The sequence below is a fragment of the Arvicola amphibius genome, chromosome 6 (assembly GCF_903992535.2).
Source record: "Arvicola amphibius chromosome 6, mArvAmp1.2, whole genome shotgun sequence".
Taxonomy (NCBI): domain Eukaryota; kingdom Metazoa; phylum Chordata; class Mammalia; order Rodentia; family Cricetidae; genus Arvicola; species Arvicola amphibius.
Window position 1 is genome coordinate 31,964,717 of NC_052052.2, and position 142,114 is coordinate 32,106,830.

Sequence of the window (142,114 nt, forward strand, 5' to 3'; positions counted from 1 at the left end):
GCTTAACTACTACATCTCTACACCTGTATCTCCACAGAAGTATCTGAAGAGCCCGGGAAGAAGCATGGAAGCATGTGAAGACTTGCTTGGCAAAGCCTCCAACTTGAGTGTAACTATCACCAGTGTGACCAGTTTCAGCGTGAATAGAGAAAAGAAGAGCTCAGAAACTCCTGTTTCCGTTGAGAGCTTCAGGCTGAATCTAACTAACTAGACATATCCCAGACTTCATGTTCTGTATCCTCCCACCATGTTTATATGTTGAGACCCTAATCCTCAATAGAATGCTATTAGAAGGTGAGGTCATTGGAAGGTGATCAGGTTAGACCACACACACATGCACACACACACACACACACACACACAGGGCAGAGGGACACACACAGAGATACACCGGGCAGAGGGACAGACTTCATGGCAAGGTCAATGCCCTTATTAAATAAGAAAAGAAATAATAGAACTTACACAATTGAATTTGAGGTCCAGCCCAACTTCAAGAATTAAGGATATTATTTCTTCCTGCAATCCTCTTATTGTCTAGGGTCACCTGATCCTGTTTTGGTGTCCAGAGTACTGTGACAGCCTCTCCATTGCCTCATCTCTAAGATCCATCCAATCACTCCATCAACCACATTTACTAGGAGAAATCTTTATTTAAAAATAAATATTTTGTTCATCATGACCTGTGCATGTTAGTATATACACAATGCAGTGTCAAATCTGGAAAGAAGGAGTAACAGAATAGAGGGGAGGCAATGGTGAGAAGAGGCAGCAAAATTCAACCATAATGGAGAAATCACTAGATGACAGTTATCTGCATGGAGACATCAAAAGAGATCCTCCAATAGCTTTCAACCAGTTCCTCAGACTCTCCGTCTATGCTATATCCTGTCAACATGCTGTCCTGTCAGCCTTTCCCCCACCTGTGTCTCTCTGACACACCTCTTTCTGCAGGTCTTTGTTGACAACAAACAAGACCAGCTGTCATGACGGGGATGCTGCATACCTTAAATCTGGTGGGAATGTGAAGAGAGAGGAAAGAGAGAAAAAGAGATAGATGGGAAGGGAGACATAGACATAGATGAAGAGGGAGAAAGAGAAAGAGAGGGAGAAAGAGAGACCAAAAACTGGAAGGAAGGTTATGGACAGAGAAGTACCAGGGCAATGCGGATGTCAGGATCTGCAGGCAGCAGAGAGACCAGGGCTGGCAGAAGGGACACCCTGGCGCCTCCCATCCCCTCTTCGCTCTTTACCTGCTCTTGGGCTCTGTGTGAGGAGTCTAAGGAGGCCTCCTTTGAACGTCATCCCCAGGGAGCCCCCGTCCCCAGGAGGGGTATGCTGGCGCTTTTCTAATGAGCTTCTAAGACCTTGGAATTCCCCAAGATCTAAACAACAAGTCTTGCAGGGTCAGAATACCCTCTTCAGACACTCCCTCATGTCATCCTGGATAACATAGTATCGCAGATTTGAGACAAACCCAGCCACTGGGCAGCTAGTGCTGCAGTAACAGCCACACAGCCAGCGTCTATTCAAGGAAGTCCTGGACTTATTCTGCCACCTAGTGCTGAAGTCATGGAAGTGTCCACAGGTTCAGAGGCAGGACAGACACAAATGACAGAATACAAAGATTCAAAGTGATCACCTAAGCCTTCAGTGTGTACATGGAATTAGGAAAGCACCAAGAACTTTCTAGGAGCCATGCCTTCACCTAACAAAGTCATCAGAAATCAACCATATAACAATTGATACTTGCAAATTCTAAAATAGAGAGTTTCACTTTTAAGGAAATTCAATGAGCTTCAAGAAAACATAAAGAAAGAATAATTACTCTTAGCAGAAAGATTTAACAGAGAGATCGGGTTTTGTTTTAATTTTTCATGTTTTTAAGTTTATTATTATTTTTTACATCCTGACCACAGTTTCCCCTCCCTCTTCTTCCCCCAGTTCCTCCCCTGTCTCACCTCTCTTCTGCATCTTCTCCTCCTCTTCTCTCCAGAAAAGGGCAGGCCTTCCATGGCTATCAATCCAACATGGCATATCAAGTTGCAGTAAGACTAGACACCTTCCCTCCTATTAAGGCAGGATGAGGCAACCCAGTATGAGGAAAGTTTACCAAAAGCAGGCAAGAATCAGAGACAACCCACTGTTAGGAGTCCCAAAAGAAGACCAAGCTATACAAACATAACATACATGGCAAAGGCTTAGGTCAATCTCATGCAGGTTCCCTGATTGTTAGTTCACTCTCTTGTAAGCTCCCATGAGCCCTTGTTAATTGACAGTTAATTCTGTGAATTTTCTTGTGGTATCCTTGACACCTGTGGTTCCTACAATCCTTCCTCCCTCACTTCTGCAGGATTCTACAAGTTCCACCTAATGTTTGGTTGTGGGTCTCTACATCCATTTCTATCCATTTTTAGGTGAAGCCTTTCTGATGACAATCAAGCTATGTATAAATATGAATAAAGCAGAATATCATTAGGAATCATTTCATTGACTTTTTGCCAATAGTGTTTGGTTCTATCCTACACCTCTGGGCTATTCACTCTCTGGTTCCTGGTCCTCCAGACAATGTCAGGCTTGGGCTCCCTCTTGTGGCATGGGTCTCAAGCTGTACCAGTCACTGCTTAGCCACTCAACCATTTCTGCACCACCTTTACCCCAGCACATCTTGTAGGCAGGACAAATTGTAGGTCAATGGTTTTGTGGCTGGATTGGTATCCCAGTCACTCCACTAGAAGTCTTGTCTGGTTGCAGGAGATGCATTCATAGTTCCTGTTCCTTACTCAGGTTTCCCAGCTCCAGGATTATCTCAGTTTGTGTTTTCTTTATTGCTTCTATTTCAATTTTCAGGTTGTGGTGGTTTAAAAGAAAATGATCCCCAGAGTGAGTGGCACTATTAGGAGGTGTTGCTTTGTTGAAGTAGGCGTGGCCTTGTTGAAGGAAGTGTGTCACTGTGGAGGCAGGCTTTGAGGTCACCTATGCTCAAGATACCACCGAGGTTATAAGTCTACTTCCTGTTGCCTGCATATCAAGATGTAGCAGCTCCTTCTCCAGTACCCTGTCTGCACACTGCCATGATGATAATGAACTAAACCTCTGAAACTGTAAGCCACCACCTCAATTAAATGCTTTCCCTTATAAGAGTTGCTGTAGTCATGATGTCTCTTCACAGCAACAGAATCCCTAACTAAGACAGAAGTTGGTATCAGAAGTGGGGTATCATTTGTAGGCCTGATCATGTTTTTGTTTGGAGGAATTTAGACTTTGATACTTAGGAAAGCAGTGAAATGCTTTAAGCACTGATAAATGGGACAGACTAGCAGGAGCATGGAAGCAGCATTCAGTGGTGCTGAGAATGATTTGAACTGGGAGGATGAGGTTCCAGAGAAGGGTTTTAGTATGTGGCCTAGAGACTGGTCTTTTGATATTTTAGTGAAGGAAGTGGCTACCTTTTGCCCTTGTCCCAAAAGTTTGCCTGAGGCTAAAGTGAAGACTTTTGGGTTAATTCCACTGGCAGAGGAAATCTCAGAACGGCCTAGTATAGACTCTATTGTGTGCTTATTAATGTTAACTCTAGTGAAGATTTATAATGAAAAGGAGGAAGTTGAGAAAATAAAAATACAAAATGCAGAGATTAAGAAAAGGGGCACCTGGAAGTGGAATAGAGCTAAATCCTGTGTTCAAGGAGATACACAGATTAAGAAATGGAATAAAATGAGTGGTGACCTCTACCTTTAGAGCTAAGGATAAAACAAACAGGTCATGGAATTTGCCTCCAAGACTAAGGAAAGCTGCTGAGGCCAGGCACGTGTCAGTGTGTCCCTGAATGTGGACCTAGACAGGTTATTGTGTGAAGCTGTGAAGTTGAAGCCTGGATTATCTTGGAGACCCTAAAATGTTGGAGATGCCAGAGTCATGAAATTGTTGTGGAATAATCTTTTATTCCACTCTGATTGGTTTAATAAGAAGATGAATGGCCAATAGCTAGGCAGGATTTCCAGGACAGAGGATGCTGGCAAGAAGAGTGAAGTTGTGAGAAGAGAAGGAGGAAGCATAACATGCAGAAGATGAGGTAACAAGTCATAAGCCACAGGGCAGCACATAAATTAATAGAAATGGGTTAATTTAAGTAATGAGCTGGTTATAAACAAGTCTAAACTATCAGCTAAGGAGTGTTTGTGGGCAGTAGGTGGTGTCTTGCCTGGGGTTCCTAGTACCAGCATGGCCTCTGGTAGAGCAAGAGTATTCTGCCAGAGATGTGGACTGGGATATGGAGACCAGGGGAGGGGCTATTGTGTTCAAGAATTTGTGTTTTGAATAGAAACCCTTTTCTAATTTTTTTTATGGCCTGAGTTTGATATCTAAGATCTACATGATGGAAGGAGAGAACAGACTTCTGCAAGCTGTCCTCTGACCTCCACAAGAGCAAGGCATGAATTGGCATCCCTCTCCAACAAAAATGAATAAATAACTCATTTTTAAATGATTTTTTAAGGAACTGGCTAAACTGTATCTTTAATCCCAGCATCCAAAAGGCAGAGGCAGGTAGATCTCTGTACCAACCAGGGCTACACAGTGAGACCTTGTCTCAACAAAAACAAAAACAAAAACAGGGGCTGAAAAGATGGCTCAACGGTTAAGAGCAGTGGTTTATCTTCCAGAGGACCTAGGTTCAGTTCCCAGCACCCACATGGCAGCTCACGCCTGTCCATACCTCCAGCTCCAGGGTTTCTGACAGTAGATCAGTAAAGAAATAGCAAAGCTAAACTACACTCTAAACCAGCTGGACGTATCGACATATACAGGACACCCCAACAGCTGCGCGATGTGCATCCTTCCTGCTATACCTGGGCCATTCTCCATGATCTGCCATATGATGGGTCACAGAATAAGTTTCAGGCTTCTAAATCTTTAATCTGAACATGATGCACTAAAGCTAGAAATCATAACAAGAAAAAAACGGAAGTCATACAAATACATACAAAACAAGCAACTCACTCCTGAACAGCCAATGGATGGGGGAAGAGGAAGCAAAATCATTCTCAAAAGAAATTAAAGTGGGACCACACACAACATACCAATTCCTCTGAAACATAGCAGAAGTTGCATCACAAGGTGAGTTTGCAGCAGTCAACTCTTTTTTTTGGGGGGGGGGGGGGTTTCGAGACAGGGTTTCTCTGTGGCTTTGGAGCCTGTCCTGGAGCTAGCTCTTGTAGACCAGGCTGGTCTCGAACTCACAGAGATCCGCCTGCCTCTGCCTCCCGAGTGCTGGGATTAAAGGCATGCGCCACCACCGCCCAGCAGCAGTCAACTCTTACATTAAGAATGACAGAACTTGTCAGCTGTAGTGGCACATGCTGGTAGGATTTGCTGAAGAAGAAGACAGAGGCACAAGGTTCACAAGTTCAAGGCCAGCCTACCCACCCACCCACCCACCCACCCACCCCCCAAAAAAAATAATGACAGAACTGAACCAAGCAAGCTAGCGCTGCACTTTAAGGAGCCAGGAAGACAAGAACATATGAAGCTCAAAATTAGCCAAGGAAAGGAATAACAAATATCAGAATAGAAATAAAGGGAATAGAAAAGGCACAAAATGTAAGTGACACAAAGAGCTGCTTCTCTAAAACAATGAAGGTGACAGCTGTAGCTACACCGAGAAAAAGAGAAGATTTAAATAAAATCATAGGTGAAAAAGGAAATATTACAACTGATTCCAGACACACAATGACCACGAGAGCTTACTTTGAACAATTCTATGCCCCAAACTGATAATCTAGAAGAATGGACTCATTCCTGAGTTTTCCAATTCAGTAATGTACTTCTAGCAGGAAGTTCACCCTAAAGAAATAACAGACTATGACAAGGTAGACATATTTAGCCTGATCTAAGCACATCAATACATATTTCAAAACAATGCATGACACTCAGCGTTATAAACAATTCTTATGCATTTGTGCAGGAGTTAAAATTATACAGCACTCCAGAATAACAGTTTAATAAAATGCTTCTGAGTTTAGATGACAGGGTGAGGTATAACATTGAGGACCAGCTAGTTGGGGTTTCTGTCCTGCCCAATTCCCACAGCCGGTAAGCCCCAAAGAAAATCACACAGAGAATCTACATTAGATTATAAACTGATTGGCCCATTAGCTTAGGCTTCTTATTAGTTCTTGTAGCTTATATTAACCCATTATTCTTATCTAGGTTAGCCACATGGCACAGTATCTTTTTTCAGTGGGGCAGATCACATCCTGCTTCTTCAGTGATCTGAGCAGGACTGGGAAGAATGGGCTTCCTCTTTCCTAGAATTCTCCTGTACTCATTGCCCGGCCTCTACTTCCTGTCTGGTTGACCCACCTATACTCCCTACCTGGCCAATCAGCATTTATTTAAAACATGATTGACAGAATACAGACAATTCTCCCACACCCACGAGGAGTGATGGAATTCTGCTATTGAAGTTCCCTCCTTGAAGGGAGACCAACTTCTCGGCTTTCATTGTCACCACTCAGTAACTGGGTCGGTGTTTCTTTGTACAACAGGCAGACAATCAAAGTATCCACAACAGCCAGGAGACGTTAGAAGTAAGGGAAAGCATATACTGACAGCCCAACAGGAGGCACAGAAAGCAGTGATTCATCGTTAAAGTCTCAGTGTCGAAAGGTAGACTAACAATATCAACACGTAGGCTGAAGGCTGGAGGAGCAACCTTCTGTGTTGAGCTCTATGAATTTCATCATGGGTTCGGTCTCCCACACACACACAGGGGCACACACATGGACACACACACACACACACTCATACAAAAAAGTAGCATGTAATCAAAATAGAATATATGCTTAGAAAACTCAACACTACTTACATTACTCTTGGGATTAAAAAGAAATAAAAATGGAAATTATAAAGTATATATGAAGAAATAAAAACAAAAAAAAAACTAGTCTATATCCAAAAAGGTAGAATGCAACCAAAGAAATACTGAGGGGAAATGAATAGATGTTAGTGTTTTTACTTGAAAAAAAAACATTCTAAGTAAAAATTAATGCTACAAGCTTCAACTTTGAAACTACATAAAGGTGAGAGCCTGGAGAAACAGCTCCTCGGCTGCTTTTGCAGAGGACTTCAGTCCGATTCCCAGCACCCACGTGGCAGCTCACAAAAGTCTGTAACTCCTGCTCCGGGGACTCTTATATCCTCCTCTGACCTCGTGAGGCACCCCAGACAGACAAACATTCATACACATAAAATACATAAATCTTTTTTAAACTATATAAAAATCAATTAAATAAATACCAAGTAAAATAAAGAGAATAAAAGTAAATGCATAAATGAATGAAATACCAAAAAGAGGGTTTTTTTACACCAATGTATTCAAAGGTATAAACAATAGGCGAGTAATGAATCTGGGGGGATGACAGAGACTAGGGGCATTTGTAATTTTGAGAAACTACTATATAAAATTTGAAAGTACAGATAAAATATGTGATTCCTAAGCAAAATTTAACTGGAAAAATTGTCCCAAGAAATAGAAGCCCCAAGTTGTCTGAGAAGACAACTTCACAAAGCCTTAGCTAGGAGCCTGAGATAGGAGGAACCCAAGTTTGAGGTCAGCCTGCACCACACAGTGAGATGCTTTTTAAAATTTCATTTATGCTGGGTGTAATGGGTCACACCTTTATTCCCAGCACTCAGAGAGACAGAGGTAGGAGGAGCTCTGTGAGCTTTTGGCCAGCCTGGTCGACATAGAAAGTTCAGGTCAGCCAGGGCTACATGGTGAAACCTTGTCTCAAAACAAACTTAATTAATTAATTAATTATAATAAAATGGGTCTTGGGGCTCAGATAAGAACAAGCTTTCCCATACTACCCAAACTTTTCTGGAACACAGAAAGCAAGGATGCTGACTCTTGTTCATCATAAAGTTGGTATAGTTGGGCAAAGAAAACACAAATGTGGAAGTTCAAGGCCAACTTTATCTCACAAATACTAGATTCAGGACCTAAGGAGATGGTCTAGAGATAGAGCATGGACTGCTCTTAGTGGGTCTGAGTTTGGTCCCCAGCACCCACATCAGGTAGCCAGGGATCAGATGCCTCCGGCCTCCACCGGTACCTGTGCCCATGTGCTTTTCACAAACACGCACCCATATACATAATTAAATATAAATCTTAAAAACAAATACTAGATATACACATCCTTAATAAAACGTTAACTGAAATGTATCTGTTGTTAAAATAATAATATAGCCAAGTATAACTTACCCATTAAATGAGAAAAGGATTCCAACTGTGACATACTACATTAATAGATTTAAGAAAGCTGGGTGGTGGGTGTATACCTTTGATCCCAGCACTTGGGAAGCAGGGACAAGTGAATCCCTGTGAGTTCAAGGCCACCCTGGTCTACAAAGGGAGTTCCAGGCTGGCCAGGGATACATATAAAACTGTTTCAAAAACAGAAACAGAAAAAAAATTAAGAGATAAAACCACATACAGGACAAAGAGAAAAAAATATCTGAAGTATCTTTGAACCATTGGTACAATGAATGAAAGGGCTACCACCAAAAATAGCTACCAAACGTAATTTTTATAGAAATGAGCTCACTGATAAACGCTTAAAGTTTAAATGGAGAGTGCTCTAAAGCTCTAATAAACAATGAAAACAGCAGACATCTGACTGAAAACTTCCACCCTGATGACAAGATGTCACTTCTGCAAATATGTTAACTCCAAACCACTTCTGAGCCTCAAATGTCTGTTTATGGAACTTGATAAGCTGATTTTAAATGTATTATTAAGTGGAAGTGCATAAAAATACCCAGAGTGGGGCTGGACAGATGGTTCAGTGGGCAAGAGCACTCACTGCTCTTGCAAAAGACTTGGGTTTGGCTCCCAGGGCCCACATGGCCACTCACACCCTCAGGTAACTCCAGCTCCAGATGATCTGATGCCCTCTTGTGGCTACTACAGGCACTGCATGCACCTGGTGCATGCAGGCAAAACATCCATACACATAAAATAAAAACACCTTTAAAAACTATTTTTAAGTAGTCAAAGGGGAAAACAATATGTAAAAAGAAAGAAAATGCCCTGTTAGTAACATGAACTGATGAATGGACCAATAAAATAACAAAGCATAAAATAGAGTCATCATTACCAGAAGCTTTAATTAAAAAAGTAATGTAATTTTAAGTTAATGGGATAAGGAATATAGCATTCACCCAATACTACTGGAACAATAAGACAAAAACATCACACCATGATAAAAAGTAAATTCCCAATGAAAGTGAAAAATATGAGGGGTATTTGACATAGATAGATAGATAGATAGATAGATAGATAGATAGATGGATGGACAGATGGATAGATAGTGTGTGTGTGTGTGTGTATGTGTGTGTGTGTGTATACATATACATATACAAGGGTTTCTCCATGTAGCCCTACCTGTCTTGGAACCCACTCTGTAGATCAGGCTGGCCTCAAACTCAGAGATCTGCCTGCTTCTGCCTCCCAAGTGCCGGGATTAAAGCTGTGCACCATCACTATTCAGCTATATTTATGTTTAATTATATGTAGGTGTGTGTAACTGTGTCTGTGTGTTGGTACAGGTGGCCGTGGAGGCCAGAAGAGGACATCAGATCCCAAAGAGCTGGAGTCACAGGTTGTTGCGAGCCACCAGACAGGGATAATTGGGACCAACTTGTCCTCTAGAAGAGTGTTACACACTCCGGACCACTGGGTCAGCCCCTAGGTTATTCTCATAAACTGAGGGTGGAGACGGTAAACCTGGGTAAGGGCAGCTGCACAGCCATAAGGGAAAGACTGGCCTCTTTAATAAACAAACAAAATAAAATACAAAATGTTTCAAAAGAAAAATAGGTAGGAGAAAATATTTCAACATATAATAGGAAGAGAGGTGAGATGCCTACACTTGATATCTAAGGACACACGTAGTATATGGAACATAGAAAGGACAAATATTAACAATGCAGAAGTGACACCTTCAAGGGACCAAACCGGTAGGAAAAGTAGAGCGGTGAGGTGAACAGAAAAGCCCACAGATAGCAGTAAGAATACAGCTAATAAGAATACAGCTAAGCTGGGCGGTGGTGGCGCATGCCTTTAATCCCAGCACTCGGGAGGCAGAGGCAGGCGGATCTCTGTGAGTTTGAGGCCAGCCTGGTCTACAAGAGCTAGTTCCAGGACAGGCTCCAAAAAAGCTGCAGAGAAACCCTGTCTCGAAAAACCAAAAAAAGAAAAAAAAAAGAATACAGCTAATAAGAATACAGCTAATAAGCGCCTAAAACGGTGACCCACCTCACTAGTGAGCAGTGGAACACACGTTAAAATATATGTTAACTCCCCCTAAGGTTGTTCAAACATGAGAGATGGCGATGGTTTCCCCACTTAACGATGATGGGAAATAATAACATAGCGAACAGAGGGATAGATTTTTCTTCTTAGGGTATGAACCCTTTATTAATTATAGTTTCCGCTTCTATTTTTTTTAAAAAAAAAATGTTTTTCTTCTTCCCCCTCCCAAAGTTAATGTTAGGGGTGAGTGGAAGGCGGTGTGCCCTGATGGTCACTCAGCATGGCCATCTGTTTGCCTAAGATGGAGCCTCTTATAGCCCAGGCTGGGCTCAAATTTGCTGCGTAGCCAAGGATAACCTTCAACTTCCGATCATCTCACCTCCAGCAACCAAGTGCCAGCTCACAGGCATGTGTCACCATACGCGGCTGATCGCGACAAGTTCTATTCCTGTGAGCACGTAATTGTTGCCACCAAGGGGCTCTGGCTGCATTCCGGCTTCTTCCTAACGGGGACAGGGACGAACTGTCACAACTCAGCAGGCTGCGTTTGAATAATTTACATTCTTTGCGAGGAGACTAAGAATGTCAAGCACTCTCTCAGAGGAACCTACTGAAAGTACGTAGTCTTGAATGAAAAGACAGATGATACGTCTCTGTCACTTATGCCTCTGTCACACCTTATAAACCATTGTGTGCCTCTATCCTGGGGGAGAGGGGACACGGAAAAAAATATTTCCGTATATTCTTAACAATGCAATGTTAAAGTATTTATTTCTAAGGCCAGGCATGGTGACGCATGCCTTTAATTCCAGCACTCAGGAGGCAGAGGCAGAGGCAGGCGTACCTCTGTGAGTTCAAGGTCAAACTGAGTGAGTTTTGGGAGAGCCAGAGCTATATGAGAGAGAGAGTCTGTCTCAAAATAAAAATGGATATTTCTAAAAATCTGAAGGCAGCCTTGAAGTCTGGTGTGAGAATTTGTGTTGATGAGGGAGGGGGTGGTTGGTCGACTCTAATGATTCCACTACTATTTACTTGTGAGGAAGAAAAATTAAAAGAAATTACAAATAATGGCAATAAAAACTTCAGGGGGTTCAGAAGTAGCCCTATTGCCAGTCCCTGATGTTGGGTAACTGACTAACGATGTCAAGGCCAGCTTGAGGGGGTGGAAGCTTCTGAGACAGCAGCATTTGCCCCCTGAACTGAGAGACCTGCCTGTGGATATTAAGTGTGTTACTTGGCAGGTGCAGTTACAAGGCCCAGACTCTGAGTCTCTGGGAATCTCCCAGAAGCTCTGCATTAGCCTGGTGCTTCCCCAGAGGACATAAAAACTGCCAATTACACCGAAAGCCACCCACCTCTAATCCCAATTAAACTAAAGCAATGTTAGTTGAAAGTCTCAGCCCCTCTCCCCTCTTGCTCTGAGTCTCCCAGTTCACCCCACCGCTGCTGAAGCCACTCCTGGGTTCCCCTGCCCCAGGAGTCCTCTAGCCTGAACCAATTATGTTGCAGTGAGCTGCTCTGAACTAAGAATTCCTGGGAGGCTTATTAACTTCTGTGCTTCAGAAACGAGGGGAACATCATTAAGAACTTCAACTTATGAGGCAGTGGGGACCACACCAGCAGCCAAGCAGACGTGACACGGTGTCCCTTGGAGGCACCTGAAGAAACCCTAACTTTTTCCTAATTCCATCCCAAGTGTGTACACTAGGTAGCAAACGCACACCCGAGGCGCCCTCTCTTCCACCGCCACCCTGGGATTTTCAGTGTAACTTACCTCCTGGTAGCCTTGTCTTCCCATCTGGGTTCTCACCAGTACTTTCACCCGCCATCCTCCCAAAGCTGTCTTCCCCTACTGCATCATCATCCTCAGCATTACCATCGACCCGCCATCACCCTGATGGTCCACATTCCGTGATCTTGTTGTTCTATAGCTCCAACCACGTGCAAGAGACAAAACACACTATTATAATAAAATGATAGACTGAGACAGATAGACACGAAGTACAATAAAATAAAGGAAAAGGCAGACATGGTGATCTGGCTGCCAGCCCAGCACTCACAGGGTAGAGGTGAGAGAAACAGGACATCAAGGTCATCCTTGGCTACATAATGAATCTGAGGCCAGCCTGAGCTACATTGGACCCTGTATTTAAAAATTAAATCAAGCTAAACTTAACTTAGTACTGGAAACACTAAATGGGAAAATTGACCTTTTGCAAAAATTGAAATAATCTCCAAGATGCAGGAAAAAAGGAAGCTATAATAACTACAGAATGGAGGAATAATTGTGCCGGTCCATCCTGTAAGCAGTAAAGAACTTGTAAAGACGTTAACAGTAAATGGAGGAGGTGATCTCTGGAGAGGCGAGAGAAGAAAGGACCTCACAAAAATGAAAGGTTTCTGTACAGCAAAGGAAACTGAAGCCCCAGAATGGGAGCAATCCATGCCAGTCATTCACCAGCAGAGGCTTAGCGTCCAGAACACACAAAGAGCCCCAAACACTAAGCATTAGGTGACCTTCTTTCTGGTCCTTGGGCATTGCATGTTCTTTCTAGATATAGGAGTTTTCTCTCCGCCCTCCTCCATTGTCTTCCTCCAGATCTGTAAAGAATTTCACACATCTCTTTGCAACCACAGGATGCCTTTCCCACACCCCTCCAGGCTGTCTTAATTACTCTAGTTTTATAGGTTTGAAAACCAATAGAAGAACCCCTATTATATACTTCAAAAATCATCCTGGTTCTTTGCATTTTCTTTTAGCTCTAAAGTCAGGATGTCCTTTCCTGTCAGTTTCCAACTCCTGCTTCATGGAAACATCTGCCGGATACTATGGGCCTGTAGGCTGAAGATAGATGCCCCATAGTCCAAAAGAACTTTGGGTGACTGTCCAGGCAGCGAGAAGTCTCTGTCAATTCTAGAGTTTTAGAAGTTGCTTACAGTGAATTTATTGTTTACTTAAATAATATTATATCCTTCTGGAGTCTTTGATGGAGTTGAAGAATAGATAGTTTTCCTTAGATATGATAAAAGATAAAATAGATATAAATATTGTAGCTATAATTCTTGTTTGATAATTGTTTTGCTATATGTAATTTTACTATGTTAAAGTTAAAACCTTTTTTATTTAAACAGAAAAAGGGGGTAATATGAGACTTCCCTCTGTATGCTGTGATTACCATTAATGAATAAAGAAATTGCTTTGGGCCTATAGCCAGACAGAACTTAGGTATGCAGGGAAAGCTAGGCTGAATGCTGGGAGATCGAGGGTGGAGTCAGAGAGATGCCATGGAGACGCTAGAGACAGATGCTGGGAATTTTACCCGGTAAGCCACAGCCACGTGGCAATATGCAGATTAATAGAAATGGGTTAAACTAATATGAGTTAGCCAATAAGAAGCTAGAGCTAATGGGCCAAGCAGTGATTTAATTAATATAGTTTCTGTGTGATTATCTCAGGTCTAAGCTAGTCAGGCAGCTGGGAACGAACAAGTGGCATATTACAACAGGCAGAGGCACCTCACATCTCAGAGGATCAGGAATCAGAGGGTATGGAACACACTCCCACCTCCCCCAGGCAGGACCCATCACCTCCCACAGCAGTGCTGTCAGCTGGAAGTCATTAGCTGAAACCTATGAACCTACAGAGGGAAGTTCATGATCAAACCATAACAGGATCTGGCACATTTTCTCACTGTATTTATTTCTAGATATTAGATAAATTGTAAACAGAAGTTTCTCTGTCCTGCCTCATCCCACTGTCCCAAGACAGGCTGGAGAGATGGATCAGCATTGAGAGCACTTATTATGGGCTAGAGAGATGGATCAGAGGTTAAGAGCACTGACTGCTCTACCAGGGGTCCTGAGTTCAATTCCCAGAAACTACATGGTGACTCACAACCATCCATAATGAGATCTGGCGCCTTCTTCTGGTGTGCATACATACATCCAGGCAAGCAGAACACTGTATCATAACAAATAAATAATATTTTTTTAAAAAGAGCACTTATTGCTCTTGCAGACCCAGGTTAGGTTCTCAGCACCTACATGGCAGCTCAAAACCATCCGTAACTCCAGTTCAGGGGAATCTCACACCATCTTCCTGACCTCCAAGGGTACCAGACATGCATATGGTGCACATACATGCATGCCAGCAAAACTCATACATATAAAACACTTTTTAAATTTTTTAAAAGAAATCACAAAAAGGAGAGGCTACCATTTCCCTCCCTCTCCCCTCAGTCCCCTCCCCCTCCCTCTCCAGCCCGAAGAGCAGTAAGGGTTCCCTGCCCTGTGGGAAGTCCACCGGTCCTCCCCCTTCCATCCAGGTCTAAGAAGGTGAGCATCCACATAGGCTAGGCCCCTCCAGAGCCAGTACATGCAGTAGCATCAAAACCCAGTGCCATTGTCCTTGGCTTCTCAGCAGCCCTCATTGTCCGCCATGTTCAGGGAGTCCGGTTTGATCCCATGCTTTTTCAGTCCCAGTCCAGCTGGCCTTGGTGAGGGAAATGGGAGGCAGGGAGGAGGCAGAAATTAAAAAAAAAAATAATAGTTTTTTTTTTTTAAAAAAAAAAAAAAAGGAGAGGCTAGTGCCTCTTAAAAATCAGCAAGAATGAAACTGAGAAAGCGCTACATCTTCATAGAAAGAGGATCCGGCAGACCAGAACTGGGCAGTGCAAAGCAAACAGTGGTGGGTACCAGAAAAACAAGAGGTTTTCCGCTAGGAAGAGAGAGATCTCAGCTGGAAGATCTACGTCGAAATTGCAAACCACACCCTCCCGCTCCACCAAGTACCACTCTGAAGCTCCGCTGGAGGTACTAAAAAATGCAAAGGGGGCAATTTCCCCCTTCGGGGACATCCAGATTGTATTTTAATCCAAGAGAGGCAATGACAGGCAGCGAGGACACAGAGCCAAGATAAGTTGTATGAGAAGTTGTATGGGAAGGGGAAAGAATGAGGCCAGGCGGAGGAAGGAAATTCAGAATACTGTAGAGGTGAGTTCAGGAATGGTGATGAAAGAAATCAGACATGAGAAGTCAAAGGGGGGTTGCCACGGGAGACAAAAGACGATGGGAAAAGTCCTTGGTCGTCCACAGTGGACAGACATGCCAGTTAGTGAGAAAGTGCGGATTTAGTCATTACATACTCAGGAGGCCGCTTGCTCCTTGGGTTTGTGGTTCCAGTTAAGAGACCACAGAGTGGGAGAGGTGGCTCAGCCGTGCCTGCTCGCACCCAGCTCTATTTCTCTACCCTCACATAGTCCAGGACCCCCTGCCCAGAACAGGATGGGTCTTCCCATATCAGTTAAGACACATCCCCACGAGGATGCCCACAGGCCAGCTCGCTATAGACAGCCCCTCATTGAGACTCTTCCCAGGTGATTCCAGGTTGTATGAAGTTGATGGTGTAAGCTTTTCCCATCTTCCCAATTCTACCATCCGCAATACTGCCCCCTGCCTCGAACCATTGGCTCTGTCCTATCCTTTGACCAGGTTTCACCTACTGAGGTACAAATGGGCGTGTTATTTGGAGAATGGGAAGGGTCTAAAGTTACAGTCCCATTTCTTCTCTCTGCTATTTCCCGTGATCCCTGAGACCTGGGCAATGAGGTCAGCTCCCCCGCTGGCAGAATCTACTCACTGCAGCAGAAAGGGGGTGGGGTGTAGGCTCATAATGGATGATGCGGCAGTGATGTGTGAGACCAGAGCCGCTGGAGCTGGTCTAACACTCGCTCACACACCGGCTGTGCGGAAGGGAGACGCTGCGGGGCTCTTATGAAAAGATGACCAGAAAGCTTCCTCGCTCCTTCTCGTCTCAGCTGCAGCCTCATTCTTCACCCAGTTCTCCGCCCTCTCGTCATCGCCAAAGCCACCTTCCTCTCCTGACCCCTCCGTCTTCCAGCCTTCAGCAGGCTCTCCAACAGGACCTCTCTGTTTTCTGCCCTACTTCTTTCCCTCCCCTGACAGCCCCTTCCTACTATCCCACCTTAAGGCTCTCCATGCCTAGCACCTCCAGACGGTCAGCTAAGCGCACTGTTCGTCTTCCGCCCCTCTCCTGTTACTCCTCCATCCTCCTCCCTACTCCTCCCAACAGCCCTGTTGAATAGTTTCCTTCTCTCTCGTCCCCACCTTCAACCCACCCACCCACCCACCTCCAATCCATCAGGTGAGCCACCAATCTCATCTTGGGTACGGGGGTGGGGGAAGGCTTCCCTACTGCTGTTGCCATTCGGAAGTACCAGGGCTGTGGGTAACCCCGCCGGCAGGGTCAGCTATTCAGGGTCCTCTGAAGGGGCGCTAACCTGCAAGACATGAGCTGAAAAGAGGAAGGAGACCAAGCAAGATTCTATTGTCAAGGTCTCCGTTTATTGGGGTGAAAGTTACAGCTTATATACCCTTGAATGGGGTGGAGGTAGGTATAGGCAGGAACTCTGCCGGGGTAACTGAAGGTCATCAGCCAGCACCTGGTGTAAGCCGAAGCATGTGATTCATTAACATTGGAGTAAGGGGTGGGTTCCATTAACAGATGTGATCTATTAGCATTGGAGTAAGGGGTGGGTTCCGTTAAAGGATAGCTCTCAAGATAGTGGGATGAGGGGTGGGTTCTCTGTAAACATCCTTAGGGCAATGACCTCTGCTATCCCTGTAAGGACGATAGTCCCTGACAAATCAATCCTTAGGAAAATGGTCCCTGACGTGTGGGCACCTCGAAGCTTGACCTTGTAAACAAGGAATGCAGGACTATGGAGCCAATATGGAGTGCCTCCCTGGGTAGTCATGGTACCTCCGTGGCCAGACTCTACCTCTGTGGCTAGACTCTACTGAGTCTCTAACACGGTGTTTCTCAACCTGGGGGTCGCGACCCCTTTGGAAGCTGTATATCAGATCTCCTGCATGTCAGATATTTTCATTGTGATTCATAACGGTGGCAAAAGTTACAGTTATGAAGCAGCGGCAAAATGGTTTTATGGTTGGGGGTCACCACAACATGAGGAACTGCATTAAAGGGCCACAGCATCAGGAAGGTGGAGAACCACAGTTCTAAGGCGTTCCTTTTCCCAGAAGTCTGTTCTTCAGTCCTCCTGCCTGCTCAGCTGCCTTCAATCAGCTGCATTTCCAGCGAACTTGGGCTCTAACCAGCGTTGGGATAGCAGGAACAGAGTTGGGGATAGAGCAGATAAAGGAAGGAAAATACAGAAGGGTAACTTCTGATTTGCCCTGGACTAAAGGGTTCACACTCCTGGCATAGATAGATGGTGACTCTCACTTCGTTGTTCTGTTTTGGTCTGACTCCTCTCAGAGTGTGCTAGTTCATTTTTCCTCATCCCAGACTTGAGAATCAGACCAGAGACCTCCTGCCCTCAGAAAACAGCTCCTGCCACAAAGGGGGGCTCCACTGTGATTTCATCAAGATTCTGAGGGGAGGGCCTATCAGGTGGTGAAGTCTAGAGGCAGGTACTGGGTCCTGTCCTACCTACAGCATCTCGCAGAGACGTCCCAGGTTCCCCTCAAGCTCATGAGGTAGCCAAGGATGACCTTGAACTCCTAACCAGTCCACTCGCTTCCGCCTCCCAAGTGCTAGGACTACAGACGTGTACCACAAGTCCCAGGCAGATGATCCCAAAGGAGGACCCCAACAATCCCAACAGATCTTAGCAGAACTTGAATAATTCGTTAATAATTTACACAGAAATACAGAGTATTAAAAAATAGTCAAAATTCCCACAAAAGAAATTCTTCCCTACCCGATATAACAGATAATCATCCAAATTGCAATTTAAATACTCTGATTATGATGTCGCATTGGTGCAAACAGACAAGAATTACACAGCAGGGTACCAGAAATGGACATACACGTAGACATACGCATTCCGTCTTAGGTTAATACCTGGGTAATGGTTTGTTCTAATACCAATGGCTTGTTACTTCATCTTGCATTTTCAAGTTGATTTGTTTGTAGGCTGGGTCTTGGCATCTGATCCTAGTAATTAAGCAGGAACCCAGAGAGTCCTAGAGAAGCCAGCCCTCTAAGGATTCTGGGAGTGTCACAACTCCAGTATTTTTCCATTCATAGTATCCAAGCAAGAATGGGTCCTAAGGAATAAAGGACTGTGGAATGCACTGGTGGCCTGGAAGCCAGTCACACAGTGTCACAAAACTCTCTTAGCTAGCTGAGTCTATATCGGGGGACCTGGGACACGTAAGAATGTAGAGCTTGGGGGGACAGAAGCTCCGGAGCCTCTGACCACTTCCTTTCTTTTTTAAAAAGATTTCTTTTAGGCACATGAGTGTTTTGCCCGCAGTGTAGGTATATGCACCACGTGGGTGCCTGTGCTCACAGAGGTCAGAAGAATGTATCCGTTCCTCTAGAATTAGAGTTACAGACAGTTACAAACTGCCATGTGGGACACTGGGAACTGAACCCAGTTCTTTCACTGAGCCATCGATCGCTCCGCTTCTGACCACTCTCTCCCTCCAAGCTTCCTCCCAACCCAGCACTGAAGCTGTCTGGAGCAAATCTGGCTATTATAATCCAAGTGGACCAAAGCTGAGGAAAGTCGGCTTTCAGGGCACACACATTGTTAGGTGCCCCCAAACTACTAAAGTGGCTTCTTTTAGAAATGAAGGCCATTTTCCTGTTCACCTCAGAACACTATGAGAAATCAGGTATTCTCACAATGATAGAGTAGTATTGCCCAGCCAGGTGTGATGTCATTAGCGTGTCTGGATGATGTAAAGGTTTATATAATGACATGAACGAAAAAGTTCCACAGATGTGAGTCAGTTAGCAAACACTTAGCCAAGCACAGTTTCCCACAATGCCAGGCACATTAAAGATATAACAGATATGTGTTTGTGTTCAAATAACTTAGTCAAAAACTCTGACCCAAGAGAACGTTCCTTCATGGTTACAATGTTATGTATCTGTGCTGTAGCCATTAGCCACACTAACAAGTGAACACTTGGAACATGGCTGGTGTGACTAAGAACTGGAGAGAAAAAGAGAGGGAGATTGTGTGTGTGTGTGTGTGTGCGTATACATGTATGCATTCATTTGAAGACCACAGGACATCCTTAAGTATCATTCCTCAGACTCTTTCAAGGCGGAATAAGGTCTCTCACTGACCTGGAGCTCACCAGCTAGGCTAGACTGTTGGCTAGCAAACCCAAGGGATATGCCCATCCCCCATTCCCAACCACTGGGATCACGAGTGTATACTCATGCCTGGCTCTTAAAACGTGGATTTTGGTGATCAAACCCGGGTCCTCATGCTTGCAAAGCGAGCACTTTGCAAACTGAGCTCTCTTCCTAGACCCAGGCACTGCATTGTTTTTATTGTGTTTAGTCTTGAAATCCAAGTAGCCACATGCCCAGCAAGCTCTGTACTGAAGAGTACTGTTCCAGACTTCTGTGGCCTGGAAAGCTGACTTTGTTTCCTAATGCCTAGCGCTATAATCAGTCATGTGCCACTCAAGAGGTGCAGAGTGGGAACCTAGTCTAAGTCTTCCAGAGGGTAGGGAGTTAAGTTCTTACCCGAGAGCCACAATGCTGAGCTTCTCCAGTTCTCACAATCGCCAGAAAGCCCCAGGATCTGGCCTCCTCGTCCACTGCACAGCTCGCCTCAGGCACAGGCTCTGAGACAAGGCTGCCGCGTGGAGATGTGAGGATAAAAGGCTGTCAAGGCTGCTTTTACAACAAGCGGGGAGTAAGCGACTTAGCAGGATTTTTGCCAGCTTTAGCCATGGCACAGGTGAACCCCAAAATCCAAAGTAGGGCCTAGTTGAAAGAGTTCAGGATAGCCTGAGTGGAGCTTGGTCAGAGTGATCTCTGTAACCAACAAATGGGTTGTGAAGGAAGGAGAACTGTAGGTGGGATGAGGGTGGATAGAAACCCAAGATAAGCAGCCAGGCACCTTAGGAAAACACTAGAAAGTACAAGTGATTTAACACAGCACTTTCTCCTTTCTCTTCAAGAGTAAAGCCCTGGATCCCTGGCTGGAAAGACTACTCATGGACATGTCACATCCTTCACCTTCCTAGACACGGGTGGCAGGCTTACCCTGTGTGACAGAAAGGACCGGTGTGGCTGGCTGCTGGGCCAGCCTTCCTTCAGACCCTTTTGGACTCTGCAGATAATAGACTGTTTGTCCAAACTGAAAGAGGTCTGAGGCATCCCGCGCCTGCTCACTATAAACCTGTGAACAATGTCAAGTGACACTGGTGACAATCGAAGGAATTATAGTCCCCAAGACATTAGATCCAGGGGCTGTGGACCTGTGAGATGTGTCTCAGCTGGTTTCAGAAAGGTGGCTGGGGACAGAAGCAGCTTGAGGAGCCTCAACATGGATGGGAAATCCTGTTCAGGAAGAGTACCCCCAACTTCAATATGCAGACATGGAAAGCCACGCTGAGTGGGCATCTCAGCATGTTTCCTTATGATGTTTGCTTAAAATGTATTGGTTATGTTTATCGCAACAGTATCATTTCTGTAAAATTTGTGTCTGCTTTCTGTGTGACTCCTTCAATAGTTTCACTCAACAAACATGCCGAATCCCGAGTGTGTGTTGGATGTTGTCCTAGGATCGAGATGCAGCTCCTCGCCTCCTGGAGCTTGCTCTCTAGGGTGCCAGCAGTGACAGGGTACCAACAAGTGTGGTTTTTCAATGTAGACAATTGGAAAGCGGGTAGGACAGGGTGGTCCTGATGTTCAGAAATGCTGAGCAACGAAGTTCTGGGCTCTGAAGAACCTAGAATGGCGACCTTTTAGGATGGAGACATTCGATTTTCAGAGCACCAAAAAGGCTATTGATCTTTTCACTATCAGCAAATTTGTATGGAAAATATGATGCCCTTTTGCCTGTCTGTCTCCTTCGCCAAGAGAAAAACGCTCATCTCATCTATGGGACACCACAGTAAAATTCAAACCAAATATCTTTGTCCTCACTGTAAAAAAATAACATAGAAACTATGATGATATTCCCACCGCCATGACAAATGCATCAGAAAGTAGAGGAAAACACCATCAGTATTTCCAGATTCTTCCTATGTGATGTTGTAAATCTCAACTATATGACAAACAGTTTTGCATTGTTACCTACAGAACTACATGGAAAGCTTAGAGACAGGTGAAAATTGCTGAACTTTGCAATATGCCTGTCACTGTAGCTTTTCCTTTGACTTGATTGAAAAGAAGAAATAGTAAATGATTTCTTCCAGAAACCTCAACAAATGCTTCTGAAAACTTTTCTCACCTGATGTTAACACCGACAGCCCAGCAGGATCTGGAATCATTTGGCATGTCTGTGGGATTATCTAGATTAGGCTAGCCAGGTTATTTATGTGGCTGGAAAAATCAGTTCACGCGTACAAATTTCAGATCCAATGATTTCTACTAACATCTTGTACTAAAACCACTGGAAGGTCCTGCTGAGCATTCAGTCTTCTATTTGCAAAGCGCCCCAATCTCTTCGGTGCCTAAATAGTAAAGTTGAGGTGCAGAAACAAATCTTAATTTATGATATAAACTGAGTCTGATTTTTTTTAAAGTTATGTATATGGGTATTTTGATTGTATGTATGTATTGCACCATGTGTGTGCCTGGTACCTGCAGAGGCCAGAAGTCATCAGATCCCTAAAACGAAAGTTGTGAGCCTCCATGTGGGTGCTGGGAATTGAACCCAGGTCCTCTGGAAGAGCAGCCAGTGCTCTTAACTGCTGAGCCACCTCTCCAGCCCACTGAGCATCTTTGTCCTAAGGTTAAACTTTAAATGTGAGGACTGTCCCTGGATATCTGTTCCTTTCCATAGTCACCATAGTTGTGCTTTTACCTTTCCCCAAATCACCGAAAAATGGTTTTCATTTTGCACAGCAGTGGCTGAGATAAGTGATTGTAATCATTGGGAAAGTTAAATACATTTGTTCTGTGACTATTACAAAATCTGTTAAGGTATTTTGTTAACATTCACTGTTAGCTGCAGGAAAAATTTTGTAAGATTAATGTTTGTTTAGTAAGCGGTAATGTGAAACAGCACACTATGATCCAAATGTTCATCTCTGTAAAGAGAAAAGGTATCTGTTTTACTACATCATCTGTGACACTGAATAAGCTTTTCTTTGTGAACTGAACCCAGGACTTAGCAGGTGATAAGCGGGCACTCTACCATGAAGCATTTTCTTTTCAAAATTACACTTATATTGTGCATGTGTGTGCCCACACATGTGGAGGTCGGGGGACAACTTGGAGGAGTTAGTTCTGCTCTTCTACCATGTGGGTCCCTGGGATTGAATCCAAGACATCAGGCTTGGCAGCAAGCACCTTTACACCCTGAGCCATCTCATGGCCCACTGCTGCTTTTCTCTTCTCCCTCCCGAGTCTGGATTCCCTTCCAACATCTTAACCATTCGTGCTTTCAATGTCGTGACTTCCTGGAGAGTCCTTAAGTCTGCTGCCTCTGTCACTTCCTTTGGGCACATCATGTTCATATCACTAAGTTCTCTGCCGCGTGTCTCCGAGTGGATGTCTTGTGTCTGGAATGTCTAGTAATAACATCGCACATCAGCCATTTCTACGGTAACACTGCTGCTTTCTGAGTGGTAGACCTGTCTTTTCATTTCTGTGCACACTTTTGTCTTTGCGGGTGAGTTCTCCTCAAGACTTACATTACACGTGAGCTCATGACTGGGGCCAGGAGGCAACAGAACTACATTGTGCTGTGCATGTGTGTCTTTTTAAAATGTGTTAGCAGACACAAGGGCTGACCACAGGTAGACTGAAAAGCTGCTGACAGAGTGCCAAGCTACGAGTCACTTAGGTAGTGATCCTGTGGACTGAAGGGCTGGCAGGCGGTTTCCACTTTACGAAATCACTCCCACCAACACTTCAGGGATGCAAGTGTGAAGCGTTGACAAGCTGCTAACACGTTCAGAACTGAAATCCACACACTCTGCAACTGTGCAGAGCACAAATACGCTGCCCTGGGAACTAGCTAGCTTTCGATGCAGATGACATTTACACTTGCAGCGATATGGATCCTGCTGTGCACGCTGGTCACTTTGAGGGCTGGAATGATAGAGGAAATGCCAGAACTACGGAAGGCTGAGCTAGTAAAATGGACTCTGCTTGCCTTTGTTCAATATTAAAGGAGATAAATCATTTCTAAACCTTTTTAAAGGGTGCAGCATCCACAACTTGCCACTGCAAACTATCTCAGGATGCTCCACACAGAACTCAAAGCTGCTGTTTCCAAGGCCCCCGCTGGAATAACTAGGTGTCCTACCACTCCTAGACCTCACCGGTACTGTTAACTGATAATCTCAGGCCTTCTGACAACACATCTGCGTGATCAGAATTTTTAGCTAAAATGAGCTCACCAAAACTACTTATTTGGTTCTAGAAATTCACTCACATACAAAACCAGAACTGCCCCATGTGTGCACCAGTATGCCATAAGAAAACATGCTGTTTCTGCTTAATATATATGGTTTCAAATTTTGTTTTCTTTAAAAAATAAAGCATGGGATCAGAACCAGAGAGAGGGCAGACAAGCTGGTGACTGGACTTTTAACGCAGAGTGAGGACCAGCACCTAAAGGCCCAAGCACCCACACACCTCATCTCAGCAGCTGCAGCTGGACCAGCTCGTCAACATTAGGGAAAGCTGCCCACTGTGTCTGGACACTATGTGCCCCCAAGGGTTCATGTGCTGAAGGTATGTGGTCCTCTGGGGGTGGAATGGCGCAGTGGCAAGTCTTTTTCAGTTTGCGCGGATGGAGCTGCTGTACCATCTTGAACTTACTGCCTCCAAAGCTGAGCTAAATGAACTCTTTTTGGATAGAGCAACAAGGTAAATTTCTACACAACCCCAGCGACTACTGGAAACAGAACGGCCTGTGTTAGGCGTCTAAATTATGAGGTAGGCAATGGTTTGCATGTGTAAGGGAGACAGGGTAGAAAGGGCTACAAAAGCAGTAAACGCACTGGGCATGGACACAGGGGGCGGGGATGCAGTTGGCGGTGGCGCCTTTAATCCCAGCACTTAAACAGATAGAGTGGGCGGAGCTGGGGAGTAAGCATCACAGGAGATGGAGGCCTCTGCTAGAGCCTGCAGAACCGGTAGGCCAGGACCTCATGGTGATGCACAGATTAATGGAGATGGGTTAGTTTAGGATATAAGAGCTAGCTAAAATTACGCTTAAGCTATTGGCTGAACAGTATTGCAAATAATATAGTTTCTGAGTGGTTATTTCAGGTCTAAATAGCCAGGAATGAACAAGCAGGCTCCAACAAATAATGGGAGGCAGAGGCAGGTGGATTTCTGAGCGTTCAAGGCCAGCCTGATCTACAAGAGCTAGTTCTAGGATAGGCTCCAAAGCTACAGAGAAACCCTGTCTCAAAAAACCAAAAAAGGAAAAAAAAAAGAAAAATCAACAACCAAAACAGTAAATGCAAGTGTATATACAGCACAGTGGGGCTGACTAATAATCCAGCCCTGTTATTTTAGAAGCTAGTAGGAAGCTCTGGACACAATGCATTGAGAATGAGACAGAAACAATTTCAAAAAAAGAAAGAAAGAAAGGAAGGAAGGAAGGAAGGAAGGAAGGAAGATTAATTTCCTTGACGTCATCAACACACTGTACACACATACAGTAACAGATTTGAGCAGGGGAATGAATGATAGCGCATGCCTGTGATCCCAGCACTTGGGAGGTAAAGGGAGGGAGGATCAGTTGGAGACCAGCTTAGGTACATGAGACCGTGTCAAAAGGAACAAACAAAATACAAATTGGAGCCAAATGTACAAGAAAGGGGATAGTTCAAAAAGGATGAAGAGAGTAGAAAATATTCCCCAAACTTACCATTCCCATCCCGGAAGCACTCAGACACTGCAACTGTGGAAAGTTCCAGGGATGATGAAATGGCAGGAAGAGATCACCATGCAGAATTCTAAAATGGAAAAGTCTGAACTGCCAAGTGTGGTGGTGCACACCTTTAATCCCAGCATAGGGAGGCAGAGGCAATCTCTGAGTTTGAGGACAGCCTGATCTAGAAGAGCTAGTTCCAGGACAGCCAGGGCAATGTAGAAAGGCCCTTTCTCAAAAACAAGCAAACTAAAAAACAAATAAAATAAAAAGCTCAGTCTTTCCAAGAAGCCTAATCAAAGACTAAACACGGACTTCCCATCTCAGAGCTTTGGGAGGGAAGGATGGAAAAACCCCTCATTCCTCACAGGCGGCTCCAGGACAAAGGGGTAGGGCCCTCACCACCTTAAGCAGCAATTCACTTCTGTCAAACTAAAGGCAGTTTCAGAAATGGGAGGTGTACGGTTTAGCTGCTTTCTTTAAAAGATACTGAAAAAAATAGAACTCAACAAAAGGCACAAAGACAGGGAACAGCAGGTCCAGGAAATAACGTGACCAGCCTAGATGTGCTAAAACAGAGACCAGGTGATGGTTTATAGCTGTTGGGACCATTTGGAGTCCTGGCCTCCAACTGCTCTTCCCTGCTAGTGATCTTTACTTTCCTTCTGATTTGAGTTACTGAAAGCTGTGTCAAAGTTGTTTACCAGCTCTGCTTCACGAGCACGTGTTGCCTTGGCCTTGAGGATCAGTGGATAAGGTTTTCACCTGTTGGCCCACCTGACTGTTAGGTATATGAGCCTCCATGGTGCTACTGAAGAAAGGGCTTCTTACTAGTGACTAGAGGTTCGTGTCTCTATCTGTCTTTGTGTGTTTCAATCTCCAGCCCCTTGCCCAAAGCTCGAGAACTGTATGGTAGCACATAGAGCACAGATGGGCGCTGTGTGCTGCATTTGACAGATCTGGGCTGTCACAGAAAAACTGTAAGGTGGATAACATGGCAGAGCATCCAGGAAAACTAAGGAGAAAAGAAGGAAAATTAGACAAGTGGAGAAGCGCAAGCTGGATGAACTGAGGAAAAGCCAGCAGCTATGCCACCGGCCATCTAATTGTGCTATACTTCCTCTCTGGGGACGGGCTGTGATAGGACCATCTGGAAGGGTAAGGAAAAAGTGAGGTATAGGCTCAGCATGCAGCTGCCAAAGAAAGGCAGGACTAATAGTCAGCAATATTACTTAATATGCAAACTTCTCAATCTTTTAGTCTGTTTTTGACACAAGAGTATCTTTCATAAGTTTAATTTATTTAAAAAAATTCTACAAAAAGACAAAAGCTCTGAGTGTTTTGTAGTCTGTACATTCGCCCTTTTCCTTGGTTCTTTAGAACGATGCTGCTCAGCGGGCTTTGCTCTTCATTTTCTGTCTTGTTCGTTTTCCTGGGCGCTTCTGCACAGACAAAACAAATAATTCAAAGGTAGTCACACACTGCTTGGCCTTCTGTGCCAGCGTGAGATGGAACCAAGAGGAGCAGATTTGGGGGTGAAAACAGACTGACTAGGCCCCCGCCTGGACCCCTCACTTACATTTGCCCCTTTTTTCCCAGGCTTCCTGGGGCCTTTGCCGTGAGCCACCTTGGCTCGGAAGCTGGAGACATCGTCGTAGCTTTCACGAGTGTTCCATTTGGAGCCTTTCTTCTTTCCACCAAAACCAAACTTCTGGTTTTTGTACCGTCGTTTGGCACTGGGCCTGGAAAAGGGGGCCCCGCAGATTACTGCACTATAACCCTGATGAGCCTTATGGCCACTGACAGGCGCAGGCTCCTTTCTGCAAAGATCTTAGTCACCACTGTTGCAGGTCTCTTCTTGGCCTCACGTTCACTCTACAAACCACCCAGGCAAACTCATCTGGTAATGAAGTAACTCCAGAGAAGGAGAACAAACAGCAAAAACCCGGAAAAGGATCTATAAACACCACTCAGCTTCCAGTTTCCCCTGGCCTCCATCTAACCCAGTCCTAGCTCAGCCTTAGTCGTCTCTGCTTCTCTGGAGGGCAAAACCAGTTAGCATTCAAATATAACAAACGTTAAAACCTGACGAATTCATCCAAGAAGAGCACCACACCTCCCTCCTGGGCTTGTTCCAGCTGCTCTAGAGATGCCAACTTGGAACTGGTGTCTCCTACTATCTGCCCATCACCCTGCTCGTCTGACGTCTTAACCAGCCCTCACCCCACTTTTCTTCCTTGCACACGGCATTTTCGAGGGACTACCATTACTCACTGGGGCTTCTGTACTATCAGTTGTGTTTCCACTTCCCTGACTGCCGTTTATTCACACACACAGTGCTTCCACATTAATCCCCTGACATATATAGAAATCATCACCCCTGGGCCTGAGCCCACTGATGTGGGAGAGTCTTCTGTTTGAGTTGATTTCATTGGCTAATAAAGAAACTGCCTGGCCCATTTGATAGACCGCCCCTTAGGTGGGTGGAGTAGACAGAACAGGAAGAGGAAGTGAGGTAGAAGGATCAGTTAGATGCTACGCCTCTCCTAAGTTAGTCAGACCGCCGTGCCTCTCCTCAGAGAGAGAAGCCAGACGCGATGAAGCTCCAGCCCAAGATGGACGTACGCTAGAATCTACCTGGTAAGGCACCACTTTGTGGTGCTATACAGATTATTAGATATGGGTTAGTCAAGATGTGAGTAAGAGGCTGGAAGTAATGGGCCAGGCAGTATTTAAAAGAATACAATTTGTGTGTTGTTATTTCGGAGCATAAGCTAGCTGGTGGCCGGGAGCCGGGCGGCGGGAAGCCGGCCCGCAGCTCCTCACTACAGAATGGCGCCAACGTGGATAACTGAATCCACAGAAAACCTGAGAAAGCTTGGGAAAGAATAGAGTAAAGCATGTTTTCTTGGTAGCAGCCTTTTCTCAGGTTTGGCTTTGCTTGCTAGAGGTAAGAAAGCACTCTCATCTAAGAGAGGCTTCCTGACTCAGCTTTAGCTGCAAAATCTTGCAGCTCTTTTAAGAGGTCCTGCCATGAAACACTTAAATGGTGTTGATGAAAAGCTGAATGTTTTGTTTTTTCGGTTTTCAGACGTAGCAGGAAAAAAGCTGTGCCGTTTTAAAATGCCAGCTTTGTCCAGCTTTGTCCCACCAGGGCAAACTCTGACTCTTTCAAGCAGGCGGGTCCTGACTATGGAGCTTTGAGTGTTGTTTAACAGTGTTGCAGCTTGCTTGCTGGGCAGGGACCTTGAACCGCCACAGAGTTGTGGTGATAACATGGCTACAACCGGTACCTCTGCCATGAGGCTGGAAAGCTAAGGAATGGGATGGATCTAGCCGCCAAAGTCACGGCTTTAGTCCTACCGATATTGTTTGGTAAAGTAAAGACTCATGTAGTCAGAAAGAGAGACATACGGTAAAAGAAAAGTTCAAAGTCGAAGAAAATGTCTAAGTGGTTTACACTGTGTTAAAAATATATGCAGACTAAAGGTTAAAGTTCTTAAAAGTAAAAAAAAAGAAAAAGAAAAAAAAGGAAGTAGTTTGTTGTGGTGGTACACACCTTTAATCCCAACACTTAGGAGGCAAGATATATTGACCTCTGTGACTTCAAGGGGCAGAGGTGGATTGACCTCTGTGACTTCAAGGTGTGGTAGCACACCTTTAATCTGAATGCCTGGGAGGCAGAGACAGACAGATCTCTGTGAGTTCAAGGTGTGGTAGCACACACCTTTAATCCCAGCACTTGGGAAGCAAAGGCAAGTAGATCTCTGTGAGTTCAAGGACAGCCTGGTCAACAGAGTTATTCCAGGACAAAGATATACAGAGAACCTGTCTTAAAAAATAAAGTAAAAATAAACGAAATAGAGGTAAAAATAAAGCTGTACAAAGATGGAAAATACACAGAGAATCTTGATGCTGTATGCTATTATGCTCTCTTTGAATTGTTTAATGCTGAGGAAGAAGCAATAGCTGCTAAAAGATATTTGTTTATAAATGCTGCTGAACTAATCCAAGAAAGATATTTGAAAATACCTTGACTTCAAAATTTGGATCTAAGGATATGATACTTTGGAAAAGAGATTCTTCTTTTGTTTTTACAGAAAATGAAACCCTGTGGATTGCTTTTATCCCAATATGGTATGATAAACCACGACCTCCTGAAAGGTTGCTGTGAACACCTTCAGAAAATTGCTTCAGCCAACTGATGACTGAGATGAACCTGGCACACAGGTTACACCAAGAAAGATCTGATTAACAGCGTCCCCATTCAGCAGGAAGCAGTTTGGAGAGAAATAACTGCGCCCATGTTCCCAAATATTGCTTATAAATGTTCTTTTACATTTAAAGGGGGATATGATATAGATATGGGTAATTTGCATTGATATGGATTTTGCTTCAGTGATTTAAATTTAAGGTCAATTTTGTTATATGTATATGTATTTCTGATACTGATTAAGGTATTATGATTGTGCAGTTCATTTTAAAAATATAATGTATAATTAAGAAATATAGGTTGTTAATGGATAGTCATCAATAATAGTAAAGCTTGTAGTCATGTTAGTTAAATTTTCTAGATATATAGAGATATTTCAGTTAGATAGGCATTCCTATATCTTTCAAAGACTACAGAATATTCCACTTAAATGTTTTAATAACTTAGGGTTTTTCATGACAATGAGACACGTCTGCCTCTGGCAGCATCAGCTACTTCAAAAAGATGATGGGCATCGAAGAGGATCCTTATGGAGTTTGATAGCCATTTGGGCAAGAAACTGCTCTTGCCTGGACTATTGCATAAACTGGACATAGAGAACCCTCAGAGAGAGGACTGCTGAACTTGCCTAAAAGTGAGATGATCTTTCGGGATTCCTGATTCATGAAAGAGTCTGCAAGACATTCTGCAGGACACAGCAGAAAGTGACTGAACTGTCTTTGAAATTTCTTGCTTTATGGAAATGTCTGCTGGAAACTATGGGCCTGAAGGCCGAAGATGGATGCCCCAACGGTACAGAGGAACTTTGGGTGACTGTCCAGGCAGTGAGATGTCTCTGTCATTTCTAGAGTTTTGTAAGTTGCTTACTTCTTATTTACTTAGGTAATATTATATCCTTCTGGAGTCTTTGATGGAGTTGAAGAATAGATAGATAGTTAAAGTTTTCCTTTGTTATGATAAAAGATAAAATGGATATAAGTATTGTAACTAATTCTTACTTGATAACTATTTTGTTATATGTAATTTTACTATGTTAAAGTTAAAGCCTTTCTTTTATTGTTTAAACAGAAAAAGGGGAAATGATGTGGGAGAGTCTTCTGTTTGAGTTGATTTCATTGGCTAATAAAGAAACTGCCTGGCCCATTTGATAGACCGCCCCTTAGGTGGGTGGAGTAGACAGAACAGGAAGAGGAAGTGAGGTAGAAGGATCAGTTAGATGCTACGCCTCTCCTAAGTTAGTCAGACCGCCGTGCCTCTCCTCAGAGAGAGAAGCCAGACGCGATGAAGCTCCAGCCCAAGATGGACGTACGCTAGAATCTACCTGGTAAGGCACCACTTTGTGGTGCTATACAGATTATTAGATATGGGTTAGTCAAGATGTGAGTAAGAGGCTGGAAGTAATGGGCCAGGCAGTATTTAAAAGAATACAGCTTCCGTGTAATTATTTTGGGGCACAGGGCAGCGGGAAGCCAGCCCACAGCTAATTACTACAGCCCACCAGGGCAGAAAGTGGGACTGAGAAGAGGAACAGTGAGCCCGGCCCCTTTGAGTCTTCATAGCCCTGGGCCTCAGTAAACAAAGCAACTACAAGGCTGGAAGCCTCCCTCCTGGACCTGGATCTGAGTCCTCGATCTGAACTCCCCACCATCACTGAGGGTCTTGTAGTAAAACAGCCATTTGATGCTCATTTCAAATGATCCAAGTACTGACCCCCTCCCAACACTGCTGAGGCCACAGGCCCATCCCATGGGATCAAACTCACTGTCCCTTGAACATCGGGACTCTACACTGGAGGCAGTCCCTGGGGAGCTTCATCACCGGACTGACTGTTGGCCATCACAAGACAAACCAAACTGAAAGCCTTTACCCTTTACTCATCTGCTGGCTCTTGGCTCTGGCCTTTGTACTGCGTTCAGCAGGCTTCTGGTCCCCCTCAAGGAAATCCAGCTTATCAGAGAAGCCTGTGAAGAAGCATTTCCATCAGTACCACTGTATTTCTAGGAAATATGTCTTAAGGAGCACACCTCAGTCCCCACACCATTTCCCAAGCCTAAACCCTGTAGATTAAAAGCAAGATGACTACAGAGCACTAAATTACACTATACTCCCTTAGTTCTAAGGTACCCAATACCCAGGCTCCCCTATACCCTCAGGAGACACACTGACCTTTCTGGTATTTCTTGATAGCATTCATCATGTGTTTTTTCTCCTGCTGTCGCTTCTGCAGGACCTCAGTCTGTACCTATAAGGCAGACACAAGGTCAGTCATGCATCCCAAACCACGACCCCAAAGGTTATCTATCCATCAGCTCACCTGCTGCTACCACACTGTGTTGGGTGCACCATAGTGTCCCATGGTACCAAGTAAACCTGCGCTCAGGGATACCAGCAGACACACTTCGCCAGTAAGGCCCACAGGACCAAACACACACAGGGCCGGAACCAAATCGGACCACAGCAACCTGCCCTGACATTCCTGGCCTTGTCCTATCCGTGCAGGTGTTCTTTCTTACCTTCTTTCCGTATTTCCTAAGCGCTCGAAGTTGCTTGGCCTTTTCAGACTTCTCCATGGCAGCCTGCTTAGTCTGCAGCTTCTGTCGAATCTACAACACAGGATGCTGTCAGGTACTACAGGGAGCACACTGGACCAGGACTCCGGGGTTCCATTAACTCTGAAAGCTGTGGAACTTCCCTAGTTTCCACATACACACAATACAGCCGCAAAGCTGAGTCTTTATCGAGGCACCAAAAGTGTCAGGGCACAGCCAGAGCCAGAGCTTAAAAGCAGCCCTGCCTCAGCATGCTTGCTCTGTTACACAAAGTCTCCTGCTTGTCACACGAGGCCTGTCTCTCCCAGCCCTGTTTCCAGACCAAGGCTAAACTTCAATGCCCTCTTCTAACAGGCCAAGTATAACAAAACCCTGCACACTGACCCTTGCCTCCCCATCAAACACATATATTTTACTGAAAGCATTAAGTAGTCATCGGAGTGACTATCAGGTGGAGCTGGGCTTGTCTCGGGGTTAGCTTCTGGGGGTACCACCTAGAATTCTCTGAGATGAAGACTGAAGCCAAGGGAACAATCTAAATATTAAATACATCCTGGATGCGACATCAGGAAGTTTTTTCCTCCCAAAGTTAAATGAAGATCAAGTCCCCCAACTCTAATCGACACTATATATCTACCCCTCACTTTCTAGAAACGGAGACCCAGAGAAGAAAAACCTGTCTACAAGCAGAAGTGTTTTCATTGGCAAAGTGGGCCCAGAACTACAAGACTGCTGTGTCTATATACCATGCCACCAACCCTGCCAGGGAGGAAATACACAAGTCTTCTTTATTACAGGGACCACACTTCTTCCAGCTCTTCTCTCCCTATTGTATCTAAGGGACTGGCGGGCCTCTGAGGCAGGGACTCACACAGAAATACTGAAAACAGCCAACACAAATCCTCGTTAAAGACGACAGCAAATGAGCCAGCTGAACAGACATACTTCACAGTGAAGTATGCCAGAAGGAAAAAGTTGCCTGTCTCTTACCTTTTGCATCTGCTGATCTGACTTGGCCATTTCTGCAAAATAATCGGTGGGCCGCTTGGTGGGGACTTGGAGCTGATGGAGCCGGGGTAATACTGCGAGCACTGCGGCCTGGGCCTGGCGGTAGCTGAGATTGCAGAACAGTGTGAAATAAAGGGTCTTACTGCCTCGCGGGAGTTGACTAGACTACCAACATCCCACCGGCACTAGCAAGACAAAACAAGCACTGCAATAAAACTCCACTAATTCCCAATTTCATATATAAGAGACATCTCACTTTTCACTGACTTTTAAGGGGAAATGCTTCTAAAAGTAAGTCAGTTGTTTAAAACAATGAGTTTACTAAAGGTACATTAGCCCACAAACCGAACTCTTTCCCAAGCTGTACTGAAAGTCCACTCACAACCTTCCCCTAGGCAGTCTGTTCTAATGACTGGATGCACCCACGCTAACTTGAAATGAATTATTTTGAAATATCCCTCAAGCAGGGTGCTGGTTCAATGAAGACGAGGGAGTGGTCTCTCAAGCAGGAGGAACCCTAGCTCCATTCTCAGGTTCGTGCTAACTCCTCGGTGCCTCTGAGGGTGCAGCCATACTACGTTCCCCTTCCCGTGATTCTCTTATCTCAAAGGACCCAGAACAAAACTTACAAACTCATCTCCCTCTTGAAGTCGTCTTCTGGGTTAACACCTTTCTTCTGGTCCTTGTTCTCGGGTGTTGGCTGAGTTTCACTGACTTCCGGCACTGGACCCAGGGTCACGTCGAGCCTTTCAACCCACTCCAGATCCCGTTTGAATTCGGCCAAACACTGTTTCAGACCATTCTGGATAAGTCAGAAACAGTGCCCATGAGAACCCAGAGTTTGTCTCTCTAGAGCCCAAAGTGCTAAGCTCAAATACCAGCACAGGAAGCCGAACCGCCCGGTCAAGGCGCAGGGTGCATCTTTCTCACAAGAACCGGTTTCCCAAGGAGTACAGCGCCTGTGCACACCAAGGACCCCGACCCGCGAGCGAGCTCACCACATCATTCACCGCCTTCTTCGGCTTCTCGAGCACAACATTGAGGCCTGGCTTCAGGAGTCCGCGGGAAAACGCATCCTGCAACTACAGACCCGGGCGCGTCAGTACCAAAGAGTTCGAGTTCCCGTTCCACGTCCTGCCCCGCGAGCCCCGTTGCCGCCTACCTCCTGGTCTGAGACGAGGGACTCCTCCGACTCCGAATCCGAGAGCGGAGGGGTGTCCATCTCGCGACCTCCCGCCCCGCGGGGTGCGCCCGCCGCTCCACGTGCCCTGAAGAAGCAGGGACCAGAGCCAGCAACTTCTCCACTAGCCTCTGGCTTTTCGGCCCGGACTTCCGCTTCCGGGTGCAGAGCCTCGCTTCCGGTTTCTCGTTGCTATAGGAACGGCTCCGGCGTTTGGGCGTGCCTGGGTTGCGCCGGATCTTTAGGAGAAGTACCTGCAGATCTCTGCGTGGTCTGGTAACCCAGAGTCGTGAAGAGAGGTGAGGCATTTCTCTGGGGTCCTCCTAAGAGTCTGGGGTCGCTGAGAGCGCAAGAGAGAAAGGCAAAGCGCGGAAGGAGCCGCGGGGGTAGGGCGACAAGGAGAGTGGTCTGGGGGCGGGGCATGGAGGGGTGAGGTGGGGTCAGAAGGGGCGGGCCAAAGGCCGAGTCCACGACTGGGGCGGGGCCGTGGGCGGGGCGGGACATGTCACGTGCTTCTCCACGCTCACCGACTTGCCGCTTCTTCTTCAGCAGTAATCTTTGACAGGTACCATGTCCACCGTGGTAGCTCAGGCGCTGCATGTTTTTGGTCTTCGGTCCCACGTGGCCAACAATATCTTCTTCTTCGATGAACAGATCATTATATTTCCTTCAGGAAATCACTGTGTGAAGTACAATCTGGATCAGAAATGGCAAAAATTCATTCCAGGTAAAAAGAAAAAAAAAAAAAAAACCTCCCCACCCTGCCACATATATGAAAGGCATGTGCTATACAGAACCATACAAACTCAACGATTAAGAAGGTCTTTTGCCAGTTGTGGTGGCGCACGCCGGTAGGATTTGCTGAAGGAGGCAGAGGCAGGAGGATCATGAGTTCGAGGCCAGCCTGGGCTACACGAAAAAAAAAGGTCATTTTTTTGACAACTAGGATGTGCATATAGTTTTATAAATGTAGACAAAATAAATGTCAATTTGCACTGTTCGAATATAGATTAACCTGACACATGTAGTCAACATGACATGCAAAATAACGCTAATTTTAAAAGCATTTTTTCGCTGTGGCTTGATGGAAGAGTTACTTTAAACAGTGTTTTTCTTGTACTCTCTGAAGTTTTGGGTTTGGCTTCACCAGAACCCCTTGTTGGATCTAACAGTCCAAGAGTGCACAATCTTCACTGAACCCTTGTATGACAGACACTGGAGATTTTAGCCTAAGTCCTTTGTTCTTTTGTTCTTTTTTTTTTTTCCGAGACAGGGTTCCTCTGTAGCTTTGGATCCTGTCCTGGAACTAGCTCTGTAGCCCAGGCTGGTCTCAAACTCACAGAGATCCGCCTGCCTCTGCCTCCCAAGTGCTGGGATTAAAGGCATGCACCACCACCGCCCGGCCTTGTTCTTTTGTTCTAAGGAGCAAATAATCTTCCTTAGAACCCGACTCCTGTTTTTGTTTACATTGGTCCAGTGAATGATATTCATGACAGTCCCCCACTTTTTTTTTTGCATTGACCATTTTTATTCCTTCATGTGCAAATATAAAACACCACGATCACTAATGAATTGCCATTACACGAAGACCTGTACACCCAGGCACCCAGGATCAGCCAGTTCCAGGGTTTCTCCATTGCTTTCTCTCAACCCACCCCTCCCACTAGCCAGCCCACCTTAGGTCATGCATATGCCGCATTGGGTCTTGCATTTACCACATATCTGTGTAACCTTATACAAGGTATGCTCTTGTTTTCACAGTTTTCTCATTTTAGACAAATGGAATTATAATATGTGTTCTGTTGCTAGCATTTCTTGTCCGGCTTCGTGCTTCTGTGAGTCATGCATCTTGACACGTAAAACTGAGCCGTTTTGTTGTGGTATAGTCTTCCAGTGTGGGATTACAGATACACGCACACACACGCTTACTATATGGCCAGTCTAGATTTGAGGGGCCTGTAGTAAACAACAGTTATTTGCTGTAAGAGACACACTACCATTAACCATTCTTGCACTCACACATATCTGCAAAGATTTTTCAGGACACATAGCCAGAACTAAAATTACTGAGAAATGTGATCATATTGGTTTATATTCCTACTAGCAATGCATAAAGGTCCCTATTACCTCAGCCTCGCCAACTCTTGTTATTGTTCAACTTACTAATTTATGTGTGAGAGAGAGATTCTAGTGATCAAAAAAGGGATCTTGTTTTAGCTTTCATGTCTGTATTGATAATTAAGATGGGTATCTTTACACATGTTTATGGACTATCCCTGCTTCAATTTATATTAGATGGCTTTTATCTATTTTTAACTTTTAAATAATTTTTAATAATTTTTCTATTATTTTTGTCAGTTTTGTTTGAGGGGTAGCTCTCTTCATATATTCTTTATATATTCTGTATGCTAATCATTTTTCAGATATGTGTGTTAGAAATAATTCTTTTCTGTAGCCTGTGCTTTTTTTCTCCTTGCGGTATCTTGGGATGAAGAATAAGTCTTAGTTTTTGTTTGTTTGGTTGGCTGGTTTGATTTGGTTTTTTCAAGACAGTGTTTCTCTGTGTAACAGCCCTAGCTATGCTGGAACTCACTTTGTAGACTAGGAGATCTCGAACTCACAGAGATCTACCTGTCTCTGCCTCCCAAGTGCTGGGATTAAAGGCATGCACCACCATTGCTGAGCAATAATTCTTATTTTCAATGAGATAATCCCAGAACTCAGGAGGTAGAAGCAGAAGAATCTCTGAGTTTGAGGCGAAACTGGTCTACAGAGTGAGTTTCAGGACATCCAGAGCTGTTACACAAAGAAACTGTTTCAACTCCTTCCCCCACCAAAAATAAATTATCAAACACCATGTAAACATTATATAAGAATAAACTATATTAAATATAGTTGAGGGGCTGGGGACATAGCTAAGTGGTAAAGTACTTGCCAGTCATGTGTGAGAACCTAAATTTGAACCCACATAAAACCAAGAGTGATAGCACACATTTGTAATCCCATTGCTTCTGTGGAAAGTGGGAGATAGACACAGGAGATGCCACAGAAGCCTGTGGGCCAGCCAGCCTGGCATGCACAGCAGTGAACAGCAAAGAGACCCTGCCTCAAACAGGGTGGAAGACCCACACCCCAGGGTGTCCTCTGACCTCCACAAGTGTGCCTGGCAAGCGTGCGCGTGCACACACACACACACACACACAGAGGGGGGGGAGAGGGAGAGAGGGAGGGAGAGAGGGAGGTAGGGAGAGAGAGAGAGAGAGAGAGAGAGAGAGAGAGAGATGCAGTTGACTTTATTATCTTTTATTCCAGCATATTTGCCAGGCTATCACTAATTCTAATAACTTCTCTGCAGAGTCTGTGGGGTGTACTGCATAGACAATCACATCACAATAATAATGGTTCCTTTATCTTTGTCACTATGCTGGGAAGCGGCTCCAGAGAGAGCTGAGTAGAAGCAATGAAAATGTTCCTAGTCATCATGTTTCTGGCCATAAGAGAGAGAGCCTTCTTTATATTTCCTTATAAAGAAGGATATTTGCTATAAGCAAATGTCAATGTCCTATGTCGGGTTAAGTGAATTCTTTTTTTCCCCAGTTTTCTGTGTTCTTACTCTCAATGAACAGATAGTGGATTCCCTAGCTATATTTTCTGTACTTAATATAGATCTTTGTATATGACTTACTAACATTAAACCAACCATCATTTTATACAGACAACATCTGTGTATGTTTTCTCTCAAGTTTTCCAGACTCTTTCATTCTTGCCTGTTATAATTCATGTAGTCCAGTCAGGATCTTTTTCCATCTACATTTGGTGGTGAGACAATGTGCTCAATTCTCCAAGTTTTGGTTTGTTTGAGAATGTTTTATTTCATCTTCATTTAAGAAGATAGTTTGACTGGGCATAGAATTTTAGGGTACAGGCTTTATTCCATTTTCTTTTGGCCTCTGCTTTCTTATAGTAGTTAAGGAATTAGCAACTGGGATCTGTTTTTGTGGGTGCACAGTCTTTCCCCTGGATGTTCGTAATGTCTTCTTTGTCTGTGTGAGTGCACACATGTGCGTGTGTGCCCCGCTTCCTGTGCTGTTTTCTCATTTCTCATTCATATAAGGGTCCTCTGGGATCTCACGCGTCCTGCAGTGATTCCAGAGAACTTTAACAACCGCCTCTCCAGATGTCCTGTCTCTTCCATGCTTTCAGTTCCTTTGGGAACTTTCGACCATTTCAACTGAATCCTTATGTTTTTTGAACTCTTCCCTGGATTTCCCATTTCCCGATCTCTCTCTGTCACCTACGAGCTTCCTGGTCATTTTCTTCACTGTTTTGTTTTCAGCTGTATCCAACCCACTGCTTAGTGTGTCCAGAGATTGATTGATTGGTCGAATTTTTCATGTGTATGGGTGTTTTACCTCCATTTGTGTCTGTGCACTACAGGTGTGCCATGCCTGTGGAGGCAGTAGAGAGTCAGCCCTGTGGAACTGGAGTTAGAGACAGTTGTGAGCTGCCATGTGGGTGCTCTTAACCACTGAGCCGTCTTCCGCTCTGTATCCAGAGATTTAAATTTCATTTGCCCTATTAATGTTCATACATCCTGCCCTGACCATTTATCTTCTTGGAGCTTCATCTTGTGTTACCAAGAACCTCAGCTCCACATGTGAATATCCTCCCAGTCACAAGGTTCAAGGTCTTCCCACGCATCCTGTACGCAGCTGCCCGGTGAGCATCCTTCAGGCCCAGGCAAAGGGCAGAGAAAGACGAGGACAGGACTGGTGATGCTGCTGCCAGTGAGCGCGAAACCAGCCAGGCATGGCATTCCACAGTCCCGGGGAGGACCAGTATAAAATATACAGACCAGAGCAGGTTCCATAGTGTCCAGATCTCAAATCATTATGCATGAAATGAAAAGGGTCATGAATTTGAAAGATATGAGGTTTATCTAGCTTTTCATTTTATAAGCTCAGTGTCCTCATCTGTTAAGTCGAGCTGATGTCCAGCTGCTCTGGTCACCAAGTAATAATGAGGCTCGGACATAATCATTTGTTCATTCAACAAAAATTCACTAGGCACTTCCTAACACACACACACACACACACACACACACACACACACACACACATCTGTCTTCATAGTGCCTCTGTTACACACAGGAGGAGCAACAACAAGCAATAACAAGGATGTTAATGAGAAGGAAAGGGGCCTGGAAAGTGAAGAACTTCGAGGGAGTGTGAAATTGAAACGTCAGATAGTTTCAGATAGTGGGCAGGATGCTGGAGATGGTTTACTGAGTAAATGACCGTTGGTGATGGATGGTGGTTGTCAAGGAACTGGTCGTGCTAACATAGGAAGGAGAGGATTAAGAGGATGGTACCCTAGAAGGGTGATGAGTGTGTTAGAGGAATCTCAAAGAGGCCAGTGCAGCTGGGGTGCAGGGAATGGGGAAGCAGGGAGCAAGAGGCAAGGCAACAGGGGCAGGGGCAGCGCTTCACAGGTGTGTGATGAGAAGCCGCGGGGCAGAGCAGCACAATGCAGCTGACCTTCCCACAAGTTCATTCTAGCTACTCTACCTGGGGCAGGAGGCACTTAAGGAAGAGCAAGGGTAGCAAGGAGCCCTGTTGAGAGGGCAACTGCATCAGGTAAAGGGATGCAGTGCTTAAGGTAGGTTGAGGACAGTCCTTGAGGATGGTGAGGCCAGTCCGGGGTCTGTTTTGGAGTAGGCATGGCTGGTTTCCTCCCAAACAGACATGGAAGCACAGAGGCAGGAAGGGCTGAGTGAGGAGACACGTCTACTTGAGGCACATAGAAGCAACTAACTGGAAGGGAAAGGGGCAGTTCGGACTCCCAGGCTTCCATTAGCTCTGGGACCCACCTCCATTTAGGGATGAGGAGCTGATGAAGAACTAGCAGAAGAGGGCCCAAGAAGATGGGGGTTGCTCCTGTGGGAGAGACGGAGCTGTTTCAGGAATAACTGACTTAACTGGACTGAGAGCAGTGTGAAGGTGGCTGACACGCCAAAATCAGTCGAGAAGTCTGCTCGTGGGCCACATGGAAATACTGCCATCAGTGACTGTGTTTGCAGTGGTCCCAGAGCATTGTGTTGCCTAGTGACGCTGTAGACATCTTGCTTTAGTGCACACCACTGTCTTCTCAAAACTCACTTAAGGACACAGGTCTCAGCATGCTTGTTCTTGCGCAGGACATGGCTACACCAAGCACTGGTAAGTGAACCAATGAATGAAACCATGGCCCCTCCACAAACCCTGTGCTGTAGCAGAGACTAGCGTGCTTTCCCAGCACGCAGACTGGTATCAGTGAGGGGGGGAAACGCTTTTCCCAGCGCCGCCTGGCAGAAAGCACAGGTGTGAACGCGGTCCCCTTGCCTCCTCCAGACACAAGCATGTCCCCAGCTTTAACTTCTCACTATGCCCTTTCCCTCCCATCCTCGCTCCAGTCCCGACCTCTGCCCTCAGCTTCAGAATCTTATCCAACTTCTACACCCCTTTGCCCCCAAAGTTTCACACTATGGAATTCCAAGTATACATCTTTTGTTTTTGTTTTTTGTTTGTTTGTTTGTTTTTGTTTTTATCGAGACAGGGTTTCTCTGTGTAATTTTGGAACCTGTCCTGGCACTTGCTCTGTCGACCAGGGTTGGCCTCAAACTCACAGAGATTAGCCTGCCTATGCCTCCCAAGTGCTGGGACTAAAGGTATGCACCACCACTGCCGGGCTTAAGAGATCAAAATTTTTTTTTTCAAAATCCGTTTTTATTATTTCCTCTTTCCTCATGTTCTCTCCTTGCTGGATATTCAGACTCATGTTAAAGACATTATTACCAATGCAATGAAGCCCAGGCATAAGTATCCCAGAAAATATGTATATAAATATGTAACTTTAATATACAAGTGGTGTTAGGAGTCAATGCTAGGCTAGCCAGTTTTGTCTTTGAGAAGTGGGAAGCCTTTTAGAGTCTTACTTCTTTTATTTTAAAAACTGTGTGTGCCTGTGTGAGTGCGCATGTTCCTACAGAGGCTGGAAGCATACATCAGATCCCCTGGAGCTGAAGTTACAGGCAGTTTGAGCCTCCAAACTCAGGTAGAGGGACTCGAACGCAGGTCCTCTGGAAGAGCAGGAGATGCTCTTAACCTCAGAGCCATCTCTCCAGCCCCAAGTGTCTCTAATTATCCTTTCTCATATTGGGCCCAAGATAGATTGAAAACTTAAATGTAAGTCAATCAAATGATTAAAATCTAGAAACAAATACACATAGTGGAAGTTCAGTGACTCAGAGGAGCCAATTTAAGTTAAGAGTCTAACTTACTCCGCTTGTACTCCACCCTCGGCTTCCCACTTCTCCACAGAGCTCAGAAACCTCGATGTTGTTCATGCCTTCTCCCAGTCAATCACTGAAGCCTGCTGGTTCCACCTATTAACATTTCCCTTGTCCCCCCTTTTCCGTGTCTACTGTTCCTGCTGCCTTCATATAGCATGGTGCTCCCATCACCTCTAGCCCTGTGCATCCCCTGCTGACCAGCTCCCCTGCCTTCAGGACTGCCTTCCACACACAGCTCCAGGGATATCTTTCCACAATGTACATCTGACCCTTCATGAAGGTTCCCAGTGGCTTCTGTTGCCTCCCAGCGGCAGTCCAAGCTTTGTACAGGTGTCTCACTGACCCAGAGCCTTCATCTTCTCTGACACAGCTGTTTCTCCAGCCTTCCTGCAGAAGTCCCGTGTGCTGGGCAGATTGCTACAGAACCACGTGCTCATCCCTCCTGAGCTTGCTGGAAAGTAGCAGCATGGAGCCTGTCACAGAGGGACTCCCACACAATCCTCTAGTGCATCTTCCCCTCCCTCACTCAACCCCATCTGAGGCTCACATCCACAGGTGACCCATCCCTGTGCACAGTGCCCAGGGCCCACAACACTTTGGGGCCTATGAAAAGATTTTACTTTGTATTAATGTGAGAACAAAATGAATACAGCAATAATGATAGTAAATCCAGCCTGAATTATATTTTTGTCTATGTTAGTGCAACCAGAAAGTATATATAATTATATATGTATGTATAATAAACATATGTGTGTATATGATATAGTATACATATATGTATATAATTATATGTATACTATATAATATACATATATTCAATTCTATTATACTTATTTATTCAGTGTGTGTGTATGTGTGTGTGTGTGTGTTCATGCTTGTACACCTTCATGCCATGGCATGTATATGAAGGTCAGAAGAGAGCTTATAGGAATTTGTGACTTCCTTCTACCTTGTGAGTTCTGGGGATCAAATTTCCATCATCAGCCTTAGCAGCAGCAAGCACTATTATCCATTGAGCCATCTTGCTAGCCCGATTTTTATTGTTTTTAAATTTTTATTTGTAATTATGTCTGTGGAGTTACCGGTGATTGTGAGCCACCTGATGTGGGTGCTGGGAACCTAACTCCGATCCTGTGGAAAAGTCATCAATCCTGTTTTTATCATTTTTAACGAAGGAAGAGACCCACAAAAGCAGAGTGGCCGCTGTGGCCCTACTGCGTGTCTGGATGAAGTGTTCACACTTAGATTCTCACCACAGCTCTCATTTCCTGCCTGTTACTGCACGGCTGCAAGATGCTGGCTGCTTCTGGCTGTCGTCTAAACTCTAGGAAAAGGAAAGAGAGCATGCATGTGTCTCTGCTTATCAAGGAAGCACAAAGCTTCATCATTGACTTCCGCATCTGCCTAGCTGCCAGACTGAGGAACTGAGTAGTTAGCATCCGGCCTCGACAGTAGAGTACCAGATGCTGGATTCTCAAGGCGTGAAGGCTGTAGGCTTAGAGCCTATCCCACCCTTGGCGGCCCATCCCTGGTCTCCCCTGACGCCCACACAGTGCTCCAACAATCCATATCCTTGGGATCCCCACCGTCCTGCACCCTCTACTACAGCCATACACTACTCAGGCTCTTCCTGCCATGTGCAGCCTTTTCCTTCCTGTCTGGTCCCGACTCAAGAAAGATCCCTTAGCATCCTAACTGACCTAGTGAGGCACCCATCCCAGTCATTCTCACAGTTGTCTGCATACAGTTAAACCAAGGGATGGCCAAGGACTGATCTTTGCACATTCGTACACGTTTCTCCTCTGCCGGTGGTGCCCCTTGCTAAGCCTGGTTGGACCTTGATGGAAGCATTGTCTGCCCTCAGTCCCCCTTCTGCCTCCTTTTGCAGGCTCAGACAAGAGTCAGGGCATGCTGGCCTTGTCCATCAGCCCCAATCGGCGATACCTCGCTATCTCCGAGACTGTGCTGGAAAGACCTACCATCACTATTTACGAGCTGTCATCCATCCCTTGCCGGAAGCGCAAAGTCCTGAATAATTTTGACTTCCAAGTTCAAAAGTTTGTCAGCATGGCTTTCTCTCCAGACTCTAAATACCTGCTGACACAGACGTCGCCTCCAGAGTCAAACCTCGTCTATTGGCTATGGGAAAAGCAGAAAGTAATGGCCATTATTAGATCTGATGTTCAGAACAACCCCATCTACCAGGTACCCCCTGACATGACACGTGCCTTGCCCCGTTGTAAAGCATAAACACCGATTTTGTCCCACAGCGCTCATTTCTCCCGTGTGTTTTAACCCTGAGCTTCTCAAGAAGCACATAAAGCAGAGGTAGTTATTGTCCCATCTTAGAGGTGAGGGCCCGAGGCTCTAAGAGGCCAAGCAGCTCATCCCAGACTGCAGAGGTGGTGAAAGGCAGGGCCAGGTCTTCCCCCAACTCTGTCATCTGCTTTCTTCCCTATGGCCCAGAACTACATCCAGCACAGGTCAGACCCAGCTGTGCTGTCTAAAATTGACTCTCCTCAGTTCCGGCCCCTTGGCAGTAGACTTGTGGACAGTCAGAGGATTTCAGAAATGCCATATAAAGTAATAGATTTGGGTTTTTATTTTGTTTAGGAGGGGTGTTATTTTTTTTTATCTTAGAACAGGTTGTGACTACATAGCTCAGGCTAGCCACGAGTTTACAATTTTCCCTGCCTCCCAACTGCTGGGACTAGAGGTGGATGCCGCCATGCCCAGTGGAAAGGTAGATGTGTAAGAAACTGTAAGTTACAGTTGTGTAGAGGACAGAATTTTCTATTGTGGTTTCAGGACAGAATGAAGACCCACTAGACAACCAGTAAGTTGACTTCTTTGGCAATGAATCCCAGGTTTTATATTCCTGCCCAGTGTCTTGTACTCATTTTCACAAGTTCAAGACGTTTGTACTGTCCATGTGTACAGATACTAGCTCATTAGAGCCTTGAGCATGCGTCATTCATCTCTCGGGTTGACGTGTGGGCCAGCGCACCGTCAGCCAAGCACTCATGCCCCTTCTTAATATAATGATGGGAAGAGTATTGATGGCCAAATCACAAAGATGGGGACAACCGATTTACCCAGGCCGTAGTGTCCTGGTGATGACCCCTTCTCAGAGCAGAGAGGACTTCCTCTGCAGAAGATCCAGTGAGCATCTACTGGACGTCCCCTGTGCACCTATCCCAAGGACACAGACTCGACAGCAATGTACCCCCAAGCTGCTCTCCGTCTAGTGAAGGCAGCAGGTTAACTACCACTAGCGTGGGTTGGGATAAAGACTCCAGCTGAAGGAGATGGATCTGGTGGGATGTGTGCTTTCTTCCACCCGACAGGCCTCCAGACACCCGCTCAACCCCATGACTCTGTTTCCAACTGAACTTCATTCCCTCGTGCTGAGCCAGAGTATAGCTCTGTGCATATGAGGAGACATGTTAGCGCATGCCTGTAATCACACCACTCAGGAAGTCGAGACAGGAGGCATACCAGCCTGGGCTACATAGTGAGTTCAAGGCCAGCCTGGGCTACAAAAATGGAAAAGATTGTTCATTCTACTTTTAAAAACAAGTGTCGACTGAAATTCCATCCAGTAGATGTAGATGTGTATCTTTATCAAGTATAATACAAAATTCCATCACTTTGTGTACAAGATATTATGAAGTACCTAAAGTGAATGTTAATTGGTAAAGTGGTGAATAACCCCACCAAGAGTCAGCCTGTCTTTTTATTTTTCTGTTATCTCCTGACATTTCGCAGGTCAGCATCAACCCCCAGGATAATACTCAAGTCTGTGTCACTGGGAACGGGATATTTAAGCTTCTCCGCTTTGCTGAAGGAACCCTAAAGCAAACCAATTTCCAGAGGGGAGAATCCCCAAACTACCTAGCCCACGCCTGGGTGTCCGATGATAAGATCATCGTTGGCACTGACACAGGCAGGCTCTTCCTCTTCGAGTCTGGAGACCCACGCTGGGAGACGAGCATAATGGTGAAGGAGCCCACCAGCTCCAGGAGCCTGGAGATCATCCACGAGTCAGAGAGGTAACAGAGCCTTCCACTGGGCTAGTGCCCACCCTCGTGGGCTTCTCCTGAGGCCTCTCCCTGAGACCGGAGAGATGTCTCAGCAGTTCAGAGCATGCACTGGTCTGGCAGAGGGCACAGGAGTGGTTCCCAGCACTCGCAAGGCGGCTCACAACCATTCCAGGGCATCTGGCGCCCTCTTCTGGTCTCTGAGGGCACCACGTACCCATGCAGTGCACTTCCATAGACAGAAACTGAGAACAAAGAAATCTTAAGACACCACCTCTCCACCTTGAAAACCAACTATGCCCATTTCATCCTATTTTAGCGTTTATCTCTATTCAAGCACAACCGTTATGACCATGGCCTGCCTAAATACAAGTTTTTATTTTTATGCCTAATCTCATTTTATACAGTTCAGAATGACAAGTCTTCAAAATTGTAGATTTTTTCCAAAAGCAAGTTTTCTTTCTTTTTCTTTCTTTCTTTCTTTCTTCCTTCCTTCCTTCCTTCCTTTCTTTCTTTTTGGTTTGGGTTTTCGAGACAGGGTTTCCCTGTAGCTTTGGAGCCTGTCCGGGAACTAGCTCTTGTAGACCAGGCTGACCTCGAACTTAGAGATCCGCTGGCCTCGTGAGTGCTGGGATTACAGGTGTGTGCAACCACTGCCCAGCCTCAGAGCCCTGATGGTGTGCTAAGCGCCCAGCCAGGTACTGGAAACACAGGCCCTCAGGCAATGACAGTTGAATGGGAGGCAACCAGGAGCAAAGGGGACATGGAAGTGAACTAGGACAATCAGACAAAAGGCTGTGTGGTAACGGGGTACAGGGGAGGGGGTTCGGTTTCATCTGCCCCATAATAGCAGTGGTCACATCTCACACGTGGCAGGCTGTGCCGTGGGATGTGACAGACACTGCTGACAAGCCCATGTGAGTCCCGTCCTTCCCAGGTCATATCATCATCACGCCAGCTTTTACAGACCAGAGGCCAGAGGCTAAGATCTCAGCACTGCTGTATGACAGGGCTAGAATTCCATTTCCCTTCTCTCTGAGCCCAGAGCCCAAGCTCCCCGCCACCTGGCACCCTGTGGGTTCTTCCTCCTCAGTAACTACTGGTCCCCCCAATTCCCACAATCCCTCCCTGTGCCAGTTGGCACCTCCTTATCTTATGGCTTGTGAAGGGCTTCCTAAGGAATTCTTGATGGAATCGTTTCCCCCTTCACTAGGGACCACTTACCTTAGGTAGTTCAGATTATCCCTTATAATACCGCAGAACCTTGGGGTCTTATAACATCTGGTGAAGACACATGTTTACATCTGCTGTATGCACAGTGTTTTGGTGGGTCCAGGACTCCCAGCACAGAAGCCCCTTAGCTCCTCCCAGGCATCACTGCCCCTCTCCCCTCCTGGAAAGGAATGTCAGGTCTCTTCTCTGGGTTCGTTGCATGACCAACACATTTTCTTGTTTCTTGTGTGCTCAGTCAGAGTAATTCTCTCTGTCTGCCCCCTACCCCAATACACATGCTCACCTGTTCCTGTTTGTCCTGGAGAACCCATCTAAGAGCTCGGCTTCTGCTCACCTAAAGCGGTGCACCTCTCCAGTTCCTGCCCTCAGAAAGCCTCTAATGCTTGTGGCATGCCTAGCTGCCTGCCTCTTAACAGTCCTCAGCACATAAGCCCAAGACTTGAAGCTTCCGGGGGCAAGGACTGTACTGATCTTATTTACTGTTGTTTCACAGAGCCCTTATAACTCTAACATTTATGAGCAGGTATAAATATTTATTACATGAGTGAATGGATGAAAAGAGAGACCTGGGTTCAAATCTCAGCTCTGCTGGGCAGTTGTATGACCTTACTATATTCAGTCCCCTGACCCACTGATTTCTAAACAAAAGTTAAGAATCGCCACCCTCTGTCTAGCAGGCGTACTCTCTGTGCTGGGTAGAGTTCCCAAGCCAGATGGCACCATTTGGCCCTGGGGAAGAAGATCAGTGGGTGGCACCACTCACAACCGAGGACATCCCCCATGCTGCTCTCAGAAGACAAGGTCTCCTTATGTGGCCTCCATACTAAAACTCACACTGTAGACCCGGCTGGCCTTAGGCTCACAGAAATCCACCTGCCTCTGCTTCCTGTGTCCTGGAATGAAATCTGTGTGCCCCCATTCTTCCTTGCCCCCTCCAGAGCACAATGCTTCTCCTAGGGGTCGCCTCCGGTAACACTCCGTGCTCTTTTCCTCTTCCAGCCTGATCGAGTTTCCACCACCCAGCTCCCCGGTCCCCTCCTTTGAACAGGTCGTGGCAACCGCTTACGCCCATCACATGTCCATGCCCCAGGTGTTTGCCATCGCTGCCTATTCCAAGGGATTTGCCTGCTCCGCTGGTCCGGGGAGAGTGCTGCTGTTTGAGAAGGTGGAAGAGAAGGACGTTTACCGAGAGAGCAGGGAAATCCGGGTAAGGAGGACGCAAATGGGGCCCTTGAGGGCGTTGTTCTGCAGCAGCCATGCTCTGGCAGAGCATTGCAGGAAGGACTGGGGGGAGACAGAGAGCCCCACCCTGAGAAACTAGGGGTGGGTAAACTGGGTTGGTAAAACTGGATTTAGAAGTAGCAGGATCTGGATTTAAGTCCTATGAGGAAATGTGTCCAAGTAATGTAATGAAGACAGACTTCCTCTCTGAACCCTGGTATCCCGCAACCCTCCCATCATTATATCTATATGTGTTCCGTTATTATATAGGCACACTGCCCAGCACACACATTTATGGAATAAACGCTACAGAGATGACCTGGACCAGCAAGTTGTTCTTCAGTGACAAAGCCCTGAGGGGGAAGACCAGGAGATGAGGACATAAAGAGGATAGGGAAGTTGGAATCAGGGGGTCTTACGCCGATGGCTCACGCAAGCAAGTTTATTAAGAAGTGCAATATCTTATACACGGCTTGCAGAGGGAAAACAGGACAGAGTCAGCAGAAAACTATCACACAGTGGAATGGAGTCAGCAGGAAGCTAGTCAAGAAGGTAGCACAAAGGAAGCACAGGATAGCTCAAGTGTGTCAAAGATCAAGCACTCAACAGCCATGGGACTGAAAACCACAGCCCTTCAAGGGGGGGAAGGTCAAGACCTCAGGACCTGAAAACTGCAGTTTCCCCAAGACCTGGCCCTAGACCATTACTGGCTTTGGCCAGCATGTACCTAGTTTTAGAGATGGTTACTTCACATCTCAGGATCCCGGGAAAAGTCTCAGGGCTACCCTGGCCCTCAACACAGAAAGCTGTGGACATGGGCACGGTACAACAGCTTGGGGAAGAGCCCAGAAGGCTTCTTGGTATTCGATGCTCTTCTTGAGGGATCTTAGAAAATGAATGACTCTTGACAAGAGGACATAAACCAGGACTCCAGGTGGTGACAACAGCTTACGCAGCAAAGGGGGAGGCAATGGTGTATTTAGGACATGCCCTGCTGCCCTGAACGGAGGGATTCATGTCACTTGAAAGGAAGGGACGGGCTCCGTGGGCAGTGAAAGGCAGCGAACGCCAGTCTGTAACATAACTTCAGCAGCCCACAAGGATTTGGGGTGGAAAGGGTTATGTTTAAGAAAAATTGATCTGCCCATGATACATAGCATCAGACACGAATCTGTGACTTATTGGCTGAAGTGAGCTGTTGCACCTACCAAAGCTGTTTCTCTGTTTAGAGCATGATGTGATAACCCCCATGAGAGGTGGAGGTAGACGGGATGAGCCGGGAGGCTGTGTAGATCCCCACATGTACTGCTGGGTGCTCAGTGTTCAAAGAATGGCAGTGGCCACATGGCTATAACCAGGAATCAGTGGAGAGCTGTTTGGTTAGTGTAGCCCAAAGCTAGTGAGGCCTAAGATCACAGCCATGGTAGCAGGGGCAAAGGGAAGAGAGACGCCTTGTGAAGACTAATTCTGGGCAGAGGTGGGAGGCGTACTCTCAACGAGCACCCGGAAATGATGTCCAGGCTTTGAAGTTGAAGCCTGGGAAAGAGGCCAGAAATAGGGAAACTGGAGAAAGAACAAGGAGTGTGGGGAATGAGAAGGCACAGGCTAACACAGTGGTAGTTTACTTAGCCCAGAAAGAAATGTAGCAGATGTTTATCAAACGTTTACTGAACCTGCAGGCTCAGTGTGGGGGCTGGACACAAGGCGTGGGGGGGGGGGGGGGCAACACATGAAGAGCCCGAGCTCAGAATTCAATAAGCAGAGAAGCGAAAATGAAGAGGATGTCAGATGAGAACAACCCAGGGAAGAAAATACAGCCGGGAAGGAGCCCAGAAGCCAGAACCATCCGGGGACTGTTTCTCCAAGGGAGGTGGCATTTGATCAGAAATCAGAGCAAAGTAAAGCAGCTGGAATTGTGGGCTTGGACCGTGGCAGAAAACCCACTGTGCACACAGAGAAAGAAAACTTTCATGTCCTGACATACATAGCCTACTACCTAGTCCCCGGTACCTTGTTCCCACTTTCTTAAATACTTAGTGTTACAATTAGAGACACTACCACTGTCTTCACTGAGACCCCCATGTTAGGATAGAATCACTAAGAGATAACGATATAGAAAAATAGGGAGCTTGAGAGATGGCTCAGTAGACAAAGCTCTTGCTATTCAAGAGTGATGAGCAAGGTTCAGATCACCAGCGCCCATACAAAAGGCAGGTTCCATAGTGAGCACCTATAAGCCCCAGGCTGAGGGAGGAGGACAGAGACAGTTGGATCCTGACAGCTGGTTGGCCAGACAGTCTAGCCAATCAGTGAGCTCTGGGTTCAGGGACAGACTCTGCCTCAAAAGCTGCAGTGGAGAGCAATAGAGGGGTGCTGCTGTGAGGACCAGCCCCCCTCAGCTCAGGAATGAGGGGAGCCCCAGAGTCAGCAAACCAACCTCTCAACTTGACTTTTCTGAGGGAGTAACATTCAACTCTCTGGGGCCTGTGGGATAAAATGTGTGCATGTGTGCACACACACCCCTTTAGGGTCTTCCTATCATCTCTCTCTCTCTCTCTCTCTCTCTCTCTCTCTCTCTCTCTCTCTCTCTCTCTCTCTCTCCTCTTTATTTCTTTTCTTACCTCTATCCAGATGTGTCCCTTCTGTGTGTCATTAATTTTTCCCTTGCAGCTTATATACCCCAGCAAAATCTTTCAGTCAATATAAAAAAGTGAATGATTATAATGAACACAGGTGAAAAATAACATGTTTTCATTTCCCTTACATGATTAAACATACATTTTACATACCAGAAGTGAAAAAAAATTATCCTCAAGAACCCACACACATTCATGTCCAAGCACTTGCTACAGATTAACAGAGTAAAAGTAAGCAAGGTATTTTCTCAGCCAGTTCTTTTACTGGCAGGCTACATATTGTGGTTACAAGGAAAGGATCAATTGCTTTATTATTTATCATAAATGATAATCTTATTTAAAAAAATCTCAAAATCTAAACTTTTATATATCAAAAACAAGCAGTCAGCTTTACTTTCAATCCTCAGAGTGCACACACATTCAGTAAGAGTTTTTTTTATAACAGGAAGCAGAGGGCAAAAACAGGTACAAGAAATTAATCATCACTTTTGATCAACCAACCCATCCTAGAAAGAAAGGCATGTCAGCTAATAATAACTGGGCTGTCTTTGTTTTTTCTTGACCCCAACAAGTCCCTCACTCAACTGTGTGCCTTTCTAAACTTTAAACTGTTCCCCGAGATTTTCTATCTCAGGGCCATTAACAAAAACATCGTAACCTAACCTTAAGTCGTTATTTAAAGCTTTGGTTTTAGCTATAATACTCACTGAAATCTGTGAAAGCTAAGATTACAAAACTTGAGCTAGCCTTGCTTCTAGGACAGTCATTTCCCTTAATCGTTAACCTAAGCCACAGCCTATGCCACCCCTCAAGAGATGCTCATAAGTCCCGTGTGACACTTCCGTGTCCTCATTTCCTGTCCTCTGCAGCCCCTGCTTTATCAGAGGTAGGGGCAACACCATATCCTACATTTATCTATACCAATGTTCCCATTAAACCAACCTCTACCACAATCCCTTACTATATTAATTTAAAACTCTCAAACGTCAAAATTCTATTTAAACTAACACTATTATTGTATAAAATCATTGCTTCAGTTAAACAGTACATCTTAAGACAAAAGCATCTTCAATAATCCACAGGTAAAAGTGCTCAGTATAACAGAATATTTCCATGAGATAATCACACTATATTAAAGGCAGTGGGGATCCCCCCACACCCATTCACACCATGCCAGCTACCAGAGAAAAACAGCAGTGGCAAGCAAGTGGCAAGAGACAGTTTGGAGCCAAAGCCCTCGGCCTTGCCCAGCTGAGATTCAGCCATCAGTGCTTTGCTTTCTGGTGGGCCGATCTCCTGAAGTCAGTTGCCACCTGCTGCTCCTCTGACCTGGCCACTGGCAGAGGAAGATACTCAGTGTCAACTTCTGACCATCAGATATATGAACATACACTGGTGCACGCACACACACACACACAAACAAATACATAGTCCTCACAAGCACACAAAGAAAGAAGAAAAAAGAAAGGAGAGAGTGAAGGAGAGGGGGAAGAAAGAAAGAGAGAGAGGGAGGGAGGAAGTAGGAAATGAATAGGGAGAATAAGGAAGACTAAAGGGTCCTTTGCTCATTTAACACATATCTGTTGTGCACCTACCATGGGGACAGATCTCATGCTTGGTGGCTGAGACACAGTGGAGTCAGGTATGACCCCTTCTCTACAGGAACTTCCTGTGTTTGGAGAACAGTGCCACATACATGCATTTACTGCATCCATCCATAATTGCTTCCAGCCATGTATTGCATCCATCTCTCCCCTGAATGCCTGCTATACTCCAGGCCCCTTGTGCACACAAAGGGACACAGCGGTGGAGCAGCTTGGACAGGGTCCTCAGCCCAGAGCTCCCATCCTACTTTGCACAGTGTGATACATGTGACAAGATGGGGCTCCCATTCCCAGGGGCTACTGGTACATTGTGGAGATACCTATCTCCGTAACAAAGGGTGCTCAGGGAAGGCTTGTGGAGTGAGCAGTGAGGGACATAGGAAGACAGGCAGGGTTATGTCCAAGCATAGGGAGCCAAGAACAAGAACCCAGTGTCCCATGCCCCAGGGACCCACAGAGTGTAAAAACACCAAGGAGGTGCGACTAGGTGAAGGTTTCGGTGTTGAGCAGACCCCCCATCTTCCTGAGCATTTGTCAGGGAACAAAACAGGCTCTAAGACAGTGGTTCTCAACCTTCCTAATGCTGTGGCCCCTCAACACAGTTCCTCATGTTGTGGGGACCCCCAACCATAAAATTATTTCGTTGCTACTTCATAACTGTAACTTGGCTACTGTTAGCAATTGTAATGTATATTGCTGATATGCGAGCCCAATGGGGTCACGACCCACAGGTTGAGAACCACTACTCTAGGAAACTAAGACCTGGGCAGGCTGGCCAGTCAGCACATTTGGTTACTAACAAAGAGAGGGAAAGGAAATCTAGTTTTATTTTATCTCATTGGGAACAACTGTTTCTCTCCAAGCCTACTGGAGGCAGCAGTGAACCCTTCTTCTCCTTAACCCTTTTGCCCACCCCATGTTGTAGAGGGGCCACCACATCCCTTCCATGCGCTGAAGTACACGCAGGGATGCTGGGCGCCAAGCGAGCCCATGCCCTGGCCTTTGAACAGGTGGGTGCTGGCACAGGTTTAAACAATATGTGTATGATGGGGATCTTACATTGGGCTGCCTGGCCCGCTCATTCCCACACATTCAGCTCTCTTGCTATTCAGACGCTAGTTGCTGCAAAATGAACACCTGGTGCTATTTAAAACTGACGGAAGCAGAGACAACACCAGTCCTCCCTTCTCCAGACCCAGGAAAGCTCAGGGCGGGGCTTGATCAGGAGTCTGTGACTGGAACCCTTGTAACCAGGGTCATGCTGACATTGTGGGGCTCTGCCTGAAAATAACTGGTGCTGTCTTGTGCCTTGAGCAGATCCCTACGGACCCACAAAGCACGGACCCAAGTCAGTCGGACAAACAGGACGTTCTGTGCCTGTGCTTTAGCCCATCAGAAGAAACCTTGATCGCCAGCACCAGCAGGAACCAACTCTACTCCATCACCATGTCCCTGACGGAGATCAGCAAGGTGAGCTTCCTCCAGGGGCATCAGAGTCCCTTCCAGTCCACACTGAGATCAGCAAGGTGAGCTTCCTCCAGGGGCATCAGAGTCCCTTCCAGTCCACACTGAGATGCCCACCCATCAGAGGCTGCTCACTATGTGTATAGAGTTTCACACAAAGCTGTGTGGTTCGTGCACCCAGAAAACCTGAGTGTGCCAAAGTGCTCTGGTTGGGAGTGGGGAGGGGGGGTGGACATGCAGTCTTGATGTTGCCTATCAAATTCAAATCCCACATGTCCCGCTAGAAGTCGCATTTTTCAAAGAAATCAATCTACTACCATATTTATCCACAGCCCAAAGATGTGTATATAATCTTCATGATTGGTTTTTTTTGTGTATGTGGCTTGTTTTGGAATTGCAAAGGAAATGACCATAAAACACTCCAGACGTCATAACCAAAAAGAGCCGTGGACGATGAAGCTCACACTGTTCGCTGCACACTTCATCAATAAAATAGAGGTCCAGACATGTGTCCCCTAGCAGCGTGGACTCAAACACAAAGGGAAGAAAACAGACCACTGTAGCATGAATTCTAATTGGTATTAATAATAAAACCCAGATTCAGATATAGGGGTTAATGCTGAAGATCAGAGAAGCAGAGCGCCAGCCACCAGAGAGTTCTTACCTCTACCAATGCTTAGCCCAAGGGGCGATCCTGTCCTCAGACTGCATCTCCAGACTCCATCTGTCTCCACCAAACCTCAGACTGCACTGAACTTCTGTCTCCTCCCGCCTTATATTCCTCTCTCCACCCAGACATATCACTACCTCCCTAGTGCTGGGATTAAAGAGGTGTGACTCCCGAATACTGAGATTAAAAGAATATACCACCACTGTCTGCTTTTTAGTGGTTTAACTCTGGGCACTCTGATCTTCAGGCAAGCTTTATTTGTCAAATCAAACAAACAAAATAATTACTACAGACCACCTGTAATCTCAGCTGAGAATTTTAACATATCCTTTTCAGTCACATTTTGGGGGATGTTTTTATTGCTGTTTTTGCTTTTTCCGAGACAGGGACTCAATAGCCCTTGTAGCTATCCATGTGGGTAGGTTTCTGACTTTCCTGCCTCTACCTCTGTGGTGTGGACATCCCCTCTCCCATTCATACCATTCTGGAGGTCAAACCCAGGATTTCAGGTATATGCTAGGCAAGCAGTCTACCAGCTAAGCTGCATCTCTAGCCCAGTGGTGGTTTATAGCCTCACTATTGAGAGCTGAACAAGCAGTGCTGTAGTTAATTACTGGACCTATCCATCAGCTCATAAAGAGAACAGCCCATACCATACCCTTTAGCTGGCGCCCTCCACCTTCCCTTCCACCGCAGTCCATGGCCTCACCAATAACAGTATCTTAGGAAAACCACATGAAACATCAAAACAGTTTGCCTTAGCGTGGTTTCTGTGTGCACAGGCTAACTGAGGTTCCCAGGTACTAATAATTCATGCTGAAGGATATAGGCATCCTTCCGCTCACCCTGCTGGATCTCATTTCTGTGTGGTTTCTCCAGGGAGAGCCTGCCCATTTCGAGTACCTGCTGTACCCGCTGCACTCAGCGTCCATCACTGGCCTCGCTACCTGCATCCGCAAACCCCTCATCGCCACCTGTTCTCTGGATCGCTCCGTCCGCATCTGGAATTATGAATCAAAGTAAGGAGGGAAAGGCTCGCTGCTGTTGTGTGTACAAAATGTCAATCATTAAGCCTGTTTATGCAGAGTGTTTTCATTAGAGAGGTTTGCAATTCAACGACCAAAAGCATCCAGCTGGAAAAGCCTTTTATCAAATTAGTCACCTGTCTCCCAATCTCACATGGCTAGAAAATTACTCTCTGGTTTATTAACTGTTTGTTATGTGCCAGACACTGCTCTAGACCATAGGAACATAGAGGTAAGCACTTCACATAGCTCACCGTTGTCCATTAATGCCTCTGTCCCCTCCGCTCCCCTGTCCCTTTCCTTTCCCCAGTTCCTCTTGCTGCAGGGATCTCCCTAGACCTTTGGCTCCTCCTCTATCTCCTCCTCACTGCCCCAGCCACCCCAGCCCTCTACCAATAATAGGATCTCCAAACCCAGACCGCACCTAAATTCTGCTTTACTCTTGTGTACAAAAGGCTGCTGGGAGAAATGATTTGTAATTCTCGGACTCTCAGCTGGGCTTGTGTATGGTATTTTGACCGCTCTCCATGTTGGCTGTAATCCGTGCAATTATTATTACCTTTCAGCAGCCAGAGCCCAGAAAGCAGTCATTGCAAGCAATGAAATAGCTCAGATACACAAAAGCAAATAAAGTGGGGGACCTGAGAGGGCTAGGAGCTCGGCCCATAACTCAGGAACTGTTCTTTCTCACAGCACCCTGGAGCTATTTAAGGAGTACCAAGAAGAGGCCTACACCATCAGCCTTCACCCATCGGGACACTTCATCGTGGTGGGCTTTGCTGACAAACTCCGCCTCATGAACCTGCTCATTGATGATATCCGCCCTTTCAAAGAATATTCTGTCAGAGGGTGCAAGGAGGTAAGGACTGTGGGACCAGAGTCTGTCTGATAACACTTTGGGGACATAAGACAGCAGCCGATGCTCTCTCACCAAACTCGTGAAGTGCACGGTTCTGCCCACACTTTTCTACACCCACCAAAATCATTTTGCTGGACCTAAAGTCTTGTGGGATTCCGTCTGTGATTGGGCTGTGCATCTCAATTAAGATTAGAGCAGAAAAGCAATCCCAAGATGAGCGTCCCAGTTGAGAGAGTAAAAGCGGAGACCGGGAGGAGCCGAGGAAACAGTGTCACCAGTGAGATGCGGTTACAGCCCATCAGCCTTATCTCAGGTGGCTTGAAGAAGCAGGACAGTGATGGTAAAGCATCACCTCCCCATCTCCCCAGCCTGAAGCAGTGCTTCTGCAGACGCCCTGAGGCTCAGTGATAGGAGCAGTGTAATGACCAGTAGACAGGGCAGCCTCAGGATGTTGGCGCTGAGCTACAGGATCGTTGATGGTGTCTGGAAACAGCCCTTTCCCACCCAGAGTCCCCAGCCTCCTCCACTCAGATGCTCCCCTCTTTCTTCCCTCCCTCCCTGTAGTGTGCCTTTAGCAATGGAGGTCACCTCTTCGCCGCAGTCAACGGAAATGTGATCCACATCTTCACTACCACGAGCCTGGAGAACATCACCAACTTGAAAGGGCACACAGGGAAGGTAAGTCAGTAGCCAGGGTAACAAGGGGCACTGAGACATGCACTGTGCTAGCCCAAGGGGACTCCTTTCCTGACAGGGCTCACAAAATACAAATTGCAACTGGTCTAATGAAACAAAAGCCTGTGGGTTGCTTCACTAAGGCTGTGATTCTTGCAAAGCTTGGTCCTGGGGGAGTGGGTAGGGATTACCTAGACAGAGCTGGTGGTGACAGCCATTGCATATGAGAATACAAACCCCAGACAGATGGCAGGGAGTGTCAGAGGCACTGAAGAGTTTGTGGGGATGGGTATCAGGCTGACATACAGGTGAACTGAGATTGGAGAGGTTTATGGGGCTTCTGATGCATGATCTTCTACAGATTTTATTCTGTGTCTTCCTTGGTAGCCTTTTATTGAGTCCATTAAATAACTAAGGTTTATCTTTTAGAGGTGAAGACAGGATTGAGATGGAAGAAACTGGCTTCAATGGGACTAGCCATTTTCACCATTTCAGTGGCTTTCACGGGAGCCATTGGGTAGGGAGATTGGCTCCTTACAGAAAAAGGAGGAAAAGCAAATGTTAAAGGTAATAGGAGCCAGGTCAGCATATATGGAGAGAGGGATAAATCTGTGGTTCCCCTGGAATCAGAGGCAATGCTTTGAGTTTCCAGCCTTTCAAGCAGGGAGAGGTAGGCAGACCCAGAAAGGGAGTCAGAAGCTGGTGCTCTGTGCACAGAAAGGGAACTCAGGTTCTGTACAACTTCTTCCCCATGACAGTTTAATGCATATTAAATCATTTTAAGTATTTTCAATATTACCCTAACCCAAAGATCAGACAAAACCATCTGAAAGAAAATACCCTTTGTGAAGGAGCCCTGAAGCCTAGCAGCTTACAGTTGTTACAGATTGTGACCCAGTGGGGTTTTTCCTGGGAATGCAAGGCTGGTTTGACATAGAAAAACAACCAGCACAACCCACTGTGTTAACAGCTAAAGGAGGAAAACAACTTCAAAAATAAACACTTTGACCTCAGATCTTATTAGACTTAGCTCCAGTGAAATGTTACAAATAGGTCCATTCAGTTCTACCCTTTGTTGTGCCCTATGTATTTTATTTATTTATGTTTAACTTTTTATGGTGTTGGGGGCCATGAGTGTGGTAATCTGGAGAGTCATTTCTCTCTTCTATCATGCGGGTCCCTGGAATCATATTCAGGTTGTCAGAGTTGATAGCAAGCCCATTCACCCCCTAAGCCAACTACTGGCCCTGTATTTTATTTTAAAAAAAAAAGTCGATCTTGCCAGTCCTGTGTCTTATTTCATTACACGTCCTATAGTACATTGAGGTGGTTGGCTGGTTCGTTGGTTTTGATTCAGGGCCTCACTATATAGCCCTGGCTAGCCTATAACTTTCTGTGTAGACCAGGCTGGCCCCAAACTCACAGAGATCCGCCTCCCTTTGTCTCTGGAGTGCCAGGATCAAAAGTGTGTGCTACCACACCTGGCTTATAATACTCTGTTTTGATTACTACTTTATCTAACCTTATTGTGTATTTTAAAGAAGCTGAAAGAAAAACAGGTGAGTGTAACTGCAAAAAATTTTAATATGAACTTTCCATATATTAGAGAGTACAGAAAATGCAACGCGCAATCACAGTGTCTCTCAGTGGCTTGTGAAATTACCAATTGTGTTTTCTCTGATTGTGACATCATCTTGTCGTCAAAGATCAACTGCCTTTGGTCTAAAGAACTTCCTTTGGCAGTCTTGAGAGGCAGGTTTTTAGGCAGTCAGTTTTCCAATTTGTGTTTATCTGGGGGTTAATGTATTCTTCATATTTAAATAGAAATTTAGTTTTGTTGAACATAAAGGCGGTGTATCTTGTTATTCTCCGTGCTTTAAACAGCCTCCCACTGCCTCTGTGTCTCCTTCCTGATTTTCCGACAGAGGACAAATGGCAATCTTGGACTGTTACTAGTATGGACCAGTCGGCTTTCTCTTAGGTTTTCATGTCGTTGGCTTGCAATGTTTTGACTATGGTGTGTCTGGATGTCAATCTCTTTGTGGTGCTCCTACTTGAAATGTACTATAACCCTTAGATGCATGCATTCATGTTTTTCAACAAGTTTTGACTCCTTTCAGCATTACATACTTATTTATAATTTTCCTGGTGCTTTTCTCTCTCCTCCTGGTACTCCTGCCCCATATTTGCTGGTGTAAATTGATGGTCATCCATGGCTCTCTTGGACTCTGTCAGCTTTTCTTAAACATCTCTGCTTTTCAGATTGCATGTTTTGATCTGTCTTCACGGTCCCCTGCTCAGATCTACCGCTGAGCCCTGCTAGTGGCATTTTCACATTGGCAATTATGCTTTTCAACCCCAGGGTATCCATTAGAGTTTCTAAAAACGCTCTCCCCCTTTCATATTGCCAACTTGATGAGACGCGCCACGGCTTCTTTTAACTCCTCAAGCATGGCTTCTGTACTCCCTTGGACGTGTTTACATCAACTGCTTCCGAGTCTTTGTCTGCTGGATCTGTCTGAGCACCTTTCAGGACACTTTCTTTTGCCTGCTTGCTTGCTTCTGTCGTCTTCTTTTGGGGCACAGTATTTTTGAGGGATTTGTTGTTTTGTTTCTTGTGTGTTTCCTAACTTTTTATTGGCTGGCTATTTTAGGCACTATACCGCAGCAATTCTAGATATATATTCCTGAGAGCTGGCGGTGGACGGGTTAGTTGGTAGGATGACTGACAGCTTATTTGCTCAATGGAAAAACTAATTCCGTAAAGCCTTTTTCCTATGCAGTGTGCAGCCTTTAACATCCCTGCTTAGATTTTCTTCTTCACTTATATTTTTTCTTTTTCTTTTTGGATTTTAGCCTTCAGTTTGCCTAAAGATAGCCTAAGGTACTTATTAATCATAAATTTCCCATAAGCCCACTTAGCTGCTTAAATTTTTAGCCTTAACTACTAGGTTTGTGTGGGGCTTGGAAGCTGCTCTAGGCCATCGGTTTTTTGCCTCATGGTCTGCAGAGATGGGCAGTTTGGATGCACCGTCTCTGGCTCTGCCTGAGAAGGCACAGCCTTAGTCAGGAGCATAGTCTTCCATGCTACCAAGTGTGAGCATGACTTTACATGTTAAGCCTGGATTCTCGGAAGGCGCCCTTGAGTCAAAGGAGCTCAGTGTGCAGTGTGTGGTGAGATGTTGTGTGGAAGCCTCTTGTACCAGAGAGACTTCCCCCTGACTCAGTGGGTCCTCCAGTAGCTTGGAAAAGGCTTTCGTGTTTCCCACATCCTGCTCCCATTGCTGCCCAATGGATGCACCCCACCACGGGCACACAGCCTCTTAGCCCCCAGCAAATTTTGACCACCTCTTTTCCACGATCTCTCTATTGAAAGTCTGTCGCTCTGCTTGTTTTTTCTTGTGTCATAATTACCAGCTTCCTCTTTGCTCTCTCACCGAGATCTCCATTGTTTCAGGTGTGCCCATAATCACAGATGTCTCCAGATTCTGTTGCAAATAAAGTCCGTCCCCGGTTGCCACCGAGTGCTCTGTCTTAGTGGCTGTTTTTCCCTGACACAAAGCCCATATCCCATGGTGCCCTGAACCTGCTTTTCCAGCAGTGGCACCCCTACTTTGAGTGGAACCTGCAGGACAGGGGTAGAGTGGCAAGAACCCCTCATCTTCCCCTGGCCCTTATAATGGGGAACCTCCAGCCCTAAGTTCTGATTATTTTTACCAGTTAACTTCGGTCACTGGGGAAACTAGCTGATACCCTCAGTCTGCCATCCTAGAAGTCCATTCCCGGAGCTATTGCTTGCAGTTTCCTGTGAATATTTCAAAACTAAAAGGACTCTCAAAGGGGGCTGGAGAGATGACTTAGCAGTTGAGAGCACTTGTTGCTCTTGCAGAAGACCCAAGTTCACTTCCTAGCACCCACGTAGTGGCTCTCAGCCATCCATGACCCCAACTAGTTCCAGGGGATCTGACATCCTCTTATGGCCTCTGAAGATGCTTGTAACCACAGCCAAACCATACATTCACATGAGATAAAATGACATCAGAAAACTAGTATAAGTCCATCTGCATTCGTAAAGTCTAAAGGGAACGGGAGTATATTGTTTTCAGCATCTTACAATATTTAGATCTTAAAAAACAGAATGTCAACGTGGCCAAGAAGCCATGTTTGTGCTTACAGACAGACCTCTCCCAGGCACATCCTGCCTTAGTGTAGTGGAGCCCCCCAGGTTAATCCCCTGTGTGTGTGTGTCTGTATGTGTGTGTGCGTGTGTGTGTGTGTGTGTGTGTATGTATGTGCTCTTCTCACCCAGGTGTGTCTGCATTCCTTGCAGATTCGTTCACTTGTGTGGAACTTAGATGACAGCAAGCTAATTTCTGCTGGCACGGATGGCGCTGTGTATGAATGGAACCTGTCCACGGGGAAGAGAGAGACAGAATGCGTGCTCAAGTCCTGTAGCTACAACTCTGTTACTGTCTCCCCTGATGCCAAAGTTATCTTCGCTGTGGGATCGGACCAGACTCTCAAGGAGATTGCAGATTCTTTGGTGAGTCCACCCTCCTCGTCTCCGAATGCTCCACAGTGCTGCAGAAGTCAGACTCCAGGACTTCCGCTAGACCCCGTGAGAGAGAGAGAGCTCTCCTTCACGGGACAGTGCCTGCCATGCTCCTTGATCCTCCTGAATGGATCAAGCTGTGGGTCCCCTTGCCCTTTCTGCTTCCTATCTGTAATTTCCCATTTTACCCACATATATGGAAATCAACAACTTCTCTAAAACACTCTGAGGCAAGCCACCATGATGGCCGCCAAGCCTGACGACAACCTGAGGTGGACCCCAGGGATCCACATGGTGGAAGGGGAGAGCCAGTTCCCACAGGTTGTCCTCTGATATACACACGCCACCACTACCACCACACACACCACCACCACATACACAAATTTAATTAAAATGTAATCTTCAGTTACACTGAACTCTCGTCCTTGTTCTGCACTTAGCTGAGATGAGCCGCTGCTACGGTTAGCTGCCGCCACCCAGGCTTGTCACCGTGTTCTTTCAAAACCTCTAACCTCCAGATTTTTATATTACCACATTTGGCTCCTGGACATATGGACAGAGAGAACTCAACATAGACCCTTCATACAGACATGGCTCGTGCCCTTCTCTGGCCAAGCAACAGCTGGTCTCTGGCTTCTTGGGTTTCCCATAGCTTCTGTCATGGGCTGACACCTTGGGTGTGGGAGGAGGCTCATGGCGACCACAGCAGCAAACAAACCTGAAACAGGTTTGGAATCCAGCTTAGCTCACACAGGTGACTCTCCTCTGTACTCCCAGGGACCTGATCCTGGTTCTTAAGCAGCCCGTACAAAGCTAGACTAGAATAATGTTTTCTCGGGGCAGGCAGGCCTGTGTCCCCTCCCCTTGACATCCCTAGAAGCTGGTGCACTGCCCGACCCCCTCAACACACACACACACACACACACACACACACACAGTCATAAAAATGTGTGGATTGGTGAGTGGGTGGCTGAATACGCAGTCGTGGGTGAAGGAATGAGCGAGTTCCCTGGGAGCAGTTTGGACAGTAATAAATGCTTCCTGGATAAATTTATGACTGTCATCGTGTTCGCACCCTGAGGTGTGTTGACAGCATTACAGTCAAGAGCTGAAAGTGGAGTCAGGCTGTCCCTGGCCACACCTATGGGCTGAGGCAAGTGTCTTCCAGCCTCAGTGACTCATCTTCGCTTGTCGTGAATGTGACCCGTCACTTCCCTCAGGCTTCTGCAAAGACCAGATGAGTTACAACAGAGAAGGATATAATGCCATGGTGTCGTAGGAGAGTTCTGACCCTTTCACTTGTATTGTTTCTAACACCCACAACCTAAAGAGACAACTCACTGGGTAAGAGCCGTTTTTGTGCAAGCGCGAAGACTTGAGCTGAGGTCCCGGCACCCTGGTGTGGCCATGTGTACCTGTACCCCCAGTGCTGGGCAGATGGGGGCAAGACAGAGAGAAAAGGATCATCAGGGCTTGCTGGCCATCTGTCCAGCCTCGGGGTCAGTGAAGAGACCCTGTCTCGAAGGAATACGACAGAGAGTGATATAGGATGCCTGCTGTCACATTGCCCTCCACGTTCTCATAGTGCTGTGAACACACACATACCGCGTAAGACTTGGGAACTCCAAATGGACATGGTTGCACACACCTTTAATTCCAGCACTTGGGAGGCAGAGGCAGATGGGTCTCTGTGAGGTCAGCCTGGTCTACCTAAGAAGTTCCAGGCTATCTAAGGCTACACAGTGAGATTCTAGCTCAGAAAAATAAAATAATGATAAAATTAGGAACTCTGAACTGGGGAGGTAGCTCAGTGGTGGAGAGACTGCCCGGCATGTGTGAGGCCTGAGTTTCATTCCCACCCCAAAGATGACACTGGGCTACTGGAGACAAAGCTCAGCCCCTCCCACTGAACAGACCCCCCTGTGTTCCAGATCCTCCGTGAGATATCGGCATTTGATGTCGTCTATACGGCCATCACCATCTCGCACTCCGGGCGCATGATGTTTGTGGGCACTTCCGTGGGAACTATCCGTGCCATGAAATACCCCCTGCCTTTGCAGAAAGAGTTCAATGAGTACCAGGCTCATGCTAGTCCCATCACCAAGGTGAGAGGTGGCTCCCCACCAAATCCCAACCCGGGCTCTGCCTCGCAGACTTTCCTACCCTGGCAACCCCTCAGTGCTGCCTGTTTCTCCTCACTCCTCCTGGCTCTGTTTATCTCTTCATCTGTCACCATTCACTGGGCACCTGTGGGCTGGATACTCATACCCATGTCACACCCAAAGATTATTTGACACAAAATTACACCCAGTTATAGACCCTCGGATGGCTGTTGTAGGTGTCCCAGCTGGGTTGCCATCTTATTTCCCAGCTGCGGTGAGTTTACCTACTAATGACCCGCAGATGTCCACTGCTTCCAGACAAAAGAAAGTCATATGCCAAGCGATTAGACCTAACCCTGAGAATATGGCCATCGAGCCTACCCCGGAACAGTAACCGAGGCGTGCTTTTGTGAATAGTCCTGTTCTCTTTTCTTGCACAGTAATAGCTATGTTTAATAGTTAAATGTTAAATCATAATGGAGGAAAAGAAAAAGGTACTAAAACAAGAAAGTTGCCTGCGTCCAGTGCCCGATGAGTGGATAAGCACATGTGTTTCACACATACAGTGGAGTACGAGCCTTGAGAGGGAAGGGAACTCTGCACTGTACTGCAGCATGGATGAGTTTTAAGAAAACTGTACTACATAAAACATGCTAATCCCAAATAGGCAAATACAGCATCATCTACCCACTGGGGAAACAGGACTCTTTGGACCCTCCAGGTCTTTTTCAATTTTTCCGGACCATGGCATTTAAGACATGTGGTTGTTGGTTCCCCAACCTAGAGTTAGAGAAGACAGTGATCTGGAATCACAGGATCTCCACTGCTGGGTAAAGACTTTCCATATTAGGTTTATTCTTAGGACATTGGTTCTGCTCCCCATAGCTTTGTTGATTCCAAGGCCTTTGGGCTCTTTCCGCAGCACACCGTTGCCCACTGGCAAGGGGTTTAGGGGTGCGGAATGGTGAACTGGGGTTATGTTTATCCGTGACTTACCCAAACTGATTAAAACTTAAAACCTTGATTCATACTTTTAAAAAGAAGATATCAAAAGTGATAGAAAGTAGAATGGTGGTTATTATTCTACACCCATCTGGGCTGGGGCAAAGGGGAAATTATTGTTTAATTTGTGCAGTCTTAGGTTGTTTTGTTTTGTTTTGTTTTCGAGACAGGGTTTCTCTGTGTAGCCCTGGCTGTACTGGAAATCACTCTGTAGCCCAGGCTGACCTCAAACTTAAAGAGATCCACCTGCCTCTGCCTCCCAAGTGCTAGCATTAAAGGCTGCGCCACCACTGCCCAGCCGCAGACCGCAGCTTTTGTTTTGAAGGACAAACAAATTATGGGTAGATGGTGGTGATAACGTCACAAATGTGTCAATCATAAACAGTACACCCAAAAAATGGTTAGGGTGGTAAATTTTACAGTACATATATTTTGTCATAACAAAAAGGGAATGAAAAAGTTTCCTGGCCTGAAAAATGGATACCAATAAAACACAGCCAATAGAAAAGTAGAAATTACTCATGAGGAGTATCTGTGATTACACAAACCCCTGAAACCAGCCCCTGAGAAAATGTTTGCCTCCTTTATTTGAAATTGGATGACATGCAAGATTTTTTATTACTTAAAAAAAATACCAATCCAAATTCCCACTTTCTCTCCTCCTCCCCCTCCCTCCACACACCCTTCCTCCCACCCCCCTCCAATCTTAAGAGAGGACAAGGCACCCCACCCTGTGGAAAGTCCAAGGCCCTCCCCACTACATCTTTATTGTATAGGATTGTTTTGCCTATCCTGGGTTTTTTGTTTTTCCATATGAAGTTGATTATTGTTCTTTTGAGGTCTGTGAAAAACTGTGTTGGGATTTTGATGGTGATTGCATTGAATATATAGATTGTTTTTGGTAGGATTGCCATTTTTACTATGTTGATCCTTCCTATCCAATAAATCAAAATCTTGCTTGAATTCAATGAAAATGAAGGTGCAACCTATCCAAACCTACGAGACACCATGAAAACAGTGCTAAGAGCAAAGTTCATAGCATGAAGTGCCCACATGAAGAAAACGGAGAAAGTTCACATTAGCAACTTAACAGCACACCTGAAAGCTCTAGAAAAAAAAGAAGCAGACTTACCCAGGAGGAATAGAAGACTGGAAATAATCAAACTGAGGGCTGAAAACAATAAAATAGAAACACAGCAAACAATACAAAGAATCAATGAAACAAAGAGCTTGTTCTTTGGGAAAATCAACAAAATTGACAAACCCTTATCCAAACTAATCAAAAGGCAGAGAGAGAACATCCGAATTTAAAAAATGAGAAATGAAAAGGGGGACATAACAACAGATACTGAGGAAATTCAGAGAATCATTAGGTCAACTACAAAAGCCTGTACTCCACAAAATTGGAAAATGTAAAAGAAATGGACAATTTTTTAGATAGATACCATATACCAAAATTAAATCATGATCAGGTGAGCAATCTAAATAGACCTATAAGTCACGAGGAAATAGAAGCTGTCATCAAAAACCACCAACCAAAAAAAGCCATGGCTGGATGGTTTTAGTGCAGAATTCTACCAGATCTTCTAAGAAGAGCTAATACCTATACTCCTCAATGTGTTCCTCATAATAGAAACAGAAGGGTCATTGGCAAACTCTTTTTATGAGGCTTCAGTTACCCTGATACCAAAACTGCACAAAGACTCAACCAAGAAAGACATGCAAGATTTTTAATTATGTCCTGAATTCAATACTGACCTAGTGTCTTAGTTACTTTTCTATGGCTGTGATAAAAATCCCTTGACCAAGGCAACTTAGAAACAAAAGTGTTTGATTTGGCTTGTGGTTTTAAAGGGGTTGGGGTCCATGAGAGTGAAGGAACAGCTGAAGCTCGTGTCTCGATCCACAACCATGAGGCAGAGAGCAGTGGTGGGAAATGCATGAGCCTTCTGAAACCTCAAAACCTGCTTCCAGTAACACACCTCCTCCGATAAAACCACGCCTCCTAATCCTTCCCAAATAGGTCCACCTGTTGGGACCGAGTCTTCTAATGTATGAGCCTGTGGGGCACCATTCTCCTTCAATCTGCCACACTCACCTGTAGGTACTACACACATTAGGGAGGGATTTTTTCACTATAAAATGACACATTTCTGTACTGAGCCTGGGCACTGGAACCGAAGTAAAGTGCTGTGATTTAGTCCTCCCTTCCCTTCAGATCTACTAAATTTTGTTGTAAGGTCATTTTTATTATAGAAGCAACATGTGTTTATGTATGTTTCTGGCAGGCCTTTATAGTAGCATCATCATTCATATTCTGACTCATAGGTATTATACATGTGTCTGGAATGAAGATCATACTTTATGGTCACTCTTTCACAGCCTGCTTCTTAAAACTTTAACATTACTACAAGAATTTTTCTATATGATTGAGTGTTCCTCAGATGCACTGCACTGTAGAGGCTGGAGAAATGGCTCAGTGCTGAAGAGTGTGTGTTGCTCCTGTAGAGTCCTGATGAGCGTTGATTAACACAGCTCCCCTCTTGTTGACCTTTGACCTTCCTTGCTGAATTATATGGCTGTGCCTGAGACAGGCTAGCCCTCCGTCTTCCGGGTTTTAACAAGCACAGCAGAAAATTGGAAGTTTAAAAAAGTTAGTCTCCAGAGGAGTCAAGAAGCCAGTTCAGCTTTCAGAGACTCTTGTGGGCAGCAACAATGCCAGGAACCCAAAACCCAGGAAAATAAGATTATTAAAATCAAGTTCACTGAGGCAGGAAAACAATCACTGTGTTCCCAAACTCAATTAGGGACTATCTCAGATGATAAGAGACAAATTTCAGGTTGGACGAGACAAAAGCATCCTATAGTCACAACGATCTGTGGTTGGTTACCCATGGTTACCTCTACTCCATTAGCATTGTAAGAACCTTGCTGAAGCAGAGACTGGAAATGATAATGAGGCATGTGTGGCATGCAGAGGCATGATGAAGAAGAGCACAGGCTTAACTAATGTTCCCCTTCTACCGCAGTGGCACCAAGACTTCATCCCTAACTGCATGGTAGAGGCTGTGAGAGCTTCACATTTTGATTCTTTGCTTTTAAGTGAGCTGGGGATTTCCTCTCCCCAAACACCAACTCCCTCATACTCCCTCATCAATGAAGAAATTTGTTGATGCACCAAGGTGCTTCTGTCTGATTCTCCTGGTAAGGAGCACGCAAGCCCAGGGAAGTGTGCAGGGCTGCGTGGACCAAAGCCCGTGCATAGCCAGCTCTGTCTTGAGCATCCACAGCCCCAGAAAACTTCTCCAGGCTCTTTTCCTCCGCAGATGATGCTCACCTTTGACGACCAGTACCTACTGACCGTGGCTGAGGATGGCTGCCTGTTCACCTGGAGGGTCTTCGATAAGGATGGCCGGGGAATCAAACGAGAGAGGGAGGTGGGCTTTGCTGAAGAGGTGCTCGTGACTAAAACAGACATGGAAGAGAAGGTAAGGCCCAGGTCAAAGGGGGAGGCGCACAGAATCCCTTAGCAGACCACACTCAGGGGGCTCAGGCCAGCATGTTGGGTCCTCTGACGTCCTGCTGCAGACGGTCAGCTCCATGCCAGCAAGCCAGCCTTCTTGCAGCCACTCTACTGCTTCCACCCCCGCACAGCCTGTCTTTTGGCGCCATGATCACCCTCACTGATGCTGTGTTCGAGTCCCATGACCCTGTTTTCTTCTGGCTGCAATGTAAGAGGTGACCATGGCAAAGGACTTTGAAGATAACCAGTACACATTCATAAGGTCAAACTACCACATGCCCAGATTGTAGCTGTGATGTGTAATGATTTCATTTTAAAACGTGTGCCCTGGGAAGAGATGAATCAGTCAGGCAACTGTAAAGTCCTGAGGTTGGATCCCTAGCACCCAGCTGGGCACAAAGGCCTGTGTATATAACCCCAAAGCTAGGGGTGGGAGACTCCAGAGGACCTGGAGCTCATTGGCAAGACCACCTGACTAAACCCACGAGCCTCGGGTCCAACAAGAGACCTTGTCTCAGAACACAAACTCAGGAACAACCAATGAAGACACCCAATGTCAGCATCTGGACTCCACAACTTATACACACACACACACACATCATGAACATACATGTACACCCACATGTATAAGTGTATGTACACAAATAGCATGTGTAATCCCATCACACAGGTAGCTAAGACAGGAAGACCATGAGTTCACATGAGTTCAATGACAGCCTGGGCTACATAGACAGACAGAGAAAGAAGAGAGAGAGAGAGAGAGAGAGAGAGAGAGAGAGAGAGAGAGAGAGAGAGAGAGAGAGAGAGAGAAGAGGGAAGGAGGGAGGGGAAGGGAAGGAAGGAGGGAGGGAGGGAGGAAAAGAAAGAGGGAGGCAGGGAGGGTGGGAGAGAGGAAGGAAAGAGCATTTGCCATGAACCATGCACCGTGCTGGTGACATAGCTCCCCTAGAAACCTTGAATACCTCTGTGAACAAGACACTGTTGTTCTACCCCCATGGCTCAACGGTTTTAGATCAACCTCATTCAAAGAGGTTTAGTGATGGATCCAAACTTACTGTACTGGTAAATAATAGGACTAGAATTTGATTCCAGATTGAATCTAGAGATGGGTCTCAGTCACTATACCAAGGGACCCTCCCTCCTGCTAGTACAGTAAGTTCAACACAGTAAATGTTTTGCTGAAATCTGAGTGCACAGCCCTGGGCACCGCTCATGACTGAAGCTGAATGTCTGGCACTCAGAGAATCCCAGAGCTACACTGTCATTGCCACTCAGGAAAGTGTCTGAGTCACTGAGTGTGCTCCCTGTGGTTGGCTAGGCTCTGGGCAGGAGTGTTTAGTTGTGAGCCAGCCTTTAATGGCTGAGCCATCTCTCCAGGCCAGCATGAATGTTTGGGAAAGCCAGACAGGGGCCCTGTGATCAGGGGGCTCACAGTCAGGAGAGGAAAGAGACAACAAAGGCACAGCACGATAGAGGGCCCTGGTGTTTCTTGGACAGCCCTTCCAGAGCACCCTGGAACTTTCTCTATGAAAGGCAAAGGGGGGAAAGGAGGGAGGGCCAGCCTAGCCTCCCTGTGGCAGGCAAACACATCTGCTCTCTGTTGTTTTCTTCTCATTCTTCCCAGAGGGCAGAGAAGCCAAACAGGGGTGCAGGGACAAGCTCAAGGCCTGACAGTGTCTGGGCTGACTCCAACCCTGACCCCTGACCCCTAACTCCTGACCCCTGGCCCCAGCCAGGCCTGACAGCACTGCTGCCACCACAGTGGAACCATCTAGTGTGCATGGCCCAGTTCCTTAGCCTCTCTCCTCTCTCACATCCATCAGAATGAATCTCTGCAAACATCTTCCTGGCTACCCCCACCTCCTCTCTCTGTGTCCACATTCTCCCCAGTGCCAGCTCCCAGTCTTTCTACTCTGTGACATTCCAAGTAACTATCCCTCCACCAGGGCTGTGCTCCCTCACTCAGTCATTTGAATGTACAGGGATCTCCATGTGCTGGCAACAGAAGCAACTGCTGTGTACCCAACAGGCCTCTGTCTCTGAAAGTTCAGAGATAAGAAACACAGAGGGGTCCCTCAGCCTGTGGCCTGAGAGGAAAGCCAAGAAAGACAAAACAGGGTTGCAAGCTGCCTCAATATTATGAAAGAACTCTGCCCCGGGAAGGCAGGGGAAGGACCCCACCCCAGGCCAGGTTGTAGCAGAGGAAGCAAGCCCTGTATAGTGCCTTTTTCCAGGAGGAAAGGCCTTCTGTATAGAACAGGCAATGAGAAAGGGTAAAGAGGGAGCCCTCTGGGAAGATGTGCCTAGCAGCTGTCAGCAGACCATGTTGCTGAGAAGGAAGCTGGAGAGAATCGGGGAGGCCACAGAGGCCTTTCACACGTCTTAGACTGGAAACTGCTGGGAAGGACCACAGGCAGACCTTACATCAGGAGGTATAATGACAAGATTCCTACCCTGGAAAGATACTCTGCTGCATCGTAGAGACGGACCATGGAGGGCCAGCAAGCAAGCACCTTGAACATCCCACAGCAAAAACTGGACCATTGGCAACAACATCTCACTAGTTCAGCACAGGCCTGGGGTCTCTGATCTACCTGCCGGGCATTCACCAGTGCCCGCAGTGCTGTCGCATCTGTTCGAGGCTCTGGAAGCCAGACGGGCCAAACCCAGCGCTTTGGTACAGCCAGCCACCTGGGGAGTCTTCCAGCACGGCCCTCTCCCGTCATTACAGCGCCAGTCGGGCACCACACTCCACAGTTTCTGATATCTCTTCCCTCAGTCTCTCCGTTCCTCCCCGCTTCCCTCCCCCACCTCAGCTCAAGGCCCTAGCACCTCTCACCTGAGTTCTGCAGTCACATCTCAGCTGGTCCCCTCACACGAATGTATTGTGTGCTGCACACCATTGCCCTCATAACACCGAAGCCAGCTCAAGGAGGCTAGCTGGGGCTCTTGGAGGGCCTCCAGCCCTCCTCTCAGTACCCCCTGCTAAGTCCTCTCAGTACCCCATGCTAAGTCCTCTCAGTACCCCCCATGCTAAGTCCTCTCAGTACCCCATGCTAAGTCCTCTCAGTACCCCACGCTAAGTCCTCTCAGTACCCCTGCTAAGTCCTCTCAGTACCCCTGCTAAGTCCTCTCAGTACCCCCATGCTAAGTCTTCTCAGTACCCCATGCTAAGTCCTCTCAGTACCCCTGCTAAGTCCTCTCAGTACCCCCATGCTAAGTCCTCTCAGTACCCCATGCTAAGTCCTCTCAGTACCCCATGCTAAGTCCTCTCAGTACCCCATGCTAAGTCCTCTCAGTACCCCCCATGCTAAGTCCATACCAGGTGCCAGTTAGGAGTACAGCAGCAAACATAGCACGTTTCTTCTCATCATGAAAATAAGGGAAGCAGATCAACGAAGACAGATGTGGGGGAATGAGCACAAAGACATCATCTGTGCCCTCCCCCACTCTTCAGCAATGGCTCTTGAGGAAATATTAAAGGACTTTCAGGAAACTTCGCATGTAAGGGAGAAAACAACGCTAGCGACTCTACTTTGGAGCCAAGTAGAACCGAGGCCTACGTTAAAGCAACCGCGATGACGTCAGCACAGGCATGGCAGACATGAGTAGGGACAGTGGCCGTGTCGTTGGGCACTGAATCACAACTTACAGTCGTGGGTTTATCTGGCTGCCTCAAAAGGCCGTGAGTTTCATGAGGACGTTCAACAAGTATCTTTGGGGTTTGGGGTGTAGCCCGATGTAGAACTCTGGGTTTGGTTAGCACACACAGAGAAAGAGTATCTTGAGTACCTACTCTGTGTTAGCTGTGTGCTTGGGCTACATCAGAGAACAAAACCAACAAAGACATCAGCCTGAGGGAAGCTCAAATGCTAATGGAAGAAAAAGACAGCGGAATAAAGAAAATAATAAGCAAAATATTCAATAATTACCAGGTGCCAAAATCTGAAGAACAAATAAAGCATAAGATGGCACTAAGAAGGGGAGCCTGTGCTGAGAACAGGGGTTGGGGGTAGTAGGATTAAGTAGAGGGTCCAGATAGGTCTCACCAAGTAGGTAACATCTGTGCCACTTTGAAAGATACACGAGTGCTCTTGGCACACAGTGTTATAAAGATGAAGACTCTCTTGTGTGTCCGCCCGTCGTCTGTATATCTTGTAAGGGAAATGGAGACAACTTCTAATAGGGACCAACTTCATTCGAAGCAAGGAGGAGCAGCAGGTCCCAGGTCAGGGTCCCAGGTTTCGGTATTTTGACTCCCCCTTCTGTGAGCACTCTTAATTCTGCTTCCTCCTCCCAAAGGCTCAGGTCATGTTGGAGCTGAAGACACGCGTGGAAGAACTGAAAATGGAGAACGAGTATCAGCTTCGGCTGAAGGATATGAACTACTCAGAGAAGATCAAGGAACTGACGGACAAGTTCATCCAGGAGATGGAGTCCTTAAAGACGAAAAACCAGGTATGGTTGGGAGCCCGGACCCGCAGCCTCAGCAATAAGCAGCTCCCACGTTGCTGAGCGCAGAGCCAGCTGCATGGCCTAAGGGCATTCGTACCGTTGAGCTGTGATGCCCGACTGCTGGAAGGGGTGTCTAAGGCAGACAGAACATAAGGCGTTTCATAGGATGGTATGCTGGGTGAAGCAGGTACATGGGAAAGAGATGCGGGATGATTATATCCCGCAAAGCTGCTCTTCGGGCTAACCCACGTTTTGTTTCTAATATACTTTTGGGATTTCCGGATTTTCCACGGTGAGAACTTGTTATTTTTGTGACCAGGGAGGACTCATTTTCAAAATATGAAGTAAGGAGGGTGTTAGGGAAGGGACTGGCAGGTGTGTTGATTTCTAGATTGTCAAAAATAAAATCTGTCTTAGCAGTTTGTAGTTAGGCCTGGCCCCAGTATTTGTAAGCCTGTCTTTATGCTATGCCAAGTCTGCCTGGCCCCTCATCTCCAACCGCCCATCTTTTGGCTCAAGGAGCAGTTGTTCTGGTAACTTATCTTCATGGGTCTGTTTGGTTAAAAAGCCCTCAGCTGTTAAACTTACTCACCCGTTTATTTATAATTCATTCAACCGGGCACCGAGTGTCAGTTCAGTTCATAAACCAAACACAAAGCCAGATTCCGGCTTGGCACCCTCGGGCTGCCGGGAGCTGGCTGGCTCAGGTCAGTACATGTGAGCATCCTGAACGAACTGACAGCCGTGTGCCAGCCGTACGCAACTGGGCTGTTGCTGGGGTTTTTCTGTTTTTCTGTCTGTCTGTCTGTTTGTCTGTCTGTCTGTCTGGTTGGTTGGTTGGTTGGTTGGTTGGTTGGTTGGTTTGGTCTGGCTTTTGAGACAGGGTCTCACTTGGTGGCTCTGGCTGGTCTGAAACTGTATAGATCAGGCTAGCCTTGAACTCACAGAGATCTACCTGCTTCTGCCTTCTAAGTGCTGGGATCCAAGGTATGCTCCACCACACCCAGTAGATGATTGGAATAAATCCCTGATTTTTCTCCTTAAAATCTACTTGACCCATGTCCAAACCCAAGCCCTTCACTGAAGAGTCCATTTTACCATGTGCGCATCAAGAGCAAAAGCACAGACATTTCAGAGCAAAATAGGATGTGGGTAAAAGAGGCCATGTGTCCGAGTCTCAGCAGAACAGGCTCTGGTGCAAAGTAAGGGCTTGAGAAACATTTACGAACGAAGATGTTGCCAGTAAAAGTAGCTCTTGTCCTATCGGTGCCTTTGACAAATGTGTATAAATGAGAAAAGGCGACTCTTTGTTTCAGGTTTTAAAAACAGAGAAAGAGAAACAGGACATCCATCACCGAGAACGCCTAGAACAGCTCCTGGAAAAACAGGGCCGGGAGCTGCAAGACCTAGGTGAGCCACAAGGGGGAGCCACATGGCCGAGGCACAGGCAGCTTAGGGCCACCCATTTGAAAGAGGCTCAGACACAGCAGAAGTCAGGGAACGTGACTCTGTCTATGAATATATTACTTTATTGGAACTCACCCCGGCTTTCCCTCCTGTGTATTTGCGCATTCCTCAAAATACAAACAAGCCCGTGGGAAGTTCAGGTTCAGAGCCTGACAGTCTGCCAAGTCCCAGCCTCAGCACTTCCTTGCTGTGTGGTCTGGGAATCACCTAGCCTTACCAAGGCTCAGCTTGGCCATCTATAAAATGGAATTATAAAATCTGTATTACATACTCAGGGCATTTTCCTAACCCTGAACCCTCAAATGCCTCCTACCAGTACCTTCATAGAAACGACTTTTCTGTGTAGAGCTGGGTGAGGGGAGCTTGGCCACCTGCTGAGCTATAATAACGGGAGTTAGGCAGGCCTTGAACCTTGGATCCGGAGGCGACTGCTCCAGCTGGCATGGGAGGAGCAGGAAAGCACTCGGGGGTCGTGCGTGTGCCACAGTCCGGCGCTGCCTGCCCACACGTGCAGACCCGCCTGGCTCCCTCCACGTGGCGTGCAGACCCGCCTGGCTCCCTCCACGCGGCGTGCAGACCCACCTGTCTCCCTCCAGAATGCTGCAACAACCAGAAGCTGCTCCTGGAGTACGAGAAATACCAGGAGCTGCAGCTCAAGTCACAGAGGATGCAGGAAGAGTACGAGAAACAGCTGCGGGACAACGACGAGACCAAGAGCCAGGCCCTGGAGGAGCTGACCGAGTTCTACGAGGCCAAGCTCCAGGAGAAAACCACTCTTCTAGAAGAGGTGATGGGGGAGCCCAGCTCCGCGTCCCTTTCTGAGAGATGGGATGGCACAGATGGCTGGGGGGAGGAGGGGTAATTAGAGCCACTCATTGGTTCGGCCGTTTGCCTGGCAGCTTCTGTGTGCCACGGGCACTACACCCTGGGAGTCCAGTGTGGGCACCAGAAGCAAGGTCTCTACCTTCGAGGCATTCTCATCTGGTGCAGGGGCATAACCAATTGTATTTACAAATACAATTACAGTGGTCCAATGTCTGGACCCGGGTGGTGGTGGCACATGCCTTTAATCCCAGAACTCAGGAGGCAGAAGCAGGCAGATCTCTGAGTTTGAGGCCAGCCTGGTCTACAGAATGAGTTCTGGAACAAGCAGGGCTACACAAAGAAACCCTGTCTTGAGGGGGAAAAAAAAGGTCTGAACCCTGCGTTCCGTGTGGAAAGCAAAGTTATAACAGGGCATCAGGATGTGGGTACTGGTAAGAGGTAAGAAGGTGATGGACCCTGAGGCCTGACCCGGTCAGGAGGGAAGTAGACAGACAGGAGACAGGACAGGGCCTCAGTTTCCATTCTGTAACTGGACTCATCTTCCCTTCCTCAAGAAAGGCTCCTGTGCTCTTGCCATCCCAGGCCCTCTTAGCACGGCACCCCAGCCCCTTCTCCCTGCTCTCTCTCCCTCCCTCCAAGCCAGGCACAGGAAGATGTTCGACAGCAGCTTCGGGAATTTGAGGAAACCAAGAAGCAGATTGAAGAAGATGAAGACAGGGAGATCCAAGACATCAAAACTAAGTACGAGAAAAAACTCCGGGATGAAAAGGAGTCCAACCTTCGGCTCAAGGGAGAAACAGGCATCATGAGGAAGAAGGTGAGCTCGCTGTGAGCCCTGGAAGCATCCCAGGGGAGGCTGGGGCAAGGGGCAAGGGGCAGATAGCCTGGGTGGTCATACAGAGGTCCCACCTCCAAGACAAAAGGATTGTACCCTCAAAAGGACCACATCTGACTTCCCCTCCTCTTTGGGGGAGCAGTCTGCATGAGAGAGGATCCTACCATGTATCCCAGACTGATTTAGATCTCACTGTGGAACCCACTCCTCAAACACATGATCCTCCTACCTCTTCCTCCCAGGTGCTAGGATTGCAGGAGCATCCCACCTGACTCCTTCCTTCCTCCCCTTTCACGGGCTCCCTGTGTCCAGGATGCTCGGAGCTTTCCTTTCTGAACAAGTAAGATCTGCTGGGAATAGAAATGAAGTCTGAGGCTGAGACAGGCAGAGCAGTTCAGCCTGGGTGGGGCGGGCGAGTTTTAAGATGCTTTGTTTGCAAGATAAGGCAGCTCCTTGGTTCTCTGGTGCCTCAGAGAGGGAGGATGCGATTCACAGACCCCTGGAATTGCTTCAGTTCTAAGATGATTGACCATGGAGACGCTGAGTTCAGAGCAAGTGCGTTAGGAATCTAAGCTTTGGGATAGAAATCTCACTGTTGTTAGTGACTCCCAGGGTAAGCAGATGCTCCTTTCCTGGACTGTGACCTTGACCAACCCTCAGGGTCAGTGTGGTCTTAGAAGCACCTGAGTCCGTCTAAAGAGCTTCTCTCGAAAGCATTTGTAGGCAAACTGCTCTCTCCTGCAGGGACTAGACCTAGGCATTATTATGCTGGAAGCTCACATCACTCGTTTGACCTGGGAAAATACCAAACTCTTCCAAATTCTCCAGAAACCCACTCTCTGAAACAAAATAAGTTTGGCATAATAGCCCATGCCTATAATCCCAGTACTTAAGCACTGAGGCAGGAGGATTACAAGTTCAAGGCCAGTCTGGCTATTTAAAAAGAGCTTGTCACCTTAAAGCAAAAGGGAAACAGTCAGGTGGTAATGATGAACACCTCACTAGGGAAGTGAAGGCAGGTGGATCTCTGAGCTCCAGACTAACCGGGTCTACAAAGAGAGTTTCAGGACAGCTAGGGCTACATAGAGAAACCCTGTCTTGGTTTTAAAAAATGAAATAAAGGAAGGAAGGGAGGGAGGGAGGGAGGGAGGGAGGGAGGGAGGGAGGGAGGGAGGAAGGAAGGGAGGGAGGAAGGAGGGAAGGGAGGGGGGGGGAAAGAGGGGAAGGAGAAAGGAAGAAGGAGAGAGAGGGAGAGAGAGAGAGAAAGAGAGAGGGAGGGAATGAGGGAAAGAGGGAAGGAAAGGGAAGGAAAGGGGAAATTAAATATGAAGTTGTGGAGAAGGGACGTGTGTGTCAAAACTGGGAGGGAAGCAAGAGGGTAATGGAGGGTGAATATGAGCACAGCACATTATATGCAAGCATGAAGTTTTCAAGTGTGGACAAAATCTATTTTGCAATTTACAAAAAAGCTGCCTCCCCCCCCCCAAAAAAAATAAAATAACAGCAATAACAAAACCCACTCCCCAAGGGCCATGGATGTTGAGCAATGAGGGCTTTAGTTCCCTGGAGAAGGGCCAGCCCCATCCGCAGCTGAGGTGGGGGATGGGGATCAGATCTAAGACCCCAAGGGTCTTCATTGCTGCTCTGTATCTTCAGTTCAGTAGCCTGCAAAAGGAGATCGAAGAGCGCACCAACGACATTGAGATCCTGAAGGCAGAGCAGATGAAGCTTCAGGGAGTCATCAAGTCCCTGGAGAAGGACATCCAAGGCCTCAAGAGAGAGATCCAGGAGAGGGATGAGACCATTCAGGACAAGGTGAGGGCTCCACTCTGTCTATGCAGTGCCCACTACGTGAGTAACATGGAGCTAACTCAAGCCAACACATCACACTCAATTCTAGCAACAACCTTGTAGCATGAACAACCCAGGGTTGTGTCTCGTGAGTTCCACGAGGCTGAGTTGACTGCCCAAGGTCTCCCAGTTTATCGGGGACAGACTTCGGATAAGAACCTGAGCCAGCTGGCCTCCAGATCCCTGCTCTCCACTGATGCAGGCATCCTGGGATGGCCCACTCTGTGGACTGAGAGTGTAATTCCCCTGCCACGCTGCCCATACTGCTATTGCTGGTCAGAGGCTTGGTCCTGTGACTGCTGGATAACCCAGGACAATGGGAATGAACGCCTTTGTACAGAATACTCAGCTATCAGGCACATAGATTATCTGTGGGCACACCTCCCCAACATCCAGGATTTGCTGTCCTCCTGAGCAAACCCAGGCTCTGTGCTCACCTCTTCACCCACTCTGCCCCTTTTGCCTTGTCAGGCAGGCTTCTCCTGTAACCACACATGGGCAGTCAGTGTTAGATAAGTAGGTTCCGGCATAGGCCCCTCTGCTGAGCAGACTGTGTGCCCTGGGCACCTTCTTAAAGCCATCCTGTTCTCTCCTCTCCCTTTGAGCTAGCCCATCATACGGAAGTGGGTTGCCCTCTGCTGCTGCAGTACAAACCACCACGATGCCTGTGTCTCCCTCCCTTCTGCCACACATCCCATTTTGGGATTGTGTTTATCTGCTCTGGCAGCCAGTGTTCTGCCTTAAGGATAGGGACTGGATCTTTCTCAGAGCTATAACGGGAAAATGTCATCCAGTCAAGGTTTGCTTGGTTGACCCACGCTCCAGTTACAGCCTGAAAACCCAGTGGTCCCAACAAACAGCTGTGTTGCTATCCTCTCAGCAGCAGGAACTGGACAAGGTCCAACAGGATGGCTAGTCTCTGACCCCGATGTCCAGAAACTCAGCTGGGAAAACTGGGGGTGCCCCCAACAGCTAGAGGCTGGAAGATGAATGCCTACAGTGGCTCCTCCTTCCACGTGCCCATCTCTATCCCCTGTGGCAGGGATGGTAAGGGGTGGGGCTGGGTTCATTTGAGTCTTTCAGCTATAGGGCCCTGAATGTGCTCTCTCAATCCTGAGGGCCCAGGGTGCATAAATCTCTTACATAGCACCTAGCCTCCACCACAGCAAACGTCCCGAGAGAGCCAGGCAGGGAGCTGTCTGTCTGTTTGACCTAACCTTGGCAGCCACGCAACAATTCCCTCCGTTGCATTCTTTGGGTTGCCAGCAAGTCATAAATCCTGTGAGACACAAGAGAGGGGAACTGATTCTGCTTGCTGACAGAGATGCACCGAGGCCGCCATGCAGGAGAGCTACAGCGTGTGTGGGAAACACCCTCTTCCACAACCTGGAGCAAAGGGAGTGAGTTCCTGTGGAGTCCGCTCTACAGCCTGTACCGACCTGCATCTGGCTGCATCCCCAGCCAGAAGTCTGTGGCCTCCGGCAGCGTCAGAGGCTCTGTGTTTTCTACTCCAGAGAAGTTCCATGTGCCCTTAGCCCCTGCTGGTTCTCTCTCATCTCACTTCCAGGAGAAACGGATTTATGACCTAAAGAAGAAGAACCAAGAACTAGAGAAATTCAAGTTTGTCCTCGACTACAAAATAAAGGAGCTGAAGAAGCAAATAGAACCTCGGGAGAATGAGATCAAAGTGATGAAGGAACAGATCCAGGAGGTGAGGGCCAGCGCCCACACACCCTGCCCTTCCAACCTCTGTCCCCTCTATCCCTCTCCCTCACTGGCTCAGAGAAACTGAGAGAAAACGCTTCTCACAGCCAAGGCATGTGCGACTTCCAGCTTCCAAAAGCAAGTTAGGTGGGGGTTTAGCTTGTGTTTGAGGGGCTGTGTTGGGGCCCTGGGGCCAGAGGTGGGGTGGGGTGAGAGGGGGACAGGCAATCTTATTGTAGAGACAAATGGGAGGTGCAGCTGTGTGAACATTTGGCCACTAGGGGGCAGTGTGTACTCAGCCAATGGTACTCTTTCCACCAGGCGCCACACACCGCTTCTCAAACCTGGGATACTGCTGGGGCCCTAGGCCAGGGTCTGCTGTTTGGACTTCAGACAATCAGAAGTCTCCGAGTGCTCTTAAACCCCAGAATGGCACAATTAAGAATCCGTTCTAGGGAACAAACAGGATAAAGGTGGAGAGGAGAGAGATTACACGTCAGGCTAGCTGGACAAGATTTCTAGAGTCCAGTGGCCCAGATGTGTGCCTTTTAGCCCTGGGCTCCTGCACATTTTCTTATGACATTCTGTTTACCCATCATTCTCCCACTGGGCACAAAACAGCTAGGATTCGGAGACCATGATGACCTGAAATTGAATTGTTGATATTTTCCTCCAAAATTATTCTTAATTTTTTCCCTCCCCTTCTATTCAGTTTGTTTCACAGTCAATTGGAAATGTAAAAGTCTTTTCTGATTCTTTCTCTCAACTCTCGTGTCCAAAAACATCACCAACACCCATCCAGTAAGATTTCAAACTCTTATTTACTTATTTCCTGCTGCAGTTACCCTGAACAGGCCTCCAGAGGGCTCAGGAAACGTGTCGCCCCCCCCCCCAGTCTTCCCCGCTCCCCCACTCCTGCCCTCCTGTCTCCCCTGCCCTCCCATCCTCCTGTCCCGCCTCCCCCACGTCATTACTCCCTCCTCATACCCCCCATACCCCTCCCCCCCCCCCCCCCCCCCGCCCCGGGAGAGCCAGGCTGGGAGCTGCCTGTCTGTTTGGCCTAACCTTGGCAGCCACACAACATTCCCTCCGTTGCACTCTTTGGGTTACCAGCAAGTCATAAATCCTGTGGGACACAAGAGAGGAGAACTGATTCTACTTGCTGAAAGAAACAACACAAAAGGAAGAAACAAAGAAACACTAATTTATTTTCATTTTGTTTAAGTGGTAGGGTGTACTGGCCACAGCACCTCATGGTGGGCAGAAGAAATCTTGCAAGAGTTGCTTTTCCCCATCCACTATGTGGGTTCCAGAGATGGAACTCAAGTCCTCGGGCTCAGCAAGCACCTTTGCCTGTTGAGCCTTCTCACCAGCCCCCTCCACCATTCTTATGTGACTTGCCTCAGGCTACAGCCTGGCCTCCTCAGAGCACAAAATCCTCAATGGTGCCCCACCCCACTAGAATGCAATCCGAAGGCTCTGTGCCTCTCTCCAGCCATATCTCATGCTTTCCTGGCCTGGAGTACCAGCTTCCTGTCAGTTTCTAAAAGCCAGGCTCTCCCATTTTAGGATCTCTGTGGTAGGGTCCCCTCTGCCTGGAATGTCCCCTGGATCGTCATGTGACCAACTTTTCACCTTCCCTGTCTCGGTTTAGCTGTCCCCTCTTCAAAGACACTTTCCCTGGCAAAGGAGGGTCCCCCTCTCCCTTCCATTTTCTCTAGAGGTTTGTGCTAAAGGAGTGTGGCTGCTGTCGGCATCCTTACCTACCCAGACGTCCATGGGCCGTGGTGGTGCTGGCATGCTCAGCAAAGAAACCAAGTAGCGGTCCCAGAGATGGGGACCTCTGGGGATGGTCCTGGCTTCCCCCATGCTGTCTGCAAGCTGCTCTCTCTGCACACAGCTGACCACAGAGCCGCCTTCTAGGGACCTCCTGCCATATGCTGGTGACTTCAGGGCCAAGGAATGGCAACCATCTTTATCCTTTCTGTAGCAGAATAGCTCAGCCTGGGAACAGACATTTTTCTCACTGTCCTGGAGGCTGAAAGGCCAGGTTCGGGGCGTCAGAAGATTGTATAGGGGAGGGTCTGTGTCTCAGAGACAGTGACTTGTGTGTGTTCTCATGCTGTAGAAGGGCAAAGGCAGAGTGGCTGCTCCTTCAGGCTTCTTTTATAAGAGCATCTGTGAGGGCGCTGTCCTGTGATCAACACGCTTGTGGGATCATTCTCTGTCCCTGGCAGGAACGGGGCTGAGCATTACCTTGTCCCTAAGCAGATAATATACTTGTTTGGGGATGACTAGGGCAGGGACCTTCCTAGCTAACCCTTTCACACACCCTATGCCCAGTCTTTATGTCAGTAGCTCAGGGCTGTTATCTGGACCTGGTTTTCCTTTGGGGACTAGTGGCACATCCAGAAGTACCCACTGCAGATCTCAGGCTAAGCTCTCCTATGGGAAGGAAGGTTCAAGCCCTCGGCCTGTGCAAAGAGATCTCTGTGAATGAGCATGTGACCAGCCTTGGTTAAGCTGTCCCCTTCACATACACTTCCCCTGCTTCTGTCCATGGAGAAAAGGAGTCTCTTTCAGGGTTCTTGTGGTTTTAGTTTCAACCCATTTATTTGTTCTTCTAGTTAGGTTTCTCAGAGCTATCTGTGTTCTAGGGTGACTGATCCTGCACTGCCAGGGGCTGACCGGTATGCTGTAGAGGGTGTTAGCACTCACTGTCTCGTTTCTGCTCTCTCCATGCCAGAAGAACCACCCCCCCCCACCCTGCCTGGGTGTTACAAACAAAACATCTCCAGACACTGCCAGATGTCCGCTGGGGGGCAAATGCCTCTTCCACTCTCCCACCCTTCCCCACTGAGAATTGTCACCATGAATAACAACATGGAAAAGTGGATGGAATGTCCATGCTGGGAAAGAGAAGTTGGTTCCCATATCCTGGGTTTGTCTTCTGGTTTTCCAGCCAGACACTTTACATATTTTACAGTTTATATTTATATCCTTATAGTCATGTGAGGCCCTGCCCATAGGGGAAAGAAGAAAGGCAAAGAATACAGTCCTGGGTCACTTCCGCCCTAACCCACTCCATCACTGCTGGCTTAGGATTGATAAGAGTTATGGTCGGCTGTGCCACACAGCCTTCCGGGGCCCTGAATATCCGGAGCGCCTTTTCTCTCTTCCAACTGCCACGTCCCTGTCGTAAGACATTGTCTTCCTTCACTGGAGCCCAGTGCAGCTGCCCTATTAGTCTCCTGGGCTCTATTTTTCTGTCTTCTGATAGAGCAAACCTCTATACTGGACCCCCCCCCTCCCATCCACCCGATACCAGTTGCTCCTGCTGCCCCTGGCGGACCCTCAGCCTGCCTCCGTGCGGTGCCATCTCGCAATCATCTGGACCAGTGCCAGCCTGCAGAAGTGCGCCAGGCTACCCACCCACGGGTCCTCTGTAGGAAGGCTGCGCTCTGCCTGCTAGTCTCTTTCCTGCTCTGTCCTCCAACACTCTCTCTAGAGCGGTGGTTCCCAACCTCCCCAAAGCTGTGACCCATTAATACAGTTCCTCATGTTGGGATGACCTTCCCACCATAAAGTTATTTCATTGCTACTTACTTCATAACTGTAATTTTCCCACTGTTATGAATTGTGATGGAAATATCTAGATATTGCATATCTGATATGTATGGATATCTGATATGCAACCCAAAGGGGTCCAGATTCACAGATTGAGAAACACGGCTCTATAACGTTCAGCCGAGGTGCCCCTTCCAGGGGGTAGGCACATGCTCAGGTCCCTGGTGCACACAGGGCACCTTCTGCCTAGGGCATCTTCTGCCCCAACCACAGATAATGTTTAATCCATTACGTAGCCACCTCTGACTCAGTTCTCTCATCCCTTTAGACAGGAGGCTTGTAGGACACAGAAGCTACCTCCTCATCAGCCCTGGATTCCTAGCCTCCCACAGTGCTCATTGACTTTTAAAAAAGATTTTGTTGTTGTGTATGTTATATGTAAAAGTGTTTTGTCCTGGATGCATACATATGTACCACATGTTTCCCTGGCTCCCACAGAGGCCAGAAAGGAGTGTCAGATCTCTTAGAACTAGAGTTACAGACAGCCATGGGCCACCATGTGGGTGCTGGGAACCGAACCCGGATCCTCTGCCAGAGAAGCCAGTGCTCTTAACCACTGAGCCACCTTCCTGGTGCTATTCTTGCTTTAGCTGCTTTAGCAAAGACCCACTCTTGTGTGTCCTCTACAAGGAGGCTCTCCGCAGTCTGCCATGCCTCTTCCGGGGGCGGGCAGTTCCTACTTCCCCTCTCACCCCTCACTCTCATGCTCTTTGCCCGCCACAGGTGCCTACCCGTCCTTCCTTCATCAGATGTTCACAGAGTCCATCCGGATGCCAGGCCTTGCCTCGGAGGATTAGTCTAATATAGCGCCTCCTATGATAAGGTGTTCCTCGGTGTCCAAGAACATGGAATTAGCTTCTTAGAAGTTTCCCAGATCCAGGAAAGGAACCTTAAAATGTGATAATAGAACCTGGGATAGATGGGGTGGGTCATTCCACCTACCTCCACCCTACACACAAAACAGCGAACATCCATCCCATCTTCTGGAAACAGCCAGAGCCTCCATAGCGCTACCATGAGTACCAGTGCTGTCAGATTTGGGGTGGCCATGAGCCATCACCCTTTGAGTGGGAACTGGGTTTCTCCACAGCCGGTCTCACCTGAACCAAATGTGCCTTGGGTAAGACAGACCCGACAAGGGGGAGCAAACCTTCAGATGCTCACTGGTGGCCCCGGCCATCTTTTTGAAGAGGGGGCAGCCCTTGGTTGGATCTTTTCTGAGCCTTTGATGATCAGACTGGGTGTTCTTCTTAGCTCTCCCCTGTTTTATGTCCTAGATCGAAAGATGACCACAGGCCAGTCTGGTCCCTCAAAACTCTCTGCTTTAGAAACAAGCCTCAACTTCCCGTTTAGAATGATTGTGTCCCCTGAGGGTCAAGGTCCACTCATGTAACCTTTCAAATCAGGTGAGGGAGGTATTTCTCTGGAGGGACCTGCCTTCAGCAGGGGTTGAGAACCTAGGAGTCAGAGTGACTGAATTAGAAAGGGTTCACGAAAAGAGAAATCTGAGAGGTTAGGAGAAGGGGTGGCCACTAAGAGGAAACCTTTGCAGCCTGACCACAGACACCCAGGACCCTGGGGGGACATGGTACCAGCGAAGAGGGGAGCTTTTAGGACAGCAAGCCGTAAGGACAGAACTCTCATTCAAGAGGACGCGGCTGGGAACTCAGAGGAAGTACTGTGTTGGGAATTCTCCTTGAAAGATGTCTGCTCTCAAACAGTTTTCATCCCCGACTTCCTTGTTCATGCCTCCATCCCCTGGTCCTCCCTAGATGGAAGCGGAACTGGAGCGTTTCCATAAGCAGAACACGCAACTGGAGCTGAACATCACGGAACTGTTGCAGAAACTGCGAGCCACAGATCAGGAGATGCGCAAAGAGCAGCAGAAGGTGTGAGGACTGCCGGAGTCTGGCAGCGCGTGGACGTGGGATCTGGCACCTGCCGGCAGCGGGCAGCTGGCTCTCTGAGACAGAGCCAGCCATTGCTAAGAAACACTTCCCATTTTAACTCATGCTCTTGCCCACAGGCCTGTCTGGTTCCGGGCCTGCACAAATTTACATGTCCAAATTCATCTGCAACTAGAAAATGTCTTGGGTGGAGGAATGAGGGGGTGAGAATGCTGGCTTTATAGCAGCAGTTCTCAACCTGTGGGTCGCGACCCATTTGAGGTCATATGACCCTTTCATGGGGGCCACATATCAGAAATCCTGCATATCAGGCATTTACATTACAATTCATAACAATAGCAAAATTACAGTTATGAAGTAGCAACGAAAATAATTTTATGATACCGGCAGGGAAGGGGTCACCACAACATGAGGAACTGTATTAAAGGGTCGCAGTGTTAGGAAGGTTGAGAAAAAAAAAAAAAACCACTGTTTTATAGGAATACCCTTAGCCTTGGGTCTGTTTGACCTGGGGAGGAACATGGTTTAGAATAGTCATTTGTACTTAATGAAGTGGTTAAATGCTTTGACCACCCCAAAATTGCCAATGTTAGGAGAACCTTAAGAGATAATCCATTCCAGACATGTTTACTTGCTCTCTCTCTCTCTCTCTCTCTCTCTCTCTCTCTCTCTCTCTCTGTGTGTGTGTGTGTGTGTGTGTGTGTGTGTGTGTGTGTGTGTGTGCTTTCACTTTGATGTCCATGTGCAGAGGTCAGAGGAAGAAGTCAGGTGCCAGGCTCTCTCACTCTCCAGTTCATCTTACTGAGACGGAATCCGTCGCTAAACCTGGAGCTTGTCATTTTCTTCAGCTGCACTATCTGACCAGGGACCTTATGAGTCTTTCTGTCTCCACTCTCCAGTGCTGGGTTTTAGGCTCGTGAGATGCTAGAATCTAAGCCCAGGTCCTATTGCTTACCCAGCATGAAGCTTGCACACTTACTGAGCCATCTCTTGAGCTCCTGCATGCCTTGAGACAGTGTCTTACTCTGTAACCCGGGCTAGCCTGAAACTGTTGGGATAGCCCAAGCTTGCCTCAGAAGTCTTAATTCTGTGACTACAGGTGCCTGCTACACATCTGGCTCATTCTACTGTTTTTTATGTTGTTGTAAATAAGCACAGTAAGGGCCAAGAAACGAGGAGGAAAAAAACTTCACCGGGTACTCATAGCTAGTTCTCAACTCAGCCAGCCTGGGAAACCTGGTCCTCTGGCCCCAGGCTAGGATGCAGCTGTGTACTCTGCCCGCAGGCCACCTGCAATGTTTTCCAAGTCAGACAGAGCTTTTCCATCCTCCTCAGCAAACACTGGCAGTGCACGCTGCCAAAGCTGCAGAGCTGTACACGGGGAGAGGGTGTGGCCCTGCTCTTCACAAGCCCAAAGGACGAAAAAGTGATTCATGGCCTGTGCATAAAATATATAGAGATAGAAAATTATGTGCAGAGAAATTGTATATACCTCTCTCTCTCTCTCTCTCTCTCTCTCTCTCTCTTTCTCTCTCTCTCTCTGTGTGTGTGTGTGTGTGTGTGTGTGAAGTGGATAAAGGGCTATGGGAGTGGAGAGAGAGGAGATATCCCCTAGGGTAAAGATGGGGGGAGGTGGCTGGCAAGGAAAGCCAGGCTGAAGATGGAGAGCTAGTCCGGAGTGCAGCCATCTGTAGGGCTTTCTCATCCACTCTCAGCAGCGCTCCTGACTGCCAAGGGAAATGCTGGGTGAGGTCCTAAGGGGCTTGGGGTAGCCCTGGGTGAGGATCTGTAGGAGAGAATGATGCATCTTTCTTCCTTTCATCTTATAAACCTGAGGCCATTAAAGGAATGCGGAACAATAGGGATGCCGTGTGTGTGTGTGTGTGTGTGTGTGTGTGTGTGTGTGTGTGTGTGTGTGTGGTCTCAAGCCCTGTCTTCTTGACAGCCGTTTCAGGCAGGGTATCCAGCCCAGGCAAGTGCACCAGAGTTTCAGAATTGCTCCCTATGGGCTGACTGCCCATCTGGCTTTCTGTGCCCAAGGTGGTCACCAACAGTCAGGTTGTCAGTCCCAGATGAGGATACTCTGCTTCCTTTCTGTGTCCTTAGCCTCTTCCTGGAGCCCCTGCCCCTCCACATGGGGTACCCCTGCAGTAAATGTCTGGTTACAGGAGCGGGACTTGGAAGCACTGGTCCGGCGGTTTAAGACGGACCTTCACAACTGCGTGGCGTACATCCAGGAGCCCCGGCTGCTGAAGGAGAAGATCCGTGCTCTCTTTGAGAAGTACGTGCAGCGGGCAGACATGGTGAGCTCTGAGTGCCCTCCCTGCCCTTCCCCACCGCACTGCCCTGCACTTCACATCCTTTGCTGAGTCTTCCCCACCCACCAGGTGGAAATTGCGGGGCTGAACTCAGACCTGCAACAGGAGTATGCCCGCCAGCGGGAACACCTGGAGAGGAACCTTGCCACTCTCAAGAAGAAGGTGGTCAAGGAGGGCGAGCTGCATCGCACCGACTACGTCCGCATCATGCAGGTAATGGGCGCGTTCCTTGGCTGCCTGAGACCACCCGTTGTCCAGGGACCCACAGCTTCCATATGGCTCCTCTGCTCTGACTCCCCAGGGCTCATCCTCGCTGTCACTGTGTCCAGGGCCCACCAAGGAGCCCATGCAGGCATCAGCATGCCCACAGTAGCCCTATTGCTTCTTCCCTGCTCCTTTGGCCAGCTCATCCCTATCCCTCACAAGCCGGTGTCCTGCCTTTCTCCTCTCAGTTACCCGTGATCCATCCTGGCCACAGCTCTCCTGTCTCCTTCCTCCTCACTCCTTTGTCCCCTTCTCTCTTCCAACTCCCGTTTCACCTGACTTTGGTGCCTTTTATTCTGTTCTTCCCACCTTCTGGGGTGTGTCTGGCCAGTCTCCACCAGCCTCATCTCCTTTCTGGTGCCTCAGGTCTTACCCTTATCTCTTGGTCCAGATTGAACCACACCCACAGAGTTGGCAATGATCATATTTAATGAGCTCCCTACACCCAACTCCCAGGATTCTTCAGCAGATGGCTCAGGGAGCCTAGCCCCATTCCTACCCCCACCCAAGCGCTCTGTCGGGACTGCCTATCAAGATTCTTCTGTCATATCTCTGTTTGGGTGTCAGTATCATCTGAGGCAATTAATATGAATTTATATCAAAAGAGAACATCACATCAGAATCATTTAGGACACATACTTTTGTGGTTACATTTCTTTAATGTCCTGATTGAAATACTGAGATGGGAACAGGGTGCAGTCTGGATTGAAACCAGATACCGGGCTGGAAAGTTACACACACCTGGAAGAGCACACAGCGATTCAGGCCAGACCAAGACACAGCCAGTCTCTTGCTGCTCTAAACCCAGCACCCATTCCCACTACCCTTCCAGACCTTTTCTATCCTGAAAGCTTCCAGAGACCCAGAAAGAGGAGTGGATGTGATTGGTAGCTCCCTCAGCACCAGCAAGCACACACAACCTTGCTAAGGGCTTTGAACACAGGAAGCTAAGCAGTGAGACCAGCTGCTCTTTTTCACCTGGTGGCATGGCTGATCCCTGCCACCATCGTACTGGCCTGAGGCCCTCCAGGGACCACACCGAGCCGAGGCCCAAGCAACCAGTCAGTCCCAGGAAGGGAGGAAGGAGGACCAGAAGGCTGCTAGGGCAGACATGACGATTCTTCCCCACCTCCATCCCCTAGAGTGCTGGACCAGGGTAGGAGTGGGCTGAAGAGAGATTCAGCCAACGCTCCTGTGAGGTGAAGCCCCTGGAAATCTTCTGTCTTAAACAGCATTGAAACTTGTGTGTTAGCCAGGCGTGGTGGTGCACGCCTTTACCCCCAGCATTCCGGAGGCAGAGGCAGGTAGATCTCTAAATTTGAGGCTAGCCTGGTCTACAGAGCTAGTTCTAGGGCAGCCAGGACTACACAGGGAAATTCTGTCTCAGAGAGGAGGGGGAGGGAGAGGGAGAGAAGAAAAAAACCTGTGTGCTGTGACTTCTGTGGATCTAGAAGAGACTCTGACAATATCAGAGGACAAGAAGGGACCCTGGGGTGGGGCTCTGGGTCCCACCAGCACCACCACATGCACACACAGAGACTTCTTGATTTCTTCAGAGCTCTGGGTAAGACTCGGCTTGCAAAAGTTAAGCTGGGTGGTGGTGGTACGCACCTTTAATCCCAGCACTCGAGAGGCAGAGGCAGGTGGATCTCTGTGAGTTCAAGGCCAACCTGGTCTAAAAGAGCTAGTTCCAGGACAGGCTTCAAAGCTACAGAGAAACTCTGTCTCTAAAAACAAAAAACAAACAAACAAACAAAAAAAAAAGCAAAAGTTAGGAAGGTCTTCTTTCCCTAAGGGCTGGGGATTGAATTCAGGGCTTCATGCAGATCAGTCAACATTCTATCACTGAGGCCAGAAGACATTTTTAAAAAGACTGCTCTTTGTAAAGAACGACCGTCCTGGGTGCTAAAAACAGTTTTCCTCTTTGATCCTGAGACTGAACAAGATTGAGCCAGAGTCACAGGGGGTTGCAGGGTCTGTGTAGGCAAAAGCCTAGCTGAGAAATGTATTCTCTCCCGGGATGTGGGAGGTAATGGACACAGTATCCGAGTAGACCAAGGCAACCTTGCTTTGCTGCTCTTTGGCCAGGAGGAGGCTGCGGGCCTCCAGAGACCACTCTGTTTATCTGTAACATGGGGCAAAGGACGCCAACCCCAGTGCTACTGTGATGCTTGGCCAAGACAAACTGCAGCCACCTTCCTGATACAGAATTAGAGCTCAAAAAATGTCAGTTCTCTTCCTTTATCCCAGCAAAGATATTATTCAAGAGCTACAATGAAAATAAATGAGTCTAAAGATCCATCATGCGTGGACCAGAGAAGCCTTTGGCCTGGGGATAGGAAAGGAGAGCACAACTGATTCCAGACACACACACATACACACACACACACACACACACACACACACACACACACAAACTCTCACACACATACACACAAACTCTCACATATACACACAAACTCTCACACACATACACACTCAAACTCTCACACACATACACACTCAAACTCACACACACACACACACACACACACAAACTCTCACACACATACACACTCAAACTCACACACACACACACACACACACACACACTAGGTGATGGCTAGCAACCCTGAATGTCTTAGTACATGGAGGTTCGGAGCTGGTAGAGCTCCTATGTGGCTACCAGGGCCCCTGTACTTTATTCCAGAATGACTAAGGAAAGCCAGGGCAGACACGGTGGCTGAGCAACTCATTGGAAAACAACTGGGGGGGGGGGGGAAATGAGGCCACCATCTCATTTGTATATCCAGATAGGAGCCCAGGGCCTCCCCACACTGTCCCCGGCATACTCGTGCAGCTATGGAAATGAGACTGTTGCTATGCAATACAAACACCTTGAACACACATTTTCTCCATCCCCCTGCACATTTTTCAAGGTCTTCTTACACAATGAGCTGTGTGTCCGCCGCGAAGGATTCCAAGATAGACGTAAAGTGTTCCCGCCCTCAGAGAACCTGGGGAGCATGGACCATGACATTTATCCCATGGTGTGGACCCTCGGGGGAAAGATGCTCCTTGAAGACTCAAAGGAGTGAGGGCCTCAGTGGGCTGGAGGGTGACTGAGGATCAGCTAGAAGGACCTTCCTTCCAGGCAGAGACAACAGCTGGAGAAAACGCGGAGAAAGGAGTGGGGTTGAGAGTGAGGACTCAGGAATTCACAGACCTTGATTCACAGAGCATCCAAAGCAGTGAGAGCCTTGAACAACACTTAGCGTTGGGTTGTGTTGGAAAGGGCCCTCTGCCCCTTGCCAAGAACTACGAGGTTCATCCTAACACAGGTCAGAGTGCTTCTCGGATACAGTTGATTGCCTTTGTCTCAAAAAGGTAGACTCAGTTAGCAGAGTACTCAGTCAAGTGGAGAAAGAGGCAGGAGACAGGTTAGGGGTCAAAAAAGAAGAGATCAGAGAGGGGGATGTGGTGATGCCAAAGGCATTTCCGAGTAGAAATGAGGAATTGAAATGCCCAATCAGGCCCAGTAGGAAGGTGGGAAGAGCAGGAAAGATAACAGGCTGGCCTATCTGTGCAGTCAAATGATCCTACTATCAGATGTGAGCCTTCCAAGATCACAACCCTCACCTGGGTCAGGTTCTTCCCCACTGAGGTAACAGCTTACCCTTAAAAGCATTAACTCAGAGCAGCCAGTAGGGGGAGCTATGGGCATTCCCTTCCTTTCTCTGCTTGCCATCAATATCAGAGAGTTCAGCCAGGGCATCATCACTCTGTTCCAAGGGCCTAAGGCAGCCTTGTTACATTGTTTCAAAGTCTCTCTATAAAGGCCTTAGTGTCTACAGACTGCTCTGGGATTCAACAAACTTGGAACTGCTCAGATCTTTTCTGTGCTGCTGGAGAAGATTTGGAAGACTGGAAGGGATTTTGTAGAGCATCTTGGCCAGGAGGAAGAGAAGGCTTAGCAAGCTCGTTGAGTTTGCTTTTTTTTTTTTATTTGCAAGGTCACACACAGTTGACCTCACTATGACCTTTGGGTTTCTGAGAACACAGGCTACCTTAGAAAATTTTTAAAGAACTCAGCTTGTCTTTGGCCATCATTCTGTCTGAGCTACTGGAACAGGAGTGGCACAAAGAGGAGGTGAGAGAGTGCGTGTGGATGGCAGTAAACATGGGAACAGGGCTCTGTGGAGGTGGACACAGCAACACTCAAACCTCCATTATCACTATCTTAATGTCTCCATACCCCAGTGAATCTGAGAATACATTCCCCCGGGGCTCCTAAAGGGTGAGATGAGGTGATGTGTGCAGGCTGTGTAGGGAGGCTGCCAAGGTGATACATGCGGGCTGTACAGAAATGCAGCCAAAGTGATGCATGCAGACTGAGCAGGGGTGCAGCCAAGGTGGTGCATGCAGACTGAGCAGGGGTGCAGCCAAGGTGGTGCATGCAGACTGAGCAGGGGTGCAGCAAAGGTGATACATGCAGACTGAGCAGGGGTGCAGCCAAGGTGATACATGCAGACTGAGCAGGGGTGTAGCCAAGGTGGTGCATGCAGACTATGGAGGGATGCAGCCAAACCTCACAGTTACTAGTCTTTCTTTCTTTTTTATTTGTTTGTTTGTTTGTTTGTTTGTTTTGTGTATATGAGTGCTCTATCTGCAAGTGTGCCTTTATGTCAGAAGAGGGCATCAGATCCCACTATAGGTGGTTGTGAGCCACCATGTGGTTGCTGGGAATTGAACTTAGGACCTCTTGAAGAGCAGTCAGTGCTCTTAGCCTCTGAGCCATCTCTCCAGCCCCATTACTATTATTTTTAGCAATATTTTTATCATCAAAGTTTTAGAGCCTTTTGTTCTGCTTGCTCCCTCTGGGCTTCTGGCTAAGAAGAGTCTTCTCCATCCTCTGCCTCCCCTGCCTCTCACAGGCTTGGGCTCATGCTTCTGACTCCCATGACATCTCTGCGTATTACAGCCAAGAGAGACTTCCATGTTTAGCACAATGACCAGTTCATAGGTCGCTATCATAGGTAGAAACTGTGACACTGGGGGCCAGGGGTAAGGGTGAACGAAGCATGGAGCAAGCAGATGCATGGTGCTGGGCTACATTTGATTTCTGACCTCAGCCACACGCCAGTAAAGATGGTGTTGTACAGGGCTGCAGAGATGACTCAGTGATTCGGAGCATTTGCTCCTCTTCCAAAGTACCCAGGTTCTGTTCCAGCACCCACCCACATGGTCGCTCACAGCTGTCTAACTCCAGTTCCAGGGAATCCAATGTCCTCTTTTGGCTTCCTCTGGCACCAAGCATGCATGTGGTGCCAGATATATACCAGCGAAAGACCCATACACATAAAATAAAATGAAGGGGGAGGGAGATGGAGTCGTATTCTGGGGGTGTGGCATCATGGCGGTGTCAAAAACTGTCAGTGGGGTCAAAGACAGACACTCATACTAAAGGGAACCAAGATCCAGAAATCCCAATCATGAGTTTGTGGCTGGGGTGGGAAGAACATAGGAGTCTGCCTGGAGTCATTCCAGTAGTAGAACAAGCGGCCAACAGTTGAGACAAATCACACTGGGAGACATCACCCAGACACAAAACCGATGGGACCCAGTGACAAAATGGTTGGGAGTGCCTAGGAGAGGAACCTGAGAGGACTGGGAAGGGGTAGTCACAGTCCCTAGTCTTTGTCCCAGGTATGGCTCTTCCTTTATAGAACGAGGCAGAAGTGAGACCAATCAGCGCCAGCTAAGAGGGGTAGGGAAAGGGCCTCCTGGCCTCCCAGGCCTGCGAGTGTGCCCACGAGTTCTTTGTGGCTCTCAAAAGCCCCTCTCCTCTGTTTCCGTGTCCACCACATTCTTCCCCTGCTTCTCCAGCCCACAAATATTTATTGAGCACATCTCACATGTAAAGCAATGTCCTAGGTCTTGGTGCCCAATAAAAATGTACTGAAGCAATCATATTATGATATAAAGCTGGCATGGGGAAGATCCAGGGGAGACTGGCAGGGAATTTAGTTACTAGACAGCATCTGGAAAGGAAGTAGGGGTGACCCATTGCCAGAACAAGGGTTGGTTAAAAAAAAACCATAAAGCATTAGATGGAGAAAGCCCGCCAACTCAGAAAAGCAGGCATGGAGCCTGGCCTGGAGAACAAAGACTGGCAGCGAGCACTGGGCATCACTTGCAGTGGGAAGCTTTAAACCAAGGAATGACGAAGTGCAGTGGTATGCTGAGACGCTAAAGGCCTGGATCTGTGCTTAGACTGAGTCTCAGGGATAGCTTATGATTTGGGGTATCTCCAGAGGTCCCTGCTCCCCCAAGGGCCCCTTCCTCAACGCATAGGAGAACTTATCACAACTCAGAAAGGAGGCTTGCAGTCCTCCAGCTCTGCCCCCACCCTCGCCACTCCTGATGTAACCCCACCTAGAGGTGCCCCAGTGAGCCATCTCTGAAGCCCTGCGCAATGCCAGACAGCGCCCTCCTACACGGACTTGACCTGTAGTCAGGCACAGCCAGTTAGAAAAGCAGAGACTTGGTCTGGGGAGATGGCTCAGTAGATGAAGCACTTGCTACACAAGTGAGCCAATCTCAGTTCAAATCCCCAGCACCCATGTACAAAGCTGGTGTGACTGCATGTGCCTGGAACCTCAGTGCTGTGGGGAGAAGAGACAGGAGGATCGCTGGGGTTTGCTGCCCACTAGCCTAACTCTAGGTCCAGTGAGAGACTGCCTCAGCGGGACACCTGATGTCCTTCTCTGGCTTACATTCACGCACGCGCACACACGCACACATACAGGCATGCACATACATATACAGCAGAGAGAGAGAGAGAGAGAGAGAGAGAGACTCTCGGGACCTGCACCAGACCAACTGAGCTCCATTTAACAATGCAGGGGTGATTTATTTGCAGGCTTGTATGGGACTCTACCTGTGAGACAAGCTGAACATTGAGGCGTGGGCTCTGAGATCAAAGTGGCCAGTTACTGTGTATCTATGGGCGTGGGGACTCCTCCCTAGTGATAGCTGAGAACCCTTGCGCTAAGTATGAGGTGGAGAGCAGAGATTTGAGGTGCAGGAAAGGTGAAAGAGAACACACACACACACTGTGTCATGTGCCTGTACCCTTATCCTATTGTTCAGTTCTCTGGAACATCCTTTACCCTCTTCCTTTCTCTTTTAAGCCTCAGCCCTGGGGTCAACTCCTAAGAGCCCAGCTGTTGTTCAGACAAGATTAAGTGTCTTTCCTGTGTTCCATACTCCTCCACAGCAGCAAGCCAGAGCTACACAATGTGTTCCTACCCTAACTAAACTGTAAAGTCAAGAGCAGTGACCAGATCTCACTTTCTGCTTCAGGAACAGCTGACCCGTGGCCAGTACTATCCTAGTGAGGGTCGCTGTTGCTGGGATGAAACACTGTGACCAAAAAGCAAGTTGGAAAAGAAAGGGTTTATTTGGCTTACACTCCCACATCACTCACTGTTCATCACCAACGGAAGTCAGGAACTCAAACAGGGCAGGAACCTGGAGGCAGGAGCTGATGCACAGGCTGTGGGGGCTGCTTACTGGCTTGCTCTCCCTGGCTTGCTCAACCTGCTTTCTTATGTCACCCAGAGCCACCAGCTCAGAGATAGCACCACCCACAATGGGCTGGGCCCTCCCATATCAATCACCAGGTAAGGAAATGACCTACAGCCAGATCTTATGGAAGCATCTTCTCAACCGAGGTGCCCCTTCCGATGACTCTAGCCCGTGTCAAGTCGACGTAAGCTAGCCAGCACAGGTACCCAGCACAGACTTCTTAAATAGATGAATACTGGTCAAACATAAACAAGTGAATCTCCAGTGGACACAGCAGGTGCTAATTAGCTGCCTACCATTCTGTGTTGCTCACCAGTAGCACGGGGCTGAAGGCAAGAGTCTTATGTTGCACATAAGGACTTAATAAATGTCCTAGTTGGGCATTGGTGGCACATGCCTTTCATCCCAGCATTCAGGAGGCAGAGGCAGGTGGATCACCGTAAGTTTGAGGCCAGCCTGGACTACAAAGAGAGTTCCAGGGCAGAGCCAGGGCTGTGACAAAACAAAACAAAACAAACAAACAACCTGTCTTGCGGGGGGGGGGGGGGGGGAACAGATACCCTTTAGTTTCAACAAATAAAGGTGTGAGAAGAGGATAGCACAGTGCTGTTGGGGTTGACACCCTGGCTCTGTTACCTGCTGTGTAGTTCAGGCCACTTACATAACCTCTCCGGTGCCTCAGTTTATTTCTCTGTAAAATCATGGTTATAGGGTTTGGGGTGTAGTACAGTGGCAGAGCATGTGCCTAGCTCTCCTAAGACCCTGGGTTCAATTTCCAGAACCATCACCGAGTGATGGTACAGAGTCTATAAGGGTTAGAGTGTTAAGCACATTAAAGCATATTCAGAGCACCTAGGGAAGCATTGTTGTGGGTGTTTGAAAGAGCATGGGTGGGTAGGAAAGGTGCTGAGCCCCCAGAAATTGAGGTAGCTGGTACCTTGAAAGGCTGGGCAGTGAGCAGGACAGGGACTCACTGCCGTGCAGGATCCAGAGACTAATCTGGGTCCAGGTTCCTGGTCCTCAAGCCCAGCAGGGCATACCCTGCACCCACCACCTGATCCTCAAGCCCAGGAGGGCACAACCCTGCACCCACCGATAGGTCCAGGTTCCCGGTCCTCAAGCCCAGCAGGGCATACCCTGCACCCACCGATAATTAGGTCCAGGTTCCTGGTCCTCAAGCCCAGCAGGGCACACCCCACACCCACCGAGCCCTTGTCCACCACACTCACTGCCTTCCCTTCTTTTCCAAAGGAAAATGTCTCCCTGATCAAAGAGATTAATGAGCTCCGCAGGGAGCTGAAGTTGACCCGCTCCCAAATCTATGACCTTGAATCAGCCCTGAAACTGTCCAAGAAAACGCGACCACAAGAAGCCCCAGAGACAGGTAATGCCACTGGGAGTTGGGCACTGAGACCAAGGCCCGATGGCGGCCATGAGCAGGGCTCCCTTTGGCTTCTTTCGGTATCAGCTCCACTGGTGGCGTTTCGGAGCCCCTCTGTGGCACACGCCGCCTCTCCAGAGGACTGTGAGGCCCCGCCTGCAGCCACGCTCTCCTCACAGGGCCACAGGCGCCTGTCTCAAGTCCTCGGGGTTAGCTATAATTCAGAACTCAGAATCTTGCAGGTTTTGGAAAGAACATGCTGTATATTATGTAACATCCCCACAGGGTCTGGGGCAGTGCCCTGAAATCAAACACATTAGTATTCTGCAGCGACATGTGAATATTCAAGCCGAGCTTCATGAATTTAAAGCAGTGTTCCATTTTTAAATTTTTTTTTTTTTTTTTTTTTTTTTTTTTTTTTTACATTTTAGAATTGTGGGTAAGGGACCTGTCCAATTAAAAGGAAGACAAAAAGATGAGAAACTATTTAAAGACAGGGGAATTACGTAAGACATGTTCAATAGGTTCATGGCTGCAATGACACATTAAAGAGCCTCTGAGCATCTGGTGGCCAGGGTGAAAAGAGAAACCGTATGCTAGCGCATCCTCATACTTGGAGACTGAGACAGGAGCATTGCCATGAGCTCAAGGCCAGCCTGGGCTACAGTGTGAGACGCTGTCTCAGAAAAAGGGGGGGGGATAATTTACATAATTCTCCCTGTATGGCAGAAAGAAGGGGTTTAGCTTGTTTGCTTTATCTCCTGGAAAAACAAACTTTTTCCTGGCGCTAGACTCCATGAGAAAGGTATCACACAGCTCTCTAAGAAAGGAATGTTGTCTAAAAGCCTCCAGTCTCCACAGACATCCAGGCAATAAAGCTACGTTCCTAAGTCACCTTCATACCTGATCATCAGTACGAGAATATAAGGCATCTCTATGAAGAGTGAGCCAGTGGAGCTGCGCACCACTGTGTCCTGACAGTTGCTATTCGGAATAAAGACCGGATGAGCTGAAGCATCCCAGAGCAAATGCCTTGGGATTTCCGATGCCACAGGCACTCTCTCTGCTCTTTCTGCAATCTGTGTAGCAGCCCTGTGCTCCACGACTATGTGAGGTCTATGATGAACTACACACATGATTGTGGTACCTTGTCCTCACAAAGATGAGATCGCCTAGTGACTCACAGTTCCTGGAACACATGTATCCCTGTCGTTAATCATTATGTTTACATGTATGTATACAATTGTATTGCATTATGATCCTTTTAGGTAAGTATAACAGTTGGGACCAGAGTAAATCCTCTGAGTGGTACCCAGAGTCACCATCTTCAGTCCTCACCATGGACATGAGAACACAGCTTACATCCTAAAGCATGCGCTGCAGATTTCTGAGAGCTGAGACCACTTTCTTTGGAGGAATAAAGCACAGATATGCCTGTGAACAACTGCAAAACTTTAAAATGTTACAAACCTCGTCTGGTGTGGTGATACACACCTTTAGTTCCAGCACTGAGAAGGCAGAGGCACTTAATAGTTAATCTCTGTGAGTTCAAGAATGAGTTCCAGGATAGCCAGGGCTACATAGTAAGACCCTGTCTCAAAAAAAAAAAAGTAAGGAAGGAAGAAAAAGAAAGGAAGGAAGGAAGGAAGGAAGGAAGGAAGGAAGGAAGGAAGAAAGAAAGAAGAAAAGACCACAAACTCCACAAATGTTACTGTGTCTAATGGTACACATCTGTAATTCCAGCACTTGAAGGGGCAGAAGCACAAGGGTTAACTCCAATAAGAGGTGAGTGCAAGCAGGAAGACAGGAAGATCCCTGGGGATTGTTGGCTACCAGCCTAGCTAAAGAACAACCATCCCCAGGTCTGATAAGTGCTTTCTCAAGAGACTAGGTGGAGATCCATTAGAGGAAGATGTGGGGCGTCCTTCCTGTGGCCTCATCATGCACACCCATACATACACCACAGAAAGAAAGAGGCTGGGGAATAGGGGTGGGAGAAAGGGTTAAAGAGGAGAGCAGGAGAGGGAAGTGGGAGAAAATACTACAAATTCACAAAGCATTCTGAAAACTCCTTAGCTGGAACACCTTGATAACCCCCCCCCACTTCCCCTCCGCTCACAGGCAGCTCTTTATGTTGTTAATATGGAGATTTCCAGACATTCACTAGATTTTGAGGGCAAAATCTAGTGAATTTACCAGGAAGCATCAATTCCTGCCACTCTTGCATCTTCAATATCTGTCCTTTGTGTACCCCAACCCAACATTCACACCGTGAACTGTTGGAAAGCAAACCAATCCTATTCTTCATTTGCTACAGCTTTATTCAAGGAACATTCACTTGTGACAACTGGTGACAAGTAATACCAGTTGTTGACCTCAATCACGCAAAGCCTAAGGCTGACCTTGGGTTTTGAAATGCGCTCCCGCCCCCTTTCCCAAGACAAGCCAGTGCAAAGTACTCATTCTTCAAGTTGCTTAGGGAGCTGCCCTCTTGGCAGGTGTTTAAGAACCCTTTGAATAAAAAAGCTCGTCATCCCCTAGCCACTAATTTTCAAATTTGCAAGACAATTAGCTAACAGACCTAGCAGATACACCTGCTTGTTTTTCAATTACTAAAACCACAGTCACTAGAACGTACAACTAAAGGTGGCTATTAAAAGCCAACTAAGGTGGCCTAAATGTGTTCTGAGAACAGAGAGAGCACAAAAAGAAGAGACGATTGGAAAGCTGGGAAGGAGGTTGGTGAGTGTCCCTTACTTTCTAGGCCCAGAGAACTAAGTTGAAAATGAAGACCGCAGGAAAAAAAAGTAGCATATGCTAAAGTCTCAAGACGGAAAACTATAGGATAAAACTAGGGCAGCCTATGAAAGAAAAGTCAGGCTATTAAAGTGGACCCACAAGATGGTCAAAGGACTGACCTGAGTTGGGTCTTCAGGACCCGAATTGACCCCAACCTCTGTTGTGTTTGGTGGCATGCATGGAAACACACACATACACACACACACACACACACACACACACACACACACACACACACACGAGCAGAGGAAGCACTGTGTAAGTGAAGTCCCGAGTGAGTATGTGCTATTGACATGGGTATGTCATGGACCATGTCAAGGGCTGTGTCCATGTAGACAGCACCCCAAAGCCTCAGGTCCATGGGAAATGGCAAAAAACCTTCCCTCCTGGGGACAGTGTGTGAAAAAAAAAATCCATCCACTGTAGTTTTCTTCTCTCTAGCCCCACCCGAATATTCGCGACCTGAAGACTGCTCCCTACAGAGACTACCTCCTTGTTGAGCTGTAGCTAATAATTCACCTGTCTGTTCAACTGTACAATAAACACGCTGAGCTTCTGGGGTGGCTGTGGCTTGCTTCTCCATCAGACAGCCCAGCCACGCCCCATTCTAGCTTTTCTTTCTCTGTCTTTTCTTCAGTCCTTGCCACCCCAGATCAAGTCGCTGGAGCTGTGCAGCACTCAACATACAGACACATGTGCACACACAGAGAAATAGACAAGTAAAATATAACAAAAAATCAATGCCTTATATGTTTAAGGAAATAAAAAAAGAATTTTTATTTTTATTTTATTTTATTTTATTATTGGTTTTTGAAACAGGGTTTCTCTGAAAGACAGCCCTGACTGTCCAGGAACTTGCTCTATAGTCCAGGTTGGCCTTGAACTTAGAGATCCTGCCTCCCAAGTGCTGGGATTAAAGGCATGCACCACCATCACCCAGCTTTTATTTATTTTTGTTTTGTTTTTTTTTTTTTTTTTGGTTTTTCGAGACAGGGTTTCTCTGTGGCTTTAGAGCCTGTCCTGGAACTAGCTCTTGTAGACCAGGCTGGTCTCGAACTCACAGAGATCCGCCTGCCTCTGCCTCCCGAGTGCTGGGATTAAAGGCGTGTGCGAAAGAGTCTTCTAAAATTTTACAGGCAAATTATATTTAAAACCACAAATAGCTAGTATTTGTTATTTGAGAACTATAATTATTATAATTAGAAACTCAGTGAACAAAGGAACAAATCAAGTCATACGATAGACACACCCATCTGAAGGGAGAATTTGTGAACTAAAAAGGAAGATGGCGGCCGGGTTTCAGCCCAGAGGGACGAGAGACACTGAAGCCGGGATGAAGTGGAATAAGTCGCCAGCTACGTGGAGCCCTCAGAAGATGAGTGTTACCACCAGGAGTAACCGAGTTTTTCAGAGTCAATGAAAGATGGGGCCCATCAGCTCCAGGAATCCTAACGGTTCCCGAAAGGATAATTAGCAGCAAACCCACGTCAAAGCCACAGAACACCAAAGACAAGGGGTTCAGCGCCGCTGGGAGAAGAGCAAGGGCTGGGACACGGGAGTAACAGTACCAGGCGACATGTGACCTCTCGGTGGCAGCAGTGAGAGCCGGCAAGGGTGACGCAATCCTTTCAGAGCGCTGAAGCGTGGCGGCCGCATCACCAGGGAAACGAAGGCAGAACGTAGACCTCCGGCACCAGTGACGACCCTAACACAGGGACCACAGTAGCTGAGCTGTGGATCCAGACAGAGAATCTGAACTGAGATACCGGGCAGAAGCTTCGAAGCCAGCGGGTCTGGAACGGAACCGTCCTATGTCTCATTGTTTCGCAGCAGGAGAACCACGTTGTGTGTCAGGCAAGCGTGCACCACAGAGCGCATGTAGACGGCAGGGCAAGAGGATAACTCGGTTAACAGTTCTCACCCTTTGTGTGAGACAGGATGACTTGTCTTACACACACACACACACATACACACACTGTGTGTGCCAGGCTAGCTCACCCCAAGCTCTCAGGGACTCTCCTCTCTCTAATCTCATCTCCTTGTACTTCTGAGTTTACACACACACACACACACACACACACACACACACAAACACACACTACCATATTGTGCTTTATGCGTGTTCTGGAGAGTCTAACTCAGCCATCTCTACTTTGCAGTCTTTATGTTATATAAGCATATTAAACTTTTTAGAAACTAGAGGGATGATAGGAGGGCGGGGGAGAAAGAAAAAGAAAATCTTCCAAACCAATAAAGGGAAAATAGACCAAATTTGAAAAGAAATTAAAGAAACATACTACAGAGCCTAGAAAGGAGGAGGGAGTAAGTCCAACTGTATCCCTGACCACTTTCTTATCTTCCATCCTTTGAAGTCAGATCTGGGGCTGAGAATGTAGCTTGGTACTGAATCTTTACCATATGTATGTGGCCCCTAGGTTCAATCCACAACACTGAGATAACCATAGTGGTGACAATAATAAGTTAATTGCTTAAATAAATCTATCTGTCTATGAAAGGAAGCCTGTGGGCAGCAGAGAGGGACACTGACCAGGTCTGGAAGGTGACATGTTCTGAGACAGGGGATGTGAGGACGGGGCGAGGGTAGAGGAGCCTCACCACAAGAGCTGACTTCTCAACACCCAAACACCCAAGGAAGAGACAGAGGTTTATACACCAAAGAAGGGGGCCCCTGTAAGACTGAGCCACACACAGTATGGCCACCAGGCAGTTTGTTGTCGGAAAGAATTGAAAGAGACCGATGGGGCTGATGGGAAGAAACAGGAAAAGCACAACCCAGGCCCTGGAGATACTCACAAGCCAGAATGGGAGACAGACCAGGAAACGTGACAGAAGCCCCACATGGTGTCCTCTGGGCCATCCTCCACATGTTGCACCCCTAGGAACATTCCTGGGGCAATATGACCCAAGCCAGACATGTTTCAGAAGGTGACTGCTCCAGAGCAGCCGCCAGCCTTAGCTGTGGTCTGGTGGCCCTTCCTTGCCTCTGGGGAGAGCCTGCCACTACCCACCTCTGAAGTCCAGTGACTTCACTCAGTGATTGGACATCCTAGAGGGCCTTAAAATTACAGTTTGGAGCAAGATCCTTAGAACACATGTGGAAAGGATGTGCTCGTCGTCCTGTGGCGGCCAGAAGAGAATGTCAGTGCTGAATCCCTCAAGCCGAAACCAAATGCCTCCAGGACAGTGGCTTCACTGGCACCTGAATCCCCCAGGAAGCCAGATGGTGACTGGTTAAGGGGCTGCCTGTGAAGGCTGCTGGGAGGAACCTGGAGATGGAGCTGATGCAAAGGTCATGCCCCTGAGGACAGTAGTTACCAGAAACAACTCCTGTCAGGAAGACAAAGGGTTGATACCTAGGGAGAAAAAACACTAGGGGATCAGAAGCCTTGAGACTGCAGAAAAGGAAGCCTAGAAGGAAAGGCAGAAGGAAAGGGACTGGACCTAGGAAAAGCAAGATAAACCAATTGCTCTTTAAATGCTGGCCCCATCACAGCCATCATAGGCCGAGACAAGGCTGACCACTGGCTACTGCTGACTGTTCCCCTGAGGAAACTGTCTCTCCCTTAGCCTCCAATGTCTATTCTTTCCTAGTTTTCCCTTTAGAGCTACAGGAAAGGGCTGGCGGTAAGAAGAGGTGACAGGCAGTACCAGTTGTTAACAAGACTGATGAAGAGGGAATGGAGGTCAGAGTTCAGCTGTGCTGCTGTGGGGAATGGCAGTTTGCAGGCCATACAATCAGCTGGAGCCAAAGCACTGAACCTTGCGTGTTACTTTTCTCAGTAGCACACGTCGAGCCAGACATAGATGGGGAGACCCTGAAGGCTGGGCTGTCTCAGGTGTGGGCTGGGCAGGACAGAGGAAATAGAAGAACAAGCCAGTTAGAAAACTGGGAGTGGAGGTGTCAGGGAAACAGAGGGGGGAAAGTGGGTCTAAGTGACCAGCGAAGAATGTGAATTTAGGAGCCCATCTCGTGGGTAGAAGAGAATCACAGGAAGACGCCGTTTGCACAGGATGGAAATGCTGTACCAAAAGTGAAAGACTGTGGTTAGCTATGGGTGCCCTGGCATGGGAGATGGACAGCAGAGGGACCCTGGGTGGTGAAGAAAGGTGACATGGCATGGAAGCCACGATGACTGCTGGGAGTCCAGCCCTTTGAGGCCCAGGCCTGAGATAAGCCATAAATCCAGGGTGGTGGCAAACCCCATGACACGGACGATGGCAAGATCCAAGGTGCAGGAAGCATTAGCAGGTGCCACACAAAAGGAGGAGAGGAGTCTGTATCCAAAAGCACCATCTTTGCCAGAAGCCGGTGTCTTGGATTCCAGCGTTGTCCGCAGGGGAGTTGCACTTGACCTCAGTGAGGCACATGGACATAGGCAGGTCAGACTTACCGCGAGGGCGCAGTCTGTGTCTCCCAGTGTGAATGCTCCGTGGGTGTTTGGAGGGGGTAGAGACTGCAGTAGTACAGTACTTGGCCGCAGTGACCCTGCTGTGTCCCTCACAGCTCTCATCAAGGACATGGCCAGAGTCAGCCCTACTACGAGACTGAGTGAACAGGAGGAAACCGGGAGAATCATCGAGATGCAGCGCCTGGAAATCCGCCGCCTCAGAGACCAGATCCAAGAGCAGGAGCAGGTCCCGGGCTTCCACACCATTGCTGGAGTTCGGCTCCCTTCCCTCATCGACTCAGATGTGGATTTTGAAGTGCACACCAAGTGACCTCTGGTGAGCTGTTTGCAGCCACAGCCAGAAGCACGACATGTCTGTCACCAAGCCAGACGGCTACCTGAATCCCATCAACCTCTTTCATCTATCTGGAGAGTTGGGGTCAGAATAAAGCAGGGTGAGAATAAAGGTGTTTACTCACAGCCTTGTCCAACTTCTGCTGAGGGTGGGGCCATATGGGAAGGGGTGAGAGGAGCCTGAGGACTGGGGACTGCAGGATCTGCAGGCCTTTGTCGTTTGCTCCTGTGCAGGAACTGGGCAATCTGCACCGCAGACATGGTGAGACCTGGGGCCCGCAAGACAAGGCTGGCTGCTCACATCTTAAGTAGCTCACCTGCAGCTTCTCCCCTGGCTTTCATCTCTCCCAGCCAAGTCAGGACCAAACAGGGTCTCCTCTGGTTTCTTCTTCCTCATGAAATACCACAAGGGACTTCCTGTCTTCCTTCTCTTGCCTTCACATCTGTGTTCGGTGTGACCTTAACCAGTTCTCCATGTCTGGAGACACTTTATACTCTCTAGTAATGCCTCCAGGTCCCAACCCAGGAGCCTAGATACAGGTAGGTACTAGAAAAAGATTCCTTTATAAAATAATACTGTAACTCAAATGTCCTTGGCGTCTGTTTGCAGAGAACAGATATCTAGATCAGTATTTAAACCCACAGTCCCTCCATGCCCCTGTGACAGCCATCCTGACCCTTACCCACTGGGATCTTCCACAAATCAAGCTGGCCTGTTCAAGACTCACATCCTGTCGTCACCTTTGCAGGACAGAGTGGTTTGACATGAGACAGGGATAGAGGAGGGATGGGGTGAGCAGGGCCAGACCCTTCCTGACCTTGAAGACACGTGAAAGAGACTGATCAGAGCCCCAAGGTCAGTGCCAGGCTGCTGGAACCACTGTCCTCGGCTTCCCAGGCCCTTTCCACACTGCTCCATTTCCAGTTTCCATAACAGGCCAGTCTTCCTGGATCTCTGTACTTCCGCACTCAACTTCCTCTGCCCGAGACGCTGTTGCCCCCACCGAAGTTTCAAATCTGAGCTTAAGTGTCACCTCCTCAGAAAGCCAGACCTTGACCTCCTTTCCTCTGTCTAAGTCACACCTGCCATACTGTTTCCTTTCAACCCCTCACTATGCCTCATCTGTCTAGCTGCTTCGTGTCTGCCTCTCCTGCTGGCTGAGCTTCATGAGAGCTATCCCTGGGTCTAAAGCTCACTTGGATGTCATGGGCGGCATCGATGGAGAGGGTCCAACAGTAGAAGCAAGAGGCCTGGTTAGGGAGCAGTTGTGTGTGTACGAGCGTGAGAGACTGACTGGTCGCTTGACCCAGGAAGATGGCTGAGGGGAGGCAGAGAAATGAATTCCTCTGACTTCCAGTCTGGTGGGAGTTATCCAAAGGAGAGGAAGCATGGCCTGGGCAGGAGAAAATGGAGCTCTGATGACTGGAAGCATTCAGATGACAAGCACATCACCAGGAAATGTTCTTAAGCCAGACCTCACCTTTCCTCCTACAAGATGGTTTGAGAGTCACATGACTGGGACCGTGGTTATGACCCTGCTACCCAGTGGCCTCCAATGCCTGTGTTTTCATACACTGAGCCATGAGAGGTGCCTGTCCAAACACCTCAGGCCGGGTGGTTGGAGGGTATTGGAATGTAGCTCCCAGAGACTCTTAACCAGAAGGAAAGGGGGCGGAAACTGAGCTTTCCGTGGCTGCTGCCCAGTGGATGAAGGGAAGGAAGACAGAAGCAGCAGCAGCTGAGCTCGAGAAGACCCCCAGCTAGTGCCTGAGCCTGCGGCTTGTTTTCTTAGCTGCAGAGGGATGAACGTAGCTTCAGCCGGAGGCTAGAGGCTCAGCCTTTTTAGCCCTCTACATCCGGCCTTCCATGCTGCTATACCTACCTGCAGGGTGGCCCTGATTCTCTGGTTGTTACCTCTCAGACCCCCTGCCCCTCCACTTTGCCTGTCTTGACTTCATGGGGAGGCAGAAGGCCCTCCTTCATACCAATTACCTTCTCCTCCTCGAGGTCTCTTCTGCTGGTTGACCCCTCCCAGGCAGACTGAACCTGGCAGTCGTTCCCATCCCCCACAGCAGCTGTAGAGGCCGAGCCAGTCACCCACTGGCACATGAACTCAGCTCTTGCTCTTCTGGTGGCAGTCCATCATTGAGCTCTGGGGACTCATTCAGTGGGTATGACAGCTAGTGGCTTTGGGAGAAGCTTGTCATCCTCGTGTAGGAGCCTCAGAATTGCTCTTTTTCTCTGTGCCTCAGACATCCAGTGTGCACCACTCCCCCACGCACACACGTCTTCTAGAATCTCGGCATCAGTTACGGCCTGACAGTGTACATTGCTCAGATCTCAGATGTGCCCTCTCTGCCACCCTGTCCTCTTAAGACAGAAACTCCACCCCACAGTGTCTTGGCATCGACGTCCACCTTTCTCCACTGTCTCCACAAAGCACGAGCAACCATGTCATTACTCACCAGCTGTTCCCAAGAGGGGCACAGGCAGTCCCAGGAACAGATGTATGGTCAGGTAGCACACCTTGTTACAATTATTGCTCTGGCTTCAGAAAGGAAGGAGGACTGATATCTCAGGCTCAGAAGTGGGGCTCATCCACGGCTCTGAGCCCCCCAAGACTATCAAGGACTCAAGAGAGTGGTTATGCTTTGTTCCTGTCTGAAACGCAGCCATGAGTGGAGCCACACTGGGAGGCATATTTACAAGGACGTAACCTTGCCGTGTGCCAGGCAGCAGGAGGGGCCCGCATTACTGATTACCTGCAATGACTGGTAGGTTTACAAGAACTGGTATTTATTGCTCATCTATTAAGTGTCACGTGGTAGAACAGGGCAGGGGCATCTAGGCAATATTGTTATGCCCAAATTCGCAATCCCCCCCCCCCCGAAGCCAACAAGGAAACCAAGAGTCCCCTGTGGAAAAGCAAAGAGTCTTATTTTAACCAAGTTTGCAAACTCGGTCTCTCCACATGTCCAACGTAGTGGAATAACCAGAGAGCCCTGAGCTCAATTAGAATAGGGTTTTATAGTAAAGGTGGGAGTGAGGGGTTTCTGAGGTTTTAAGACCCCTGATTGGCTGACATTCGTCTAGGGTTTCCTGGTGACTGTGCACTGGCAGGTGTTTCTATCTACAGTGCTTGGAATGCCAGGACTTTGCTTTGAATGGTCTGTTCTTGGGTGGGGGTCGGGCGATCGCAGCTTGTGGTTCCTCCTGCAGTCTGGCATTGTCTCAGGGTAAACAAATGAGACCCCAGCCTCCATTGAAATTCATAGATGGCCAGAGTCCCAGGTGATAATGGTTGGAGGATGTAAAGGACTTCCTTTGGGTGACCTGCCCAGACTTAGATCATCATGGCTGCCCCCCACACATATTAAGTGTATTGATGTAGTAAGTGTTAAAACTGGGGCTATGAGTTCTAGCAGAAGGCTACAGGTGCCCTTTTTTGGCTACAACTCCAGACAGCTTAAGCAAAGAGAGGGGAATTTGTCTCACAGGCTTTCTTTTGGGAGAGAAGCACCCAGGCCTCAAGAAGGAGGCCTGAGCCAGGGCCTGGGACACAGCTGGAGCCCATCCCCCTCTCTTGTCCAGTACCCTCCATGCAAACAGGAATCCCATCACAAGTTCAGCTGGCAGAAGGGCACTTTAACCACTGAGCCATCTCTCCAGCCCTCAGAAGGGAGGGCACTTTAATACCGATCCTCAGAAACTCCGAGCAGAAATGAAATCTCCAGTTCATTTTTGTACTTTTTAAAGCTTACTGTGTGTGTGTGTGTGTGTGTGTGTGTGTGTGTGTGTGTGTGTGCACATGGGTGAGCATAGGTACTCATGGAATCCAGACAACCACATCAGATCCTCTGGAACTGGAGTTGCAGGCGTTTGTGAGCCTTTTATCTAGGACTATCCTCTGGAACAAACTATGACCACCCCCATGAATTCAGTTGTGCTCACTTACTTGGGCCAGCAGCTGGGCTCTTTGACTGTCGACCTTCCCTGGGGTGCCAGAGTGCCATAAGACCCTCGCTGGGGATCCAGCTGCACCTCCCAACAAGGGGTGTACAATTTTGGTCTATCTAGATGGACTCTGGGATGGATGGGTAGGATTTACTGTGTACAGGGGGAAGGACTGGGAGAACAGTCCATCTATGTATCCATGAGGAAGCTTGTCATCCGTTCCGGGTGCAGACTTTCCAGTGCGGCTGCTTTAAGGCCACTCCTGTTCACACCCGTGACCTCCGTCGCTCTATAAGGAAGCATAATCAACTTACTGCTTCCCCAAAGTGAACCTTGACAGAATTGTACCTCAGGTTGTCATTGAGACCTTCGGAGAGAGGGAGTCATTGTTTACCTCTCCTCCAGGGAAGGAATTTTAGCAATCAAGCTGCTTGACGTGTGTCCTGGGAGCTGAACACAGGTCCTCTGCAAGGATAGTATGTGCTCTCGACCACTGAGCCATGTCCTCGGCCCCTCTAACACAATCTTAAATTGCTCAAAGGGAGACATGGGGGCCTAGCCTGAGTCTGGGGCTTACTTCTGTTTGGTCAACTGTAGACACAGCCGTGAGTCATAAAATAGAATCCTAGTTCCTAGGGCTCTACGTGGAAAGAAGATGAGTGTCGTAAGTGGGACCTATGTCCCCCAAATTATGTCTACCTAGAGGAATGGAGCAGAGTATGGCTCCACTGATGCCCTGCTGCTACCCCATGGTATGTTCTTTTTTTCTCCTAGCCTTTCCGCCCAGATGACGGGAGCATTCGCTCCCAGCTCTCACTCCTGTGTCTCCTGCACAACACCTGGTTTGCAGGGTACAACAATTTTTTGCTGAATGAGTGGGTTCTATCATTTAATTCCCCTCGTAACTATTCATTAAACCTTGTTATTTTACAAAGGAAGAGACCCAGACCCACCAAGCGTGCCCTGGTTGGGTTTTTGGTGTTTTTGTTCCTTGTCAACCTGACGCAGCTAGAGTCATTGGAGAAGCAGAAACCTCAGTTGAGAAAATGTCCTCACTGATTGACTTGTAGGCAAGTCAACAGGGCATCTCTTGACTGAGGATGTGGGAGCGCCCAGCACTCTGTGGGTGGTCCCATCCCTGGACTAGTGGTCCTAGTGTTAATTGCAGTCAGGCAAAGCAAGCCAGTAAGCAGCACTCCTCCATGGCCTCTGCATCAGCTCCTGCCTTCAGGTTCCTGCCCTGAGTTCCTTCAAGTGAGGGACTGTGATGTGGAAGAGTAAGCGAAATAAACCCTTTCCTTCCCAAGCTACCTTTGGTCATGGTGTTTTAACATAGCAATGGAAACTCAGCAGGTTTTCTATTACCTAACTAGAGCTAGAATTCGATACTTCAAGATCAGCCTGGCTCCAAAACCATAATTCCACTCAGTTGGGTCAACAGCCATGAGTTGTACAGCTATTGTTCTAGGAGCTGGAGACACAGCTCAAGGTTATGCTTCAGGAAGGAGAGCAGCAGCAATGTGTACATGGGGGTGATAAGGGGTGATGGGAAGGCAGGGTGGCCAGGAACCTCTTCTGAGAAGGGGTTGGGCATGACTGTTCTCAGGGCCCAACAGCCACCATCTCTGGGAGCTCAGCTGAGCCACTTCCAAAAGATCAACCCAGCTGAGCTTGTTTACAGCTCCCCACAGGGAAGCAGAGAGGGTCACAGGGTCCTCACCTGAGTATCACCACCCCATACCACAGCTGTCCTAATTACATGTGACCTGGGGGGAGGGGGGGCGCCAGAGTATACAGGCCGAGGAAGACTAACGAAGGGGATGGTGAGGGGTATGCACCAGAGAAGAGGGCTCAGACAGGGGTTTAGACCAGTAGAAAGTCTTGATTAACCGGCTACTAACTACACTGGGTGTGTGGAATTCTGGGATAGCCCTTTCTCAGTGTGAGCTTTTAAACACAAAAACCATGTTCTGGGTTGACATACATCAGTTAACAAGAACAGTTAACCAGAAGCAGAACCACAAAAGCCAAAAAGCAAGGTTAGTACATTCAGAGACTTCCCCAAACCTATAGACTTTGGTGGATTAAGTTTCTGTTTTCATGGGTATTATCTACCTACTGAGTTTTACAGCCTGAATGGTTCTTCCATCATGGAGTCAGTTGTGGTACGGTCTAGGGACCTGTTACAGGAGACTCCATCTGTGCAGCTGTAGGGAAGACATCATCCCTGTTCAGTAAAGACCATCCAGTGCAGCCTTTTGTTGGGAAGCACCCACATTCTAGGAACTAACCCCTCACCTATGCTCTGGAAGTAATCCCAATAAACTCATTGGTTCCCCGAGTGAACTTTGGTGGAGTCGAATCATCGGGACATCAGGAGAAGGGGCAGACACAGCTTATATCTCCCCTTGGGAATGGATTTTAACAGCTGAAGGTGACATTCGAGCTCATTCCTGGAGGGACGGACAGAGTCATCTGAAAGGGAAGCAGAGGGAGACACCAATGAACACAGGTTCTGAGGCAGTGGGATGACGTAAATAGGGCCTCAAAGATCATGGAAGGACCCAGACTGCCCATGGGAGGGAATCAAGCAGGCAGTGACGTTCACCATAACAGGCTCATTTCAGCCTCTGGCTGAGCACAGAGGTGGAACGACCACAGAAGCAGGGAGATGGTCTTCAGCTCGTCTGTTCTTTCCCTGTATCCCCCCTCAGACCCACACCTTCTCTTGCATGCCCACTGCCACCTCTACCTCCCAACCTGCCACTTCTGCCCCCATGAGCTGCCCCCACAACCTCTGCTTTAGGAATAGAGTGCAACACTAACTTTGAGTCACTGACTTCCCCACCAGTGTTTAAACTGAGGAAGCTCTAGGCTCTGTTTCCTCCTCTAGAGACTCCAAAAGGGAAAGAAAAGAGGAAAAAGATGCTCAGGGATTCCCCGGGGCCAGTTCTGTCTAGGACAGCTAAACATTGGGTCAGCATGAGACTCTAGTACTGCTGAACACTGGGCCAGCATGAGACTAGACTTTCCTAGGGACCAGGATATTCCAAGTGTTCAGAGCAAATCCAGGCTGGCAAGCTCTGCTCTCCCCGGCCTGGTTCTTATAAAGGGGCACATTCATAATGCTTTGCAAAGTGGCAGGATTAATGCCCGCAATGTCATGCATGCCCCCCATGTTCAGCCTGGCCTGCAGCAGCCAGCCCTAAACCCTTCTTCAGGGGAAAGCCATCCAGAGTTAGGCTCCCCAGTGAGGACAGTCAAAGGCAGAGGTGGTTCCTGGGTGCTTGATGTGTAGCTAATTTGAACTGAGATACACTCTGTATGTATTTCAAAGAGCACATTAGTGCCTTTTATAATAAAATATATTTTGGAATTCAAGTATATGTATTCTTGCAGTGCTGGGGATGAGATCTAGTGTCGAGCAACCACTGGGCTATGTCCACAGCCCAGCAAATACATTTATTTTAATGTGTTAATTTTGCCTGTGTCTTTTGAAGCAGGCTATCAGAAAGGTTTAAATCATATACATAAGCTCATACATACACAAAAAGCACGCTGTTCTGGAGTTAGGAGGTTCCGGGTCACCTGCACAGGACAAGGCAAAGAGGAAGCCAGGCCATTATCCTGTGAACAGATCATGGGAAGAGATAACTTGGGTTTCCTTTTGCTGTTGTTTTAGTTTCGTTTTTTTTTTGTTTGTTTGTTTGTCTTGGTTTTATTATTATTATTATTTCATATACATCAAAAGAAGAGAGAAGATATGCTATGTCTGTTTTAGAGTAGAGCAGAGGATACATGACAGCCCACACACCCTCCAGCCAGCCACTCTGGTCACTTGGGGCATGGTGTTTGAGAACCAGATTGGCCAACTGGAAGCAGAGCTCTGAACCACATCCCTGTTCCACTTCAGAACACTTCGTGGATCCCCTGCATTGTCCAGATGCATCTCCGAGGCCTTCAAGGCCCACACAGCCTGGGCCCAATTTGTCTTTCTGGTTTCATCCCAAATACTCAAGGCTCAAAATAGTCACTTGTTGGTTCACAACCCCTCTCCCTTGTTGAGACAGGGTTTCTCTGTGTAGCTCTGGCTGTCCTGGAACTCACTCTGTAGACCAGGCTGGCCTCAAATTCAAAGAGCTGCCTGCCACTAAAGCCCAGCAGGGTTTTTTTGTTTTGTTTTGTTTTATTTTGTTTTATGTTGTTTTTTAAAATAATTTTTTATTTTATGTGCACTGGTGTTTTGCCTGCATATGTGTCTGTGTGAGGGTGTCAGGTCCCCTGAAACTTGGGTTACAGACAGTTGTGGGCCACCATGTGGGTGCTGGGACTTGAACCTGGGCCCTCTGGAAGAGCAGCCAGTGCTCTCTCTCATCAATTCACACTTTAGCCAGCTACTAAAGCCAACAATTGTTTATCAATTGCCCTGCACGCACAGGTTACGGAGTGCTGGCTGCTGAGACCACTCTTAGCAAACTGAACTGGCTAGGGATACACATCTGGGGAGTGGGGTAGGTGGAAGCTAACGAACTAAAATGACAATTAAGAATAAGGAAGAACAGTTGTGGATGAACGTCGGGGAAGCCCAGGCCAGGAGTGCAGCCCAATCAGCCAGGTCAAACGGGGCATCTCAGCTGAGTGATTGGCCAGACTCAGGAAGAGGGAGCACGAAGTTCAAAGGGCAGGTAGAGGATCGTCCTGTAGAAGGATCCTCTGGGTAGAGGGCAAGGGCTTCTTGTGACTTGAAAGGGATGAGGAATTTAACCAAGAAGTGCTTACTCTGGGAGCTACAGCTGTCCACCTGAAAGGCCTCTCCCCACCCATGGGGCAGGCTGACTCTGCCACCCACTTGAGGCCTCAAGGAAAAGAGACCAAGGGCTTATTGGGGGAAAGCTCAAGATGGAGCTACTGGAGCAGGGTTTGGGGTATCACTGATGGTGGGCTGTGGTGCCAGGGCCGACTGGGGGGCAGAGCTGGGTTTTGAAGGACTAAACTCAAGGATAGAAGTCAAAAGTGCGGCTGAGGGTACAGTTGGGATTTAGAACTAAAAGTCCACAATCAGCTAGACTAATGGGCTGGAGCTGAGGGTTCAATCCAGGTGTGGGGCTTCCCGCTAGCTATCCTCCTGCCTCCGCCTTTCAGAGCGCAAAGTTTACAGGCCTGGAATGTAATAACGTGCAGGCTTGACGGTAGGTATTCAGGGAGGAGCTTAAGGTAAGGTGAGGTTGGATTTGGGGGAAGAGGGTTGGGGCTCAGACCGGGGCAGAGGGACAGCATTCTTTCCTTCTGCTGACTGAGTCTTCCAACCTTCCATTTGCCTTCCAGACCGAACAGCAGCAGACAGAAGCCCCTCCCTTCCAAGGAATGTCTCGGCCCCACAGAAGACGCAGGGCCACGTCAGCCAATTGGCTCTGGCCCTGCCCTCGAAACAGCACCTGTTAATCCCCTCTCCTTCCAGCTCACCTGGATGCAGGTTAGGCAGGTGAAGCGTCTCCCCGGAAACGGAGCTAGAGCGCCCCACCTGCTGGGTCCTACCTGCTTAAATCGGATCCGGCGCGGCCAGGCTTCTCGTGAGTGCCCCATACCTCCCCACCCGCCCCGCCCCGCCCCCACCTTTTCCAGTGGTTCCACTACTGGGAACCTCCACCCACCTTGGGGTCGTTCCCCAGTAGGCCTGTGCCAGCACCTTCAGACCAGCAAGTCACATGCTGGGGAAATGCTGGGACAGACTCCGCCCGTCGCCCCTCCCCCGCCCCCCGTGGGGGCGTGACATCTACCACGCCCACTTTGCGTGCTGGTCAGCCTCGGCAGAGGACAGAGGGGTGGTAGAAGACAGCTCTGTGGAGTAAAAACCCGTTCTCGGCTGTGTGGGACATGTGGTCTCCAGGACCGAGGCCCTCTGATTCACCCTTAGTCTCTGTTACTCAGAAAGTATGTTTTGAGCAACTTTGCCCCATGGGAAATCTGAAAGGACGGTGTCAGATGACTCGTTCCCCTCAGAATAAATTCCTCTGCCCTCACTTTTCAGATAAGGACTCTAAGACGTGCCTGGGACAGGCAAGCCCCTCCGGGACTCGTTGCTGGCACCTACAGGATCTGTCTCTCCTGCCGCAGGAAGCTGGACTCCTGGCCGGCAGCGCTAGCTTTATTTTTACCTGGTGTGAGTCATGCTGTCTATTCTCTAGGGAACAGGTTAAATGAGTAACACTGTTAGGTCCCTCCCCACATTCCCACGGTGGGAAGGACTAGGCTGAGGTTCAAATCCAGAGCCCTCCTTTGCTGCCTTAGAGAACATGTGGAGGGGGTACAGCCGGGGATAGACCAGAGCGAGGAATCAGGTCAGTGAGGGAGGGGGGCAACTGTGGACGGGACTGATGGAGATATATTTAGAGGCAAGAGGTAGCCCCTGGGGGCATGGATTGGCCACAGCAGAGAGAGTTGAGGAGCCCTGGTGTAAGCTGAGAGATGGTAGCGTCCTCTTGAGGAAGCAACACAGGAGGAACAGGTTGGGGTAAGCTAAGGAACTCGGGATGGGCCCTGTTGCATCAGAGATGACTTTGGCCCAGCAGGAAGATCAGCACTAGAAAGAGAGATTTGGAGCCTGCATCTTTTATTGCCAGACCAGGATGGGGATGGGATGCTAACCCACAGAGAAGGAAGGAGAGAAAGGTCGGGGTCAGCCTGCTGGTTGGAGAAGGGTTAAGTCACCAGCCTCCCCTCCCCATAACTCCTCCCATCCAGGACCCAGCAGTGACAGCTGAGGCCATGTGAGTCTGATCCTGAATGAGGCTTTATCTCTGATTGTTCGTCCCATCATCCACTGTGGCACCAGCTCCCTCCTGACAGCCTAGATGGAGACAGCCAGAGCTGGAGAGGTCAGGGGCTGGGCAAGGGGATTCCTTGAAGGGGAGGGGGAGCTCTGTGATGGAGTGAACTCTGCTGGGATCTGGGGAGGTGCTTTCCCAAGGTGCAATGCTGGAGCTGCAGCTTTCCAGAGCCGGTCCTGTGAACGCTGGGGAAGATTCTCGGGGCTCTTCCCTAAGATGCCCAGGTGAGACCGGGAGGGCCAAACGGGTGGGAAATAACATGTGGTCCTGTCCTGCAGGTGACGGTACCTGTAGCCTGGACTGAGAGGAAGAGACTGGGCTTCTAGCTGCCAACCAGGTGATGGAGACACCAGGCCATGATAAACACCGTTTGAGCCCTGACATTGATCTTCTCACCTGACCCTGCCTGACCAAGCCATGTCCCAACAAGCCTCAACAGCCAGGGGGCTGCCCCCAGATGTGCTGGCAGAGCAGGTGGAGCTGTGGTGGTCCCAGCAGCCCCGACGCTCCTTGCTCTGTTTCTCCGTGGCCGTGGGCCTTGTGGCTGGCTGTGGGGCGGGCGGCGTGGCCCTGCTGTCCTCCACCAGCAGCCGCTCTGGTGAGTGGCGACTAGCTGTGGGCACTGTGCTCTGCCTGCTGGCCCTGATGGTTCTGGTGAAGCAGCTGATGAGCTCCGCGGTGCAGGATATGAACTGCATCCGCCAGGCCCAGCACGTAGCCTTGCTGCGCAGCGGTGGAGGGGCTGATGCTGTTGTGGTACTGCTCAGTGGCTTTGTGCTGCTGGTCACTGGCCTGACCCTGGCTGGGCTGGCTGCTGCCCCATCCCCGGCTCGGCCACTGGCTGCCATGCTGTCTGTGGGCATTACCCTGGCTTCCTTGGGCTCAGTCTTGCTGCTGGGTTTGCTGCTGTATCAGGTGGGTGTGAGTGGACACTGCCCCTCGATCTGTACAGCTGCACCCTCCACCCAAAATGGCCACAGTGGTAACAGCAGCATCTTTAGCATCTCGGGACAGCTGTCCTCTGGCCAGCGTCATGAGACCACCTCCAGCATTGCCAGCCTCATCTGACAGAGATGGAGCCCTTCTTCCCATGACCTGACTCAGTGTCCCCAGAGCATTGGCAGGACACGTACAGGTGCATGCATATATGTCTGCCCCCACCCCGCTGCCACGGGATTGCACAGGACGTGATTAGGAGCTCACGTGTACCCAACACATCCACACCGTGAGAGGGTACGTGATGGATGCCTCCTTGGGGCTGATTGCTTGTGTCCGTGGACTGTCATGCTCTCTGCCTGGTTCTGGGGTCTCTAGGCACATCTGGAATCCCTGAAGGCTTGGCCTGTATCTCCAAGACCCTACAACTCCAGCCTTGTCCTACGGCATGAATACCCCAGCCATTGTTCTTCAGAGAGAGTGGCTCTTGGCAAAGCAGAGGGAAGTGGGGTGAGAGGGACCTGGACGGGAAACGCCTTTGAGTTTGTAACCTAGCAGCTGGGGCCTGGGCGAGGTGACTATTAGCCTCCCTTGCCTCAGTTCTTCGAACAGTGTTGCCATCGACTGTTAGGATTAAATCAACGAGTGAGATGAGATGACTGGACTCCCGGCAAATGTGCAGTAAGACGGTGACGACGGTTGCCGCTGCCTTCACCTCACCTTCTCACCTCAGAGAGCCTCATTCCCCAACCCCACAGCCCACTCATTTCAGGCTATGGGGCCAGGATATTGTCTCTAGCCAGACCTGGGGTTTCTTTTCTCATGAGAGAAGGGGGAAGGGTCAAGAGGGTTACACAGGTTTCTGGACCTAGAGAGAGTGGGGGAACCCAGTCCCTCACATTTGTTCACTTGCTAATTCAAAGGGAGATTTAGCCACAGGTATTGGTGACTTTCTCTAGAAATGCGCCCTCTTCCCTATATAGTCTGCCTTCTGTGGATTCCCTGAGGGATAGTTTGGAGGACATGTCTCCCTCCTCTACCTGTGAAAAAAAAACAGCCTGCAATCCATGTGGTCGCTGTACCAGTAGACCCGCTTCTGGGTTCCAGCCGCAGGAGAGGTATTCAAGCCCTTCTGAGGCCCGCAAGTCATTTCCTGCTTGGAGTCACTGTGGAAGGGGTCACTCTTTCTGTGGTATGCGTTTCCAGGTAACAAGAATGTAGGTTACTGCTTTTGCCCCTTCCTGCTACACAAGGTGCTGATTATGTGATGACCCCGGAGACCTGTCTCCTAAAAGATGCTGATGCAGGAGAAACTTAAAGTAGTAAAATTGATGCTGTAAAGCAGCATTTCCTAGCCTGCAGGTTGCGATCCACTTAGGGTCGAGTGAACTTTTCACAGGGGTCACATATCAGATAGCCTGCATGTCAGATATTTACCTTATGATTTATAACAGCAGCAAAATTACAGTTAGGAAGTAGCAAAGAAATAAGTTTATAATGGAGAAGGTCACCACAACATGAGGAACTGTATTAAAGGGTCACAGCATTAGGGGTTGAGAACACTGGTATAAAGGATTTACAAAAAAAAAAAAAAAAAAAAAAATCTTGCTTGGGAAATATTAAATTACACAAAGTAGAATTTAGCTAACAGAGCACTTCCTCCAACATGAAGATAAGCAGTACTATAACCATGTTTGCTAGGAACTGCGAGAAAGAAACCCGTACCACGACTGAAGTTGGGGTTTGCTGAGAAAGTTTCTGCTAATGTTTATTCACCAAGATTGACCTCCAATTTGGCTCCACTCCCTGATTTACAACTAGCCATTAGACCCATCCCCCTGTCAAAGAATGTGCCTCCTAGGGGCAGCTAAGTGGACAGGGCAGGGCACAACCTCCATTAAGTGCTGCTCTGCCACTGAGCCCCCTCCTCACCGCCCCGGCCCCCGTGCTCTATCAGGGAGGCATACTTCTGCCAGGTGGACAACATGGGTCTCATAATGACTATTATCAACGGAGTTGCAGGCTTTGATGAGGACAAGTGCTTTAAGCAGACAGGGCGAACCAGTCTCCTGGAGGGATGCAGGGCTAGTAAACAAGGGGAAGGGGACTGCAAACTGAGAAGGGCAAGGTGGGCAGAGCCAGGGGAGGAAGAGCAGCACATGTCCCAGAATGCCCAGAACAACCAAAACCCGTCTTATGAATGTTTCATGGAGCTTCATCCCTCTGCACATTCAACATGGGATCACTGCTCTCTTCTTAGGATCTCCCACATCTGCTCCGAAGATGCCACTAGTCATCGTCGTTCCCCCACCTCCACCCCATCACCCCCACCCCCACCCCACATCCCACCCCTGCATCCAAGCCAGAGACCACAGACACTGGAGGACATTCACCATCTCCTCTCCCAAGACCAACAACAATACATCTCCTCTGAGCCCCTCATAGACATTTGCCTGACAACACACGGCTCTACGCTCTTCAGAAGGGATCCCCTTTGTGTGATCATCATAAAACTAAAATGAACTGGAAATCTACCTTAAAATGTTTCCTAGCCGGGCGATGGTGGCGCACGCCTTTAATCCCAGCACTTGGGAGGCAGAGGCAGGCGGATCTCTGTGAGTTCGAGACCAGCCTGGTCTACAAGAGCTAGTTCCAGGACAGGCTCCAAAGCCACAGAGAAACCCTGTCTCGAAAAACCAAAAAAAAAAAAAAAAAAAAAAAATGTTTCCTAATACCATGCAGTCTTGTTCTCTCAGCCTCGTGGACCAGCCACACAGAGCTATTTCCATACGCTTTCAACATTCTCCCATTCGTCCCGGCCTTTGTCCTGTTTGCCATCCTCATCCTTTAAGACCCTGCCCACATTCTCTAGGGAGTCCTCCCTGACCCTCTCCCTTAAAATGATGACTTGTGCGCTCTCTCTCTCTCTCTCTCTCTCTCTCTCTCTCTCTCTCTCTCTCTCTCTCTCTCTCTCTCTCTCTCTCTGCCCACAGCACTGTCAGCTGCAGGTGCTAACCCACAGCTCGTGATGCACCTGAAGAGACTCAGTCAGGTACAAGCTCCTCCCTGCAGAATGGGTTTTGGTTTTGGTTGTCTATGGTTCCCTCGTTCCCAACCTGGACCTAACGTGCATCTGTGCTTCTGTTGAGACCAAAGTGCTGCAGCATGGGCAGATGGCAATGTATGCACAAAGGACAGTGAGACCCACCTTTAGCCAGGAAGGGAAGTTAGGGCAGTGCACATCTGGCTCCAAGTCCTTCCCTCCCGAGGTCCTCAACTCTCTCCCTGAAAAATCCTCACTCTCCCAGGGTTCCCAAGAGACGCAATCCCAGACCAATTCCTGGAGAGGCAAGAGACCACACGCCATCCTTCCACCTGGAATAAGCAAGGGGTCCCTTTTCCTTCCGACGAGACAGGCCTTGTCTCTTTTTAATATCTCTTTTAAGAAGCTGAAGTATTTCAGAAATGCAGAGACTTGGAAAACAGGAAGGGGGCACAGAGCTTAGACATCTTCCTGAGCATGTGGCGATGGTGCCAGGCTCCCAGGGAAGGCTGTGAGGGAGAGGATATAGTACACCCCCCCCCAAATGGCCTGCTCCATAAAGCTACAGAAGTTGGCCATCCGCCCACCCGACCATAATGGGAGGCAGGTAATGGAGCCAGCAGTCCATCTGCCAACTCCGTCACTAGAGCAGACCACTACCTTGTTCCAAACAAGTCACTCAGCCTTTGTTTAGTTCACATCACCAAGAATAGCCAACTGGCCTCTCTGCTCTCTCCAAAGCTATATCTTCTTGAAGACACGTCTCTACCCTGTCTCTACCTCCCTTGTCCTTTGGTTAAGATAACCCTTTGTTGCCGGGCGGTGGTGGCGCACGCCTTTAATCCCAGCACTTGCGAGGCAGAGGCAGGTGGATCTCTGAGTTCGAGGCCAGCCTGGTCTACAAGAGCTAGTTCCAGGACAGGCTCTAGAAACTACAGGGAAACCCTGTCTCGAAAAAAAAAAAAAAAAAAAAAAAAAGATAACCCTTTGTCAGGTTCCTCTACCCGTGAGCCCTGTGTTTGCTCTCAGCAAAACTTCCTCCACAGATGAACCCATCCTTTGCCTTGCTGCCCCTACCCACTGCCCCACCCAGCACCCTGCAGAGATACACCTATCTGCACTAGGTATACCTCCCAGCCCAGTCTCCACAGCTGGCTCAGCCCCCTGCCACTACACAAACACACCGTGAGAGATTATGGGAGGCGTCCTCTCTTTCTCGCCTTTGAGAGCCCAGGGAGGAATTTAGACTTTGTCCTCAAGACCCTGAAAAACATGAAAAGGTCTTAATCCAGGGAGGACTGTGGTTAAAGTTAGTTCGACGGCTTGGCTCCTCTGTGGAGATAGAGATTAGCCTTAGGAAGAAAAGAAGACCTGGTTAAACAACCCAGAAATGCCGAGCTGAGGTCTCAGCTGACCCTGGAGGAGGAGAAGTTGGGAAGAGGAGCTCAGACAGAGGAAAGCAAAGGGCTTTGGCAATTTAGAGGCAGCAGAGAGGGTGTATGAGGCTAAAAAAAAAAGGGGGGGGAGAACAAAAAGCTAGAAAGGGGCGCCAGGTGAGGACTTCGGGGGTCTCTTAACAGGTGGGCCCCTTTCTTATGGCCAAGGGGAAGCTGGGGAAGGTCGTTTCAAGTTTGGTAGCAGGTACATATGTGTGCTTTGCATTCATGTATGAGTGGACGCATGTGTACACATGCACCCATGAACGTGGGGATATTAGGTTGACATGGATTGCCTTCCTTCATCTCTCTCCACCTTATAAATTGAGGAAGGCTCTACCCCTGAGCCTGGAGCTTGCTGTTTTGGCTAGTCTGGTCAGCGGCTTGACTCGGAAACTCCTGGCCTCCACTGAGCTCTGGGGAACCAAACTCTAGTACCGAGTCTTGTGTGGCAAACACTTAACGCTAAAGCCATCTCCCAGGCCGTGGTGAGGATTTTAAATGGGAACATGGCCTGGTCAGAACTGTGTGTTCAGATGAACATTTGTGTACAGGTAGTGGATTGCAAGGGGCAGAAGCAGATCTAGGGAACTGGCTGAAAAAAATCTATGCACAGTACAGATGTAAAATACAAGGACTTAGGTTAGGGGCTGGGATAAAGCTCCAGGATGCAAGGCATGCTGGGAAAATAGGACCCACAGAGGAGCCCCTGTGGGAGAGATGTGGTTGATTAGGCAATGATCGCCAGAAGATGCAAACTAGAAGCCAGTCTTGGAGCAGGGATGGCAGGCAGCTGCAGGGGGCAAAGTGGATAGACCTGGCTGGCTACCCCTTTCCATAAAGATAAGGAAGACTGTGATGAAGGTGTGTTCGTGGGTTTGAAGCAAAAAACTGGGGGAGTCCCTGACCAATGGCCATTCTCCCTGCAAGGTGGAGGCAGTTTTAAAGGGCTGTGATGGAGGAGGGAGGAGACTGTGATAGGCAGAAGGGAAGTTCTAGGAGGGACTGACCATTGGTCCAAAATAGTAGACATAAAGAACAATAAGCCCTCTAGCTGGGCCAGCTCAGAGACCCTGAAGCAGGATGTAAAGACTGCTTGGTATTGGTCTCTCCAACCTGAGGGACTTCCTTGCCAACAGAGCATGCCCAGAATGCTATTACCTTTTCACCTAGTAAACCTTTCTGTAGAAGGAGTTTTCTTGACCCGACTGCCTGCTCCAATATAAGCACTCAGAGGCTTAATATCAATTAGAAATGCTCAGCCAATAGCTCAGGCTTATGTCTAACTAGCTCTTACTTTTTAAAAAAATAGAATAGTTTTTTTAAATTTTTTTTAAAAAAAGAGAACAAACTAGTTTTTCATTTTACATACCAATCCCAGTTCCCACTCCCTCCCCTTCTTCCATTCCCTCCACTTTCCAACCCACCTCACCCCCATCCACTCCTCAGAGAGGGTAAGTCACATTGCTTTGAGGAAGGACCAAGGCCCTCCCCACTATATCTAGGCTGAGCAAGGTATCCATCTAAAGAGAATGGGCCCCAAAAAACCAGTACAAGCAGTAGGGATAAATCCTGGTGCCACACTTCCTCTGCAATGTTGTCAGCCCACCTGAGGCATCATCAGGCATGGCTGGAGGCCAGGCTGCAGGCATGAGGAGGGGGTGGCTGTGGGTTGGATTTCACTGGGACATTTGAGGCTGAGATGATGGAGAAGGGAAAATGAAGTACTGGGGAGTTGGGGAGAGGTTGACGTGGTGGACTACAAAGTCCAAACTTGGAGACAAAGAGGACCAGTGGGAGTTGTAGGGGAAGGCAGAGGCAGGCAGATCTCTGTAAGTTCAAGACCCACTTGATCTACATAGCAAGTTCTCTGCCAGTCAAGCCTACATAGTAAGATCCTGTCTCTAAATAAATACCCAAACTGGCATTGAGCAAAACATCAGCAGCAGGTGAGGTAGAGGGGAAAACGTGATGCTCTCCCTTCTGAGACCACGGTCAAGCTTTATATCCTCACACATGTTCCTAGACATCTGGAGATGGCGAGAATGTTCTCTTGAAACTGCCCCTTCTGGTCTAGTCACATCCTACACAAGACCCCAGACTACCTGGTCTCCCTAAAGGAACCTCCTTCAGGAACCAGGCAGCCTGTACCCACACCCTCAGGCTCAGTGTCCTGGATGCAATCCTGGAAGTCGGCCCTGGTGAGTTGTGCCAGTTCTCCCATGCCAGCCTGTTCTCACGACCTGGGGTTTACACCCTGAATCTCCTGGGCCTTCATGCTTTGGCCAAGGGCAGAAAACAGTTAGACCAAGACAGGTAGGGATGAGCCCCACTCCCACCCCTCCCCTTGGAGTGTTCTTGTCTGAGTCTGTGTGACTCCTACTTCCAGGTGAGGCTATGGATTATGGTGTCGATTGCTGAGTGCAGCCAGCAAGTAGCAGCTGAGATGTTGGAGCCTTAGCCTGTCGGGCTGTGCAGTAGCGCTGTCAGGAGGAGTACGGTGCTGATGCTGCTCATGCTGTTCATGTTACTGTTTTTACAGCATCCACCGTTTTCATTCAAATCCTTTGCTGTCCTCGCTGGATCTTCTGAGTCCTGGAGAGCAGTCTTTCAAACCTCCAGCAAGAAGAGAATGACAAGAGAGGAGTCTTAGCAAGCTCCTCCCCCAGCATGGATGCTGGCTACCTCTTGTCGGGAACTATTGTGGAGTACCAATCCTTAGCGATCTAGTTCGCTTACTCTCAGTGTTACCAGCAACAATATGAAGAGAATACCGTTACAATATCCATTTTACTCATAAATTGGAACAGAGAGGTTCAATAAATTGTCCAAGTTCACACAGCATGCCAGCATCAGAGCTGGGACTTGAATTAACCTGTACTCTCAAGCCATTGAGAGTTAGAGGGGTGTGTGTGCGTGTGTGTGTGTGTGTGTGTGTGTGTGTGTTCATGCATGCATGGGTGCACATCAGTGCTCCTTTGTACAGGGGCCAGAGGTCAGTCACAAATCTCCTCAAGAGCCATTCACCATGAGTTTTGGGACAGTGTCTCCATCGGCCTGATGTTTGCCAAGTAGAATAGGTTGGTTGGATAGCGATTCCAGGGGTCTGCCTGTCTCCGCCTCTCCCGTGCTGGGAATTACAAGCATGCACCACCATGCCCAGCTTTTTATGTTTTCCGAGATCCTCGTGTTTGTGCAGCAAGCTCTACTGAATAAGCTGTCTCCGCAGCTGGGAGTTTCTTAAACTTCGCGTCTGTAGCTTTCAGGACTCCCTCCTTCACGTCTGCTCTTTGCACAGCGTAAGAAACATGGCCATGCCTTTGAAAGCAGCCAACACGCTAGGTTCTCCTCCAAACTCAGGTCTGACTCAGAGGCTCTGGGGCACAGCGAGTAGTAGCTACTGGTGAGGAGTGGGCAGTGGCGAGCTGGGGGCAGGACCTGAAGCCAGAAGAGGCCAGGTGAGAGAAGGCTGGGTTAATGGCATTATTCTCTTCCTCCATGGTTTGGCACCTTTGTCCCTTGAAGCCTATGACCCAGGTCAAGTTTCCTCCCTGTGCCTGGAACCAAGCACGTGGAACATGGGAACAGACTGCCCCAAAGAATCAAGTGAGGCCCTAGGACAGGGTCCAAGGTTCTGCGATTTCAGGGTCTTGCTCAGCCAGGCCTGGCATCCAACAGCGGGTTCTGAGAAGAAGCTACACTTGTGGAACTTGATTGCTGCGGGCAGGAAAACAGCTGCTAATTTTGAATCAGCACAGCACTTACCACCTCCTGGGTCCTCAGAGACTCCAGCCAGAGCCTGAAACTTATATAAAAATGGCAGCTGTTGTCCCACACTCAGGTCCAGAGCTACACAGGGAAGCTCCTCTTCGGTGGAAGCTGAGGGCAGGGAGCAGGTCAAACCGTGTTTGCGGCAGCTCCTCCCTTAGAGGCCGGGATGTGTCCATAGTCCCTTAGGCCCACTCTTCACAGGAGCCCTCCTTCAGGGTCTCAGGCTGTTCTTCCTAAGTTTTCAAGAGTCAAACCTCCTCTGAACTCAGGAACAACTGGTAACTCAGACCCCATGAGCCAGACTTCTCCCCTCTAGCTCCTCCTCCCATCTCCAGGCCCGGCCCTTCTTTTCGGGCAACCCCTGCCATGTACCCACCAGACACTCCTCCCTTGGCATCTCCTCTCAGTTGCCCTCCTTGGCAGTTTCATACATTGCTACTCTCTAGGACCACACTGCTGACACCTCCAAACCCAAGTCCCCAGGCTGGACAGCTTCCAGATAAACCCTGTCCTGGGTATTGGCCCTGGAAATCCTTCCTCTGACCTGCAATGGCCATTCCCCATTACTGTGCCCAGATGTCAAGCCAGAAACCAGGGCAGCTCCCCAAATTCAGAGACAGTGACTTCCGTTAACTCTGCCCCTTCCTGTGACTGGAGTCTGCGCCATATGCCTTAGGTCTTATCACCCATTTGTCTCTTATTCCACTCCCTCTCCGTCTGCAACCACAATGGCTTAATTTAACTAATTAGTTATTACTTTGTCCATGTATGTATCTGTACACAGCACATGTATAGAAATCAGAGGACAATTTTGTGGAGTTGATTCTCTCCTTCCACCTTTATGTGGGTTCCAGGGATTAAACTCTGGCTATTGTCGGGTTTGCATCCTTCTTGTCTGAGCCAAGCCTTTACCAGTTATACCATCTTGCTAGGCTTGCAAGGGCTTTTCTCTCTTAATTCTATCATTTTGGTTTTTTTTTTTTTTTTTTTTTTTTTTTTTTTTTTTTTTTTTTTTTTTTTTGTTTGTTTGTTTTGTTTTGTTTTTCGAGACAGGGTTTCTCTGCAGCTTTTTTAGAGCCTGTCCTGGAACTAGCTCTTGTAGACCAGGCTGGCCTCGAACTCACAGAGATCCGCCTGCCTCTGCCTCCCGAGTGCTGGGATTAAAGGCGTGCGCCACCACCGCCCGGCAATTCTATCATTTTGAAGAAGGAAAAAAACATACAGATGAGCCTCAGCTGTTCTCAGCTGGAGTGTGATTCTCTCTCCCTCCCTCCTTCCCCCCCTCTCTCTCCCTCCCTCCCTCTCTCTCTCCCTCCCTCCCTCCCTCCCTCTCCCTCTCCCTCTCCCTCTCCCTCTCCCTCTCCCTCTCCCTCTCTCTCTCTCTCTCTCTCTCTCTCTCTCTCTCTCTCTGGGCCTCTGAGGCCCTAACCAGTATTGACACTACAATTTCACAACTGATAAGGACTCTCAGACACACCTCACTGTGACCTATCTGAAATCCTTGCTTTTCTCAAGCTCCTCCCTTCATCAGCCACTTCCCCCCACCTCCATTTCCTTCTCTGAGGACTTTTCCTTCAAAAGGCTGACGCTGGCAGGGGCTTGTGATGATGGCCCCTTTGTGGGAATTATCTGGAACAGACAACACCTCCACATCCCCGATCTCCTGTGTGCTACCGGACTGACTCTAGCTCTTGCAGCCCCCAGGTCTCGGCTGATTAGATCAGTGGTGAATTCTTGAACCAAGCTGAACCAGTGTCTTGCCTGATTGCTTGGAACTTAGACTCCTCGAGGTTTTGAAGGTTCTAGGAGAGTCACTGAGTGTCACATCTATGACAGAACATTATGACGGAACAGCGCCAGCCACCAGCCACAAGGCTGGGACAGCCTGCTTCCTGCCTCCTAAATTAGCTGTCCCTTTGCTTCTATGCAAGGCCAGCATCCTTCCCCGAGCCCTTTTTACTCGTTATAATGGAAGAAGCTTAATTCAAGCTCCTCCCATCTCAAGCTCCTCCCATCTCAAGCTCCGCCCATCTCAAGGCGGCCTGTAGGAGCCATCCTCCCAATCACAATTTATTTATCTATCTATCTATCTATCTATCTATCTATTTATTTATTTATTTATGGTTACAGATGTGCCACGGCATGTGTACACAGATCAGAGGGCAGCCCTTTGGAGCCAGGCTTTCCCTTGGACAATGGTTCTCAATCTGTGGGTCGCCGCCCCTTGGAGTCACATATCAAGCATTGCAGTGTGATTCATAACAGCAGCACAATTACAGTTATGAGGCAGCAACAAAATAATTTTATGGCTAGGTCACCACAACATGAGGAACTGTATTAAAGGGCTGCAGCATCAGGAAGGTTGAGAACCACTGTGTTAGACCTTTACAGGATTCAAACTCAAACTCAGGTTGTCAGGCTGACACAGCAAGCGCTCCTCCTGCTGGGCCATCTTGTTGGCCCTCACTGCTTTTTTTTTCTTTTCTTTATCACTCTCTCTTTTCTTTCTTTCTTTCTTCTTTCTTTCTTTCTTTCTTTCTTTCTTTCTTTCTTTCTTTCTTTCTGTCTTTCTCTCTCTTTCTCCTCTTCCTCCTCCTCTTCCTTCTTTTGAAAACATAGCCCTGGATTAAAGGTGTGCACCAGACCTGGCCTTCCCATCGCTCAGATTCTTGATGATTTCCTCCACATCTGCCTGCACTTCCTCACCTTCCCACATTCGCTCCGTGGTCATTCAACAAAGGCCCCTGTCCCTTGGAGCCCTGTACCGCAAAACCCCTCGCAGAAACCGAAATCCATATGCATCTTATACAAAAGGTACAATATTTGTATATACTCTATGCATATTCTCCTGTGTTCTTTAAATCATCTCTGAAGTATTTCTGATTCATTTTTTTTTTTTAAGGAACACATGACAAAACTTTATTTTAGCCCTTCTGGGCCAATGCTTACTCTTATGTTCAGATTACAGAAAATATTTTATTTAAATATGAAGAAAAATCAAATATCTCTCTAAATGAAACAGCTAAAGATTTGGCTTGTTATCAAACATAAGAGACATATTTGGCTTTTTAAAAAAAACATCAAAAATGTCCTATTATGTTATTACACAAACTGTTTCGTTCTCCTAGCTGTCTAATGTTCATGGGCAGTCTGCTTCTATGGTGCATGACACATACACAGGCTTGATCACTAGTCACATAGAAATACTTAAGTGAAAGAAGAAAGATGATCTTTGTGATTACATAAAAATCACCCATAGTTGACTAATGCGTCCACTTACTAAAGAAGCCATCCATGACCGAAAGCACCATCCCCCTAGCTAAATGCCGTTCTCATTCCGATCATATCCAAACAGCTGAGAAGTAACTCAAAGCTAGAATGTGGCCAGGTGCCTTGGCAGTCTGATGTGAATGTCTAGAAAGTGGACAGGAAGTTAAGAATTCTGATTCCCTTCAAGAAAACTTAGCAGAAGGAGGTGGGTAGCTAAGGAATCCACCGGCCTGCTTGGTGGCTGCTCGGGACGGGGCAAGGCCAAGGGTCTTGTGAATGTTTTGTTGGATTGACATAGAACAGAGGAGCAGTCTGTGGTGTCGTCACCCAGCAGGTTTTGATGAGACACTCTTGGATTTGAGAAAGAGGGGTGAAGGGGAGCTTTGCCACCGCTCCACCATCAAACATGGAATTAAACATTCCCGTTAAGGCAGCGAAACAAAAGCCAGATGCAAACATGGATTTCATTCGTACGGTTGACAGGTCTCGATGGTTGTTCTTCAGTTTCTCCTCTTGTTTATCTTTTTTTTTTTTTAAATGTTGTCGACCAGCTGTTATAGTTTCCTTCCTCTTTTCTAAATCTTTTACTTTGTTTTTCTACTTCTGCCTTCAATCTCTTGTATTTGTCTGTCCTATAAACCAGGAACCACGTTATGCCCTTGGCAAGCAGCACAGTGCACAAGGAGATAAAAACAATGAGCATCGTGTCTGCAAACATGGTGCTTACCTCGCGTCCCTGCCAGCGCTCCCACCTTTCACACGGTATGGGGGGGAGCACTCAAAAGCCAGCCAGAGACCTGGGGGACTGAGGAACACTACTTCTGATTCTTTTAATTTTCGTTTCGTTTTCGTTTTGAGACAGGATTTCTCTGTGCAGCCCTGGTTGTCCTAGAACTCGCTGTGTAGATCAGGCTGGCCCCAAATGCAGAGATTCTTCTGCCTCTGCCTTCCAAATGCTGGGATTAAAGGAGCATGCTACCACTGCTGGCCTTAATTTTAATTTTGTATGTATGGGTGTTTCGCGTGCCCGAGTCTGTGCACCATGTGTGCCTTCAATTCTAGAAGATCCCAGAAGCGGGTGTTGGATCCCCTGGAACTGGAGTTACACATGGTTGTGAGCCGCCATGTGGGTGCTGGGAACTAAACCTGGATCCTCTGTAAGGGCAGTAAGCAGTCTTGACCACTGAGCCATCTCTTCAGCCCCACATAGGTTCGTGACAAATGTCCTCACATCATCCCGTCTTCGCGGCCTCAGCACAGAAGAATGCAGCATGGCAAACTTAAAGCTTCACTTTCTGGATCTCTGTGGACATCCTCACTGAATGCTTTCCTCTAACGTTGGCCGAGTCTGAGTGCAAAGCCCTCGGACGCGAAGGGCCGAGTGTGTTTATTTAGCATCACCTTGAGTGAGAACTGAGATTACAGACTAAGACGCGACCTGGCCTCAGGCTCACGGGCTGCTGTAGCTGTGTAGGGAATGAAAGCACTGCTGGCCGGGAGAGCAGCTAGGAGCCGTTTTTCTGCAGGGGCGTCGTTACTATGAGGACACCCATGATCTGGGTAATAATCCTACATGTACACACATACAAACAGCCCTAATTAAAGCCATTTTTTTTTTTAAAAAAAGAAAAAGATGAAAGTGGGAAGGTGATGTGACGGGAGGGTAGGTGTCAGAGAGAGTAGAAGGGGGTGAAAGAGGGAAGTGGGGTGAATATGACCAAAATGCATGACGTGCGTGTATGAAACTGTCAATTAATTATTATTATTTTATATATTTACTTAGTGCATAGGCACAAGTGAGTCAGCACACATGTGCGAAAGTCAGAAGACAGCATTCAGGAGTCAGTTCTGTCCCTCCCACCTTGTGGATCCTGGGGATCAAACTCAGTCTTGGCAGCCTTGGCAGCAACTCCCCTTATCTTCTGAGCCATTTCACTGGCCCAGTAAAAATTATTTTAAACTGGGTGGCAGTGGTGGTGTACACTTTTAATCCCAGCACTAGAGAGGCAGAGACAAATGGATTTCTGTGAGTTTGAAGCCAGCCAGGTCTACAGATCAACCAAGACAGCCAGGGCTACAAAGAGAAACCCTGTCTTGGGGTGGGGGATTACTTTAATAAAATAAACTGTGACCAGAGAAGATATTCATGGGAGGTACCCTGGAGGAGAAGAGGTCTGGGCAGCATCTTCCAGCAATGCATTTAGGATCAGAGAAAATATAAAACTGATGACTTCTTCTGTGAATCCAAAATGAAACTAGATTTATTAATTCCTGTGAAAAACATATTATAACCAAATCACATACTTTATTTTGATAAGAAAAAAATTTTGCAGTAAGAAATTTGGCACGGTCTTCTCCTGCCGGGGCATGTATGAAATCCTGGGACTTTTTAAGTCAGGGCTGCCATCATGAGGAAGAACAAAGCCACCCAAGTAGAGGGCGGCTATGGTAAAAACTCAGTAAGGCAGGGAGGAGGGAGGCGAGGAAGGAAACCAAGAGGCCTGTACACGGGCCTTCTCCACAGTCCTGCCCTGCCAGGGTTTATCCTGGGACAGCAGGAAGTCGTGCAGGAAGTCATGGGGAGTTACTGAGAAACAGAATTGTCACTTTGACGACTGGTGTCAGAAAACAGCCCCCTGGGCAAGCTTTAAGTTCTAGCCACTTCTGACCCTGAGGTTTGAGGCATCGCTGTCTCTAAAGTGCCAGGCGTGGAGGGAAGTGGGGAGTGTCCAAAGATGGGGCTCAGAGAGAGAAGTGGTCCCGACTCCCTGCTGTCTCCATCTCGCCAGCCCCAGGCTGAATGTAATTGTCCTCGATGAAGCCATCATCATCTTCATCTTCACCCACCTGTGGGCGGTTCCCACCCTCTGGTCTGGACAGTGGGCGATGCCGATAGCTGGCCCGGTACTGGCGGCAGAGGTGGCACTTGGCAGCAAGGGCAATGAGTATGGAGAGGACCACTGCCCCCAGCAAAACCCCTACCAGCACAGGCCATGCCCGGCCTCCGGTGCCTGGTCCAGAGGCTGTTGTCGACGTGGTGGTGTTGTACACAGAGAACTCGGCTGCGTGGAAAGAGACAGGGTTACAAGAGGTCCCCAGCTGTGGCTCCCAGGGGACTGAGGGGACCCAGTCCCTCCTCAACCATCACATCTCCCTACCACTCACTTTGGTTTGCTGCAGTCATGGAGAGGCCTGATGACATCGGTGAGCCTTGGCCTCTGTCAGAAAAAGCTCTGGCTCCAGGGACACCCCAGGCTCCAGGCAGCCCTGGGGTACAAGTCCTGAAAAATACAGAGGTGTAGGGGTCAGAGCTAGATAGAGGGGGCTACAGACAGGACCACTGCCCACATCACTGGTCCATGGAAGAGAAGGTAAGCTGCCATGAATGGAGTTCAGCCCTGGAAGGGGCTGACCAGGAAGTTCCAAAGCCTTTCGTAAGAACACTTAGGATCTAGGCACTAGCACTGTGCTCACAGAATCTCACTACATAAGTATAAACACTACCTCTGCCTTACTGACGAGAGCACAGAGGCCCCCAAATGGAAAATGATCCAACTGAGGCCCCAGTATTTGAACTCAGATCTCTGATATCAGAGCGTAGTCTGGCCCGCTCCTCGGCAAGCTGATGGAAACAGGACAGAAGCAGTTCGGGAGCAATTGTGCGGCACTCCCCAGCTCTGGAGCAGACCCCAAGAACAGAGGGTTGTCCTCAGACAGCCAGGGCACCCACCTCTCTGCTCCTGTGTCGGGACCCTCCCCTACCGTACATCCCAGTCCTGCCGGCGGGCATCTGTCTACTCACCTCTACACACGGGGGCCCACAATGTGCCCACAGTGGGGCTTATACTAGGGAACTATTGGAGATGATCACCTAAGTAGGAAAAGATCACAATGAGGTTCGTGGCACTCAGGGCTGGGGAACCCTGGGGGAGGAGCATCTGGGCCAAGGGAGTAGCTGGAGAAGGTCACATGCGTAGGACTAGGCTTGGACACCTCTGAAGGAGTTCAACAACGTGTAGGGAGACACACGTGACCCCGAGGCATGGCCAGGAAAGGAAGAGCAAGACAGCTGAGGCTGGGCAGCATCTGCAGGAGGGTGGCGGGAATCAGAGTTGTCCCTAGGCAGAGTGGTCAGGCAAGGGACTAAAGCACCCAGCTTAGGGGTGTATTCAGCCACAGTCTTGTGTGATACCCAAAGGATGCCCTCATTCATGATGTGCCGCTTCCCCCTCCAGTAACTTAACCCTCCTTTCTACCCTCTGATGGAGTGAGTCATGTCCAAGCGACCTACACTTTGTCCTTATAGCCAGTCTCCAGCCAAGATCTCCTAGCAGGTGTCTAACCACCCCCAATCCACTTCCCAGAGCCAACTCTCTGAGTCTTAGGGAACTCCTTCCACTGCTCCCCATATGCCAAATATGTCCTGTTCTTGGCTGGGGAACTCAAAATCCAGCATGGGGGCCCTCAGGCCACACTCTCCTTTCCTGGCACAGAGCCCCCCCCCCCCACATACTATATATATACACACACACACACACACACACCTACCTTATCTACCCCTCAGCTCTCTGAGTTTTCACCCCTCAGTGCCAAATCAGCCCTCTCTGCTGGTAAGGTTACTCCAGGGTCCACAGGTGAACTCTGCCTCATCAGCATCCAGTCAGAACTGGCCACCACCAGCCACACACTTCCCTGAGGCAGAGGCCTGTGTGCCTGGTTGGGGGCAGGGAGAAGCTGGCTTCAGCACACAACTTGTAAAGTGAAGGAAGGCGGTGGGGAGAGAAGTGGTGGGTGGAGGGAGGCAAGCCTCAGAAAGGAGACCTACCTAGTTCATTCATTCATTTGCAAGCAATCTCCGGTGGCCTTCTCGCTAGGCACTCAGTACTCAAACAACAAGAATTTGTTACGCCTGGCAGTGAGTTCATTTGGGCTTTTCGACACCTGTCCCGTCCCTCCCCTGCCTTGCTCTGTAAATTCTTTCCAATGATAAACACAAAGTCCCTTTCCAAACGCCTCTGGACTCACAGCCCGTACTTGCCTGCCCAACCCCCTCCAACTGTCACTTCTCAACTCACAACACAATAATACACACCCCTCCGGATCTGCACAGACACACATACACACCCGCAACTGGATCTAGTTTCTCTGCTGCACACAGGAGCCCTTGAGGATCAGAATAGATCAGAGTACCCGCTCCCACACCCCCACTGTCTTCCCCCTCTCCGCTCCCACCTTCAGACACTATGCACAGTCCGTGGAGGTGGCTTCCGGCTGGAACTGCTGAACCTGGACAGGTGGGCGGGCCAGAGCAGGAGCTTGACTCACCTGGAACCGCAGCGGGTGGGCGGGGCGGAAGTGCAGGTGGAGGGAAGGCGGGACAGCAACTGGGATTTGCAGCGCCCTCAGCAGGGAGGACTCATCTTAACACCTCACCAAGTATTGAGGGGAAGCAGGTTTGCTCCCTCCCCAAATATTGCGGATTAAATGCAACTGGAATGCAGAAGGGGATCCAGGCTGTCCCTGAAGTGACAGACCTCAGCAGGCACTGCTACCAGCCCTGATAAATAAATGGATTTCTAGTGCCAGTACAAAGTCCAAAGTTGAAGCTGGGAGTTTTACAGGCCTGCAAAGGCAGTGAGCCAGATGGGACCATCCCCGGAGGGAGCGATGAGCAGTCTTCCCAGAGAGAGCCTGAGAGACCAAGCATGTTCCAAACTTCCCTGCAAAGAAAGTGCTAGCGTGTGTGTGTGTGTGTGTGTGTGTGTGTGTGTGTCTGTGTGCCTGTGTGTGTGTGTGTGTGTGTCTACACTCAAGTGCCTGCAAAGGGGGTCCAAACCTTCATCCGAGTCTCGTGGTTCCTTTGACCCCCACCTGCCAGGCCCTTAGCTCTCCTCTTTGCTTTCCTTTGCCTTTATCCTTAGGACTGGTTCCCCATTGTCCTTCAAGATACAGCTCAGAGGATCACCTCTACGCTGGCCAGAACAGCCTAGGACAAGCTTGGTATCAGTGTTTGTCAGAATCATCTTGGGCTTATTCCTGCCTAGGCTGCTTCCTTTATCTACTTGGATGGTCTCCCAGGGTGGAAGACAGCTTCTGGGGTTCTCTGGGCTTTCTGTAACCAGCATAACACCCAAAGCTGGACAGGATCAACAGGCAACTCAGGGAGAAAGGATTGCCTGTGTTACTGATACTGGGGAATGGGTGGCCAGGATCCAGGACCAACAGGGCACAACTGGAGAGAGGGCTGCCCAGAGGAGCTGCAAAGTGGGTGGTGGTAAAGAGTTCAGTCAGATGGTGGTGGCGCACGCCTTTAATCCCAGCACTCGGGAGGCAGAGGCAGGCGGATCTCTGTGAGTTCGAGGCCAGCCTGGTCTACAAGAGCTAGCTCTAGGGCAGGCTCCAAAGCTACAGAGAAACTCCATCTCGAAAAATAAATAAATAAGGAAGGAAGCAAGGGAGGGAGGGAGGGAGGGAGGAAGAGAGAGAGAGAGAGAGAGAGAGAGAGAGAGAGAGAGAGAGAGAGAGAGAGAGAGAGAGAGAGAGAAAGAAAGAACAAAAATAGTTCTTAGATGTCCTCAATTTCCTGACAAAGGAGGCTGGAAGGAAGGAGAGCAGGAGTAGGGAGGGTTAATAAGTTACAGGCTACAGGCCTGCAAGAGCAAACGTCTGCTTTACCTTCTTGAATATGAGATAAGACACTGAGTGGCAGACATCCTGCTTGCAACCCTGACTTATCCAGATGCGATGGTTACTTCTCCATGCAGACAACCAAAGCCTTTCCCAATTGGGAGTAATATCCCTCCCCTCTTGCCTTCAGACAGTGTGGGTTCAAGGCCTTAAATTAAAGACCTGCCTTAATTTTCATTATAAAGAATTGTGGCTTTTTAGCTCACATAGGCTTTTCTTCTCTGCTCCCTCTGCCCCTTCGCCACCGCTACTTGATGCCACGCTAGTAAGGGGATGTGGCAACTTGTCTTAAGCCCCTTGGGGCCAGCATCTATCTACTCAGCTGTTTCCTTTCCAAGATATCTTGGTCTCATGAAGTTTTTGTTGTTGTTTTATTTGGGGGGAGTTGTATATTTAATCTTATTTTGAGACAGGAGCTCTCTCTGTGACACAGGCTGGCCTAGAACTCATTATGAGTGGAGGCTGGCCTCGAACTCACAAAGACCCACCTGTTTCTGCTTCCTAAGTGCTGGAGTTAAAAGCATGCACCACCACACTCAGCCTGTCTCGAGAATTTTTGTTTTGCTTTGCTTTGTTTTAGCAGGGACAGAGTGAAACTGTCTGCAGGGCAGAAGTCTGTATGCAGGGCCTGGAGTGTCTTGGGATGGAGTCCCAGGAACGGCCCTTTGCCATGTTACTCTTCCTATATCTCCCTGCCCCTTCCCTCTCCACACTGTGTGCAGCTGTGCTCACTTCCTTCCTATGCCCAGACCCTGCAGTGATCTCTTTGCCCAAGCTCAGCACACTGTGACCCCAGCTTCCCAACGGACACTTTCAACTCCTGCCCCATCTCTATCTCCAGCTTTTTCTAAGAAAATTATTCTTCCAAGGCTCCTCACTTCTAGGGTCCCAGCTTGGGAGCTCTTTAGATCAAACTTCCCTGCCACTCCCTAATCTGGGTGATGCACCCTCCTCTCCTCTCTATTGTCAGGAAACGGGAGGAGGGGTCTGCCCCAGGCCCCACCCCAGGAAGTGCAGGACTGGACCTCTGTAACCTCTGCCCTGGCAATACTGACCCCAGAGATGGCTGTGCAGGCCTTGGGGACTGGAGTGTATGGACCTATTCCAGAGGGGTTGATAGGAATAGTCCTGGGAAAAAGTAGTTCAGCACTTAAAGGGATTAAAATTTTACCAAGAATTATAAACTATAATTATACTGGAGAAATTTAAATTATGATTGGAGCCAGGGTGGGAGTCCTTGTCATCCCTCAAGGAGTGAGACTAGCTCAACTAGTGCTTTTGTCCGTGTTTTGCTTTACTGATCCATTCATAAAACAAGAACAAGGGAACAAGGGGTTTGGCTCCATGGCACTCCCTGGAACTTTTTGGGTTTCTAGTTTAGAAAACCGCCCCACACTTATATTAACAATTAATGGGGAAAAGTTCAAAGGTCTTCCAGATACAGGGGCCAATTCTTCTATGATTGCTAAAAAAACACTGGCCCATGGTCTGGCCCCTACAACTCTACGGCATTACAGGGGGTAGGAATGGCCAGTTCTCCAGAGTGCAGTACCCAATATTCAGATTGGAAGGATGAGGAAGGTCGTAAGGGCATTTTTAGACCACCTGTCCTTGAACACCTTCCTCTCAGTTTGTGGGGAAGAGATATTTTGCGAGCTATGGGGGCAGTTCTGACCACTGAATCTGTGCAGCATACGTTAGCAGACCAGGGCTTTAGCCCCAGGTGGGGGCTGGACAGAGATCCTCAGGGGGATCCACAGGCTGTTGCTGAGGAAGGGTTGACTATGGGGCATGGTGGGGACAGAACAAGGTTGGAAAATTTATTCTGAGGGCCACTGTTGAGCCACAAGTTGCGATTCCCTTCAAATGGAGAGAAACTAGGCCAGTATAAGTGGAACAGTGGCCCCTATCAGAAGAAAAGTTACTGGCTGCTCAGTAGCTTGTGCAAGAACAGTTAGCTGCTGGGCATATAGTCCCATCCTCTTCCCTTGGAATACACCCATATTTGTTATCAAAAAGAAATCTGGCAGTTGGTGACTATTGCAGGACCTTAGGCAGGTTAACAAACGTATGGGATCATTACAGCCAGGATTGCCAAGACCTGTGGCTATCCCTAAGAATTACCATATGGTGGTGATCACCCTCAAGGACTGCTTTTTTACTATATCTTTGCATCCTGAGGACTCACCCAAATTTACTTTCAGTGTTCCCTCTATTAATTTCAGAGAACCGCACCAAAGGTATCAATGGGTTGTGTTGCCCAGGGCATGGCCAATAGTCTAATTTTGTGCCAGTTATTTTGCTCCTAAGGGAGCAACATCCCCAGCTATATTATTATATGGATGATATAATATTATATGGATGATATTCTTATTGCAACCTCAGAGAGATATGATTTGCATGCAGGGTTGCAAACACTTTATGAGGGACTGCAATGGTCTGGTTTAGTTGTTGCCCCTGAGAAAATGCAGACTATGTTTCCTTTTCAGTATTTGGGCCATCAGCTCCTACAGACTGGAGTTTGACCACAAAAAAAATCACTCTTAGACTAGATCAGCTCTGCACTCTTAATGACTTTCAACAGCTTTGGGGAGACATTAATTGGATTAGACCATCAATGGGATTAACAACAGGAGAATTAAAACCCTTATTTGAAATCTTAAGCAGTGACTCAAACCCCATGTCTCCCAGGCTACTGACACCTGAAGGCCATGAATTTCTTAGATTAGTCGAACAGCAGTTAGCAGAAGCCCATCTGAATTATATTGATTATCACCAGCCTTTGCTTCTGCTGGTCTTCCGCACAGCCTTGCAGCCCACTGCAGTCCTTTGGCAGGAAGGACCTATTCCCTGTGTTCATGGACGAGCCTCTCCCAAAAATAGGTTGTGCAGCCCTATTATGTGGCTGTCCTGGAGGTGTTGCGCACTGCCGACCTGGAGGGTCTTAGGATGTTTGGCAAAATCCCTGGAAAAGTGATTGTTCTGTATAATAAAGAGCAGCTTAACTGGCTCCAGTTATTTAGCCCAGAATGGACCATCTTATTAACCACTCAGTCTGCTGAATTTGACAACCATTACCCCCCCTAATAAATTAGTAAATTTTTTTAGAAACATCTGGTTTGCTTTTCTAAAATTATTTTGCTAGCTCCCCTAGACTGGGCCCTTAATGTATTTACAGGATCCTCTGTATCCACACAGCTGCTGTAGTCACAGCCCAGAAGACTGTTAAAATAACAGTACCATACAAGTCTGCAGAAACAGTAGGACTGGCTGCCATTCATTTAGCTTTAGTTACCTTTCCAGCTGAACCTATTAATCTTTTAACTGGTAACATATATGTTGCTAAGGTTCTTCCCCCCCTTGGAAACATCAGGAAATATAGCCACTACCTCTGCAGTTCATGAATTGTTGGCTAACATTCAATTACTTCTATGGAAAAGATCTCATAAGATTTATATTGGCCACCTTTGGGCACATTCTGACTTACCTGGCCCTCTTAGTGAAGGCAATGCACAGGTTGATCAAGTGACCCATGCTCTCTTAATCTCTCTGCCCCAGGATTCCTTGGCCTCTGCCCAGAGGACTCATGATAAATTCCATCTTAATGTTACTTTTTTGAGCCTCACATATAAAATTTCTAAGGAACAAGCTCTTAAGATTGTTAAAGCATGTACTTTGTGTGCAGAACTTGCTGCTGTTCCTCATCTAGGAGTCAGTCCTCGGGGTCTTTTGCCCAATCATATCTGGCAGATGGATGTTACTCATGTGGCATCTTTTGGCAAATTGGGATTTGCGCATGTTTCTGTGGATACTTATTCAGGCATGCTCTTTGCCTCTGCCCACTCAGGGGAAAAGGTGAAGGAATGTGAAAAGCCATTGCCTCCAAACTTTCGCCTACATGGGGGCCCCAAAATTAATTAAAACGGACAGTGGACCAACTTATATCAGTAAAGGCTTTCAATTATTCTGTGACAATTATGACATCCTTCATAAGACAGGAATTCCTTACAATCCTCAGGGACAGGCTATAGTGGACTGGGCTCACTGAACTCTCAAAGACTGTATTCACAAAACAAAAAGGGGGAATATAGCACTCCTCGGGATATCCTTTCTAATATTCTCTCTATATTAAATTTTCTAACGATTGAATCACATACTCAAACATGGGCTGCTCAGAGGCACTGGCAGCCCTGTGGCTCTACTCATTGATGGTACAGTGGGAGGATGTGTTGACTGGAGCATGGAAGGGGCCTGATCCAGTCCTCATTTGGGGACGTGGAAGTGTATGTGTGTTTCTGCAGGATATGAAAGTCCCATTTGGATTCCTGAACAGCTTGTGCATCCTATGGACAGTTCTCCTGACCATCAGCCACAGCCAACAGGTACGATGGGCCCCGGTCAGGAAGCCGCCTGTGCTGATGCTGGTTGTGGTGGCACACGCCCCGCAGGATTTGCTGAAGGAGGCATTCTTGGCATTCTTGTATCGAGGATGACCCAGGTCCTTTGTGTCTGTCGGTGTGTGTGCGTGTGTTTTTAAGTCTCCAGCCTAGTTCCCGGCTCGCGTACCGTCCCGTAGTGCAGGCGCTACAGTTGTTATCTTCATACCCCCAACATCTGTAATGATAACAATGAATACCCCTGAAATCAGTTAATGAACTGGGACCTGACAGGTGATTCCTGAGGTGGAAGATGGGTGTAGGCAGGGATTGAGGTGCAAGTTGAGGAAAAGCAGGAATCCTGTAAAAAAAAAAAAAGGTGGAGACGACATAAAAGACCTGGGAGGAGGGCTGAAGAAGGAAATGATTGTCACCATAGGTGGGACAGTGAGGCACCAGGGAAATGGGTTTTATTCTATCTTTGAAAAAAAAAGGAAGCCATTAGCTGATACTTAATCAACACCGACCATGTTTCAGGCACTGTGTTTGTGTGTCTGTTTGTTTATTGCTTGCCGTCCCATCCCATGCATTTGTTTTTAAATGGAGATATTCCTGAACATTACCCAATTCTCAGGACCTAAACCCCATCGGGTTAGCCATTCTCAAGCACGGCATTGCATAGCATTTGGGGTCATAATGCCGCGTAGCCCTACTGTCCTCTCAGTACTTTCCTCACACCAAGTGACGTCCTTTACCCAGTAGGCAGCCACTCTCCGTGCCCATGCCCCAGGTGCCAGTAGACCCTGCTCTTTCACTGTCTACGGATTTGCCCTTTCTGGACATTTTGTATAGATGGAATATCTGTGCCGCGCACATTTATTTCTTTAGACAGGGTCTCACTATGTAGCCTGAGCTGCCCTAGAACTCACTACGTAAACCAGACTGGCCTCAAACTCCCAGAGATCCACCTGCCTCTGCCTCCCGAGTGCTGGAATTAGAGGTGCATGCCACTACCACATCCAGCTCTGTGCCAGCTTTTGAAAGGACTAGTTCATTTGGTTCTCATAACCATCCTATGAGGTAGATGGTAATTATCCCCTTGCCAACTGAAGAAAATGAGACTCTGAGAAAAGCATTGTCATAAGGCCCTAGCAAAGGACATAAACAAATGGCCCACATACCCATTCATCCTTTATTTCAAGTGCACACCACAGAGGCAGAGTCACCCAATAAGCAAAATACACAGCGACCCCGCTGGTGCTTCCGCCAGGAGCTCTGAAGCAGTATGACCTTCCATAGACAGCCTGGCAAACATGTGGTAAGCTCTGTGCAAGCGGCCACCACTGGATCTTCACAGCAGTGATGGACAATAGACCAGCAAAGAAATAGGATTGTTTCAAATAATGGTTGATGCTATGCAGAAAGTAAACCAGGGGCTGGAGAGATGGCTCAGTGCTTAAGAACACTTGTTCTTGCAGAGGGCTTGGGTTCAATTCCCAGCGTTCATGCAGTAACTCACAACCATCCACAACTCCAGTTCAGGGTATCTGACACCTCTTCTGACCTCCACAAGACCAGGCATGCACTTGGTACATAGGCAGACATGTAGGCAAAACACCGTACACATACGATAAAATAAACACTTAAAAAAAAGAGAGAGAGAGCGCTTCATGCAACAGTTTCATGTGAACATGGCAAGAGTATGTGACTTCGGAAGATCAGGAAAAGAGGTCACTCCCTGTATCAGTTACTTTATTGTTGTTGTGACCAGAACACCTGACAGAAACCACTCACAGAAGGAAGAACTGTTTCAGCGGATCATGATGGGGAAGGCACGCCAGTGGATCAGGCCATGGTGGGGGGCTGGGGACAGTGTGGTGAAGGTTGTTCATATCAAGGTGGATCCAGGAGCAGACAGCAAGGGAGAAAGTGGGCAGGGATAACGCACCCTCAAGGACCTGCTGTATACCTTCCTCCAGGTAAACGCCACCTCGCAAACTTTGAGGAACCTCTCCAACTAACACCAGTGGTTGGGGACCAAACATTCAAAACACAAGCCTATGAGAGACATTTCACATCCAAACATAATGTTCCACCCCAGCCCCCAAAGGTTTATAGTGTAACATCTAATGATGTAAAATTTAGTCTAACTTCAAGTGTCTGCACAATCTTAACATTTCCAACATAATTCTAAAATCTGTCTGGAGTCTCTACCGAGTTTCAAAGTAATTTCTTAGCTGTGAGTTCCTGTAAAGTAAAAGAGAAGGTTATGAATTTCCAATGTACAATGGTACAGAGTAAACATCCCATTTCAAAAACGGAGGAATACTTGTATAAGAAGAAAGGGTAGGACCAAAGCAAGGCCCGGAGGCAAACTTTAAACCCTATAGCTCTGTGTCCAGTATCCAGGGACATGGTATCATGACGTGAGCTCCAACAGACCGAGATAGTACGGTCTCCGTGGCTTTGGAAGTTTATAGCACATGTAGCTTCTCTCTTGGCCTGATTCCACTTGGTACTTGCAGCTCTCCTCAGCAGACACCCACATTGCTGGCATCTCAGACATCCTAGTGTCTCCACTGCAGCTTAGAACTCACCTTCACAGGTTCATAGAGAGGCCATAGGGACTCCAACCCTACCACACATTGCTTGGTGTCAAACTGGTCCATCTCTGAAATCTTTAAGGATAATTAATTATACAACACCATATCTCAGAACTACATGTATGACACTAAATCCTGTGGCCAGTTTAGGCAGCCGCCATGCCCCAGTGGGCCATGGTGGCAACAGAATATCTGGGTGACCAAACCTGGAAAAACACTTCTTTAAATGGACCCATCCGAGCTCATGGTGGCACTGTATTTTCAAAGGAAAGGTAGGGACCACCAGTTCCTGAAAGGTCGCAAGGCATCTCTGCTCCTATGCATTCACAGCTTCTGTGTTCTCTCTCTCTCTCTCTCTCTCTCTCTCTCTCTCTCTCTCTCTCTCTCTCTCTCTCTTCTGGGATGGGCCTCTCTCTATAACCCTGGCTGTCCCAGAACTTGCTACGTAGACAAGACTGTCCTCAAACTCAGAGATTCTCTTGCCTCTGCCCCACAATTGGGATTAAAGGTGTGCAACACCATGCCTGCCCACACTTCTTTTTAATGGCGGTGATCTCTCTAATAATAATAGTTCCTTACCCACAACTCTAAATAAGCTCCTTTTTTTCTTTTCTTTTTTTTTTTGACAAAGCACAAGCTTTCATTCCTCTTCTCCCTCTGCTATATCTTCCCAATTCTCACTGTAAACCTAACTAAAAATCAGTCAACAATAACCATGCTACAGCCTGAATGCTATGCCACCTTGAAATTTTCTCTGTCTTCGAGGCCAGCCTGGTCTACAAGAGCTGGTTCCAGGATAGGCTCCAAGCTACAGAGGAACTCTGTCTTGAAAAACCAAAAAAAAAGAAAAAAAAAAGAAATTTTCTCTGTTAAATTAACTAATCTATTATTTGTGAACTAACTCAATCTCACCTAATGTTTCATAATACAAGGAAAATATAGACCAATCCTTTACCAGAATGTAGCAGGAAAGGTCTCTAAGTTTAATTAACAGTAGAGTTTTTGTTCCCATCTGAAACATCATCAATACACCCTTTATTGTCCACACTCCTGCCAGGACTCTAGCTTCTGAAATCCCACCAAGATCACCCTTTAAACTCTGCTTAGAGTATTTCAGGGCTTCTGTATTCTACTTCTCCAAACTCTTCCACATTCCTTCTAAAAACCAGTTCCAAAGGCCTTAAAGCCAGATGGTAAGAATTAACCAGAGTGGTGCCCCCACTACTAATACAAAATTTTTAAGCATTTAACAATAATTATGACATCGTATTTGTATTTTTGTATGTGTGTGCACACAGGTACACACGTATGTGTGTACACGTATGTGTGCACACAGGTACACAAGCATGTGAAAGTCAGAGGACAACCTGCAGGAGTCAGCTCCCTCCTTCC

The 142,114-nt window shown here is 48.0% G+C and overlaps 4 protein-coding genes, 1 long non-coding RNA gene and 1 pseudogene across 10 annotated transcripts; 2 read left to right on the forward strand and 4 right to left on the reverse strand.

The window, feature by feature from the left end:
• Positions 1-26,446: 26,446 nt before the first annotated feature.
• Ebna1bp2 (EBNA1 binding protein 2) lies at positions 26,447-34,267 on the reverse strand. The gene is made up of 9 exons (XM_038333773.1): positions 34,100-34,267; positions 33,936-34,019; positions 33,567-33,739; positions 32,920-33,043; positions 31,894-31,983; positions 31,547-31,622; positions 31,248-31,341; positions 26,747-26,909; positions 26,447-26,609 (listed from the first exon to the last, which is right to left on the reverse strand). The coding sequence occupies exons 1-9, from the start codon at positions 34,157-34,159 to the stop codon at positions 26,559-26,561; spliced, it is 915 nt and encodes a 304-aa protein (XP_038189701.1). The 5' UTR covers positions 34,160-34,267; the 3' UTR covers positions 26,447-26,558.
• A 67-nt stretch (positions 34,268-34,334) lies between these two features.
• Positions 34,335-103,795, forward strand: Cfap57 (cilia and flagella associated protein 57). Its single transcript, XM_038333772.1, has 23 exons — positions 34,335-34,416; positions 34,667-34,844; positions 43,336-43,652; positions 45,216-45,499; positions 47,720-47,927; positions 53,499-53,651; positions 55,195-55,334; positions 56,034-56,199; positions 56,764-56,877; positions 61,205-61,417; positions 63,358-63,531; positions 67,857-68,018; positions 72,356-72,511; positions 73,825-73,918; positions 74,572-74,762; positions 75,444-75,617; positions 77,292-77,450; positions 79,054-79,197; positions 84,590-84,706; positions 86,893-87,027; positions 87,112-87,255; positions 96,127-96,259; positions 103,581-103,795. Exons 2-23 carry the CDS (start codon positions 34,688-34,690, stop codon positions 103,793-103,795), a joined length of 3,750 nt encoding a protein of 1,249 aa, XP_038189700.1. The 5' UTR covers positions 34,335-34,416; positions 34,667-34,687.
• Positions 103,796-109,069: 5,274 nt separating this feature from the next.
• On the reverse strand, positions 109,070-111,402 carry LOC119817647. The gene is made up of 3 exons (XR_005285928.1): positions 111,320-111,402; positions 110,072-110,248; positions 109,070-109,980 (listed from the first exon to the last, which is right to left on the reverse strand). It is a non-coding gene; the product is annotated as an uncharacterized LOC119817647 (long non-coding RNA).
• Positions 111,403-113,235: 1,833 nt separating this feature from the next.
• Positions 113,236-116,069, forward strand: Tmem125 (transmembrane protein 125). 2 transcript variants are annotated; one of them, XM_038334980.1, is made up of 4 exons: positions 113,236-113,343; positions 113,802-113,933; positions 114,515-114,648; positions 114,879-116,069. In XM_038334980.1, exon 4 carries the CDS (start codon positions 115,018-115,020, stop codon positions 115,666-115,668), a length of 651 nt encoding a protein of 216 aa, XP_038190908.1. In that variant the 5' UTR covers positions 113,236-113,343; positions 113,802-113,933; positions 114,515-114,648; positions 114,879-115,017; the 3' UTR covers positions 115,669-116,069. The 2 variants fall into 2 exon arrangements, with proteins under 2 accessions (XP_038190908.1, XP_038190909.1); XM_038334981.1 differs by lacking the exons at positions 113,236-113,343; positions 113,802-113,933 and adding an exon at positions 114,056-114,111.
• An 11,169-nt stretch (positions 116,070-127,238) lies between these two features.
• Positions 127,239-128,987, reverse strand: LOC119817225 (annotated as a pseudogene).
• Positions 128,988-129,341: 354 nt separating this feature from the next.
• On the reverse strand, positions 129,342-132,606 carry C6H1orf210 (chromosome 6 C1orf210 homolog). 5 transcript variants are annotated; one of them, XM_038333966.2, is made up of 5 exons: positions 132,382-132,606; positions 131,605-131,769; positions 130,859-130,927; positions 130,222-130,337; positions 129,342-130,118 (listed from the first exon to the last, which is right to left on the reverse strand). In XM_038333966.2, the coding sequence occupies exons 4-5, from the start codon at positions 130,256-130,258 to the stop codon at positions 129,799-129,801; spliced, it is 357 nt and encodes a 118-aa protein (XP_038189894.1). In that variant the 5' UTR covers positions 130,259-130,337; positions 130,859-130,927; positions 131,605-131,769; positions 132,382-132,606; the 3' UTR covers positions 129,342-129,798. The 5 variants fall into 5 exon arrangements, with proteins under 5 accessions (XP_038189894.1, XP_038189892.1, XP_038189893.1 ...); XM_038333964.2 differs by having other exon boundaries at positions 132,289-132,606; XM_038333965.2 differs by lacking the exon at positions 132,382-132,606 and adding an exon at positions 131,882-132,258.
• Between the last annotated feature and the right edge of the window lie 9,508 nt (positions 132,607-142,114).

Coding starts and splice junctions, on each gene's coding strand:
- Cfap57 (XM_038333772.1), top strand. CDS start 34,688: ATGTCCACCGTGGTAGCTCAGGCGCTGCATGTTTTTGGTCTTCGGTCC. Junction 77,451..79,053: donor ATGAGACCATTCAGGACAAG/GTGAGGGCTCCA, acceptor TCTCACTTCCAG/GAGAAACGGATTTATGACCT. Junction 79,198..84,589: donor TGAAGGAACAGATCCAGGAG/GTGAGGGCCAGC, acceptor GGTCCTCCCTAG/ATGGAAGCGGAACTGGAGCG.
- C6H1orf210 (XM_038333967.2), bottom strand. CDS start 130,258: ATGTCATCAGGCCTCTCCATGACTGCAGCAAACCAAA. Junction 130,119..130,221: donor CATGACTGCAGCAAACCAAA/GTGAGTGGTAGG, acceptor CTTTCCACGCAG/CCGAGTTCTCTGTGTACAAC.
- Tmem125 (XM_038334980.1), top strand. CDS start 115,018: ATGTCCCAACAAGCCTCAACAGCCAGGGGGCTGCCCCCAGATGTGCTG.
- Ebna1bp2 (XM_038333773.1), bottom strand. CDS start 34,159: ATGGACACCCCTCCGCTCTCGGATTCGGAGTCGGAGGAGTCCCTCGTC. Junction 33,044..33,566: donor TTCAAGAGGGAGATGAGTTT/GTAAGTTTTGTT, acceptor CTGCAATCTCAG/CTACCGCCAGGCCCAGGCCG. Junction 26,910..31,247: donor AGCCAGCAGATGAGTAAAGG/GTAAAGGCTTTC, acceptor CCCCTTTTCCAG/GCCCAGTGCCAAACGACGGT.